Below are 144,179 nucleotides of genomic sequence, written 5' to 3' on the forward strand. Positions count from 1 at the left end.
GGTGCATTAGAGATTGGCACATTGCATCGAACAAGGTCAATGGCGAACTCCACCTCTCTCTCTGGTGGAAGGCCTGTGATGTCGTCACGGAAAACATCAGGATATTCTATGATATCAGTGTGTGTGTTCGGTGTTGAAATAATATTGGCCAAGAATGCATGAAACCCTTTACGTATAAGTCTCTGTGCCTGCATGCAAGAGATCATGCGAGGGAAACTTCTCCACCTGTCTGGCTCATAGAGAAATTGTTCCATGCCCAATGGTCTTACCAACATTGATCTTCTCTGAAAGTCAATCAGAACTCTGTTCTTCATCAGCCAGTCCATCCCTAAAATAACATCAGCCTCTGGCATTGGTAACAAAATTAGATTGGCATAAACCAGAGGACCATGTAGTTCAAGATCGATATCTCTGACCACGCTAGTAGCTGATAACTCGTCCCCTGATGGGACTATCACGGAGTAGCTCACATCGAGTCCAATAGACTTGACGCCCAAATAATTAGTGAACGTCTCCGATATAAAAGAGTGAGTAGCCACAGAATCTGAAAAGGCCTTTGTGGCTATTCTCTTTATGAATATATTTCCTGAGGGACATTAACACAACACATAAACTTATACCCCAAAATACTCATCTTAACCTCATGCATAGTTGGAAATTTCTATCCAAAGTCTCCAAAATAAGAAAACAACATGCTATCAATCCAAAGTAAAATTCGAAGCAAGAATGACAAAAATAATAATAAAATGGGGTTGAATTAAATAGGTTACAAGTCAATAGAGTCGTTTCTGGGTTCACCTCCTCGGCCGGCATGGCGAACACTCCCCCCTAGATCGGCTTCCTCCACTGTGGGCAGTCCTTGATTTGGATACGAATTCGATATTATGAAAAAATATTTAAAAATATTTTTCTTATAACTTGTAACTTATCAAATAGCAAAATCTCAAGGACCTAACTATAAAATTACACACCCTTAACTCTAAAAAAAATAAACAGTTGATGTCAAATTTGTTAAACTCTTATGTTTGTTTTACCCATGCACTGGTGGTGTCCTCATTGCCCCAATGTGTAAGGTGTGTCATCATTTCATTGCAGCTACAAAATATCTATTCTAATCATTTTACAAAATAAAGTTGTAAATGTCATTTAATTGGAGGTAAAAAAATTTCCATGAATATGACATACTTAAAAAACAAAAAAACAATTTATCAACCTCAAGAATTCAAAATTTGAGACGAGATCTTAAATTCAAGGTTTCGAGCTTTTAAAAAAAACATGTTCTATGCAAATCAAAATGAATAAAATGCGATGATTGACGCACACAGATTGCGGATGAAATTAGGTTAACCAAATTGTTAACACCATTAACAACGATAGTTGTTTTCTTGTGAGATGATTTTACAGATCTTTCTCAGTTAGACGAGTCAACCATTCCTATGTTTGCAATAATAATCAATACTTTTTGCATAAAAAGTAATATTTTTCATTTGTGACCTAAATAGATCTCTATCTTGCAAAATTAACTTGTGAAATCATGTCACAAAATTTTTTAATAACATCAAACCCTTTAATGATATATATAAACAACTATTTAGAATATTCAAATTAAATAATTTCTTTAAATATCTTTCTACAATGAGTACAATCCATTAATTAACGAATTTCTAGAACAAAAGTTAATATACGAGACAAGCTCAAACTTAGTTTAGTTAGCGGAATTGTGCTATTGATTTTTATTATTAAAGATTCGCTTTAATATTGTTCAATGTGAAGCAAAATAAACCACAGTATATATATCTGTGTGTGTGAGACAAAAAAAACACCTAGTAAGAATACGATTGTTATTTCCACTTATACAAAATAAAATTTATTTATCTTTATTGAATTGAGTACTAAAAATCATGTCCAAATTCAATCATTAACAACATTTGAGTTTAAGACAATTTTATTTTTGTAAGCAAACAAATTGGGATTAATAAATCATATTTCAAGTTAATCACTTCAAGTAAACATAGTTTTAGAAGAGACCAGGTACCTAACTCTTATTCGTGATCCCACATTAATATGACCAAAGTCAACCACAAATGGGAGATTTTTTCCTCCAGGTCATATTGAAAGATGCATGTAGTTAACTTACTTTTTAATTTAATAAAAGAAAGTTTTGTGAAAATGAAAAGGATACGTTGAAAAATTTAAATATACGCTTTCAAAGTAATCCCAACTAGATTTTATCTTTCTTAAAAAAAATTTGTAACAAGATTTGTCTAAAATAATATTTGCTTAAACGTGTCAATATAACATCATAAAAACAAGCTTTTTGATTGGGCATTGTCACTATAAAAACCCGCCAATAATCACTACAAATTACACAAATAAATAAAATTGATCTGATCAAGGGAAGAAAATGGCACCCAAATTTCTCTCATTGCTAGTCGTTACCTTTTCAATTCTTCTTGCTTCCTCTTCGATCAAAGCCTCCTTCGCCGGTTGGCAGGCGATCAGTAACTTGACTGACCCAAAGGTGGTTGAGATAGGGAAGTTTGCGGTGAAAGAGCACAACAAGCGGGTCAATGCCTTGTTAAGCTTTGTGTCGATAGTAAAAGGAGAAACTCAAATAGTTAATGGTATTAATTACAGGCTCATCATCTCCGTCACGGATGCCGTCGCCGCAAATGCCGAAAGCAATTACCGGGTGGTTGTTTGGGACAAGCCTTGGAAGAAAGAGAGGCGCCTCATTTCATTTGAGAAGATTGCTTAATTAATGTATATATATATTGTGAAAGAGTATGTTTTATTTTATTAAAATCTCATGAATAAAGTTTTAGTTACTCAAGTTCTGAGGTGTTGTGCAATTTTGTATTGTTGCATGTTCAAGATTAAAGTAAGAAAACATTAAGAAAAATATTTGTTACAATACATGGCCTAATAGATAGATAATTTTATATTTTTAGTTCAAATATATAACAATAAAACATCATTAAATCATTTTAGAAAAACTCAATATTTTATTTATTTTTGTTAAGGAACGAACTGAAATCATTGATCGACTCACAAAATGATTTGGATGTGAATTCAATATTAAGAAAACATAGTTAAAAATATTTTTCTGATAACTTGTAACTTATCAAGTACCAAAATCTCAAGGACCTAACTGTAAAATTACACACCCTTAGTTCAAAAAAAAATAAAATAAACTTTGATAAACTCTTATGTTTATTTGACCCAAGCACTGGTGACGTTCTCATTGCCCCAATGTGTAAGGTGTGTCATCATTTCATTGCATACACAAAAAATATCTATTCCAATGGTTTTAGAAAATAAAGTTATAAATGTCATTTAATTGGAGATACAATTTTTTCCATGAATATGAAATACTTAAAAAACAAACAAAAATTTATCAACCTCAAGAATCCAAAATTTGAGAAGAGAACTTAATTCAAGGTTCCGAGCTTTAAAAAAACATGTTTTATGCAAATCAGAATGATTAAAATGTGATGATTGACGCACACAGATTGCGGATGAAATTAGGTTAACCAAATTTTGAATACCTTTAACAACAATAGTTGGCTCTTGTGAGATGAGTTTACAGATCTTTATCAGTTAGATGAGTCAACTATTTCTTTGTTACAACAATAAGCAATAATTTTGGCATGAAAAGTAATATTTTTAAAAAACTTGTTTTATGCAAATCACAATGATTAAAATATGATGATTGACACACACAGATTAAGGATGAAATGAGGTTAGCCAAATGGTGAACACCCTTAACAACAATAGTAGGTCTCTTGTGAGATTATCTTACAGATCTTTCTCAGTTGGACAAGTCAACTATTCCTATATTTACAATATTAAGCAATATATTTTGCATTAAAATTAATATTTTTCATTAACCTTAATATGATATCTGTTTTGAAAAATTAACTCTTGCAACCGTGCACAAAAGTTTTTAAATAACAACAAACCCTTTAAGGATATATTTAAACAACTATTTAGCATATCCAAATTAAAAAATTTCTCTAAATATCTTTCTACCATGAGTATAATCCTTTAAGTAACGAACTGAAATTTGTAAATGTCATTTAATTGGGGATACAATTTTTACCATTAATATGACATGCTTAAAAACAAACAAACAATTTATCAACCTTAAGCATTCAAAATTTGAGACAAGATCTTAAATTCAAGGTTCTGAGCTTTAAAAAAACATGTTTTATGTAAATCAGAATGATTAAAATGTGATGATTGACGCACTCAGATTGCAGATGAAATTAGGTTAACCAAATTGTGAACACCATGAACAACAATAGTAGATTTGTTGTGAGATGGTCTTATAGATTTTTATCAGTTAGACGAGTCAGCCTTTACTATGTTTGCAATAATAAGCAATACTTTTTTGCATAAAAAGTAATATTTTTCATTTGTGACCTAAATAGGATCTCTATCTTGCAAAATTAACTTGTGAAATCATGTCATAAATTTTTTTAATAACACCAAAACCTTTAATGATATATGTGGGGACCCGGACGCTAATCAAGTTTTTAATCACCATTGGGACTAATTAATCAATTATAAAACAGGGTCTAAAAATTTTTCTTTTTAAATTGCGGAACGTAGTGAAATAAAACATATATACATCTCAGTATATAAAATACAAATCCTGTATTACAAAACATTTATTCAAACTAGAGTTTAACAACTAATGTCAAGTGCTCAAACCCTATCTCAGATCAAAGTCCGAAGTCTCCACTCTAACTCGATCTCTCCTCATCTCCTTGACCCTGAACCTGTCCCACCTATTGTCAAGTACACATACAGACAAGACAACAACCGGATAAACCGGTGAGAATAACTCCCAGTATAAATCAATGAAACATGCAATCATATAACAAATATAAAGCATGTAATCAGGTATCAACAATATGTAACAATCTGAAACATAATCAATAACCCACTGCCAACAATACTCGTAGCTACAAAATTCAGACTAGACTCAATCCTAGTCTAGGGATCCCGGTTCCAGACGTCGGTCTGCATATATCGACTAACAGTAATAGAAAAGACTCCAGTTCTATCCACGCCGATATAGTATCGATTAACAGTAATAGAAAAGACTCCAGTTCTATCCACACCGATACAGTATCGATTAACAGTAATAGACGAAACCCTTATTCTATTCACATTGATATATTATCGATTACCAGTAACAGAGCAAGCCCTGATTCTATTCACATTGATATGATATCGATTACCAGTAATAGAGCAAAGTCCGATTCTATCCACATCGATATAAAATCGATTAACAGTAATAGAAGGAACGATGAATCTATCCACATCGATATAATATCAATCAACAGTAATAGAATAAGCTATACATCTATCCACATCGATATAATATCAACTAACAGTAATAGAAGAAGTTATCAGTCTACCCACATCGATAATCCATCATCTAATGACAGACTTTGGCACTACCGCCAATACACCATCTTATGACATCGTGCAATGTGCCCGTGGCGATCCCACCACTAACGGCACTTCTGTCATAAGATTACTCTTCTAATACCTGTAATCTATAACTCAAGAAAACAAGTATATCAATCAAATCAATGCAATATCAATGCAATAAAGTAAAGTATGTGATTTAGGGAAACTCAAGTCTAACCGACTCAAGTCGATCTCCCAATACCACATTGACTTATACCTTTGTCTTCATGGTCTGACGAAGACGAAGACTCCATTTCACGTCTGTCCATGTCAATCTGAATTCACAATATCGAATAGACTGCGTCAATATACAGCTCAGTTCAAAGCCTGTTCTGATTAATATCGATTCAAGACACAATCCAATTCATATCGACAATATCACGATATAATCACAATCAATACTGAGTCTGATCAATATCAATTCATTGATGTTTCGACGGTATGACAATACAATTTCAGTAACCCCGTCAATCCCAACATCACAGATATAATACCAGAGCTCATAATCAATATCGATACTAGTCGTAATCTCAATAACAATACATATCTGATATGAATTCTCAGTCACATCGACTCCGAAAATCATAACAATTACATAAACGGTCCGTTTCTCAATCTGACTTCACTTCTATGATGTCTAGCATGACAAGAACATCATATATGAATCCTATTCAATTCTGACAATAGTCTAATTTCAAAACATGTCAAAACGTAGCAAAACTTACGTCCAGTTGTAGTCTACGTTGATAGGAATACAGTACTGAAGTCGGATTCAAAATCTGACGGACGGATTGAAATAAAAAGGCGTAAGGATTTTTCACTCTTTTCCCTGACCCTTTTCTTGGTTTCCTTCTTTATGAATTCTGAGGGATTTAGCAAATATATACGTATATATATCAATTTGCTCGGTTAAAGAAACGTGGCTTGTTTTCATGCATTTTGGTCGGCGCTCGGGCGGTAAGAAAATACCGCTCGAGCGCGGCACTCTCTGTCCAAGAATTCTCCGAATGCACTTTGGCGCTCGGGCGGTCACAAACTACCGCCCGGGCGCCACATCTTCTGTCCAAGACGTGTTGCTATTGAACTTTGGCGCTCGAGCGGTCATTTCTTACCACTCGGGCGCCAATGTTTCTGTCCAAAAATTGCACCCTTCAAATATAATTTTATTTCGTGTCCCGATTAATCCGCTCGGTCATTTCGTATTTGCATGTCACCACTACTCCGAAAAAAAGAAGGTGAGGTTGGCGGTGGTTGAATTTTTAGACTATGCTCTCATTTGGTGGGATCAATTAGTGACCACTAAAAGAAAGTATAATGAGAGACCCATTGAATCTTGGGATGAGATGAAGAGTGTAATGAGGAAGAGGTTTGTGCCTAACCACTATTATAGGGAGATGTTTAAGAGGTTACAAACTTTGAGGCAAGGGTTGAAGAGTGTTGAGGACTACTATAAGGAGATGGAAGTACTCATGATTAGGGCAAATACTGAGGAGGATAATGAAGCAACTATGGCTCGTTTTCTTTGTGGTTTGAACAGGGAGATTCAAGATCAAGTGGAGCTTCGGCACTACTTAGATCTAGACGAGATGGTGCAAATGGCCATTAAAGTGGAGCAACAACTCAAGAGGCGAGGAGTTGGCCGCACCAATCAAGCCGGGGGGTCATCATCTTCTTGGCAATCCAATGTTGTGAAGCGTGAGGAGAATAAAGTGGAGTCCAAGCCAAGATTTGACACTAAGCAAGAGGCGCCTAAGCAAGGAGTCCAAGGTAAATCTGAAACTCCTTCTAATCATTCTAGGGATACTAAATGCTTTAGATGTCAAGGGTTGGGTCATATTGCTAGTGAATGTCCTAATAAGAGAGTGATGGTTTTGAATGCTTGTGGTGAGTATGAGTCCCAAAGCGAGGGTAGTGATGATGATATGCCTGGATAGGAGGATCCCGATGAGGGATATGAGGCGGTTGTAGGAGAATTGTTGGTGACTAGGCGTATCATGATTGGCCAAGTCGAGGAGGAGGAGACCAATCAAAGGGGGAACTTGTTCCATACTAGGTGCTTTGTGAACAAAAAGGTTTGCAACGTTATTATAGATGGGGGAAGTTGCACCAACGTAGCTAGTTTTGAGATGGTGGAGAAGTTGAGTTTGCCTACTTTAAAGCACCCTCAACCATATAGACTTCAATGGTTGAATGATTGTGCGGAAGTGAAAGTAAATAGTCAAGTACTAGTGTCCTTTTCTATCGGGAAGTATGCGGATGAGGTTTTGTGTGACGTGGTGCCTATGCATGCTTGTCATATCTTATTGGGTAGGCCTTGGCAATTTGATAGGAAGGTAACACATGATGGTTTCAAGAATATGTACTCATTTGTCCTAAACAAAGAACCAATTGTATTACTACCTTTGTCACCAAAACAAATACTTGAAGATCAATTGAAAAAGAAAAAAAGAGATGAGGCCGAAAAAAAGAGTGTCCAAAAGAGTGAGATGGCCTTCGAAAAAGAAAAAGACAATTATATGGTCGAAAGAAAGAGTGAACAAAAGAGTGAGATGACCATAGAAAAGAAAAAAGAGAGAGAAAAAGAGGCCAAAGAGAAAGAAAAGAAAAATAATGTGATGGCCCAAAGGAGTGAAAAGAGTGAGATTGAGAGTTGTTTATTAGTGCATAAACCATTACATGTACCTTTGTACAAAGTGGTTTACTCATATTGTGATGAAATTGCCGGTTCAATCCCGAGCATTGTTACTTCTTCTTTGCAGGATTACGGTAATGCCATGATGGGGAGGCTAGCAAGTGTTGTTGGTGTGAGGATACAATGGGATGAACCATATGGATCCAAGAGCCATAGCGATGAGGTAAGGTTAGTTGTCAACACAACACCTATGAGGTATGATTTTCTTCCTTACCTTAATTCATTGTTGTTTTGTTTTCAAGAACTATGGGGACAAGTTGGAAATGTGATGTTTAGAAGATGTGAATGTGATTTAATCTTGTTGCCTAAGTGTCATAGAAGTGAGAATGAATATGCATCGCATGAATTAGATTCAAATGTTATTGATTTTGAGTGTTCAAAGATGGTCCAATTGACACTTTATCATGGCAATGACCTATGTGCATTAGAATTAAATTCATGTGGTGAGTTAAATGAATATAAGAATTTCTTTGTCCAAGATGAATATAATTTTAAGGAGATTAAGTTGTTCATGTTATGCTTATTTTATGAGTTACCCGCTAGTGATGCATATTGTTATGATTTCATTATTGATAAGATGCATGACTTTCTATATTGGTTACATATGAAGAGGTATGTCGAATGGTGTTGTGACGAGGGTCGTGCATGTATGAAGATAGCAACTAGGTTAGGGTTTTATGACATGCATGACTTAATTCTTAGTCCTAGTAAGCAATATATTTACATTTGTACCATACTTGCTTTGGTGCTGACTAGGTCTAAGAAGGGGAGGAACTTGATATTTGTGATACTTAATCATATTTTATCATTTGGTGTCCTTTGTTGTTTGGTGTATATTGAGGTTGGTGATTTGATAGTGAAAGAAACCTTGGATTTTGGAGTTCAAAGCGTGGATGGGGCACGTGGGCGATAGCACCTACAAACTTGAGTTTGAAGGTAAGCATATCGGACATACAATTATTGTTGTTACTAACTTGCTCCGTTTCTGTGTAGGTAGTAAAGATTTGAGGACAAATCCTTTTCAAGAAGGGGAGGATGATGCGATCGTGGTAGCCGTGCACGGGCGTGTGAGCAAAGAAGATGGATTCACGTGCGAAGAGCAAAGTGGTGGAGGGCTCGTGATGCATGGGAATGTGCTTGGAAGCCAAAAGAATATCATTCAAGCATGTGAGGAAAAGGCCGAGTCTGGACGGACCCGCACACGGACCTGCATATGGGGTCCGTGTCCTTTACAACCTGAGATGAGCTTTTCCAGTGCCTGCACGGACCTGAAGACGGACCCAGGCACGGGGTCCGTGCCCTTTGTTATTGGCGAAGACAGTGCCTACACGGACCCGCACACGGAGGCGAGCACGGGGTCCGTGTCCCTTGTTTCCGACTGAAGAGTTTTACAGTATGTACACGGACCCGGACACGGAGGTCTACACGGGGTCCGTGTCCTATGTTTTCTGCGCGGATTTGTTTCCTTTTCTAGAGTTTTATTATTTTGGGAGACTAGATTTCTTGATATCTTTTGATACATAGACTATGTTGGACGAATTTTTAACAAACAATACACATATTATTTTGAGTTTATCAAACTTGTGAGAATTTTCTCTCAACTTTTCAAAGCTTTTAGCTTTGTCAAATCAAATCAAACTTATCAAAGTTTTTAACTTTGTGGCGTTTGTCGATCGTTGCTTGTGCGGATTGTCGTAGGCAAAGTTCTTCGAAGGTTCGTATAGTTTTCGATTGTTTATCCTCGTGTTTATTTGTTGCTAAACTCTTGCTAGTTTAGAGGTGAATATCACACAATACTTGAATCAAAAGATCGGGAAAACACACGGATCTTAATATCGTAATTGAATAGAGGGTGCGATTTATTTTTAATCGTGTTTGCTATTTATTCGTATCAAGATTCACGTCAATAACTCCCAGTATAAATCAATGAAACATGCAATCATATAACAAATATAAAGCATGTAATCAGGTATCAACAATATGTAACAATCTGAAACATAATCAATAACCCACTGCCAACAATACTCGTAGCTACAAAATTCAGACTAGACTCAATCCTAGTCTAGGGATCCCGGTTCCAGACGTCGGTCTGCATATATCGACTAACAGTAATAGAAAAGACTCCAGTTCTATCCACGCCGATATAGTATCGATTAACAGTAATAGAAAAGACTCCAGTTCTATCCACACCGATACAGTATCGATTAACAGTAATAGACGAAACCCTTATTCTATTCACATTGATATATTATCGATTACCAGTAACAGAGCAAGCCCTGATTCTATTCACATTGATATGATATCGATTACCAGTAATAGAGCAAAGTCCGATTCTATCCACATCGATATAAAATCGATTAACAGTAATAGAAGGAACGATGAATCTATCCACATCGATATAATATCAATCAACAGTAATAGAATAAGCTATACATCTATCCACATCGATATAATATCAACTAACAGTAATAGAAGAAGTTATCAGTCTACCCACATCGATAATCCATCATCTAATGACAGACTTTGGCACTACCGCCAATACACCATCTTATGACATCGTGCAATGTGCCCGTGGCGATCCCACCACTAACGGCACTTCTGTCATAAGATTACTCTTCTAATACCTGTAATCTATAACTCAAGAAAACAAGTATATCAATCAAATCAATGCAATATCAATGCAATAAAGTAAAGTATGTGATTTAGGGAAACTCAAGTCTAACCGACTCAAGTCGATCTCCCAATACCACATTGACTTATACCTTTGTCTTCATGGTCTGACGAAGACGAAGACTCCATTTCACGTCTGTCCATGTCAATCTGAATTCACAATATCGAATAGACTGCGTCAATATACAGCTCAGTTCAAAGCCTGTTCTGATTAATATCGATTCAAGACACAATCCAATTCATATCGACAATATCACGATATAATCACAATCAATACTGAGTCTGATCAATATCAATTCATTGATGTTTCGACGGTATGACAATACAATTTCAGTAACCCCGTCAATCCCAACATCACAGATATAATACCAGAGCTCATAATCAATATCGATACTAGTCGTAATCTCAATAACAATACATATCTGATATGAATTCTCAGTCACATCGACTCCGAAAATCATAACAATTACATAAACGGTCCGTTTCTCAATCTGACTTCACTTCTATGATGTCTAGCATGACAAGAACATCATATATGAATCCTATTCAATTCTGACAATAGTCTAATTTCAAAACATGTCAAAACGTAGCAAAACTTACGTCCAGTTGTAGTCTACGTTGATAGGAATACAGTACTGAAGTCGGATTCAAAATCTGACGGACGGATTGAAATAAAAAGGCGTAAGGATTTTTCACTCTTTTCCCTGACCCTTTTCTCGGTTTCCTTCTTTATGAATTCTGAGGGATTTAGCAAATATATACGTATATATATCAATTTGCTCGGTTAAAGAAACGTGGCTTGTTTTCATGCATTTTGGTCGGCGCTCGGGCGGTAAGAAAATACCGCTCGAGCGCGGCACTCTCTGTCCAAGAATTCTCCGAATGCACTTTGGCGCTCGGGCGGTCACAAACTACTGTCCGGGCGCCACATCTTCTGTCCAAGACGTGTTGCTATTGAACTTTGGCGCTCGAGCGGTCATTTCTTACCGCTCGGGCGCCAATGTTTCTGTCCAAAAATTGCACCCTTCAAATATAATTTTATTTCGTGTCCCGATTAATCCTCTCATAATCATATCAAATTATAAATCAATAATTACAGATTACTGGGATTACATTTCCGGGCATTACAATATATTTAAAAAACTATTTAAAATATCTAAATTAAATATTTTTCTACCATGAGTAAAATACATTAAGTAACGATTTCTAGAACAAAAATTAATATATTAGACAAACACAAACTTAGTTTTGTTAGCTGAATTGTGCTATGGATTCTTATTATTAAAGCGTCGCTTTATTATTGTTCAATTTGAAGCAAAATAAACCAAAGTATATATCTGTGTGTGTGTGTGTGTGTGTGAGTGACAAACAAAAATCTCCTAGTAAGAATGCTATTGTTTATTTCCACTTATACAAAATATAATTTATTTATCTTTATTGAAATTAAGGACTAAAAATCGTGTCCAAATTCAATCATAACAACATTTGAGTTTAAGACATTTTTATTTTTGGAAGCAAACACATTGGGATTAATAAATCATATTTCAAGTTAATCACTTTAAGTAAACACAATTTTAGAAGAGATCACGTACCTAACTCTTATTTGTAATCCCAAATTTATATGATCAAAGTCAACAACAAATGAGAGATTTTTTCCTCCGGATGATTTTGAAATATGCATGTAGTTAACATACATTTTTATTTATTAAAAGAAAGTTTTGTGAAAATGAGAAGGATATGTTGAAAAATTTAAATATACGCTTTCAAAGTAATCCCGACTAGATTTTATCTTTCTTAAAAAAATTTGTAACAAGATTTGGCTAAAATAATGTTTGCTTAAACGTGTCAATACAACATCATAAAAACAGGCTTTTTCCTTAGACATTGTCACTATAAAAACCCGCCAATAATCACTATAAATTTCACAAGCAAATAAAATTGATCTGATCAAGGGAAGAAAATGGCACCCAAATTTCTCTCGTTGCTAGTCGTTACCTTTTCAATTCTTCTTGCTTCCTCTTTGATCAAAGCCTCCTTCGCCGGTTGGCAGGAGATCAGTAACTTGACCGACCCAAAGGTGGTTGAGGTAGGGAAGTTTGCGGTGAAAGAGCACAACAAGCGGGTCAATGCCTTGTTAAGCTTTGTGTCGATAGTAAAAGGAGAAACTCAAATAGTTAATGGTATTAATTACAGGCTCATCATCTCCGCCACGGATGCCGCCGCCGCAAATGCCGAAAGCAATTACCGGGTGGTAGTTTGGGACAAGCCTTGGAAGAAAAAGAGGCGCCTCATTTCATTTGAGAAGATTGCTTAATTAATGTATATATATTGTGAAAGAGTATGTGTCATTTTTTTAAAATCTCATGAATAAAGTTTTAGTTTCTCAAGTTCTGAGGAGTTGTGCAATTTTGTATTGTTGCATGTTAAAGCTTAAAGTAAGAAAACATTGAGAAAAATATTTGTTACGATACATGGTCTAGTAGATAGAGGATTTTATATTTTTAGTTCAAATATATAATAATAAAACATCATTAAATCATTTTAGAAAAAAACTCATTAATTTATTAATTTATGTTAAGGAACAAACTGAAATTACTGATCGGCTCACAAAATGTTTTGGATGCGAATTCAATATTAAGAAAACATATTAAAAATATCTTGTTGATAACTTGTAACTTATCAAATACAAAACCTCAAGGACCTAACTATAAAATTACACACCCTTAACAAAAAAAAAAAAAAAATTCTGCTATTGTCAAATCAGATTAACTCTTATGTTTGTTTGACCCATTCACCGGTGGTGTCTTCATTGCCCCAATGTGTAAGGTGTGTCATCATTTCATTGCATACGTTACAAAATATTCTAATCGTTTTAGAAAATAAAGTTGTAAATGTCATTTAATTGGAGATACAATTTTTACCATGAATATGATATACTTAAAAAACAAACAAACAATTTATCAACCTCAAGAATTCAAAATTTGAGACTGGATCTTAAATTTAATGTTCCAAGCTTTAAAAAAACTTGTTTTATGTAAATCAGAATGATTAAAATGTGATGATTGACGCACACAGATTGCAGATGAAATTAGGTTAACCAAATTGTGCTCAACATTAACAACAATAGTAGATCAGTTGTGAGATGGTCTTACATATCTTTATCAGTTAGACGAGTCAGTCATTACTTTGTTTGCAATAATAAGCAATATTTTTTTGCATAAAAAGTAATAGTTTTCATTTGTGACCTAAATAGGATCTCTATCTTGCAAAATTAACTTGAGAAATCATGTCACAAATTTTTTTAATAACACCAAAACCTTTAATGATATATTTTAAAAACTATTTAAAATATCTAAATTAAATAATTTCTTTAAATATTTTTCTAGCATGAGTAAAATCCATTAAGTAACGATTTCTAGAACAAAATTTAATATATTAGACAAACACAAACTTAGTTTTGTTACCTGAATTGTGCTATGGATTCTTATTATTAAAGCGTCGCTTTAATATTGTTCTATTTCAAGCAAAATAAACCAAAGTATATATCTCTCTGTGTGTGTGTGTGTGAGTGACTAACAAACAAAAATCTCCTAGTAAGAATACTATTGTTTATTTCCACTTATACAAAATATAATTTATTTATCTGATGCCCTCAATATTTGACCGTGCTCGAGCCCTATACCCGGCCGATCATCTCTCGTCTCCTTGAGAACCTTGGAGCTCGGGGTAGGGCTCGGCTATCTCGGCCGAGCCCTGAGCAGCTCGGCCGAGCTAATGCTCGGCTGTCTCGGCCGAGCCCTGTGCTCGGCCGAGCTGGTGCTCGGCCGAGCTATCTCGGCCGAGCCATGTGCTCGGCCGAGCTAGTGCTCGGCTGTCTCGGCCGAGCCCTGTGCTCGGCCGAGCACCGAGCTCGGGGTAGTGCTCGGCCGAGCTAGTGCTCGGTCGAGCTAGTGCTCGGCCTAGCCCGGGATGGTGCTCGGCCGTCCAATTAATCCGGAGCGAGCTCTTGTCAAACATAGATGCTTATATTACGAGTCTCAAGCCCGTGTAATCTGCCTATATCTTAATAACTTTGTCAAAAATAAAAGGCGTAAATGAGCCTTGAATATGCCAGAATCTCGCCGTGTGATTAGAGGCGACAAGGGATCAGGCCGGAATTTCGCCATGTGATTAGAGGTGGCGAGAGATCCGGCCCTAACTTGCAGTGCTTGGAGAAGAGTTTAATTTTATAAGGAAATTTACCTAAAATAGACTTCGGCTCAATATGGTAAGAAGTCCCCTCAACCACTATTAATATCGTGTACATTTTCATGGGGAAGGGGATGGAGGAGATAAGACTTTCTTGAGAATTATTTCAGAGGGCATTCTCCCATTCCTTTTTCGAGAGACACAAAAAACCCAATCGTAAAATCGGAGTGATCATGCCGGAAAAGTTCTCGGCACCTTCCCGTACCTACTAGTTTCATATAAGCCGGTAATGTTCCATCCGCCCCGGTCCAAACATTGTTGATCTAAAAGTTCAAGCTCACCAGACCGAACCCAGGAAAGATTTGGTATCATCAATTGGCGCCGTCTGTGGGAAATTGAAAAAAGAGATAAGATGGCAAGTACCAGGAGTCGATCGGGAGAAGACAATCAACCAACGTCCAACATGGCGGAGCTCGTCCGGTTGATCACTACGACCGTAGAACAAGTCTTGGCACAGAGACCAGACAACAATCCTCCCCCAGGACAGGATCATGAAGCCCAAAGGCAAGAGATACAGAGTTTAAGGGAGGAGATGGAACGCCTTAAAGAAGAGAGGAATGAACCCCCTCTTCCACCACTTCTGGCTCGGGGGATCCCTTTCTCGGCCGAGATATTAGCCGCTGAATTGCCTCAAAATTTCAGATTCCCTAACGTCGGAGAATACGACGGCTCGGGAGATCCGGAAGAGCATCTGTCCCGATTTGAGAACGCGGCTTTATTGCACCAATACTCAGACCCGATCAAGTGTAGGGTCTTCTTAACCACTTTGGTCAGGTCCTCACAGCAGTGGTTCAATTTGCTTCGGCCGGGGACCATCAACACTTTTCAAGACTTCGGAAGAGCTTTTCTCCACCAATTTGCTAGCAGCAAAAAGCATCCATTGACGGCTCTGAGTCTATTCAATGTTAAACAAGAACAGGAAAGCCTTCGAGATTTCGTTAAGAGGTTTAACAAGATGGTCATCGATGTTCCCTCAGCTACTCCGGACATACTAATAAGCGCCTTTACACAAGGGCTAAGAGGTGGTGACTTTTTCAAGTCATTGGTAAAGAAACCTCCGACTACTTTTGAAGAACTGTTGGCCAAAGCCGAGAAATACATGAACGTGGAAGGAGTACAGATGGCTAGGAGAAGTGAACCAAAGACCTTAGCCAAGGTTACACGAGATGTTCGACACACCCACATTGTACCAAGGGTCGGGCATTTCGAACCACCTGCGTTGCTTGGGCAGTTCGCTGCTTACACACCTTTGAAAGTCAACAAATCTCGAGCATTGGAGCTGTGTGACGAGCGACAACTCATTCGAAGACCTCGGAGTAGTGACAGAGGACCTCGTAATCCCAGGTCAGAAAGGTATTGTGAATTTCACAAGGATTATGGTCATACTACCGATGAATGTCATCACTTGAATCAAGAAATAGAACGGATCATCCAGAGAGATCCAGAAATGAAAGCAATTCTAGCAAGTACGGGTGGTGGATACCGACCCCCTAAGAGAACACGGGAGGAAAATGATCCTGAAAGGAGGAGGGCTCCAAATCAAAGGGAAAACTTTCAAAATGCTAACCCGAATATGCGGAGGGCAGAACCTCGTGAGCAATTACCCCCTCGCGGGGTAATTAACATGATATCGGGTGGGCCTACAGACGGAGACTCCAACCGGGCCAGGAAAGCTAGCAGCCGGAGATTGGAAAACATGGAGATTAGTAGCACTCAAACACGCTCCGGACCGATAATTTCTTTTGGACCCGAGGACATGAAGGGAGTGGCCGACCCGCATAATGATGCTTTGGTTATCCGAGCTATGATCGCCAATTATGAGGTTGCTCGTATCTTTGTGGACTCCGGAAGTTCTGTCAATGTTCTGTTTAAAGAAGCGATGGATCAGATGGACTTGGGCGAATACACGGTAGAGCCTATCTCCACGGCTTTGTTTGGATTCACGGGCCATGCAATACACCCCCTTGGGGTCGTCAATCTCCCTCTCTCTCTGGGAAGTGGGGATATAAGAAAGACCCGGGTTATCAACTTTGTGATAGTTGATGCCCCCTCATCGTATAATGCTATTATGGGGAGACCAGCCATGGCCGCTTTCATGGCAATTGCCTCGGCTCTACACCAGAAGATCAAGTTCCCTGTCGGAGAAGCTGTAGGAGAGGTTAGGGGAGATCAGAAGATTTCTCGAAAATGTTACGTGGAAGAAGTAAGGGTTGAGCAAAAGTCGGCCAAAATTGAACATCCAAGTCGACCTGAATCCAGGGGATTCGATCAACTACATCTAATCGAAGAAGCAGGAGAGGTTACTTCGGAGGACGTATGTGAGGAGCTTATCCTAGAACCCCCATCCGGAGTCGTGAGGATAGCCCGAGCCTTGGAAGAGTCCTTGAAAGAACGATTGGTCCAGTGTTTGGAGAAGAATAAAGATATATTCGCTTGGTCTCCGTCCGAACTCCAAGGGGTTAGGAAGGAGGTGATGGAGCATAAGTTGAATGTCTTGGAAGAATGCCGACCTGTGATTCAGAAGAAGAGGCACTTCGGCCCTGAAAAAGACGCTATCATCAAGGAGCAAGTACAAGATTTATTAAAAGCAGGACACATTCAAGAAATCCACTTCCCGACATGGTTATCTAATGTGGTCTTAGTTCCTAAATCGGCTGGAAAATGGCGGATGTGTGTGGATTTCCGCGACTTAAACCGGGCCTGCCCTAAAGACTGTTATCCTCTCCCAAGGATAGATCAATTGGTCGATTCTACGGCAGGACACGAGCTCCTTTGTTTTCTCGATGCATATCAAGGATATCACCAAGTTCCCTTGGCAGAAAAAGACAGAAGCAAGGTCAGTTTTATCACATCCGAAGGAACATTCTGTTACGTAGTAATGCCCTTCGGGTTAAAGAATGCCGGTGCTACATATCAAAGGCTTATGGATAAGGTCTTCAAAAGGCAGATTGGGAGGAACGTTGAGGTCTATGTGGACGATATATTGATCAAGTCCAAGGCAGTCGATCAGTTTGTGACAGATCTGGACGAAACATTCCAGACTTTGAGGGAGTACAGGCTGAAGCTGAACCCTAGCAAGTGTGTGTTCGGGGTTCAGACGGGGAAGTTTTTGGGGTACATGGTGACTCGCAGAGGCATTGAGGCTAATCCAGAAAAAGTGCAAGCAATATCCTCTATGGGTTCTCCTCGAAACATACAAGAAGTGCAGCGATTGACAGGAAGAGTTGCCGCTCTAGCCCGATTCATATCTCGATCCGCTGATCGAAGTTTCCCATTCTTTAAGGTACTTCGGAAAACTAAAAATTTCGAGTGGAACGATCAGAGTGAAAAAGCATTGCAGGAGCTGAAAGCTTATCTTAGGGAGCTCCCTGTCTTGAACAAACCCGTCCCTAGAGAAGAGCTCTTTGTGTACTTAGCAGTCACTCCCCAGGCTGCGAGTTCGGTTCTAGTCAGAAGAGATGATGCAGTTCATCAGCCGGTCTATTTTGTGAGTCACGCTTTAAAGGGAGCAGAGCTCAATTATACGACTCAGGAAAAGTTGGCATTAGCCCTCGTCATCATGGCCAGAAAATTGAGGCCGTATTTCCTATCGCATCCTATCACTGTCCTCACCAACAGCGTCCTGGGGAAGATTGTCTCACATCCAGATACCTCAGGAAGATTGATTAAGTGGGTAACCGAGCTCAGTGAATATGATATCAAGTTTGAGCCCAGAACTGCAATTAAAGCCCAGGCTTTAGCAGACTTTCTGGCGGAGACTGTGCAAGTATCGGAGGAGAAACAATGGAAGATTTTCGTAGACGGTTCTTCTTGTCGAACAGGGAGTGGGGTCGGAATCGTGATGATATCTCCCTGGGGAGAAGAAACTGAGGTAGCAGTGAGGCTGGACTTCCGGGCCTCCAATAATGAGGCCGAATACGAAGCGGTTTTGGTAGGGCTAAGGGCAGCCCGAAGCATGGGTGTTACTCGGGCCATCCTCTATTCTGATTCTCAATTGGTAATACAGCAAAGCAAAGGCAAGTTTGAGGTGAAAAATGAAAAAATGATGAGATACGCCCAAGCTATTGAAAAAGCTAAGGAGGACTTCTCCGAGTTAATCCTGAAACAAATTTCTCGAACTGAGAACGAGAAAGCGGATAGATTGGCCAAGATGGCCAGTTCTCTTGATCATCCCACGGGGTCAGAACTAGTCGGACAAGAGCTTATCTCTCAAATTTACCATCTTCAGGCAGGAGAAGTAAAGATGATAGAAAAAGATTGGAGGTATGAGGTTCAACAATACTTATGTGATGGGAAAGTCCCAGCTGAACCAAAAAGGGCTCGAGAAGTCAAAAGGAGAGCACTCCGTTTCACGCTCTTAGACGGGACATTGTATAAGAGGTCTTTTTCTAGACCTCTCTTGAAATGCTTGGGCCCGGAAGAAGCTGATTATGTCCTTCGAGAAGTCCATGAGGGATGCTGTGGTAACCATCTGGGAAGCGTAGCTTTGGCTCGGAAGGCTTTGATGGCAGGTTTCTTCTGGCCAACTATGAAAAAGGATGCGCTAAGGGTGGTGAGGTCCTGTCATAATTGTCAAAAACATGCTAATTTACAATGGCAACCAGCCGAACTTATGAGGTCAGTCATTTCCCCTTGTCCTTTTGATCAATGGGGCATAGACATTGTCGGACCATTTCCCATAAGCACAGGACAAAGAAAATTCTTATTGGTAGCAGTCGACTATTTCTCTAAGTGGGTGGAAGCAGAACCATTGGCCAAAATTACTGAAGGAGAGGTCTTAAAATTTTTATGGAAGAACCTGGTATGTCGGTTTGGGATACCAAGGAGACTTATATCTGACAATGGGAGACAGTTCTGCGGCTCCAAAATTCGAGAATGGTGCAGAGAGATGAAGGTAGAGCAGATATTCACATCCGTGGCTTATCCTCAGAGTAATGGACAGGTCGAGGTCACTAACAGATCCATTGTGCACGCTCTTAAAGCACGTCTGGACTCTGCCAAAGGAAAGTGGGTTGATGAACTACCTAGCGTATTGTGGGCTTACCGAACCACAGCTCGGACAGGAACTGGAGAAACACCCTATAACCTTGTATATGGTACTGAGGCCGTCTTGCCAGCGGAAATCGGACAAGAAAGTGCTCGGGTGATAGGGTATGGGTTGAATAATGATGAGTTAAGGGCCATGGATTTGGACCTCATAGAGGAAAAGAGAAACCGAGCAGCTGTTCGGATGGCTGCCTATCAGAAGAGGATGGCTCGAGCATATAACAAAAGGGTGTGGCCCCGATCGTTCGAAACAGGGGATCTGGTCATGAAGAAAATCCAGTTTCAAGGAGAGAGAGGGAAATTGGATCCGAAATACGAGGGGCCTTATAAAGTTATCAGGAAAGCAGGGATTGCAGCTTACTATTTAGAAGACGCTGATGGAAAGAAAACCAAGCGCCCGTGGAACGTCCAACACTTGAAGAAATACTATGCTTAGTCATAGTCTCAGTTTACCATGTTAGTTTTATCTTCACTTTATTAGAATTATGTATTTATTTTCAAAATCATGAATAATATTAGGCGTTGATATATCATTTTTATACCTAGCAAAGTCCGGCCTAGCACTCAAAGTCCGACCTCGCGTTCGGCAACAAAAACAAAGCCCGACCTCGCGATCGGCAACGAAAAGAAAGTCCGACCTCGCATCGGCACGATTAAAAATCCGACCTCGCGTTCGGCACGATTAAAAGCCCGACCTCGCGCTCGGCAATAAAAGCAAAGTCCGACCTCGCGATCGGCACGATTAAAAGCCCGACCTCGCGCTCGGCAATAAAAGCAAAGTCCGACCTCGCGATCGGCACGATTAAAAGCCCGACCTCGCGCTCGGCTATAAAAGCAAAGTCCGACCTCGCGCGCGGCACGATTAAAAGCCTGACCTCGCGCTCGGCTATAAAAGCAAAGTCCGACCTCGCGCTCGGCACGATTAAAAGCCTGACCTCGCGCTCGGCAATAAAAACAAAGTCCGACCTTGCGATAAGTTTATAAGATATGCTAATTCGATTTCTCAACATATCTTTCGAACAAAGTATTTGTTTAGTAGCATTTCAATAATAGTAGATCAAAGTTAGAGGCAAGGGTTCAAAACATTGACTGATGATAGGGAAACATGACTAGAAAACATTCAGAAACATAAACATTTGAAGCAAATAAGTAAAAGGCGAAGATCCCGCCCGAAGGGCTCCTTCTTCAAGGTGTCTGAGCTTTCACTCTCTCTTTATCACCCTTCTCCGCCTCTTCCGGCAGGTCTTCAAGGGCCCTAAACATATCTAGGAAGGAAAAAGGGTGTTCGGCTTCGGAATACCCGTTGGCTCGTAGCTGAGCGATGCTCCCATTAAATCCATGCTCGAAGTATGAGGTGGCTTTGTCTGAGCACAAGGATTCAAATTCCGAAGAGCGGATGAACTCCTCTTTCTTCTGACGCCATATGACCTCGGCTTCATTTTCCTTCCGGCGCAGTTCTTCCTCAAGCTGAAGGGTTCTTTGTTCCGCCCAAACGGCTTTGTCCTCAAAGATTTGTGCTTGATTTCGGGCGGCTTCGACCTCGGCAAGGAAAGCAGCTCTCTCTGCCTCACTCCGGGTATGGATATCTTCCATTCTCTTCATAAGTTCCCTGTGTCGACTGAGCATATCACCCATCCGATCAGTGACTTCCCCCCCCCAGACAAGAGCCTGCCAAGCACATGTATAAGTTTCGTTAAAGAAGAACTGTGAATACAAAAGAGACAAAAATATTCACCTGCATGAAATTAAGAGACATAGACTCCATGGCTTGAAGGTCAGTAGCGGCCTTCACAAGGGCGAGATCCTCGGAGGAAACCAAATGCCGAACAAAGTTTAGAGCCTTCGGTCCGGAAGGGCGGGCTATGAAAGAAGTCCCATGGTCAAGGGGTGCCTCCCGATTGACCTCTTCAAACTCGCGGGTGTCAGGAACAGTGGAAAAACTGAGGGGCCCCTTCCCAGAGTCTTTGGAGATCGGGGACGAAGTAGTGATCCTAAGAACTTTCTTCACGGGCTGCTCTTCAGAATCAAGGGACAATTTCTTCTGCTTCCCCTTGGCCTCAGCAGTAGAGGATTTCGAAGAATTTCCGGCCTCGCCTCTCCTCCTTCTCATGTTCTCAAGCATGGCGGCCTTCATAATTCTATCGTCTAAAAAAAAAAAAAAAAAAAAAAAAAAAAAAGAGGTGGAGAAGAAGCGAAGAAGAAGAAAAGATGGGGAAGAAGCATAGAGTCAGCATAATGTTATTTTTCAGTATAAAAGGGAAAGGTTGAGGAAAATATACCTATGTCCCCCTCCACTTCTATTCCTTTTCTGCAGAACTTATACTCGCAAAGGAGATCGTCCTGGATCAAACTCTTTACGTCGAAACACTTCTCCGAGATACTAGCTAAAAAGTTGGTCAAATCGATGGCACGTCCAGGTGCAGGCGGATCTCTAAGGGTTAACTGTTCGGCCCAAGTCATATCACAATACCAAGGAAACGGCTCGGACTCCACATAAAAATAACGGTTCATCCAACCTTTATGAGAGGAGGGGTTCCCGACCAGAAAGTCACACCCGAGCCGAGGTGATAAATAAAACCGACCTATTTCCTTTCTTTTGATCTGCACAAAGCGATCTAAGAGGGCTACGGAGAGGGGTATCCCAAAATACTTAAGTAAGACTCCTAAGGCTAACAGCGTGCTAAAGGAATTAGGAGCTAATTGACTGGGACATATAAGATAGTGCTCGCAAAGATACTGAACGGCTTTGGGGATGGGAAACCGAAGACCCATCTCTAGTTGATCCAAATAAAAGGTGTAGTATCCATTTGGGGGGAGATGAGCCCTATCCGTAATCTCGGGGATCAAAATATCAATTTTCGGAGACAAGCCCGATAACTCTCTAATCCTAGAGACATCGTCATATCCTAGGGCCGAAGCCTTGACTTCGTACCAGGGAAGCTTCGCCGAAGTCTTCGAAGGGGAGGGGGAAGAAGTGCCTACAGCTTCATCCATTCCTTAATCAAACTATTGCAATTAACACGGGAAGAAGAACTTACCGAAGGGGTCAAGAAGAGCAGAGTGAGCGAGAGGTTACCGAACCCAAGACAGTTGGCCGAACCGAGAGCGTCGAAAGGATGGGAGATGCTTTGTGCTTTGAGAGAGAAATGGAAGAATGGTAAGATTTATGAATGAAGAAAAGCCATATTTATAGGAAGGTCAGACGAAGGAGAGCCGTCCGATTAACTCAAGAATGGACGACTAGGATCATGCCTATTCAGGGCCTTGGGATTCATACCCCCATCCGATCTTATCCGACCAAAATTTTACAAAAAACTCGAACGGTCTAGATCTTCCCGCGACCAATATTGAGCTCAAGGGCTTAGGGCTCAATCCTAGCGATTAACTGGTCTAAAATTCAATACTTCTTTTAGACCACATAGGGGGGGTTACTACTGATGCCCTCAATATTTGACCGTGCTCGAGCCCTATACCCGGCCGATCATCTCTCGTCTCCTTGAGAACCTTGGAGCTCGGGGTAGGGCTCGGCTATCTCGGCCGAGCCCTGAGCAGCTCGGCCGAGCTAATGCTCGGCTGTCTCGGCCGAGCCCTGTGCTCGGCCGAGCTGGTGCTCGGCCGAGCTATCTCGGCCGATCCATGTGCTCGGCCGAGCTAGTGCTCGGCTGTCTCGGCCGAGCCCTGTGCTCGGCCGAGCACCGAGCTCGGGGTAGTGCTCGGCCGAGCTAGTGCTCGGTCGAGCTAGTGCTCGGCCTAGCCCGGGATGGTGCTCGGCCGTCCAATTAATCCGGAGCGAGCTCTTGTCAAACATAGATGCTTATATTACGAGTCTCAAGCCCGTGTAATCTGCCTATATCTTAATAACTTTGTCAAAAATAAAAGGCGTAAATGAGCCTTGAATATGCCAGAATCTCGCCGTGTGATTAGAGGCGACAAGGGATCAGGCCGGAATTTCGCCATGTGATTAGAGGTGGCGAGAGATCCGGCCCTAACTTGCAGTGCTTGGAGAAGAGTTTAATTTTATAAGGAAATTTACCTAAAATAGACTTCGGCTCAATATGGTAAGAAGTCCCCTCAACCACTATTAATATCGTGTACATTTTCATGGGGAAGGGGATGGAGGAGATAAGACTTTCTTGAGAATTATTTCAGAGGGCATTCTCCCATTCCTTTTTCGAGAGACACAAAAAACCCAATCGTAAAATCGGAGTGATCATGCCGGAAAAGTTCTCGGCACCTTCCCGTACCTACTAGTTTCATATAAGCCGGTAATGTTCCATCCGCCCCGGTCCAAACATTGTTGATCTAAAAGTTCAAGCTCACCAGACCGAACCCAGGAAAGATTTGGTATCATCATTATCTTTATTGAAATTAAGGACTAAAAATCGTGTCCAAATTCAATCATAACAACATTTGAGTTTAAGACATTTTTTTTTTTTGTAAGCAAACACATCGGGATTAATAAATCATATTTCAAGTTAATCACTTCAAGTAAACGCAGTTTTAGAAGAGACCACGTACCTAACTCTTATTTGTAATCCCAAATTTATATGATCAAAGTCAACAACAAATGAAAGATTTTTTCCTCTGGATGATTTTGAAATATGCATGTAGTTAACATACATTTTTATTTATTAAAAGAAAGTTTTGTGAAAATGAAAAGGATATGTTGAAAAATTTAAATATACGCTTTCAAAGTAATCCCGACTAGATTTTATCTTTCTTAAAAAAAATTTGTAAGAAGATTTGGCTGAAATAATTTTTCTTAAACGTGTCAATACAACATCATAAAAACAGGCTTTTTCATTAGACATTATCACTATAAAAACCCGCCAATAATCACTATAAATTTCACAAGCAAATAAAATTGATCTGATCGAGGGAAGAAAATGGCAACCAAATTTCTCTCATTGCTAGTCGTTACCTTTTCAATTCTTCTTGCTTCCTCTTTGATCAAAGCCTCCTTAGCTGGTTGGCAGGAGATCAGTAACTTGACAACCCAAAGGTGGTTGAGGTAGGGAAGTTTGAGGTGAAAGAGCACAAAAAGCGGGTCAATGCCTTGTTAAGCTTTGTGTCGATAGTAAAAGGAGAAACTCAAATAGTTAATGGTATTAATTACAGGCTCATCATCTCTGCCACGGATGCTGTCGCTGCAAATGCCGAAAGCAATTACCGGGTGGTAGTTTGGGACAAGCCTTGGATGAAAGAGAGGCGCCTCATTTCATTTGAGAAGATTGCTTAATTAATGAATATATATTGTGAAAGAGTATGTGTTATTTTATTAAAATCTCATGAATAAAGTTTTAGTTTCTCAAGTTCTGAGGAGTTGTGCAATTTTGTATTGTTGCATGTTAAAGCTTAAAGTAAGAAAATATTGAGAAAAATATTTGTTCCAATACATGGTCTAGTAGATAGAGAATTTTATATTTTTAGTTCAAATATATAATAATAAAACATCATTAAATTATTTTAGAAAAAAACTCATTAATTTATTATTTTATGTAGGAACGAACTGAAATCACTGATCGGCTCACAAAATGTTTTGGATGCGAATTCAATATTAAGAAAACATATTTAAAAATATCTTGCGTATAACTTGTAACTTATCAAATACTAAAATCTCAAAGACCTAATTGTAAAATTACACACCCTTAACAAAAAAAAAAAAAATCTGTTGATGTCAAATTAGATAAACTCTTATGTTTGTTTGACCCATGCACGGGAGGTGTCCTCATTGCCCCCAATGTGGAAGGTGTGTCATCATTTCATTGTATACGTTACAAAATATTCTAATAGTTTTAGAAAATAAAGTTGTAAATGTCATTTAATTGAAGATACAATTTTTACCATTAATATGACATGCTTAAAAAACAAACAAACAATTTATCAACCTCAAGAATTCAAAATTTGAGACTTGATCTTAAATTTAAGGTTACGAGCTTTAAAAAAACTTGTTTTATGTAAATCAGAATGATTATATAACGGCCCGAAAATTCGTGTTTGAAAATTTGCGAAAAAATTTAAAATTTTCGTTTCAAATACTTAAAATGTCTCATTCATAAGTTAATCTTATAAATAAAGTTTAATATTCACAATAGCAGCGGAAGTAATTATTTGTTTGCAAAATAACAAGTTAAAGTAATCCAACAACAAATAAAATGTTTGAGCATAAAAATGGTAAATGCTAAAATGAGGTCCTCGGGTTCCACTACTGCCGACCCAAGCTAGCTCACTGGTCCTCGCCCTCGGCCCCGACATCATCAGTACCTACAACAATCAAGTCTACTGAGTCTAAAGACTCAGCATGCATATATCGTAAATAACGAGTAAATAATATAGTAAAATTTGCATGGGATAAAAATATCATGTCATGAGGCATAATGTGAAAATAACTTGTCATGAACAATTATAATACGTGCATAGCTGAACTAAAAATCATAGTGAAAATATTTGCTCCTTGGAGCCCTGTAATAAAATAGCACGTCATAAATTTTCTGTTGAGATTATGGTCTACGCAAGTGGCCCCTGAACTGAACTGAACTGGCGACCGGACCGGTAACTGGCGACCGAATTTAATAATGTACGTCTGATCAGACTACTGCCACAATATACTGGGTGAAAAAACTGAACTGACCGGTAACTGGCGACCGGACCGATAACTGGCGATCGGATTTAATAATGCTCCCATAACCAATAACTGGCGGCCGGATTTAATCATGATAGTAAAGTGACCACAAGCAATATCCCAGGGACGGATCCAGGAATAAAAGTTGGGGGGGGCTTGAACTCAATATGATAAGTTATATATTATTAAAAAAAATTTACATTATATCGTTCAACGAAGTTGTGCCCTTCGAGATTTTAAAACATAAAATTCATCAATAATAGATTTTACATCAATATATTTAGCTAAATCTCGTTCAATATTGTAATGCCCGAGATTTTACATCGTGTTAAATTATGATTATAGATTTTTAATCAAGACGATTATGAAAGGCTAACCGAAACACGAGAGGAGATCACGTGTGAAAATTGATGTGCGAGGACAGTAGCATCGGCGCACATGCGCGAGTATACGTGCGCACATGCGCGAGAGGTCCAGAGGGGTTGGCGCACATGAGCGACTGAATGCGCGCACATGCGCCAAACAGGCAGAATACCTCGCGCATATGCGCGGAATATGTCGCGCATTTGCGCGAGCCTATGCAAGTGATGTCCAGAAGACATCGCGCATATGCGCGGAACTAAGTCGCGCATATGCGCGAGTGGCCAAGATCGAGACCAGTAGGTCTCGTGCATATGCGCCAGAAATGTCGCGCATATGCGCGAGACATGCAGAAGAGAAAATAGACACTTGGCTTTTGCATGTACGTTGGTATATATATATATATATATATATATATATATATATATATATATATATATATATATATATATATATATATATATATATATATATATAAACATGCAAATCTTCTTCAGAAAAGAAGAAAACAAAGCCGAGGAAGGAAAATAGCTTTTGATTTCAAAATTTGATTTTACGATCAATCCGTCCGTTAGATTTTAAATCCGACTTCAGTACTGTGTTCCTATCAACGCAGGCCACTACGGGACGTAAGTTTTATTACGTTTTGACATGTTTTGAAATTATGATGTTGCCAGAATTGAATACACGTCATATATGTTGGTCTTGACATGTTAGACAGTGTAGAATCGAAGTCAGATTAAGAAACGGACTGAATATGGAATTATTATGAATTTCAGAAGGAAATGGACTAGAATTGATATCAGTTTTGTACGATGGTTGATTGTAAATGTTTGGAATTGATATAGACTGATATAGTATTATCAGTATCGCAAGATTGTACTGTTGTACTATCAGAATTTGATAAAACAGAGACGTTGTGATTTGATTAGAATATTGATACAGAATATTGATATTGTCATTGCCAGATTGAATAGTGACAGACTTTGAATCAAGACTTCGACTGTATCACATCGACAGCAAGAAATGTATAAATAAATGTTGATTCGGTATTGCACCACTCGAGTTAGGTTTGACTTGAGTTTCCCTAAATCACATACTTTACTTTATTGCATTTATATTTGCAGATTATCAGATTGATATGTTAATGTATTGACTTAGAACAGAGTCAGAGTCAGAGTCCGAGTCTAGGGCAGATCAGCCTAGCTAGGGCAGAACCGCCGAGTCTTTCTCAGAACCGATAAGACTCTAGACTTACGGTGTATCGAAGAGCCTTAGATGTAGATCGACGTCTATCTCAGACACTCGATACAGAATACCAAAGTCTAAATTAGATTGGGATCCCTAGATTTGAGTTAAGATAAGATTAGATCACGAGTCATTGATTTATGTAGTCAGATTGGATACATGTTTGGATGTTTGTTTATGCTTTTATATATGTTTTATATGATTGCATTTAATACATTGTTTATACTGGATATTTATATATCACCGGAGTTATCCAGCTGTTGTCTTGTTTGTATGTGTGCATGACAACAGGTGGGACAGGTACAAGGTCACAGAGGTGAAGACAGATCGAGATTAGAGTGGTGATACCGGACTTGGATTAGAGCTAGGGTTTGAACACTTGATAGTAGTTATTGAACCTGAGTATGTATGATTGTATATTTTATCAGATTTATACTTTTATACTGATATGTATAGGAGTTTGATTCCATTACCTTCCGCATTTTAAAAAAAAAAAATTTAGACCCTGATTACTATAATTGATTAATTAGTCCCAATGATGATTAAGAACTTGATTAGCGTCCGGGTCCCCACAACAGGTGGTATCAGAGCGATAGATCCTTTAAATTGAGATAGAAGAGGCTAGTGAGCGGGGTAGATTGAGGTTTTCTTTCCTGCTTTTGAATGCTAGCATGTCTTACTGCTTTATTACATGTTACTTGTTTATCTGATTTGATATAGTAATATGTTTTGTTGAGAATGGATCAGTACTGATTCTAGATCAGCAGTAAGATGATCAGAGGAGGATTGCAACAGAATTGTTGTACTTGTTACTAATCTAATTGATTATTAGATATGCCTCCGAGACGAGTACCAGAACAGGGAAGTACATCCAATCCTCCAATGGATGTAACACCGACTCCAATGGAAACCTTACTGAAGAGGTTTCAGTCTTTTCATCCGCCGACTTTGAAAGGCACAGAGAACGCTGTAGAGTGTGAGAGTTGGCTTGATGATATTGAGATGTTGTTCGAATCCTTGGAGTATACAGATGAGAAGAGGGTGAAATTAATTGGACACCAGTTACACGACGTTGCCAAGGACTGGTGGATTACGAGGAAGAGAGCCATGGAGCATAGAGGTACGAATATTACATGGAATATATTTAGAACTGAATTTTATCAACGATTCTTTCCAGTGTCGTACCGGAAGGACAAGGGGGCGGAGTTTGCCAACCTCAAGCAGGGACAGATGAACATAGAGGAGTACGTGTCAAAGTTCTCCTCCTTGCTGAAATTTGCTCCACATGTGGCTGACAGCGAAGAAGCTACTGCTGACCAGTTCATCAATGGCCTGAACCCCGATATTTTAACATTGGTGAACACAGGGCGACCAGATAATTTTACTGATGCCCTGAACAGAGCCAAGGGAGCAGAAGCCGGTCTGATGAGACAGAAAGGGGCTTCATTTGTGCCTCCAGCACCGAGACCACAACAACCACCTCCCAGATTCGAGGGTGGCAGCAGTAGTGGAGGAAAGAAAGAATTTTTAAAAGCCAGGGGAAAAAAATTCAAGAAATCGAGGAGTAGTTCTTCCAGCTCCGGTGGTACCAGACAGAGCCAGAGTTACACTGGAGTTTATTGCAAGACTTGCGGAGGAAGACATGCAACCGAGCAATGCTAGGGAGTGACTGGTAGTTGCAATTTCTGTAAGCAGCCGGGACACTTTGCTAAAGTGTGTCCACAGAAAGGTTTGCAGAGAGCTCAGGGAGCCGAGTCATCGGGATCAGCAGCACAGACTGAGAGACGATCAGCTGCTGTTCATACATTCCAGCCAGCGCCAGCTCAGTCACAGCAGAGGCCAGGAGGAAGCCAGACAGTTGGTCAACCTCCTAGACAGCAGGCCAGAGTCTTCGCTTTGACAGAGGAGCAGGCCCAGGAAGCACCAGATGACGTTGTGGCAGGTAACTATTCTTTATGTGGTTACTCTGCTTACGTACTGATTGATACCGGTGCTTCACACACATTTATTTCTGAACGATTTGCATTGAGTCATGCATTGCTTGTAGAGTCTTTAGCTACTGTAGTGTCGGTATCTTCGCCTTTGGGGATACGTTTGATATCAGTAAATTTTGTTAAGCGTTGCGTACTACAGTATGACGGGCATGAGATTGAGTTAGATTGCATCGTACTTGGATTGTCAGACTTTGACTGTATTGTCGGTATTGACATGCTAACCAAGTACAGAGCGACTGTTGATTGTTTCAATAAAATAGTGAGATTCAGACCCGATATGGCTGAAGAGTGGAAATTCTACGGGAAGGGTTCTAGATCGAGAATTCCTTTAATATCCGTACTATCTATGACTCGATTGTTACAGAAAGGAGCAGAAGGGTTCCTTGTATATTCAGTAGATTTACTGAAGTCGAGTCCAGCATTGGCAGATCTGCCAGTGGTACGTGAGTTTGCTGACGTCTTCCCAGATGAGATCCCGGGATTACCTCCAATTAGAGAGATAGACTTCAGCATTGAACTGATGCCAGGTACAGTACCGATTTCTAGAGCTCCGTACAGAATGACACCAGTTGAATTGAAAGAGTTAAAAGAACAATTGGAGGATTTACTGGCCAAGGGATATATCAGACCGAGTGTATCTCCTTGGGGTGCTCCAGTACTGTTCGTGAGAAAGAAAGATGGTTCGATGAGACTCTGCATCGACTATCGGCAACTGAACAAGGCAACGATAAAGAATAAATATCCTTTGCCTCGTATAGATGATTTATTCGACCAGTTGCAGGGTTCTTCAGTATATTCCAAGATTGATTTAAGATCGGGATATCATCAGCTGAGAGTCAGAGATTCTGATATCTCAAAGACGACATTCAGAACCAGGTATGGACACTATGAATTTATTGTCATGCCGTTTGGGTTGACGAATGCTCCAGCTGTGTTTATGGGATTGATGAACCGTATCTTCCAGAAATATCTCGATGATTTTGTGATTATTTTCATCGATGATATTTTGATTTATTCAAAGAATATGAGTGAACATGCTGAGCATTTAAGAACTGTGTTGCGGATTTTAAGAGATGAGAAATTATATGCTAAACTGTCGTAATGCGAGTTTTGGCTAAGACAGGTAGTATTTCTGGGTCATATTATATCTGGAGATGGTATATCTGTTGATCCCAGTAAAGTGGAAGCCGTGATTTCTTGGTCAAGACCGACATCAGTACCTGAAATTTGCAGTTTCATGGGTTTAGCAGGATACTACCGTCGTTTCATTAAAGATTTCTCGAGTATTGCTAAACCAATTACTCAGCTGACGCAGAAGAATGCTACATTTGTTTGGTCTGAAGGATGTGAGACCAGTTTTCTGGAGTTGAAAAAGAGGTTGACCAGTGCACCGGTGTTGACTATTCCATCCGGTACTGGTGATTTTGTGGTTTATTGCGACGCTTCTCACAGAGGATTGGGATGTGTGTTGATGCAACGAGGGCATGTTATCGCTTATGCCTCAAGACAGCTTAAACCACATGAGACCCGTTATCCAATTCATGATCTAGAATTGGCAGCCATTGTCTTCGCATTAATGATATGGCGACACTATCTGTACGGTGAAAAGTTTGAGATATATTCTGATCATAAGAGTTTGAAATATTTGTTTTTACAATCTGAATTGAATATGAGGCAACGAAGATGGCTTGATTTGCTTAAATATTTTGATTGTGAAATCAAATATTATCCAGGAAAGTCTAATGCAGCAGCTGATGCACTAAGTCGAAAGGTATGTTCTTTGTCCTTGTCGACGATTGGTGTTTCAAATTTGATAGAAGACTGCTGTTTTTCTGGATTAGAATTTGAAACAGATTATAGACCGTTGAAACTTTATACGGTGCAAGTAGAACCAGAGCTGATTACGAAAATTAAGACAGCTCAGCGAAGTGATCAGAATGTACAGAAATCAGTATCGATGATCAGAACAGGACATCGATCAGAGTATCAGGTACGTGATAATGTCCTGTATGTGAATAATCGTCTAGTTGTGCCGAATGTTTCAGATTTGAGACGACAGATATTGTCAGAAGCGCACAACAGTCGATTTAGTATTCATCCTGGTGGCAGAAAGATGTATAACGATTTAAAAAGACAGTTCTGGTGGAAACAAATGAAGACTGACATTGCCGAATTTGTTTCCAAATGTCTGAATTGCCAGCAGGTGAAAGCAGAAAAAAAGAAACCAGGAGGATTATTACAGAGTTTGTCCATTCCTGAATGGAAATGGGATCACATTTCCATGGATTTTGTGACGCAGCTACCGCGTTCCTCCAAAGGTTGTGATGCGATTTGGGTCGTAATTGACAGATTGACCAAATCCGCATGTTTTATACCGTACAAGATGACGTACAGATTTGACCAGATGGCAGAGATCTATGTCAGAGAAGTGGTTAGATTGCATGGAGTGCCGAAGTCGATTGTATCAGATCGTGATCCTCGATTTACTTCGCACTTCTGGCAGAGTTTGCAGCAGGCTCTCGGTACAAAGTTACATCTGAGTACCGCATATCATCCACAGACCGACGGACAGTCAGAGCGGACTATCCACACACTGGAGGATATGCTGAGAGCAGTAGTGCTCGATTTCAGCACCAATTGGCAAGATGCATTGCCTCTTTGTGAGTTTTCGTACAACAACAGCTATCAGACGAGTATTGAGATGGCACCATTTGAAGCGTTGTACGAAAAGAAGTGCAGATCCCCTCTTTATTGAGATGATATCTCTGAAGTACCTGAGATTGGACCAGATATGATCAGAGATATGACAGAAAAAGTGAAGCTAATTCGAAAGAAAATGAAGGCAGTGCAAGACAGACAGGCCAAATATGCCAATGTTCGACGTAGACCGTTGGTATTTGAAGTAGGAGACCGAGTATTTTTGAAGATTTCACCTTTCAGAGGAGTTGTCAGATTTGGCAAGAAAGGGAAATTGTCTCCACGATACATTGGGCCTTATGAGATTCTCGAGAAGATAGGAGATCGTGCCTATCGACTCGCTTTACCGCCTTCATTATCTGGGATACATGATGTCTTTCATGTATCGTTATTAAGGAAGTACCTTCCTGATGCTTCACATGCTATTCAATCAGACGAGGCCGAACTGGATGAGACATTGAGCTATGTTGAAAAACCGATTCAGATTATTGATCGTAAAGAAAAACAGCTCAGAACAAAGACAATTCCACTTGTAAAAGTTCAATGGACTCGTCATGGCACTGAAGAAGCAACCTGGGAAACTGAATCAGATATGAGACAAGAGTTCCCAGAGTTATTTAGATAATGTAAATTTCTTATACAGTTTTATATATATACTCCTTGTTGATACGAATGAAATGTTTGTGATTTAGAGGACGAAATCGTATCTTAGGAGGGGAGAAATGTAATGCCCGAGATTTTACATCGTGTTAAATTATGATTATAGATTTTTAATCAAGACGATTATGAAAGGGCTAACCGAAACACGAGAGGAGATCACGTGTGAAAATTGATGTTCGAGGACAGTAGCATCGGCGCACATGCGCGAGTATACGCGCGCACATGCGCGAGAGGTCCAGAGGGGTTGGCGCACATGCGCGACTGAATGCGCGCACATGCGCCAAACAGGCAGAAGACCTCGCGCATATGCGCGGAATATGTCGCGCATATGCGCGAGCCTATGCATGTGATGTCCAGAAGACATCGCGCATATGCGCGGAACTAAGTCGCGCATATGCGCGAGTGGCCAAGATTGAGACCAGTAGGTCTCGCGCATATGCGCCAGAAATGTCGCGCATATGCACGAGACATGCAGAAGAGAAAATCGACACTTGGCTTTTGCATGTACGTTGGTATATATATATATATATATATATATATATATATATATATATATATATATATATATAAACATGCAAATCTTCTTCAGAAAAGAAGAAAACGAAGCCGAGGAAGGAAAATAGCTTTTGATTTCAAAATTCGATTTTACGATCAATCCGTCCGTTAGATTTTAAATCTGACTTCAATACTGTGTTCCTATCAACGCAGGCCACTACGGGACGTAAGTTTTATTACGTTTTGACATGTTTTGAAATTATGATGTTGCCAGAATTGAATACACGTCATATATGTTGGTCTTGACATGTTAGACAGCGTAGAATCGAAGTCAGATTAAGAAACGGACTGAATATGGAATTATTATGAATTTCAGAAGGAAATTGACTAGAATTGATATCAGATTTGTACGATGGTTGATTGTAAATGTTTGGAATTGATATAGTATTATCAGTATCGCAAGATTATACTGTTGTACTATTAGAATTTGATAAAACAGAAACGTTGTGATTTGATTAGAATATTGATATTTTCATTGCCAGATTGAACAGTGACAGACTTTGAATCAAGACTTCGACTGTATCAGATCGACAGCAAGAAAGGTATAAATAAATGTTGATTCGGGATTGCACAACTCGAGTTAGGTTTGACTTGAGTTTCCCTAAATCACATACTTTACTTTATTGCATTGATATTTGCAGAATGATATGTTAATGTATTGACTTAGAACAGAGTCAGAGTCAGAGTCCGAGTCTAGGGCAGATCAGCCTAGCTAGGGCAGAACCGCCGAGTCTTTCTCAGAACCGATAAGACTCTAGACTTACGGTGTATCGAAGAGCCTTAGATGTAGATCGACGTCTATCTCAGACACTCGATACAGAATACCAAAGTCTAAATTAGATTGGGATCCCTAGATTTGAGATAAGATAAGATTAGATCACGAGTCATTGATTTATGTAGTCAGATTGGATACATGTTTGGATGTTTGTTTATGCTTTTATATATGTTTTATATGATTGCATTTAATACATTGTTTATACTGGGATATTTATATATCACCGGAGTTATCCGGCTGTTGTCTTGTTTGTATGTGTGCATGACAACAGGTGGGACAGGTACAGGGTCACAGAGGTGAAGACAGATCGAGATTAGAGTGGTGATACCGGACTTGGATTAGAGCTAGGGTTTGAACACTTGATAGTAGTTGTTGAACCTGAGTATGTATGATTGTATATTTTATCAGATTTATACTTTTATACTGATATGTATAGGAGTTTGATTCCATTACCTTCCGCATTTTAAAAAAAAAAATTTAGACCCTGATTACTATAATTGATTAATTAGTCCCAATGATGATTAAGAACTTGATTAGCGTCCGGGTCCCCACAAATATAGAGTGTCAAACAATCGGCAAGAAAGTCATCCTCCATTTTATTGTGAAGTGCCGTCTTCACATGTTTCATTGCTGAAAAAGCCCGCTCAGTAGTGGCAGTAGACACAGGTAATGTCAAAACAAAATGAATCAATCTAGTCAACATAACATAAACACTTGACCGTCCACTCTCGGTCAATTGCTGACACAACTCAGCGAGTGTAGAAACCTTTAAATTCTGCATCACATCACGTTTATAATGTATCAATTCATACTCCAAAGCAACAATTTCTTGAGCTGTGAAATCTCCAGGATAAAAATTCTTCGCAAGCTTACAAATATCATCACTGTTAAATGAATCAAATGAATTTTTAGGATCTAAAGCTGTACTAAGAGAAAGAAGTTCCACCGATGACTCATTGAACCGAGTATTTAACTCCATCAAAATGAAATCTATTGCTGCATTAAAAACATCAAAGTGGTAATGATGTTCTATTGATGTTCCATTTTGAAATAGTTCAAGTTATAATCCTAAAAAAGAATAAAATAATTATTAAACAAATAAACAAGTAATAGTCATCAACAACAAACAATCAAGAAACCACAAATCACGCATAGAGAAGCTATAAAAAACAAAATAAAAAATGTATAGCCGATTCTTAACTGGATTGTTTCCTTGCCGATGAGCAACTCTATTTCTTCGGAAGTCCGCAATTCTATTCTGTCGCTAAAGGGCTTGGGACTTGGGAGAGAAATTTTGTAGAATTGAGATGGGGCGGATCAGAGGATATGGGATGAATTTGGTCTCATCCTTGTAAATGGACGGGACTTGATTGGACTAAGACATTGATGTACGACGGTTTTTGAAACAACCGTCGCTATTAGCAACGGTTTTTCATAAAACAGTCGCTAATAGCGACTGTTTGAATTAAAACCGTCGCCGATGTGGATCAGCGACGGTTGCTGAAAAACCGTCGCTAAAAAAAAAAAGTGGGCTGGGCTACAGCCCAGTACAGCCCTAGAATAATTCCGTCTCTGAATATCACATAAATCTCAAAATGAATATTTTTGCACGTAATATAATTAGATAACATCATTAAATATGAACAATTTCAATCTTCTTGCATTAAAATAATGTACTTGCGATATTTAAAAATATCTATATGGCTTGATTGAAGAGTGAAAGAAAATATAAACCTGCCTTGGTTTGTTTTGACAGAAAACAAACGAAATAACGATACGGCGCGGCGGAGACGAAGTGCTCTTCACTTTCTCATTTTTTTCTCTCTTAATTTCTTTAAACCAAGCATGCACCATAATTATTATAATAGCGTAAAAATCGTAAACATGATGCATGAACATTTAAAATATCATGAATTTATCTCAGGGCGCTGCCAAGACCAAAATCTCACCCCGGGTGCAAAATGACTATTTTGCCCCTAGAACCCAAAAATTATCATTTCAACTCTGGACCTCGAAAATTGACCCGAATCTTATCAAACTCCTTAAAATGTCCCAAAACATTTTTAAAAGCATTCTTAGACGTAAATCTGAGCCCAATTCTCCGCTTATCTAATTCGTTTTAAAAAACTCGATTCGGGTTTCCGGTTTTAATCCGAATAAATCCAAAATTTACCCAAATCTTCTACAACTTTCACCATATCTTAAAAACATTAAATAGTCCCTAAAGGCTAAAACAATGTCATTAAGCTCCCAAACCCACGGTTGAAATTCCCAGAACTTGGTAAAACTCTCGGTCCTCTCATGTTTCAACACCTCATGCACACTAATCTCCCAAAAACTCACTCCTCAAGCTACGCTCTTCGTACCAGCCACGAACAACCTACTAGGGACCAAGACCAGTCCCCAATGGATCTACCAAACCCACGCCACAGCACCCTTGCAAGCCTCTACCCTCTTAAAACCGAGAACCCACCAAGTTGCTCTCACCGCGGCTAACCCATCACCCCTAGCTCTATCGTTTGTTCCCTCCTTTGCAGCATGGCTCGGGCCATTCTAGACCCTGATTCAGACCCACCAGGGTCTGGTCCAAGGCTGGAGAAGGCCCTCGCGCTACGGGTGTAGAGAAACGATGGACCGACCCTTACGCCAAAGGCTCTCGATCTGCACAACCCCTCTCGATCACAGCCAAACCCGATCATCTACGCACTCCAGAGCCTACACCTCACACTCCTGTTCTGCACAGGCCCTTGACCACTTAATACAGCAGCCCCCTTTGCAATACATGACAGGAAACGTGAGTTGAAAGCTAAAATGAGCAAAGATTCGTGCCAAAATAATTCGAATGTGCATGCTTCAAACAGATCGAAACTTATGCAAACAAACATACATATTACAGCCTATTATTGGAGTGCATGATGAGAGAAGGAATATACAAACGTGCCTTAAATGATGCACACACACAAGGGACCCGAGATGAAGGCCGGAGGAAATTTCTTTGCAAGAAAGAGTGGAAACCGATGGGGCCTCTAGCTATCATTGATGAAAAAGAGAGGGAGATGGTGGGTGTCGGCTGGTACAAAAGTTTAGGTTTAGGGTTAATTGGATGCTTAGGGCTTAATTATATAGATAAAATATTAGTTAATGAGCCTAAATTTTTTAATTAAAGATTAAAAAGATAATTAAGCCCTATAAACTCAAAAGTAGGCCTATTAAACCCAAACTCACTCCCGGAAAGTATTTCGTGTTGAAACGATTTTGAAATAATAGCCGAACCATTAAAAAGTCTCCCGATTCAATAAAATTTGTGTACCGTAAAAAATAAAGTCCTGCGAGTAAAAATACCCAAATAAAATCCCATTTTTGAGAAATACCCTAAAAATATACCTTAACTTAATTTATAAAAATAAATCGTATAATAAAATAATTTTCCTGAAAATTCTCCGGTCTCCAATCCTCGTTTGAACGTGAAATGCATCTAGAAATTCTAATGCATGAATTTCATGAATTAAATCCTATCATGCATGAATTATGCCTAAAATGCATAAAAATAATTAAACATAAATTAATGAAATAAACATGCATGTAATGCTTTAAAAACAATTAAATAAAATACCAAAGAAGTTTAATAACTTGCATGCATGCCAACTTTTTAAAATATATTTACTAACATGCAAAATTACCACTTCTTAAATAAGTCTTTATAACTTATCTCAATACTCCATCTCCGGCCCGGCTTCACTTATTTAACTTAAAAGATAACAATTAAACTACTGCGTAAAATAAATAAATTTAAAGAAAAGAATTTAAATAGTCATACGATAAAAATCATTTTAATTTAAAATACTAGAATTATGCATGGCTTATACGCAGTCCAATTTACGGGTTCTACAGATTAAAATGTGATGATTGACGCACACAGATTGCAGATGAAATTAGGTTAACCAAATTGTGATCACCATTAACAACAATAGTAGATCAGTTGTTAGATGGTCTTACAGATCTTTCTCAGTTAGACGAGTCAACCATTCCTATGTTTGCAATAATAATCAATACTTTTTGCATAAAAAGTAATATTTTTCATTTGTGACCTAAATAGGATCTCTATCTTGCAAAATTAACTTGTGAAATCATGTCACAAATTTTTTTAATAACACCAAAGCCTTTAATGATATATTTAAAAAACTATTTAAAATATCTAAATTAAATAATTTCTTTAAATATTTTTCTACCATGAGTAAAATCCATTAAGTAACGATTTCTAGAACAAAATTTAATATATTAGACAAACACAAACTTAGTTTTGTTAGCTGAATTGTGCTATGGATTCTTATTATTAAAGCGTCGCTTTATTATTGTTCAATTTGAAGCAAAATAAACCAAAATATATATATATATATATATATATATATATATATATATATATATATATGTGTGTGTGTGTGTGCGTGTGTGTGCGAGTGACAAACAAAAAACTCCTAGTAAGAATACTATTGTTTATTTCCACTTATACAAAATATAATTTATTTATCTTTATTGAAATTAAGGACTAAAAATCGTGTCCAAATTCAATCATAACAACTGTTTGGGCCAAAATAATTTAATTAGAAGCCCAATTTAATTATTTTATTATAAGCCCATCAAGTGCAACCGATTAATTTTCAAAAAAAAAAAAAAAAAAACTGATCATGAAGCGCGGAAAAGGGAAAAGATCATGGGAAGGGAGGTTGAGATCGTGGCGTAAAAAGCGGGGAACATGGATGATGGGGGAGTGGAGGAGAACCGACCAGTTACTAGGAAGAAAAGGAGGCAATCGGCTACAGACTACAGAGAACACACACAACTCTACATAGACAAAATTCTGCAAAAAAGCTCTCTGCAAAAAATTCAATCTTCAAGCGATAGTTTTTAAGATTTCTAGCATATTCCTAGCATTCTTCGTCTAGATTTCATCAGCTTTCTTTAATATTTTGTTGTGTTTTGTAATTTCCTACTGATTTGTTGATACAAATTATGTTAGGGGTTTATTTTCATCAAATTCCAATAGTTTTTATTCGTTATGGCGTTATAGTTGTTTTAGGAGACTAGAACTGACGGTCGAATTTAGAATTCACGTCGTTTGAATTTTTAGAAGTTAGATTTTTATCATTTTCACACATCGGTGCATTTTCGCACCTGGCACGCCCGCAACACCAAATATTGTGCAAACATATTTTTGGCACGCCCGGTGGGACCCGCACTATGGCGCCAAGGAGAAAAGAAAACGTCAACCAGGAGAGTGGGGAGTCTCTGGCTAATCAAGAGGGAACTCAGGTTCCACAGCCAGAGCAACCTACTGTTGAACCACATACTGAAGAAGTAGATCTGCAGATTCCTACTACATACGATCAAGTTTCAAACAAGGTGATGGAAGAGTTAACTGCTATAAAGATTGAGGAAATCTCACTGGCCCTGTCCAAGGCAATGGCCGACTGTTTGAAGACTTTACTGAGTAGACCGAATCAATCTACCAGAGGGGAGCAAAATACCACTGTCAAAGAGACTGGCCAAGGAAGCAACCAAGTCCAGGAATTCGACCAGGGAGTTGGAAACTCAAGGGCTGGCGATCCCCGCCGCCCGGAGTTCACTCTCCCAAATCATCCAGAAAGAAGGTACACACCACCTCACAAGAGAGAAGAAACTTTAGTTGGAAGATCACAGCCATATCCACGTGCTCACGGAGTGGGGAGCTCGAAACAACCAGTTACTCAAGTGTACAGTGTGACCAATCCTCTGTACCAACCGGGAGCTTATGATGACATGTCCCACATGGATCATCAAGGAGTGGATGGGGGCGTACCAGGAGGTAATTTTGGTTTAAATGCAGGGTTCCAAGCTCGGGGGGCAAATTACTACCATCACCAACTCCCCGCTCGGAACATGCACGGGATTGATCCAGAAATGGTGAGAGAAGCTGTTCAAGAGTTATATGGGCCGGCCTTGAAACAGATTGGCCGCCCAGAGTTCCACAAACCCTATCCAGACTACATTGACGTGAATAACCCGTACCCAAGGGGTTATAGAGTTCATGATTTCAGTTTATTCTCCGGGGAGGATGGCCAGTCCAGCATGGAACACATAGCCAGATTCACTATCCAGTGCGGGGAATTAGCCAACTTGGAGAACTTCAACAATCTAAAGTTGCGGCTATTCCCGAATTCCCTCACTGCGACTGCATTCGCCTGGTATGCTTCACTCCCCAGAAATTCAGTAATGAGTTGGCAAGAGATGGAAAGGCAATTTCACATCCAATTCTATAGAACAGAGCCTGAAGTGTGCATTGCGGACTTATCCAGAGTCACTCAAAAGAAAGGAGAGTCTGTGGAATATTTCATAGACAGGTTCAAGAAGATGAAGAATAGGTGCAAGGTGTTCCTACCGGAGACCGAGTTCATGAAAATGGCACAAAAGGGGCTAGATTTTGAATTGAGGAAGAAATTCCAGGGAATGGAGTTCAGGGATTTCTTCGAGCTAGCTGCCAAAGTGGCTGAATACGAAGAACTATTGCGTGAAGAGTCGTACAAGAAGAAAACTACTATGGGGTCTTATTATCAGGAGGTGGAAGAGGTGGCATTGGCAGAGATGCAATCGGCCGGGTCTTGCACAGTTCCCCTGCTAAAAAAGAAGCCAACAGAGAAGAACAGCTCCCAACTCCCCAAAGACATGCAGTACACATTCGATGTATCAAAGACCGAAGAAGTTTTCGACTTCTTGGTGAAAGAAAAGTTCATCACGTTCCCGCCTGATCACAAGATGCCACCTACAGAAGAGCTGAAGGGACGAGAGTATTGTAAATACCACAACTCCTATAATCATGCCACCAAATCTTGTTGGGCGTTCAAGAACATTTTGCAAGATAGGATTAACAAGGGAGTTGTGAAATTCCCCAACAAACAAGAGTCTATGGCGGTGGATGATGATCCTTTCCCCTCGGTAGCTTTGGTTAATGTGAATGTGACAGATTTGAGGGATCTTCTCAATGAGAAAAGAAGCCGATCCTTTGCAGTGAAAGACCGAGTAATCAAGAAATACTGGATTCCAAAGGGTCAAATGTTTGAAGCATCTGGAAGGCATAGTGCCGATCGAATGCGCACAATTCAACCACGTTTCCCCAGAAATGTTGGTGAATCCGCGGCCTTTAGGCCGAGGAATCAACATTTCCTTGAAAGACCAGTGGTGGAGAAACAATGGTTTAGAGGGGAGTCATCTTGCAATCATCATCAAAGGTATTCGGACAGGGGAAATGCATATGCATTTGAGTCACGAATGGTGGAAACTAGAAAATTATCAGCTGATCAAGGCAGAGAACGGCGTTCATACGAAATAACAAAAGGAAAAATGATTGAGAACAGTGGAGTAAAGCCGAGATACGTCCTTCCAGCCAGAGGGGAGTTTAGTGAGTCTTGGAGAGTGGCCCAACACAAAAAGTTCCCTAGGCCACCGACTAGGACACAAAAGAGACGACTGTTGAGAGAAAGAGCTATTGCAAGAAGAGAGGAGTCCTCTAAGCTGAGGAATGAATCCAAAATTGATGTTCCAGTCTCCAATGAGCCAGTGGGGAGTAAATCAAAGTTTGGAAGATCGGCTACTGAGGACAAGTTTGTTGAAGACGATGATGATTTATTAAGCGAAGAGGATGATCAAGCGAGGAAATCAATTAATTTTCGCGTTGGGGAATTTCACATCACTGTGGATTGTGCCACTGGAGTGGTGATACTACCCGAGAGATTTAAAATGGTAGAAGAAAGGAACGGGGAGTTGATACCCCATGAATCGTCGCAAAAAGAAGATCAGGCAAGTAAACTCCCTGAAGGGAGTTCAAAAGTGATTATCAAGGAGGGTCACCGAAACAAGCCTCAGCAGGTGATACTTGAAAAGCCTACACCGGCCATGACCAAGCACATAAGGCCGTTGTACATCAAAGCCCACTTGAATGGAAAGCCAGTGTCTAGAGTGTTGATTGACAATGGCTCAGCTGTAAACGTTCTCCCAGTAAGAATGTTGAAAAGTCTGGGCAAAAATGAGGAAGACTTGATTCCTTCAGAAGTTTCGGTTGCTGCATTTACAGGGGAAACTACCAAGACCATTGGGGTACTCCCCGCTGATGTTACTGTGGGGAGTATGTCATCTTTATGTGCATTCTTCGTGGTAAACTCCTCCGCCAACTTCCAAGCGTTGTTAGGCAGAGATTGGATCCATGCAAACCAGTGCATACCATCCTCAATGCACCAACTGTTGTTATTTTGGAAGGAGGATGACGTGGAGGTCGTAGAAGCGGATGGACAACCGTTCCAAACTAGTGCAAGTGCAGTGGAGGCCAGATATTACAATGGGGATTTTGGGCCTATCAAAATCCGTAGCAATAGCAAGAAAGAAAATCCACTGTACATGCAAACACCAACTCCAAGCTCGGTGTTGGAAAGAATCCTCAAACCTACTGTTTTCGTGCCGTCGAGGCCGATAATTCAGCCACTGATTGAGGAGATTGATGATTGATTCGAACCAAGAAGAAAAGGAGGTAGCTGCAACCTCTATATGGAAGGCACATGTGCAACAAGTACTGGAAAAACTAAAGGAAGAGGAAGCATGGGACACTTATGGAACTGAAGTTGTCCAAGAAGAAGAATACAAAGATGATGAGCTCCAAGTCGATGAGTTGTTGATGGCGCCATCTCAACTGGAAGATGGCCAACATGAAGTTCAAGACCCATTGGAAGAGATTAACTGGGGGAGCTTGAGAATCCAAAAGTGGTATATGTGAGTAAGCTACTGGAAGAGCAGTTGAAGCAAGACTTGATCAGCATGTTGAAGGAATACAAAGATTGTTTTGCATGGAGTTATGATGACATGCCAGGGTTGGACCGAAAATTGGTCGAACACCGACTTCCACTCAAAGAAGGTTTCAAACCATTTCAACAGTCATCTCGTCGCATGTCAAAAGAAGTTGAATTGAAAGTGAAAGAGGAAGTTGAGAAATTGTTGAAGGCCAAGTTTATAAAGCCAATCCGATATACCGAGTGGCTTTCAAACATTGTGCCAGTAATGAAGAGAAATGGCAAGGTCAGAATATGCATCGACTTCCGAGACTTGAACTGTGCAACTCCCAAAGATGTATATGTGATGCCGATACCTGATATGTTAATTGATTCAGTGGCTAAACATGAGTTGTTGTCTTTCATGGACGGGTTCTCGGGCTACAACCAAATCAAAATAGCTGATACTGACACTCACAAAACAGCATTCAGATGCCCGGGAGCTGTTGGTACGTTTGAATGGCTTGTTATGCCATTCGGGCTAAAGAACGCGGGAGCCACGTATCAAAGAGCCATGAACTCCATCTTTCATGACATGATAGGACATCATATTGAAGTATATATAGATGATATAGTTGTAAAGTCTAAACAAGCTACTGATCACATTGAGCACTTGAGGAAGAGTTTCCAAAGAATGAGGCAACATGAATTGAAGTTAAATCCATTGAAATGTGCATTTGGCGTGAAGGCAGGAAACTTTCTGGGATTTCTTGTGCACCAGAGGGGAGTTGAAGTGGATAAAAACAAAGCCAAAGCCATTATGGAAGCAAATCAGCCTAGAAACAAGAAAGAGTTGCAACGCTTCCTTGGGCAAGTGAATTACCTGAGGCGTTTTATCTCTAACCTTGCAGGGAAGACAAAGGAGTTTTCACAGCTGTTGAAGCTCAAAGACAGCGGGGAGTTCAAATGGGAGGAATCGCATCAGAAAGCTTTTGATGTGATCAAGGGTTATCTATCTAACCCACCTGTTCTGATGCCTCCCAGGTATGGAATGCCCCTTAAATTATACATCTCTGCTGCTCATGAGTCAATTGGATGCCTACTAGTTCAAAATAATCATGAAGGAAATGAACAAGCCATCTATTATTTGAGTAGATTCCTTACTCCAGTAGAGGTAAAATACTCTGTGATTGAAAAGCTATGCTTAACACTGTATTATGCATGTACTAAGTTAAGACATTATTTAATTCAATCAAGAGTGTTTGTGGTGGCTAAAACCGATTTGATTAAATACATGCTTAATAGACCCATCCTCTCTGGAAGAATTGGCAAATGGTCTTTAGCATTGGCCGAGTTTACAATGACATATTATCCCCAAAAATCAGTAAAAGGCCAAGCTATCGCCGATTTTTTAGCTGATCACCCTTCACTTGATGAGTTTATTGGAGAACATGTTGGATTTCCAGTTTGTGGAGTGGGAGTTCAACCCTGGGAGTTGAAGTTCGATGGATCAAGTACAGAAACAGCAGCTGGAGCTGGTATTGTGATCACCTCCCCAAGAGGTGTGAAAACCGCTCTATCCTTTAATTTGAATTTCCCATGCACCAACAATCAAGCGGAATACGAAGCACTGGTCATTGGATTGGAAATTCTGAAAGACTTAGGTGCAAGAGAGTTATTGATATCAGAGGATTCTCAGCTGGTACTCAAACAACTGTCAGGGGAGTTCAAATGCACAAGTTTGTCCTTAGCTCCTTACTATACCGCTGCATCCCAACTGCTAGATGATTTCGAGGAAGTGTCATTAGTACACGTCCCAAGACAAGAAAATTGGGAGGCAGACAAGTTGGCACAGGTTGCTTCGGGATTGAAGATGTCTCCGGAACTTATACACAGGCTGGTGTTGATTCAAAAGAGAAACCACCCTTCAATTCAGCAAAGAGGGATTCAGGTAGATACGCTCAACTTGGATATAAACTTAGCTGGTGACTGGAGGGATGACATAAAACATGTGCTAGAATCAACCGGGAGAGATATTCCACATGGTTTAAAAATGAGAGCTCTTAATTACGTTTTAGTGGAGGGTGATTTGTACAGGAAAGGGCTAGATGGTCTGCTTCTCAGATGCATAGGCTTCCCAGAGGCTTTGGAGATCATGAAGCAAGTTCATGAGGGAGTGTGTGGAGCGCATCAATCTGGAATAAAGATGAGATGGTTGATAAGGAGGTATGGCTACTATTGGCCATCCATCCTGAAAGATTGCATCAAATATGCTAAGGGATGCCAGCCATGTCAGAGACACGGGAACATCCAAAGAATTCCAGTGGATGAACTTCACAGCGTTGTCAAACCATGGCCATTCAAAGGCCGGGCCATGGATTTAATAGGGAAAATCTACCCTTCATCATCTAAAGGCCACTCGTTCATCCTTGTGGCTACAGATTTTTTCACCAAATGGGTAGAAGCAGTGCCCTTGAAGAAAGCGGAGCAAGGGGATGTTATTAACTTTGTGAAAGAGAACATTATTCATAGATTTGGAATTCCAGAGTCATTGACCACAGATCAGGGAACTATGTTCACAGGCTTAGATATGAGGGAGTTTGCAGAAGACTATGGAATTAAATTGATAAACTCATCCCCTCATTACCCACAGTCCAACGGGCAAGCCGAAGCGTCAAATAAAGTGTTGATAAAGATTCTACAAAAGATGATGGAAGAGAATCCTAGGGATTGGCCAAGGCTATTATCAGAAACTTTGTGGGCGTACAGGACATCCAAGAGGACTGCCACTGGAGTAAGCCCTTTTTCCCTTACCTTTGGCCATGATGCAGTGCTCCCATTGGAGATTATGGTGCCATCAATGCGAGTGGCAAAGCAAAATGAACTTTCCCTTGAGCATTATAATGAAGCAATGATCATGGAACTAGAAGAACTAGATGAGTTGAGAATCCAAGCGTACAATGCTTTGCTGTTACAGAAACAGAAAGTGGCAAGAATCTACAACAAAAGAGTTAACAAGAAAAGTTTCCATGAAGGAGAAATAGTGTGGAAGACCATACTACCACTAGGAACAAAGGACAGGGAGCTGGGCAAATGGTCTCCCAACTGGGAGGGACCATTCAAGGTACATAAGGTATTAGACGGAAATGCATATTGGCTATCAAGCATAGATGGCCATCCACACAAAAGATGCATAAACGGCAAGTATCTCAAGCCGTATTTTCCAAGTATGAGGGAAGAAGTAGGAAGAGCTTGCGAGTAAAGCAATCACGAAGGCTAATCTTCAGTGGGGAGTTGGCATTCTTCAGTGGAGAGTTAGCATTCTTCTGTGGGGAGTTGGCCTTCGGGGCCACTTGTGTATATATTAAGTTCCTGATTTCAAGGTGTCATGTGATTTAGGCCTTAGGGCCACTGAAATAAATATATTTTGTTTATGATTCAACAATAAAATCGATTGGGGAGAGTGGGACAGTAAGCCACTTTCATTCTTTATGTTGAAGGTCCATTATTTCACTAGGGAGTCGGCCTTATGGCCACTTATTTCCAATGTTTTTATGGTACCAAAAATCATGGTGGAATAGACCGTTCTGCCATTATAAATTGATTGTTTGCATGTGCAGTGACAGATTCATGAAGTAGGCCTTGAGGCCACTTAGAATGTGGGAGGAAAGGCACACAGCCAGCGGGGAGTTGAGCTCACTGGGCGGACGACGAGTAATAAAAGAAGAACTGAAGAGAACAAAGGCGATATGCAAACCCCAAGTAGACCCAGAAGTTGATTTTGGAAGAAAAATAGGCTAATCAGCCATTTTTGCATGTTTTTAGCTTCATGTTGTGGGATTTTGTTTGAAGTAGGCCTTAGGGCCACTAGTGTAAATATTTGTTATGGTTCAAAATAAAGATGATCATTAAGTTGGCCAGGAGGCCACTTCTATCATATTGGATTCATTGTGTTTTGATAGAGAATCAAAGAAGAGGATACCCTCGAGTGGGGAGTCTTAAGCCAACTTATGGTTTTGATTGAAACTGTTGGAATGAATTGGGTTGAGGGAATTAAGAACGAATATAAACTCCTTCCCAACATCCTATACACAACATCACATTAAACCCATCCTCATTCCACATTCAACACCCAACAACCGCAACATGAAACCAACAATCAACCGATAAGAAGCGGAGCCACCGCATGCAAGAACAGTAAGTAAACGTGTATGCGGGAAAGGGGTCCAACTGAAGTGCAAATACGTGTATGCGGGAAAGGGGTCCAACTGAAGTGCAAATACGTGTATGCGGGAAAAGGGTCCGACTGAAGTGCAAATGAATATACGTGTATGCGGGAAAGGGATCCGACTGAAGTGCAATGCATAATGTAAAGGTCAAGGGAGTTGTCTTGAGTGGATGCAACACGTAAGAGCACGTAAGATCACATAAGAGTTTGAGATGTACCTGTGTTTCAAAAAGCTCCAAATGACACCAAAGCTTAAGTGTCGAACACACTGGAGAAATGAGGCCAATCTATGTCCAACTCTCAGTCAGTGATGATACATACAAGGATATGCAATCGGGGAACATTCAACCTACAAATCAAGACAACAGAAAAATAGATAGGGAGTCTTTTCCGACCTTCGGCAATAACCATTGACCTTGGAGAAGTTCTAGACCTAATTGGTCGTTGACTGGAAATCTACACACCTACAGCAAAGATAATGACATATCAGACTCCCCTATCAGACACGATGCGGGAAAGCCAAAAATGGCTTATGAAGCTCGCATACATTGTTTTCATGAGGTAAATACGTCAGTGGGTGCAAGAGATGAAGACAAGGGACTGGCTGAAACCGAGCCGGGAATAAACTTAGAAATAATATGTTTATGAGATTCATAAACAACAGCGTACTTCCAAAACGTAGACATTCATTCATTTCATCTCCCTCCCTCCTACCTGTTCAACCATGAAACTCCCCAATAGTTTTGAGTTTGTCCGTGGTAGCAAGAACCTTGATTTAATCAAGAGCAAATTCCCTTCTGGAAAAAATCCTTTCTGCTAGAGTGGTTGATGGCAGGAACATCTGGGCTAATGATCCGGATTCATCTCTCATAACCCTGCAATCTCTTGAAGGTATTATGGGAAAGGATAAGCTTGTTGTGCCCACCTTCTCCTCCCTTCTCCACACTGCTGTGGATCTTGTGAATGTGCTTAAGCTGGACCAAGAAATCAAATCCTGGCTCACATTTGCTGGGCAAAAAATTGTTGAAGTTGATGCTTTGGAAAAGGAACTTGCTGGAAAGAAGGACGAGGCATTCTTCTCTGCTAATTCTGCTGCTCAGGCTTCCAAAAAATCCTCCCCAAGGGTGAATAATGAAGTTGTCCAAAAGGCTACTGACAAGCATAATTGGAAGTGCAAAAATTTCAGTACCCATGACCATTGTTGTATCTGGAATAGGAAAAATTCTTGTTGGGGAGTTTATTGGTACAGCGAGATGGTAATGTCAGAGAAAAAGGAGCACAGTTGTGAGTTGGGTGATGAGGTAATTTGGAAACTTTGAGATTTGGCTTTCACATTAAATGGAATTTGAAGATTACAGAATATGGATTCAGAAACATGAAATTTCCCACAAGATTTTGGAGTCTCTTCTGTGAAGAAGAAGAATAAAGCGGGCTTTTGAAATTTTGAATTTGGCTTCACCGAAGACTTGATTTTTTTTCTTGGGCTTTTTTGCTTATGGGCCATATCGGTAAGAAATGAAGTAAAAGAATAACATACAAGCATTTTGGCCCACGGGCCAATGCTTGCGGGGGGCAATTGTTTGGGCCAAAATAATTTAATTAGAAGCCCAATTTAATTATTTTATTAGAAGCCCATCAAGTGCAACCGATTAATTTTCAAAAAAAAAAAAAAAAAAAAAACTGATCATGAAGCGCGGAAAAGGGAAAAGATCATGGGAAGGGAGGTTGAGATCGTGGCGTAAAAAGCGGGGAACATGGATGATGGGGGAGTGGAGGAGAACCGACCAGTTACTAGGAAGAAAAGGAGGCAATCGGCTACAGACTACAGAGAACACACACAACTCTACACAGACAAAATTCTGCAAAAAAGCTCTCTGCAAAAAATTCAATCTTCAAGCGATAGTTTTTAAGATTTCTATCATATTCCAAGTATTCTTCGTCTAGATTTCATCAGCTTTCTTTAATATTTTGTTGTGTTTTGTAATTTCCTACTGATTTGTTGATACAAATTATGTTAGGGGTTTATTTTCATCAAATTCCAATAGTTTTTATTCGTTATGGCGTTATAGTTGTTTTAGGAGACTAGAACTGACGGTCGAATTTAGAATTCACGTCGTTTGAATTTTTAGAAGTTAGATTTTTATCATTTTCACACATCGGTGAATTTTCGCACCTGGCACGCCCGCAACACCAAATATTGTGCAAACAACAACATTTGAGTTTAAGACATTTTTATTTTTGTAAGCAAACACATTGGGATTAATAAATCATATTTCAAGTTAATCACTTTAAGTAAACGCAGTTTTAGAAGAGACCACGTACCTAACTCTTTTGTAATCCCAAATTTATATGATCAAAGTCAACAACAAATGAGAGATTTTTTCCTCCGGATGATTTTGAAATATGCATGTAGTTAACATACATTTTTATTTATTAAAAGAAAGTTTTGTGAAAATGAAAAGGATATGTTGAAAAATTTAAATATACGCTTTCAAAGTAATCCCGACTAGATTTTATCTTTCTTAAAAAAAATTTGTAACAAGATTTGGGTAAAATAATGTTTGCTTAAACGTGTCAATACAACATCATAAAAACAGGCTTTTTCATAAGACATTGTCACTATAAAAACCCGCCAATAATCACTATAAATTTCACAAGCATATAATATTTATTTGATCAAGGGAAGAAAATGGCACCCAAATTTCTCTCGTTGCTAGTCTTTACCTTTTCAATTCTTCTTGCTTCCTCTTCGATCAAAGCCTCCTTCGCCGGTTGGCAGGAGATCAGTAACTTGACCGACCCAAAGGTGGTTGAGATAGGGAAGTTTGCGGTGAAAGAGCACAACAAGCGGGTCAATGCCTTGTTAAGCTTTGTGTCGATAGTAAAAGGAGAAACTCAAATAGTTAATGGTATTAATTACAGGCTCATCATCTCTGCCACGGATGCTGTCGCTGCAAATGCCGAAAGCAATTACCGGGTGGTTGTTTGGGACAAGTCTTGGAAGAAAGAGAGGCGCCTCATTTCATTTGAGAAGATTGCTTAATTAATGTATATATATTGTGAAAGAGTATGTGTTATTTTTTTAAAATCTCATGAATAAAGTTTTAGTTTCTCAAGTTCTGAGGAGTTGTGCAATTTTGTATTGTTGCATGTTAAAGCTTAAAGTAAGAAAACATTGAGAAAATATTTGTTACAATACATGGTCTAGTAGATAGAGGATTTTATATTTTTAGTTCAAATATATAATAATAAAACATCATTAAATAATTTTAGAAAAAACTCAATAATTTATTAATTTATGTTAAGGAACCAACTGAAATCACTGATCGGCTCACAAAATGTTTTGGATGCGAATTCAATATGAAGAAAACATATTTAAAAATATCTTGTTGATAACTGGTAACTTATCAAATACCAAAACCCCAAGGACCTAACTATAAAAGTACACACCCTTAACAAAAAAAAAAATCTTTTGATGTCAAATTTGATTAACTTTTATGTTTGTTTGACCCATGCACCGGTGGTGTCCTCATTGCCCCAATGTGTAAGGTGTGTCATCATTTCATTGCATACGTTACAAAATATTCTAATCGTTTTAGAAATAAAGTTGTAAATATCATTTAATTGGAGATACAATTTTTACCATGAATATGATATACTTAAAAAACAAACAAACAATTTATCAACCTCGAGAATTCAAAATTTGAGACAAGATCTTAAATTCAAGGTTCTCAGCTTTAAAAAATCATGTTTGATGTAAATCAAAATGATTAAAATGTGATGATTGACGCACACAGATTGCGGATGAAATTAGGTAAACCAAATTGTGAACACCATTAACAACAATAGTAGATCTGTTGTGAGATGGTCATACAGATCTTTATCAGTTAGACGAGTCAACCACTCATATGTTTGCAATAATAAGTAATACTTTTTTTTACATAAAAAGTAATATTTTTCATTTGTGAACTAAATAGTATCTCTATCTTGCAAAATTAACTTGTGAAATCATGTCACAAATTTTTTAGTAACATCAAAACCTTTAATGATATTTAAACAACTATTTAGAATATCCAAATTAAATAATTTCTTTAACTATTTTTCTACCATGAGTACAATCCATTAAGTAATGAATTTCTAGAACCAAATTTAATATATTGGACAAATGCAAACTTAGTTTAGTTATCTGAATTGTGTTATTGATTCTTATTATTAAAGCGTCGCTTTAATATTGTTCAATTTTAAGCAATATAAACCAAAGTATATATCTCTGTGTGTGTGTGTAAGAGGCAACTAGTAAGAATACTATTGTTTATTTCCACTTATACAAAATATAATTTATTTATCTTTATCGAAATTAAGGATTAAAAATCGTGTCCAAATTCAATCATTAACAACATTTGAGTTTAAGACATTTTTATTTTTGTAAGCAAACACATTGAGATTAATAAATCATATTTCAATTTAATCACTTCAAGTAAAAGCAGTTTTAGAAGAGACCACGTACCTAACTCTTATTTGTAATCAAAATTATATGACCAAAGTCAACCACAAATGAGAGATTTTTTCCTCCGGGTGATATTGAAAGATGCATGTAGTTAACATACTTTTTTATTTATTAAAAGAAAGTTTTGTGAAAATGAAAAGGATACGTTGAAAAATTTAAATATACGCTTTCAAATTAAATCCCGACTAGATTTTATCTTTCTTAAAAAAAATTTGTAACAAGATTTGGCTAAAATAATGTTTGCTTAAACGTGTCAATATAACATCATAGAAAAAGACCTTTTGATTGGGCATTGTCACTATAAAAACCCGCCAATAATCACTACAAATTTCACAAGCAAATAAAATTTATCTGATTAAGGGAAGAAAATGGCACCCAAATTTCTCTCGTTGCTAGTCGTTACCTTTTCAATTCTTCTTGCTTCCTCTTCGATCAAAGCCTCCTTCGCCGGTTGGCAGGAGATTAGTAACATGACCGACCCAAAGGTGGTTGAGATAGGGAAGTTTGCGGTGAAAGAGCACAACAAGCGGGTCAATGCCTTGTTAAGCTTTGTGTCGATAGTAAAAGGAGAAACTCAAATAGTTAATGGTATTAATTACAGGCTCATCATCTCCGCCACGGATGCTGTCGCTGCAAATGCCGAAAGCAATTATCGGGTGGTTGTTTGGGACAAGTCTTGGAAGAAAGAGAGGCGCCTCATTTCATTTGAGAAGATTGCTTAGTTAATGTATATATTGTGAAATTAAAGAGTATGTGTTATTTTATTAAAATCTCATGAATAAAGTTTTAGTTACTCAAGTTATGAGGAGTTGTGCCATTTTGTATTGTTGCATGTTCAAGATTAAAGTAAGAAAACATTGAGAAAAATATTTGTTACAATTCATGGCCTAGTAGATAGAGAATTTTATATTTTTAGTTCAAATATATAATAATAAAACATCATTAAATCATTTTAGAAAAAACTCATTAATTTATGTTAAGGAACGAACTGAAATAACTGATCGGCTCACAAAATGTTTTGGATGCGAATTCAATATTATGAAAACATATTTAAAAATATTTGCTGATAAATTGTAACTTATCAAATACCAAAATCTCAAAGACCTAACTGTAAAATTACACACCCTTAACAAAAAAAAATCTGTTGATGTCAAATTTTATAAACTCTTATGTTTGTTTGACCCATGCACTGGTGGTGTGCTCATTGTCCCAATGTGTAAGGTGTGTCATCATTTCATTGCATACGCTACAAAATAGCTATTCTAATCGTTTTATAAAATAAAGTTATAAATGTCATTTAATTGGAGGTACAATTTTTTCCAAGAATATGACATACTTAAAAAACAAACAAACAATGTATCAACCTCAAGAATTCAAAATTTGAGACGAGATATTAAATTCAAGGTTTTGAGCTTTAAAAAAACATGTTTTATGCAAATCAGAATGAATAAAATGTGATTATTGACGCACACAGATTGCAGATGAAATTAGGTTAACCAAATTGTTAACATCATTAACAACAATAGTTGTTCTCTTGTGAGATGATTTTACAGATATTTATCAGTTAGACAAGTCAACAATTCCTATGTTTACAATAATAAGAAATATTTTTGGCATAAAAAGTAATAGTTTTAAAAAACATGTTTTATGCAAATCACATTGATTAAAATTTGATGATTGTCACACACAGATTATGGACGAAATGAGGTTAGCCAAAGGTGAACACCCTTAACAACAATAGTAGGTCGCTTGTGAGATTATCTTACGGATCTTTATCAGTTGGACGAGTCAACCATTCCTATATTTACAATATAAAGCAATATATTTTGCTAAAAAAATTGTATTTTTCATTAACCTTAATATGATATATGTTTTTGAAAAATTAACTCTTGAAACCATGCATAAAAGTTTTTAAATAACATCAAACCCTTTAAGTATATATTTAAACAACCATTTAGCATATCCAAATTAAATAATTTCTCTAAATATCTTTCTACCATGAGTATAATCCATTAAGTAACGAATTTATATGACAAAATTTAATATATTAGACAAGAACAACTTAGTTTAATTAGCTTAATTGTGCGCCTATGCGTTCCTACTCGACAAGGACCCCTATGCTCGAGCCTCCCTCAAGCCCGAACCCTCTGGACCATCCTGAGCCATAGCCTAGATTACCTAGCCCAACCCTCTCCCAAACCTCCCGCTGCAACCTCTCGGCCACCCTTGATCATGCATTGGAAGAGTCCTTTCACGCAAGCACTCTTCTCCAACCACTTAGCGCGAGTCCTAGCCCTGCTAGGACCCTTCCTAGGACCTAACCACATACCGAACAAACCCTCCTCACGATCTAATCGAGCCCCAACACCCCATGAAGCTTAGCTGAGCACCTTGAATCAACGCAAAACCCATAAACCCTTGGCTTCTCTCCTGGTTTTTCTCTTCGATTTTCCAGCTTGTTTCTCTACAATTTAATCATATTTAATTAATATTTCATCTTACGTTGGCGGCGTACTCGTTGGAATCATAACTTTTTTCATATTAGCGTAAAAACATCATATTTTTGAAAATAAATGTTCTACCGTAAAAGTTATCAATCGTTGGTAAGGGTGCGAATATGAACGACCGGACAACGAAGAATCCTAGCTTTTTCTTCCACATTTTTTCGAAAATTATGGTGTGTGTATTTTGTGATTTTTGGCTGAAACATGTGCTGATGAATGGTGTTTTGAAAGCTTATGTAACATATTTTGTAGATTTTAAATTGCATACTAATGGGCTTTAGTTTAGGGCTTCCAAGTATAGGAGCAATTGAGACTACTTAATTTAATTAAATTGGAACCAATAACTCTTATTTAATTAAAACATAAAAATTTATAAAATTATTTTCTCAAAAATAATATTTTTGATCTTTTGGAAACTCATTGTTTGCTCAAAACCGGCTTCTCGAGAAAAATCGATCTCGACTCGTAAAATAATTCGAACCCTACCTTTTTTTAGAAAAATTAAATCATTTTTTAATCATATTAAGAAGCCTCGAAAATATTTAATAAATATTCTTGTCTTGGTCGTCCCCGGTCTCCTTTCGCCTGCCTATTATCGAATATTTGGGTAAAATCTTTCATTTTCATGAAATCATGTCATATAATCATTTAATCATGTAATCATACCTTTAAATATCATGCAAGCATTAAGAATCCATAAATAAAACAATTAAGTGTAGTTTACTAAATATGGTTTTTCGGACGTTACAAATACCTTCTCCTTAAAAGAATTTCGTCCTCGAAATTTTCTTTGTCTTGATAGATGAATAGCTTATGATCCCTCATCCACCTCAAACTTAACTCTATATCTCGATAATTGTAATTATATCCCAAAATTTCCCAATGTTGACTCCTAAATCCAGCTCAAGTTGTGCATGCACTCTATTCTTCTCTAAGTTCTTCATTAACCAAATCAATCCTCTTAACCCATTTTAACATTTCATGCAGTAAAAGCGTCGTAAAAATGTTAAACAACTAGGTTACCTCGAAAATCAGTGTGGTGATGGCTCAGCCTCAGCCTCCTCAGCTTGCATCTCATAGACCCTTCCAGCAGTGGCTTGCTCGAGCTTTGGGCAATCCCTAGACTTGTGTCCCAACTTTCCACACTTGAAGCATTTGTAAGTGCCCCACATACACTTGCCATAATGTTGAAGATTGCACTCCTTGCACAGTGGTTTCTCATCAGTCTTCGGAACATTTCCTCTAGATGGTTGTCCTTGTGGTTTTGGTTGTTTAGGTGGTCCCGTATAAGGCTTCTTATTATTTTGAATAGTTTGCTGAGCACGATTCCTCTTTTGCTGCACCTCCCAATCTATATCTTTAGGTGACTGCTCGGCTGTAAAAGCTTTGACGATGGCAGTAGTATAATCAGTAGGATCTCCAAGCATCACATCATGACGCATAGTCGGCCTCAACCATCTAGGAAGTGTCGTAACTTTTCAGCAGCATCATTCACAATCAAGGGCAGAAAGTGACAGCCCCTATCAAACTTCTATACAAACTCGGCAACAGACCAATCCCCTTGACGGAGACTCATGAACTCACTCTTAAGCCTAGAACGAACATCAGCAGTGAAATATTTATCATAGAAAACCCTCTTAAATTCTTCCCAAGTCACAGTCGCCAAATTCACTCCTCGCTCCGCTCCCTCCCACCATAAGGAAGCGTTGCCCTTCAGTAGATAGATGGTACAACGAACTCAGTCAGTGCCCGCCATATACATATAATGAAAAATCACTTCCAAAGATCGAATCCATCCCTTAGCAACGAATGGATCACTAGTGCCATGAAAATCATCGGGGTCCATCCTCCTAAAACACTCATAAGCAGCCTCTGGTCTAACCCTCACACCATTTCCTACGTGTTGCTCTAGTAAACGTGCCATACCGGCTAGTACACGGGCTCTAACATCCTGATTAGGTGGAGGCTGTGGAATCTCCTCCTCATGTCTAACCTCATCAGTCCTACGCAAAATCCTTCTAGGAGGCATCTCTATATACGTCGTCCAAACCATGTAACCAACATGAGCTAAAAATTTTCATGCAACATGCAACATCCAACTAACATTTATATCATGTATCATAAAAGCATTTAAAAATAATTTAGTATATAAGGCATAAAGCAGTAAAAACTCACATATTTGAGGCGTGACTTCTTGAGCTTTTCAAAGTGACAGTACACAATCCTTCGGGGAAAACCTTGGCTTTGATGCTAACAAAAACGACCTCGAATTTTTTTTATAAATCATAAACTTTAAAATACTAAATAATATAACTCAAAATTTTCATAAATCATAATAATTTAACATTTAAAACCTCAAGTGTATAAAAACATCCCCAAACTATCAACTAATAAAATTAAAGCATAAAAATCCCTAATAAAGTCATTAACATAAAATTTTCAAATTTTTTATCTATCAAGCTAGTGCGAAAAATAAAGGTCAATCAGAAGTGTACTGTAGCACTTGATCCACTCAATCGTCAGCGTCTCCCATAATATCATCAAATCCCGCATCATACAAACCTAGTGAGTCTAATAGCTTATCACGTTCTAAATATTAATAGAAAACAATACACATACAATCACATGCATTTAAAAATCATATTTTTATTTAAAATAGCGTTTAAATATAATTAAACCATTTAAAATAATTTTAAGCATAAATGAATCATAAATCGTAAAATAATTTTAATCGTAAAGCTTTCAATCCTGTATCATTTTTGGTGAAGTTTGATCCTTGAAAGTGACTAGCTTTTATCCTTTGGTCGACTGATCAGTTTTCAGCTCCACATGGCCTATGGGGTGGGCACTAGGCTCCACCGTAAAAATACGATCGTCGGCATCTCTCTAGGGCCTTGTCCCGTAAATGGGGTCCTCTGGGGCCTTGGCCCTCACGATATCCCCATAAAATCAAATCATATATCATATCTTTTGTCACAGTCAATTCACATATCTCAAAATATTTTCATTTTCTTTAACAAAAGATAAAATATCATTTCCTTTCCACATTTGAAAATTAGCATTTTTCACAGTACAGAAATCGTAACATATCACAACTTTCCTAAAATAGCATTCTTAACAGTAAAAATTGCACAGCTTTACCATAAATCATAAAATATCATATTTTCATCAAAAATCACCATTTTAAATCATTTAGCATGCATTATTATCCTTCGGGACACTGCCAAGCTTTTATGTAATTCTCAAGTATAAAATAAATGTTTTTCCTCTAGACGTAAAAATTATCGATTTTGAATTTTTCTTACTTTTAATGACATGAGCTTATCCCAAATAATTATTTAAGTTTAAATCAAATTTTTCATAATTTTATTCAGCATAGTTCGAGGCTTTCTAATTAATTATTTAATTAACGATTCGTGAGGCTTTTAATTCCCGAATAAATTCAAAACTTAGTATTTGCTTCCCAAATTTTAAAAAAAACCTTTTTATTACCTAAAATACTCTTGTGAGCCATGAACCACACCAACGGACCCATGGTTCCAATTTTTGTTCATTATATCACAAAATTAGACCCTTAGCTAAACACAACGAGTCATCTCCCTATTTACTCGAGCCACGCCGGAGCCACCTCGAGCCAAACCTGAGCCAACCCATCTAGGCACCCTACTGACCAACCCTGACCCAAGGAACTAGCCCCTAACTCACGCAAAAACTCCTGGACAGAAGACCCTTGGCTGCACACCAGATGCTACTCACGCTAATAGACTCCTAGCCAACCTAGGACTCTTCTACTCGAGCCACCAGCTAGCCCACCTGACCCTTACCGACCTTGGACCACACCCAGACCCAACCACGCACATCCTAGACCCCTGAACCCATGCATGAAGTGCTACAAGCTTGCTGCACCAGCAGTCGCTCGAGGTGCTCCTCCCCTTAGGACTCTTAATCGAGCCAAGACTCCTCTAACCCCTTAACCAGTGATCACCTCGGACCCTCACTAACCCTGGACCAGGCACAGACCCCACCAAACCTAGCCCAAGCCCTGAACCACGCAGGAACTCTTCCCAGAACAAGAGCCGCGCATAACCACTTAAAAAGCGACTATGCCTTCCAACTCGACAAGGACCCCTATGCTCGAGCCTCCCTCAAACCCGAACCCTCATGACCCTCTCTAGACCACCCTGAGCCATAGCCTAGACAACCTAGCCCAGCTCTCTCCCAAACCTCCCGTTGCAACCTCTCGGCCACCCTTGATCATGCATGGGAAGAGTCGTTTCACGCAAGGACTCTTATCCAGCCACTTAGCGTGAGTCCTATCCCTTCGAGGACCCTTACTAGGACCTAACCACATCCGAACGAACCCTCCTCAAAACCTGGGCGAGCCCCAACACCCCATGCACCATAGTCGAGCCCCTTGAATCAATGAGAAACCCATAATCCCTTGGCTTCTCTCCTGGTTTTTCCCTTTGGTTTTACATCTTGTTTTCTCTTCAATTTAATCATATTTTATCTTACTTTGTCAGCGTACTCGTTGGATTCATAACATTTTTCATATTAGCGTAAAAACATCGTATTTTTGAAAATATACGTTCTACCTTAAAAGTTATCAAACACATATATTTTTCATGCATAAAAAATTAAATCATGCATATTATGATTTGAATGATGCTTAAAAAGAGTTTAGAAAATGTTCATTTTCATTTAAAACGCTCGAATACTCAATCGTTGGCGAGGATGCGAAGATGAACGACCGGACGACGAAGAATCCTAGCTTTTTATCCCTCTTAGTTTCGAAAATTATGGTGTGTGTATTGTGTGATTTTCGGTGGAAACATGTGCTGATGAATGGTGTTTTGAAAGTCTAGGTAACATATTTATAGATTTTAAATTGCATGCTAATGGGCTTTGGTTTTGGGCCTCCAAATATAGGAGCAATTGGGCCTACTTAATTTAATTAAATTGGGCACAATAAATTTTATTTAATTAAAACAGAAAAGTTTATAAAATTAGTTTCTCAAAAATAATATTTTTGATCTTTTAGAAACTCTTTATTTGCCCAAAACCGGCTTCCAGGGAAAAATCGAGCTCGACACATAAAATAATTCGAACACTACCCTTTTTATAAAAATTAAATCATTTTTTAATCATATTAGGAAGCCTTGAAATTATTTAATAAATATTCTTGTCTTGGTCGTCCCTAATTTCCTTTTCCCTGCTTATTATAAAATATTTGGTAAAATCCTTCAATTTCATGAAATCATGTCATACAATCATGCAATCATATCTTTAATCATTTAATAAATATCATGCAAGCATTTAGAATCCATAAAATTAAAAAATTAAGTAATTAAAATAATTTTTCATGCATGTGGTTTACGTAGGTTTGATTTTTCGGACGTTACATTTGTAACTTTCAATAGTGTGTTTCTGAACATATTAGGTTGTAGTATTGAGAATAGGAGTTTCAGCTTCATAGGGTTGGTGATTCGAGCTAAAGTGAGTTTGTACAAAATTTGTACCTATCAAATATTTTAGTGAAATCTTTCCGGAAACATATGAATGTGGGACATAGAAGTTGTAACATCACGTAATAAAATAACTAATACTACTTTAAAATTTGCGGAAAATAAAATTTTTGCTTATTTAAATAGTAAACCATCGCCTTCTGAATTTAAATAAAATGATCGACTAAATTATTGAAAATAATCCAATTACAAAATATTTTAATGGCATAAAAAAAATCGTTCATCACAACTGTAAAAGCGTTGTCAAAAACGAGCATTTGAAAATACTTGTTTGCCAACAAAATTTTGAATAAATAAAAATCAGAGCATAAAATCCTACGTGCATAAAATCCTTTCATAACAATAGTGATCCTCGGCTTTGCACTGCACACAGTCCGAGCAAGCTCACTGGTTAGCACCTCCAGTCTCCTCAAAAGTATCAACATCTGTATCGATCAAGTTTAGTGAGCCTGCAGACTCAACACGCATAAACCATGAATAGCAAATAGTACTTAATAAAATCACATGCATTTGAAAATAACGTGTACGAAATAACAGTTGAGCATACATAACATAGACATGTCATAATTGCATATACATTTTCATAAAAGTGCTTCCATCATAACATACATAATTTTGCTTAGAGATATATTCAAAGCAAGTGGCCCATAACATAAATCGCTCGATCAGACTAAGCCACAGTACTGGGCTAGCAGGGATCACCACAGCCTTTCAACCGGATGTCCACTCCCACATACATAAATCCTCGGTCATGCATTACCGGGTGGAGAGGTCCACAGTCATGCTTTACCGGGTGGCCACAAGACAAATCACATACCTCCAAAATAAAATATTTTTGCACGTCAAGCATACTTAAAAACGTCGAGGGTTTTGTTGGAATGCTCTAGACATGCTGCCACAACCACAACAGCAAAGATCCCGGAGATCCCAACGAAGCCTGCAACCAAAACTTGAGAAAACGTGAAGAACACAAATTTTCACAGCTTGAGCGGTTTTACGATAAAAATCATATCTCTCTCATTTCTTTTCAAATAAATTACAAATTTGATATTGAATCGAAGATAACACAGATTAATACAAATCATATATGAAAACATTTTCAAAAAACCAAGCTTTAAGTTGCAGAATTCGAAATAACAGAGGGTGACGGGTTTTGCGAGACAGAAATTTCACAGCTTGTGTGGTTTTACGATAAAAATCATATCTCCCTCGTTTTTTTATCAAAAAATTACAAATTTCTATCGAATCAAAGAAACCACATAGTGATACAAATCATATGTTGATAACATTTCCAGAAACCCAACTTATAAGTCACAGAATTCGAAAATCATAGGGTGACGAGTTTTGTGACACAGAAATTTCACAGCTTGTGCGGTTTTACGATAAAAATCATATCTCCCTCGTTTCGTATTTGAAAATTACGAATTTGCTATCAAATCGAAGGTATTACATATTACTGCAGATCATATGTTGAAGACGTTCCTAGAAAACGGACCTATAAACCGCATGAATCGAAATGACAGCAAATAGCGGGTTTTGTGACTCATAATTTTCAGAAATCGTTTAACTCATAACCCATCGTACTTTTCACATAATGAACAAATTTTCACGCACAATATATATCAATATACATAATATGACGAGATCGATGCGTAAAAGAAAAGTTTATACATACGTTTGCGTCTAAACACTCGAATAAACGAATACCGGCACGAGGATACGTGGAGGATGATCAATGTGGGGACCCGGATGCTAATCAAGTTCTTAATCATCATTGGGACTAATTAATCGATTATATTAATCAGGGTCTAAATATTTTTTTTTAAAATGCGGAAGGTAATGGAATCAAACTCCTATACATATCAGTATAAAAGTATAAATCTAATAAAATATACAATCATACATACTCCGGTTCAACAACTACTATCAAGTGTTTAAACCCTCGCTCTAATCCAAGTCCGGTATCACCACACTAATCTCGGTCTGTCTTCACCTCTGTGACCCTGTACCTGTCCCACCTGTTGCCATGCACACATACAAACAAGACAACAGCCGGATAACTCCGGTGAGATATAAATATCCCAGTATAAACAATGTATTAAATGCAATCATATAAAACATATATAAAAGCATAAACAAACATCAAAACATGTATCTAGTCTGACTACATGAATCAATGAATCGTAATCCAATCTTATCTTATCTCAAATCTAGGGATCCCAATCTAATTTAGACTCTGGCATTCTGTATCGAGTGTCTGAGATAGACGTCGATCTACATCTAAGGCTCTTCGATACACCGTAAGTCTAGAGTCTTATCGGTTCTGAGAAAGACTCGGCGGTTCTGCCCTAGCTAGACTATCTGCCCTAGACTCGGACTCTGACTCTGTTCTAAGTCAATACATTAACATATCAATCTGATAATTTGCAAATATCAATGCAATAAAAATAAAGTATGTGATTTAGGGAACTCAAGTCACACCTAACTCGAGTTGTACAATCCCGAATCAACATTTATTTATACCTTTCTTGTTGTCGATCTGATACAATCAAAATCTTGATTCAACGTCTGTCACTGTTCAATTTGGCAATGACAATACCAATATTCTGTATCAATATTCTAATCAAATCACAACATCTCTGTTTTATCATATTCTGACGGTACAACAGTACAATCTTACGATACTGGTAATACTATATCCGTCTATACCAATTCCAATAATTTACAATCAACCACTATACAAATCTGATATCAATTCTAGTCAATTTCTTTCTGAAATTAATAACAATTCCATATTCAGTCCGTTTCTCAATCTGACTTCGATTCTACGCTGTCTAACATGTCAAGAACAACATATATGACGTGTATTCAATTCTGACAACATCATAATTTCAAAACATGTCAAAACGTAATAAAACTTACATCCCGTAGTAGCCTGCGTTGATAGGAACACAGTGTCGAAGTCGGATTTAAAATCTAACGGACGGATTGATCGCAAAATCGAATTAAACGTGATTTCTCCCCGGAAGCTCTCGTTCTTTTCCTCTGAGATTCTGAGGAAATTTTGCATGTATATATATATATATATATATATATATATATATATATATATATATATATATAAATATCGCAACATGCATCAGGACGAGTGGCTTGATCTTGGCTCAACACGTCTCGCGCATATGCGCGACTTACTCGGCGCATTAGCGCGAGACCTTCGGGTCTCCGCGTTGAAGCTCTCGACAACTCGCGCATATGCGCACCCCATCGCCGCACATATGCGCGAGACCTACTGTCTCGTGCCCACCTACACTCGCGCATATGCGCGCCTTACTCGGCGCATGTGTGCGAGGCCATATCTCCAATTTACCAAGTCTCGGGTACCCTCGCGCATGTGCGCGAATCCATTGGCGCATATGCGCCCATCTTTCTGGAACCCTCGCGCATATGCGCGCATATAGTCGCGCATGTGCGCCGATGCTACTGTTCTCACACATCAATTTTCACACGTGATCTCATTTCGTGTCTCGGTTAGCCCTTTCATAATCGTCTCGATTAAAATCAATAATCGTAATTTAACACGACATAAAATCTCAGGCATTACATTTCTCCCCCCCTAAGATACGATTTCGTCCTCGAAATCACCGGCATTTTATTCGTATCAATAAGGAGTATATATACAAAACTGTATAAGAAATTTACATTATCGAAACAACTATGGGAATTCTTGTCTTATATCTGATTCAGTGTCCCAAGTTGCTTCTTCTACACCATGACGAGTCCATTGCACTTTCACAAGAGGAATCGTCTTTGTTCTGAGCTGTTTTTCTTTTCGATCGATAATCCGAATCGGTTTCTCGACATAACACAATGTCTCAACCAGCTCGGTCTCGTCTGGCTGGGTAACGTGAGAATCATCAGGGAGATATTTCCGCAGCATCGATACATGAAAGACATCATGTATTCCAGATAGTGAAGGCGGTAAAGCGAGTCGATAGGCACGATCTCCTATCTTCTCGAGAATCTCATAAGGCCCAATGTATCGTGGAGACAATTTCTCTTTCTTGCCAAATCTGACAACTCCTCTGAATGGTGAAATTTTCAAAAATACCCGGTCTCCTGCCTCAAATACCAACGTTCTACGTCAAACATTGGCATATTTGGCCTGTCTGTCTTGTGCTACCTTCATTTTCTTTCGAATCAGCTTCATTTTTTCTGTCATATCTCTGATCATATCTGGTCCCATTTCAGGCACTTCAGAGATATCATCCCAATAGAGAGGTGTAATGCCCGGAAATTTAATTACCGTAATCTGAAAGGATTTGGATATGATTACTGTAAATTGAGATTAATCTGAAATGATTTATAGAATTAATTGAGATAATTATAGACGGAGCGGATCGGATTAGAACACATGTGAAAGGTGTGAAATGTGTGTGCAAGAAGTGAGAGGGCGCACATGCGCGTGGAGGTGCGCGAGTCTTGCGCGAGATTGGCAGAACCTTTCGCGCACATGCGCGGATGAAGTCGCGCACATGCACGGAGGTGGCCGAGGCATCCGCGCACATGCGCGGACGGACTGCGCGCATATGCGCATAGCGTCCCGAGCCATGGGCGCATATGCGCGGAAAGCGTTGCGCATATGCGCGCGGCATGCAACACAAAATTATGCCACTTGGTCTTTTGAAGGCTACGTGTATATATATATATATATATATATATATACAACATACAAATCGAATTCAGAAGGAAAGAAAGGAGAGGAAATCGGTTTTGAGGGAAAAAGCTTTGTTCTTTTTCTTAGAAATTGATTTGCGAGAAAACCATCTATCTGAATTGAAATTCGACTTCGGTAGCGTGTTTGTATCAACACAGGCTACAACTGGACGTAAGTTTTATTACGTTTAGACAAGATTTGATTTTATGATGTTGTTAGAATTGAATATGATTCAGATATGGTGTTTCTGCTGTTGTAGATATTATAGAACTGAAGTCAGATTTAGAAACAGACTGTTTATGGAATTGTTATGATTTTAGAAATGAATTGACTGAGATTTAATATCAGAATTGTGTTATTACTGATTCAGAGTGTACAGATATTGAGATTATAGATTGTACTGAGATTGATTATGAATTCTGGTATTATATTTGTGATGTTCGGATTGACGGGGTTATTCAGATTGTATTGCTATGCCGTCGAAACATCAGTTGATTTAGATTAATCAGATTTCGATATGATTCAGATTGTATTGTGATAGCGATGATATGAATCAGATTATATCTTGTTCAGATATTGATCAGATTGTATACTGAGTTGGGTATTGATCAGAACAGATTTTATATTGAGTTATTCACTAATACAGCGTATTCGATATTGTCATTTCAGATTCGAGATGGACAGATTTGAATACAGGACTTCTTCGTCATCAGACGGGGACGACAAAGGTATAATTCATGTGATATTCGGGAAGCATAACTCAAATTAGATTAATTTGAGTTTCCCAATAAAATCACATACTAGATTATTGTTTATATTGTTACCTGATTATGCTTTGATTATAGAATTGTATTCAAGCAGGTAAGATAATTGTGATATTCAGTTACGAATATGATTATGCTTGTTTACAGATTGTTATTCATTGCATTTAAGATAGGAGAGTCTTTGACAGGCATTGTCAAATAGCTAGACGTTTCGGTGTATCTCAGCATAGGAGTAGGTATTACTCTTATTGCCGCCGTTGATACAGCTCAGACCGAAGTCTAGGAATGAGACGTACATTACCCCGATTGGAGGGTAGGTAGTGACGTCTTATTCACACCGGGATCCCTAGAGTTATAGATTGAGTCAAGTCTAGACATGATTTGATTAGAACTGCATGCTTACATGGATGTGGCTCCTAGATCATGGGACCCATCGTTATTGCTTTCAGTTGTACTAGCATGTTTTATGATTTAGATTGTTTATATGCATGTTTATCTGATTTGAGTTGCATGCTTAATTTCATAGATTATGAAATATATTGTGTTTATACATGATCGCATGGTTTATGAATTAGTTTGTTTATATACATGCTTACCATGTTTTATACTGGGATTTATTCTCACCGGAGTTATCCGGCTGTTGTCTTGTTTTGTATGTGTGCATGACAACAGGTGGGGCTGGATCAGGGTCGAGATGACGATGAGAGAAGACGAGTTAGCGTGGTGATTCCGGACTGGTAGCAGACGTAGTTTATTACTTGAATTTAGTAATTGAACCTTAGATTTAGGTTGTACAGTATTGTACTTTTCTACTGAACTGTAGTTTTTATACAGAGATGTATATTGTTTAGATTCCATTACCTTCCGCAGTTACATTTTAAAAAGAAAAAATTTTTAGACCCTGTTTATCTTAATTGATAATTAAATCCCAAAGATGATTAAGAAGAAGATCAGTGTCCGGGTCCCCACAACAGGTGGTATCAGAGCTGATAGTTCCTTTAGTAATAGATTCTTTTAGATATAGATCTTTTCGACTGAGATAGTCAGAACTGATAGATCTTTTAGACTGAGTTAGATTGAGATAGAAGAGAATGAGCGGGGTAGATTGAATTTTCTTTCCTTGCATGTGATTGCTAGCATGAGATTTATTTCAATGTTGACTACATTGTGTGTGCTAGCATGATTTATTGCTTTCCCTATTACATGTTGTTTGTTATCTGAGTTGATCGCAGCATGTAATTATTGAGCCTGGATCAGAACCGAGTCTAGATCAGAGGTATATGATCAGAGGAGGGCTGAGACAGATTGTATAGATTGTGTACTAATCTGTTTGATATTCAGATATACCGCCTCGAAGAATTTCAGAAAAGGGCAGTACTTCGTCTGAGCAGAGAGATGTATCAGAAACTCAGTTAGAAGAAAAGATGAAAGAATTTGAGTTATTACAGCCGCCGATTCTGAGTGGTACCGAGACATCTGAAGACTGTAAGAACTGGTTTGATGATATAGAAATCTTGTTTGATTTACTTGATTGTACAGATGAACAGAGGGTTAAAATGGTGCCTTACCAGTTACGAGAAGCCGCCAGGAGTTGGTGGATTACTAGTACAAGAATGTGGGCACAGAGAGGTACAGTGATTTCGTGGGAAATATTCAGAACTGAATTCTATCGAAGATTTTTCTCAGCTTCGTACCGAGAGGACAAGAAATTGGAGTTTGAGAATTTGAGCCAAGGACAGCTAAATATTGATGAATATATTGCTAAATTCTCGACTCTAATGCGTTTTGCTCCTCATCTAGCTGGAAATGATGAAGCTTTAGTAAATCAGTTCATCAGAGGGTTGAACTCAGAGGTAGTTGCATTTATGAATTTGCAACGACCTTATCATTTCGCTGATATCTTGAGTAGAGCGAAGAGAGCGGAGGCGAGTCTGATTAGACAATTGACAAGGTTGTGTGTGAAGACACCCCAGACCCAGCAATCCCCTCTTCGATATGAGCGTGGCAGTACGAGCGGGAAACAAGAGTTGCTGAAAACTCGTAAGAAGCCATTCAAGAAGTTGGGAAGTGGCTCCTCTAGCTCAAGTGGTTCGAGTCCAAGCCATACTGATGTCTATTGTAGGACTTGCGGAGGGAGACATTCCTCAGAGCAATGCCAAGGAGTGCTTGGTAGATGCAATATCTGTAAACAGCTGGGGCATTTTGCTAAAGTTTGTCCCCAGAGATGGTCCCGAAGATCGTAGGGAACAGCGTTTAATTGAGAAACAGAACCAGAATCCACAACAGGTACTATTCCTTATGATTTTATTGCATATGTATTGATATATACGAATGCATTTGTTAAAGAATATCTTTGACTGAGTTGTATGGAGATATGCTGTATCTGTTGGGTCTAGTGGTACTGTAGTATTGATTTCCTAGCTTGTGGAGGAAAGGTTGATATCAGAGATTTCTGTGACATATTATATACTACAGTGAAATGAACCCGAGATTGGGTTAGATTATGATGTACTTGTGTTATATGATTTCGATTTCATTATTGACATGTAATGCTAAACAAGTACAGAGATATTGTAGAAATTGTTCCAGAATTGGTAAGATTCAGACCAGAGATGACTGATCAGTGAAGATACCACGATAAGGATTCTAGATTTAGAATTCCTGTGATATCTGTATTATATGTGACTCGATTAATACAGAAAGGAGCAGCTTGCATCCTTATGTATTCAGTAGATCTACTGAAATCGAGCCTAGCATTGACAGATTTGTCCGTGATGGATGAGTTGACTGATGTTTGTCAGATAAGATTTTAGATTTGCTTTATATCAGAAAGATAGATTTCGGAATTGAATCTAGAGTTGATACTGAATGTTATTTTAGAATTCAGTACAGAATGATATTGAAGATTAATAGAAGGGTACAGATTGCTAACTCTTAGATTCAGGGATATTCTGATGAGTTTATGCTTGTCATATCTATGATATTTGATATGTTAACAGCATCCGATTGATTAAATGGAATATTGAAGATTTTATTGAATATTCAGAGAACAGTGATTATTGTATACAGAATTAGTCAGGTATGAATCATAATTGAAACAGATTGTATTCAGAATATGGGATATCTGCAGTGTGTTTACCGATTTATTTGCACGGTTGAGAAAGAAATCAGCGACTGTAAACGACACAGGTAACAGATACATCAGAATTAGCAGAAATGTCAGAAAGTCAGAATTGCTGAGTTTTACAGATTTTCTTATTTTCTTATTCCCTTATTATGTTATATCTGCTTGCGTATTATGATTGATCTAAATCAGTATTTGAGACATCTTATATTGGTTGGGAGCATAGTTTAATTGCAGATGAGATATGGCAGATGATTTGGGCACTGTGAAGATTGATCAGTAGTCAGAATTATCAGTATTGCCAGCAATTGTTGTTTATGAGTTTTCTTAAACTCACTAGATCTGTATAGGTTGTTTGTATTTCGAATCTAATTGATATTACTGTGGTTTACATGTATGTTTGATACAGATTAGTGTAAACAGTCAGACATGTGATCAGAATGTTCAGAATTTGTTTGTAATAATCAGAACAGAGCATCAGTCAGAATAACAGATATTTGATTTTGTGTTATATGGGACTGATTATGCTATGATATCAGATGTTTCAGAATTGTTTATAGATTTTGATATTGATAGTCAGAGCCGAATACCAGGTAAGTATTTCTTCTTTAATTTAGGATTATTTACTGATTTGTTTATACAGGATAGTTCGAATCTGAACTCACAGATAGTGTCAGAACCGCATAGTAGTTGATTCAGTTGCCATTCAGATGATTGTGAATGTACGTTATTCGAACAGACAGTAGTGCTATAAACAGATCAGATCAGTTATAACAGAATTTGTACAGAAATGTTGGCAGAAATTGTACTGATAAGTCTGAATTGCTAACAGAAGAAGCTAGAAAAATAGAAATCAGAAGATTATTACAGAATTTGTATATTTCTGAATAGAAATGGGAGTACATTTCTATGGCTTTCGTAATGAAATTACCGCCATTTTCTTTAGATTATGATATGATATGATTATGATTGACAGATTACTCAATCTATATCTATCAGTTTGTACCAGATCACGTACAAACATGACCCATGACACAGATTGATGTCAGAAAAGTGGTCAGAAAAATTAGAATGCCACGGTAGATGATATCAGATTGTGATTTTGATGGAGTTGTACTTGTGATAGACTATATCATAAGCTCTCTTGTGCAAATTTGTTACAGATTAGCAGATAATCAGAAAGATTGACAGATAGTCAGGGTGTAGTTACCAGATATTGACAGATATTTGTAGAGCTTTACTGCTGGACGTTAGTACTAGTTTATATAGATTATTGTCATTGTGTGACTTACTGTATGACAATAGTTATCAAGAGAGTTCAGAATAGATAGATTTAGGAAACCCATGTCAGATGATGACAATTGGTATTGGAAATCAAAGATAGAATACGTCTTTGATTGGAAGAAACAGATAGGATAACAACTACAGGTGGTATTGATTTGTTATGGATTGCAGAGTAGCATATACAGATGTTGTATAGCCAGTGTTATCCGACCGAGTTACTTGGTGAATTCTGATTTCAAAGTAGAATCAGAGACTGATTAAAGAAAGATACCTCAGAAGGATGTTAGTGCGACGAGTTTGGAGGTTAAACTCTGTTACGCATTTCTTTTGTTAGACTTGAATTGATTGTTGGTGAGTTCGAGGACGAACTCAGATCTAAGAGGGGGAGAAATGTAATGCCCGGAAATTTAATTACCGTAATCTGAAAGGATTTGGATATGATTACTGTAAATTGAGATTAATCTGAAATGATTTATAGAATTAATTGAGATAATTATAGACGGAGCGGATCGGATTAGAACACATGTGAAAGGTGTGAAATGTGTGTGCAAGAAGTGAGAGGGCGCACATGCGCGTGGAGGTGCGTGAGTCTTGCGCGAGATTGGCAGAACCTTTCGCGCACATGCGCGGATGAAGTCGCGCACATGCGCGGAGGTGGCCGAGGCATCCGCGCACATGCGCGGACGGACTGCGCGCATATGCGCGTAGCGTCCCGAGCCATGGGCGCATTTGCGCGGAAAGCGTTGCGCATATGCGCGCGGCATGCAACACAAAATTATGCCTCTTGGTCTTTTGAAGGCTACGTGTATATATATATATATATATATACAACATACAAATCGAATTCAGAAGGAAAGAAAGGAGAGGAAATCGGTTTTGAGGGAAAAAGCTTTGTTCTTTTTCTTAGAAATTGATTTGCGAGAAAACCATCTATCTGAATTGAAATTCGACTTCGGTAGCGTGTTTGTATCAACACAGGCTACAACTGGACGTAAGTTTTATTACGTTTAGACAAGATTTGATTTTATGATGTTGTTAGAATTGAATATGATTCAGATATGGTGTTTCTGCTGCTGTAGATATTATAGAACTGAAGTCAGATTTAGAAACAGACTGTTTATGGAATTGTTATGATTTTAGAAATGAATTGACTGAGATTTAATATCAGAATTGTGTTATTACTGATTCAGAGTGTACAGATATTGAGATTATAGATTGTACTGAGATTGATTATGAATTCTGGTATTATATTTGTGATGTTCGGATTGACGGGGTTATTCAGATTGTATTGCTATGCCGTCGAAACATCAGTTGATTTAGATTAATCAGATTTCGATATGATTCAGATTGTATTGTGATAGCGATGATATGAATCAGATTATATCTTGTTCAGATATTGATCAGATTGTATACTGAGTTGGGTATTGATCAGAACAGATTTTATATTGAGTTATTCACTAATACAGCGTATTCGATATTGTCATTTCAGATTCGAGATGGACAGATTTGAATACAGGACTTCGTCGTCATCAGACGGGGACGACAAAGGTATAATTCATGTGATATTCGGGAAGCATAACTCAAATTAGATTAATTTGAGTTTCCCAATAAAATCACATACTAGATTATTGTTTATACTGTTACCTGATTATGCTTTGATTATAGAATTGTATTCAAGAAGGTAAGATAATTGTGATATTCAGTTACGAATATGATTATGCTTGTTTACAGATTGTTATTCATTGCATTTAAGATAGGAGAGTCTTTGACAGGCATTGTCAAATAGCTAGACGTTTCGGTGTATCTCAGCATAGGAGTAGGTATTACTCTTATTGCCGCCGTTGATACAGCTCAGACCGAAGTCTAGGAATGAGACGTACATTACCCCGATTGGAGGGTAGGTAGTGACGTCTTATTCACACCGGGATCCCTAGAGTTATAGATTGAGTCAAGTCTAGACATGATTTGATTAGAACTGCATGCTTACATGGATGTGGCTCCTAGATCATGGGACCCATCGTTATTGCTTTCAGTTGTGCTAGCATGTTTTATGATTTAGATTGTTTATATGCATGTTTATCTGATTTGAGTTGCATGCTTAATTTCATAGATTATGAAATATATTGTGTTTATACATGATCGCATGGTTTATGAATTAGTTTGTTTATATACATGCTTACCATGTTTTATACTGGGATTTATTCTCACCGGAGTTATCCGGCTGTTGTCTTGTTTTGTATGTGTGCATGACAACAGGTGGGGCTGGATCAGGGTCGAGATGACGATGAGAGAAGACGAGTTAGCGTGGTGATTCCGGACTGGTAGCAGACGTAGTTTATTACTTGAATTTAGTAATTGAACCTTAGATTTAGGTTGTACAGTATTGTACTTTTCTACTGAACTGTAGTTTTTATACAGAGATGTATATTGTTTAGATTCCATTACCTTCCGCAGTTACATTTTAAAAAGAAAAAATTTTTAGACCCTGTTTATCTTAATTGATAATTAAATCCCAAAGATGATTAAGAAGAAGATCAGTGTCTGGGTCCCCACAACAGGTGGTATCAGAGCTGATAGTTCCTTTAGTAATAGATTCTTTTAGATATAGATCTTTTCGACTGAGATAGTCAGAACTGATAGATCTTTTAGACTGAGTTAGATTGAGATAGAAGAGAATGAGCGGGGTAGATTGAATTTTCTTTCCTTGCATGTGATTGCTAGCATGAGATTTATTTCAATGTTGACTACATTGTGTGGGCTAGCATGATTTATTGCTTTCCCTATTACATGTTGTTTGTTATCTGAGTTGATCGCAGCATGTAATTATTGAGCCTGGATCAGAACCGAGTCTAGATCAGAGGTATATGATCAGAGGAGGGCTGAGACAGATTGTATAGATTGTGTACTAATCTGTTTGATATTCAGATATACCGCCTCGAAGAATTTCAGAAAAGGGCAGTACTTCGTCTGAGCAGAGAGATGTATCAGAAACTCAGTTAGAAGAAAAGATGAAAGAATTTGAGTTATTACAGCCGCCGATTCTGAGTGGTACCGAGACATCTGAAGACTGTCAGAACTGGTTTGATGATATAGAAATCTTGTTTGATTTACTTGATTGTACAGATGAACAGAGGGTTAAAATGGTGCCTTACCAGTTACGAGAAGCCTCCAGGAGTTGGTGGATTACTAGTACAAGAATGTGGGCACAGAGAGGTACAGTGATTTCGTGGGAAATATTCAGAACTGAATTCTATCGAAGATTTTTCTCAGCTTCGTACCGAGAGGACAAGAAATTGGAGTTTGAGAATTTGAGCCAAGGACAGCTAAATATTGATGAATATATTGCTAAATTCTCGACTCTAATGCGTTTTGCTCCTCATCTAGCTGGAAATGATGAAGCTTTAGTAAATCAGTTCATCAGAGGGTTGAACTCAGAGGTAGTTGCATTTATGAATTTGCAACGACCTTATCATTTCGCTGATATCTTGAGTAGAGCGAAGAGAGCGGAGGCGAGTCTGATTAGACAATTGACAAGGTTGTGTGTGAAGCCACCCCAGACCCAGCAATCCCCTCTTCGATATGAGCGTGGCAGTACGAGCGGGAAACAAGAGTTGCTGAAAACTCGTAAGAAGCCATTCAAGAAGTTGGGAAGTGGCTCCTCTAGCTCAAGTGGTTCGAGTCCAAGCCATACTGATGTCTATTGTAGGACTTGCGGAGGGAGACATTCCTCAGAGCAATGCCAAGGAGTGCTTGGTAGATGCAATATCTGTAAACAGCTGGGGCATTTTGCTAAAGTTTGTCCCCAGAGATGGTCCCGAAGATCGTAGGGAACAGCGTTTAATTGAGAAACAGAACCAGAATCCACAACAGGTACTATTCCTTATGATTTTATTGCATATGTATTGATATATACGAATGCATTTGTTAAAGAATATCTTTGACTGAGTTGTATGGAGATATGCTGTATCTGTTGGGTCTAGTGGTACTGTAGTATTGATTTCCTAGCTTGTGGAGGAAAGGTTGATATCAGAGATTTCTGTGACATATTATATACTACAGTGAAATGAACCCGAGATTGGGTTAGATTATGATGTACTTGTGTTATATGATTTCGATTTCATTATTGACATGTAATGCTAAACAAGTACAGAGATATTGTAGAAATTGTTCCAGAATTGGTAAGATTCAGACCAGAGATGACTGATCAGTGAAGATACCACGATAAGGATTCTAGATTTAGAATTCCTGTGATATCTGTATTATATGTGACTCGATTAATACAGAAAGGAGCAGCTTGCATCCTTATGTATTCAGTAGATCTACTGAAATCGAGCCTAGCATTGACAGATTTGTCCGTGATGGATGAGTTGACTGATGTTTGTCAGATAAGATTTTAGATTTGCTTTATATCAGAAAGATAGATTTCGGAATTGAATCTAGAGTTGATACTGAATGTTATTTTAGAATTCAGTACAGAATGATATTGAAGATTAATAGAAGGGTACAGATTGCTAACTCTTAGATTCAGGGATATTCTGATGAGTTTATGCTTGTCATATCTATGATATTTGATATGTTAACAGCATCCGATTGATTAAATGGAATATTGAAGATTTTATTGAATATTCAGAGAACAGTGATTATTGTATACAGAATTAGTCAGGTATGAATCATAATTGAAACAGATTGTATTCAGAATATGGGATATCTGCAGTGTGTTTACCGATTTATTTGCACGGTTGAGAAAGAAATCAGCGACTGTAAACGACACAGGTAACAGATACATCAGAATTAGCAGAAATGTCAGAAAGTCAGAATTGCTGAGTTTTACAGATTTTCTTATTTTCTTATTCCCTTATTATGTTATATCTGCTTGCGTATTATGATTGATCTAAATCAGTATTTGAGACATCTTATATTGGTTGGGAGCATAGTTTAATTGCAGATGAGATATGGCAGATGATTTGGGCACTGTGAAGATTGATCAGTAGTCAGAATTATCAGTATTGCCAGCAATTGTTGTTTATGAGTTTTCTTAAACTCACTAGATCTGTATAGGTTGTTTGTATTTCGAATCTAATTGATATTACTGTGGTTTACATGTATGTTTGATACAGATTAGTGTAAACAGTCAGACATGTGATCAGAATGTTCAGAATTTGTTTGTAATAATCAGAACAGAGCATCAGTCAGAATAACAGATATTTGATTTTGTGTTATATGGGACTGATTATGCTATGATATCAGATGTTTCAGAATTGTTTATAGATTTTGATATTGATAGTCAGAGCCGAATACCAGGTAAGTATTTCTTCTTTAATTTAGGATTATTTACTGATTTGTTTATACAGGATAGTTCGAATCTGAACTCACAGATAGTGTCAGAACCGCATAGTAGTTGATTCAGTTGCCATTCAGATGATTGTGAATGTACGTTATTCGAACAGACAGTAGTGCTATAAACAGATCAGATCAGTTATAACAGAATTTGTACAGAAATGTTGGCAGAAATTGTACTGATAAGTCTGAATTGCTAACAGAAGAAGCTAGAAAAATAGAAATCAGAAGATTATTACAGAATTTGTATATTTCTGAATAGAAATGGGAGTACATTTCTATGGCTTTCGTAATGAAATTACCGCCATTTTCTTTAGATTATGATATGATATGATTATGATTGACAGATTACTCAATCTATATCTATCAGTTTGTACCAGATCACGTACAAACATGACCCATGACACAGATTGATGTCAGAAAAGTGGTCAGAAAAATTAGAATGCCACGGTAGATGATATCAGATTGTGATTTTGATGGAGTTGTACTTGTGATAGACTATATCATAAGCTCTCTTGTGCAAATTTGTTACAGATTAGCAGATAATCAGAAAGATTGACAGATAGTCAGGGTTTAGTTACCAGATATTGACAGATATTTGTAGAGCTTTACTACTGGACGTTAGTACTAGTTTATATAGATTATTGTCATTGTGTGACTTACTGTATGACAATAGTTATCAAGAGAGTTCAGAATAGATAGATTTAGGAAACCCATGTCAGATGATGACAATTGGTATTGGAAATCAAAGATAGAATACGTCTTTGATTGGAAGAAACAGATAGGATAACAACTACAGGTGGTATTGATTTGTTATGGATTGCAGAGTAGCATATACAGATGTTGTATAGCCAGTGTTATCCGACCGAGTTACTTGGTGAATTCTGATTTCAAAGTAGAATCAGAGACTGATTAAAGAAAGATACCTCAGAAGGATGTTAGTGCGACGAGTTTGGAGGTTAAACTCTGTTACGCATTTCTTTTGTTAGACTTGAATTGATTGTTGGTGAGTTCGAGGACGAACTCAGATCTAAGAGGGGGAGAAATGTAATGCCCGGAAATTTAATTACCGTAATCTGAAAGGATTTGGATATGATTACTGTAAATTGAGATTAATCTGAAATGATTTATAGAATTAATTGAGATAATTATAGACGGAGCGGATCGGATTAGAACACATATGAAAGGTGTGAAATGTGTGTGCAAGAAGTGAGAGGGCGCACATGCGCGTGGAGGTGCGCGAGTCTTGCGCGAGATTGGCAGAACCTTTCGCGCACATGCGCGGATGAAGTCGCGCACATGCGCCGAGGTGGCCGAGGAATCCGCGCACATGCGCGGACGGATTGCGCGCATATGCGCGTAGCGTCCCGAGCCATGGGCGCATATGCGCGGAAAGCGTTGCGCATATGCGCGCGGCATGCAACACAAAATTATGCCACTTGGTCTTTTGAAGGCTACGTGTATATATATATATATATATATATATACAACATACAAATCGAATTCAGAAGGAAAGAAAGGAGAGGAAATCGGTTTTGAGGGAAAAAGCTTTGTTCTTTTTCTTAGAAATTGATTTGCGAGAAAACCATCTATCTGAATTGAAATTCGACTTCGGTAGCGTGTTTGTATCAACACAGGCTACAACTGGACGTAAGTTTTATTACGTTTAGACAAGATTTGATTTTATGATGTTGTTAGAATTGAATATGATTCAGATATGGTGTTTCTGCTGCTGTAGATATTATAGAACTGAAGTCAGATTTAGAAACAGACTGTTTATGGAATTGTTATGATTTTAGAAATGAATTGACTGAGATTTAATATCAGAATTGTGTTATTACTGATTCAGAGTGTACAGATATTGAGATTATAGATTGTACTGAGATTGATTATGAATTCTGGTATTATATTTGTGATGTTCGGATTGACGGGGTTATTCAGATTGTATTGCTATGCCGTCGAAACATCAGTTGATTTAGATTAATCAGATTTCGATATGATTCAGATTGTATTGTGATAGCGATGATATGAATCAGATTATATCTTGTTCAGATATTGATCAGATTGTATACTGAGTTGGGTATTGATCAGAACAGATTTTATATTGAGTTATTCACTAATACAGCGTATTCGATATTGTCATTTCAGATTCGAGATGGACAGATTTGAATACAGGACTTCGTCGTCATCAGACGGGGACGACAAAGGTATAATTCATGTGATATTCGGGAAGCATAACTCAAATTAGATTAATTTGAGTTTCCCAATAAAATCACATACTAGATTATTGTTTATATTGTTACCTGATTATGCTTTGATTATAGAATTGTATTCAAGCAGGTAAGATAATTGTGATATTCAGTTACGAATATGATTATGCTTGTTTACAGATTGTTATTCATTGCATTTAAGATAGGAGAGTCTTTGACAGGCATTGTCAAATAGCTAGACGTTTCGGTGTATCTCAGCATAGGAGTAGGTATTACTCTTATTGCCGCCGTTGATACAGCTCAGACCGAAGTCTAGGAATGAGACGTACATTACCCCGATTGGAGGGTAGGTAGTGACGTCTTATTCACACCGGGATCCCTAGAGTTATAGATTGAGTCAAGTCTAGACATGATTTGATTAGAACTGCATGCTTACATGGATGTGGCTCCTAGATCATGGGACCCATCGTTATTGCTTTCAGTTGTGCTAGCATGTTTTATGATTTAGATTGTTTATATGCATGTTTATCTGATTTGAGTTGTATGCTTAATTTCATAGATTATGAAATATATTGTGTTTATACATGATCGCATGGTTTATGAATTAGTTTGTTTATATACATGCTTACCATGTTTTATACTGGGATTTATTCTCACCGGAGTTATCCGGCTGTTGTCTTGTTTTGTATGTGTGCATGACAACAGGTGGGGCTGGATCAGGGTCGAGATGACGATGAGAGAAGACGAGTTAGCGTGGTGATTCCGGACTGGTAGCAGACGTAGTTTATTACTTGAATTTAGTAATTGAACCTTAGATTTAGGTTGTACAGTATTGTACTTTTCTACTGAACTGTAGTTTTTATACAGAGATGTATATTGTTTAGATTCCATTACCTTCCACAGTTACATTTTAAAAAGAAAAAATTTTTAGACCCTGTTTATCTTAATTGATAATTAAATCCCAAAGATGATTAAGAAGAAGATCAGTGTCCGGGTCCCCACAACAGGGGATCTACACTTCTTTCCGTACAATGCTTCGAATGGTGCCATCTCAATACTCGTCTGATAGCTGTTGTTGTACGAAAACTCACAAAGAGGCAATGCATTTTGCCAATTAGTACTAAAATCAAGCACTACTGCTCTCAGCATATCCTCCAGTGTCTGGATAGTCCGCTCTGACTGTTCGTCGGTCTGTGGATGATATGCGGTACTCAGATGTAACTTTGTACCGAGAGCCTGCTGCAAACTCTGCCAGAAGTGCGAAGTAAATCGAGGATCACGATCTGATACAATCGACTTCGGCACTCCATGCAATCTGACCACTTCTCTGACATAGATCTCTGCCATCTGGTCAAATCTGTACGTCATCTTGTACGGTATAAAACATGCGGACTTGGTCAATCTGTCAATCACGACCCAAATCGCATCACAACCTCTGGAGGAACGCGGCAACTGCGTCACGAAATCCATGGAAATATGATCCCATTTCCATTCAGGAATGGACAAACTCTGTAATAATCCTCCTGGTTTCTTTCTTTCTGCTTTCATCTGTTGGCAATTCAGACATTAGGAAACAAATTCCGCAATATCATTCTTCATTTGTTTCCACCAGAACTGTCTTTACAAATCATTATACATCTTTCTGCCACCAGGATGAATACTGAATCGACTGTTGTGCGCTTCAGACAATATCTGTCGTCTAAAATCTGAAACATTCGGCACAACCAGACGATTATTCACGTATAAAACGTTGTCACGTACCTGATATTCTGATCGATGTCCTGTTCTAACCATCGATACTGATTTCTGTACATTCTGATCAACTTTCTGAGCTGTCTTAATTCTTATAATCAGCTCTGGTTCTACTTGCACCGTATAAAGTCTCAACGGTCTATAATCTGTTTCAAATTCTAATCCAGACAAACAGCAGTCTTCTATCAAATTTGAAACACCAATCGTCGATAAGGATAAAGAACATACCTTTCGACTCAGTGCATCAGCTGCTGCATTAGACTTTCCTGGATAGTATTTGATTTCACAATCAAAATCTTTAAGCAAATCAAGCCATCTTCGTTGCCTCATATTCAATTCAGATTGTGAAAACAGATATTTCAAACTCTTATGACCAGAATATATCTCAAACTTTTCACCATAAAGATTGTGTCGCCATATCTTTAATGCAAAGACAATCGCTGCCAATTCTAGATCATGAATTGGATAACGAGTCTCATGTGGTTTAAGCTGTCTTGAGGCATAAGCGATAACATGCCCTCGTTGCATCAGCACACATCCCAACCCTCTGTGAGAAGCGTCGCAATAAACCACAAAATCACCAGTACCGGATGGAATAGTCAACACCGGTGCACTGGTCAACCTCTTCTTCAACTCCAGAAAACTGGTCTCACATTCTTCAGACCAAACAAATGGAGCATTCTTCTGTGTCAGCTGAGTAATTGGTTTAGCTATACTCGAAAAATCTTTAATAAAACGGCGGTAGTATCCCGCTAAACCCATAAAACTGCGAATTTCGGGCACTGACGTTGGTCTTGGCCAAGAAATCACGGCTTCCATTTTACTGGGATCCACAGATATACCATCTCCAGATATAATATGACCCAGAAATACTACCTGTCTTAGCCAAAACTCACATTTCGACAGTTTAGCATATAACTTCTCAGCCCTTAGAATTCGCAACACAGTTCTTAGATGCTCAGCATGCTCACTCATATTCTTTGAATAGATCAAAATATCATCGATGAAAATAATCACAAAATCATCGAGATATTTCTGGAAGATACGGTTCATCAATCCCATAAACACAGCTGGAGCATTCGTCAGACCAAACGGCATGACAATAAATTCATAGTGTCCATACCTGGTTCTGAATGCCGTCTTTGAGATATCAGAATCTCTGACTCTCAGCTGATGATATCTCGATCTCAAATCGATCTTGGAATATACTGAAGAACCCTGCAACTGATCGAATAAATCATTTATACGAGGCAAAGGATATTTATTCTTTACCGTTGCCTTGTTCAGTTGCCGATAGTCGATGCAGAGTCTCATCGAACCATCTTTCTTTCTTACGAATAGTACTGGAGCACCCCAAGAGAAACACTCGGTCTGATGTACCCCTTGGCCAGTAAATCTTCCAACTGATCCTTCAATTCTTTCAATTCAACTGGTGCCATTCTGTACGGAGCTCTAGAAATCGGTACTGTACCTGGCATCAGTTCAATGCTGAAGTCTATCTTTCTAACTGGAGGTAATCCCGGGATCTCATCTGGGAAGACGTCAGCGAACTCACGTACCACTGGCAGATCTGCAAATGCTGGACTCGACTTCAGTAAATCTACTGAATATACAAGGAATCCTTCTGCTCCTCTCTGTAACAATCGAGTCATAGATAATACGGATATTAAAGGAATTCTCGATCTAGAACCCTTCCCGTAAAATTTCCACTCTTCAGCCATATCTGGTCTGAATCTCACTATCTTGTGGAAACAATCAACTGTCGCTCTGTACTTGGTCAGCATATCAATACCGATAATACAGTCAAAGTCAGACAATCCAAGTACGATGCAATCTAACTCAATCTCATGCCCGTCATAATGTAGTACACAACGCTTAACAGAATTTACAGATATCAAACTTATCCCCAAAGGCGAAGATACCGGCACTACAGTAGCTAAAGACTCTACAGGCAATGCATGACTCAATGCAAATCGTTCAGAAATAAATGTGTGTGAAGCACCGGTATCAATCAGTACATAAGCAGAGTAACCACATAAGGAACAGTTACCTGCCACAACGTCATCTTGTGCTTCCTGAGCCTGCTCCTCTGTCAAAGCGAAGACTCTGGCCTGTTGTCTAGGAGGCTGACCAACTGTCTGGCTTCCTCCTGGCCTCTGCTGTGACTGAGCTGGCGCTGGCTGGAATGTATGAACAGCAGCTGATCGTCTCTCAGTCTGTGCTGCTGATCCCGATGACCCGGCCCCCTGAGCTCTCTGCGAACCTCTCTGTGGACACACTTTAGCAAAGTGTCCCGGCTGTTTACAGAAGTTGCAACTACCAGTCACTCCCTGGCATTGCTCAGTAGCATGTATTCCTCCGCAAGTCTTGCAATAAACTCCAGTGTAACTCTGGCTCGGTCTGGAACCACCGGAGCTGGAAGAACTACTCCATGATTTCTTGAATTGTTTTCCCCTGGCTTTTAAAAATTCTTTCTTTCCTCCACTGCTGCTACCACCCTCAAATCTGGGAGGTGGTTGCTGTGGTCTCGGTGCTGGAGGCACAAATGAAGCCCCTTTCTGTCTCATCAGACCCGCTTCGGCTCCCTTAGCTCTGTTCAGGGCATCAGTAAAATTATCCGGTCGCCCTGTGTTCACCAATGTAAAAATGTCGGGGTTCAGGCCATTGATGAACTAATCAGCAGTAGCTTCTTCGCTGTCAGCCACATGTGGAGCAAATTTCAGCAAGGAGGAGAACTTTGACACGTACTCCTCTATGTTCATCTGTCCTTGCTTTAGATTGGCAAACTCCTCCCCCTTGTCCTTCCGGTACGACACTGGAAAGAATCGTTGATAAAATTCAGTTCTAAATATATTCCAGGTAATAATCGTACCTCTATGCTCCATGGCTCTCTTCCTCGTAATCCACCAGTCCTTGGCAACATCGTGTAACTGGTGTCCAATTAATTTCACCCTCTTCTCATCTGTATACTCCAAGGATTCGAACAGCATCTCAATATCATCAAGCCAACTCTCACATTCTACAGCGTTCTCTGTGCCTTTCAAGGTCGGCGGATGAATTGACTGGAATCGCTTCAGTAAGGTTTCCATTGGAGTCGGAGTGACATCCATTGGAGGATTTGATGTACTTCCCTATTCTGGTACTCGTCTCGGAGGCATATCTAATAATCAAATAGATTAGTAACAAGTACAACAATTCTGTTGCAATCCTCATCTGATCATCTTACTGCTGATCTAGAATCAGTACTGTTCCAATCTCAATAAAACATATTACTATATCAAATCAGATAAACAAGTAACATGTAATAAAGCGGTAAGACATGCTAGCATTCAAAAGCAGGAAAGAAAACCTCAATCTACCCCGCTCACTAGCCTCTTCTATCTCAATCTAAAGGATCTATCGCTCTGATACCACCTGTTGTGGGGACCCGGACGCTAATCAAGTTCTTAATCATCATTGGGACTAATTAATCGATTATATTAATCAGGGTCTAAATTTTTTTTTAAAATGCGGAAGGTAATGGAATCAAACTCCTATACATATCAGTATAAAAGTATAAATCTAATAAAATATACAATCATACATACTCCGGTTCAACAACTACTATCAAGTGTTTAAACCCTCGCTCTAATCCAAGTCCGGTATCACCACTCTAATCTCGGTCTGTCTTCACTTCTGTGACCCTGTACCTGTCCCACCTGTTGCCATGCACACATACAAACAAGACAACAGCCGGATAACTCCGGTGAGATATAAATGTGACACCCTGACCCGTTACAATTAAAATACAGCGGAATTTAAAATTTTCTTTCAAACGGAAGGAGTTTCAAAATGCATTTTATAAAAGTGTTTACAAAATAACAACATGATCATTCCAATGACATAACAAAATACAAAATATCATTAGTGTGATCATGTTACAAAATGGTACAAAATAATCATCCTTCCAATCTTCGTATGCATATGACCCCCATCCACAGTCAACGTCCCGGTCCGTCGCTCTTATCTGCATCACATGAAAATAACTGAAATGAGAATAAATCTCAGCAAGTGGAACTCTTACATAGCAATGATACATAGTATACTCTGTAAAACATGGCTTTTAAATCATAAATACCATCGACTCTGAAACATGAATACTGTAGCAATAACTGTAGCAATAGCAATAGCAATAGATAGCAAAACGATGGTATTTCTCTTTTCTATGGTTGGATTGATATCAATAGTATCTGTGACTGTGGTTGCCAATATCCTATCGATATAAATCGATAACTGTGAGGGGATAAAAGCCTATGGTCGATGATCATCTAATTGCATGCAATGCTATGGCTATGATTAATCAATCCAATAAAACATTTGAATTCTCAATAACATTTAAAGCCGTCGTTTCGCAATCTCATAATATCTCTTGTATTCCCTTTTTAACAATAGTGAGACATCAATGCCTCCAATAGATAATCAATGAAATCAATACATAACAATGGATCAATGGAAGGGAATAACACTTTGAAACCTTTAAAACACAATACATATAATATCATGTGAGCACAAGGGATGAAATTCCACTTACAAACCAATAGAACACCTCCAACTATACTCTTGGTACACCACCTACAACAATAATCCATAAATAACACCAATATCAAGACTAAATCCAAGAGTCCATGCTAAATAATCCATAGAACCATCAAAACATCAAATCCAAAATAACCCTTAACTCGAAACCTCATTAGAATCGCACCAAAAACTTACCTAAGCTTCCTTATACCACGGAGAACGATGATCTCAAGTCGGAAATCCAAATAACTCCAAGAATCAAAGGTAGGAAGCTAAAGAAATGGAGAAAACCCTTGCCAAAAGGAGAGAAAAATCGGAAATGGAAGATAGGATAAGGTAGGTATGGCCAACAACTCCCAAAAAGTCACTTAAAATCTCGCCCATACTTACACCGCGGGAGCGGTCACTCAAGCACCGCGGGTGCGCTAAGCTCACGGCATTCCAAAATAAATCCCATGCACAATCACCGCGGGTGCGGTGCTACAAATACCGCGGGTGCGGTCTCACCGCGGGTGCGGTCCTTGCACTGCCGCGGGTGCGGTGTCCACACGGCCTTCCAAATCCAAAATGATGAATAGTACACCGCGGGGGCACTCATCTAAGAGCGCGGGTGCACTCTACTCACGGCAATGAACAGTAACAAAACAACTAAAATCGATTCGAAACGCTGAAACGAACAATCAACACCAACTAACACCTCAAATACATAATAACCAATAATACTATAGCCCAAAACACAACTATATTCATCTAATCACATAACCCAATTAACACAATAAAGCTTAAACCGTACCGTACACCGGGCTCGGCTATTACAATCTCCCCTACTTAGAGGAATTTCGTCCTCGAAATTGACGTCACGGCACGAACAACTCAGGATACCTCTCTCTCATCTCAGTCTCTGGTTCCCACGTAGCCTCCTCAATCAAATGGTTCCTCCAAAGGACTTTAACGATGCCGATCTCTTTGTTCCTCAGAACTCTAACTGTGCGATCCAGAATCTGAATCGGAATCTCATGGTAAGTCAGACTCGGCGTCAAGTCCAATGGCTCATGGCGAAGAACATGGGAAGGATCTGCAATATACTTCCTGAGCATCGATACGTGAAACACATTATGGACTCTGTCAAGATCGGGCGGTAGGGCTAATCTGTAGGCTCGGTCACCCACTCTGTCCAATATCTCGAATGGACCAATGAATCTAGGGCTCAACTTGCCCTTCTTGCCAAATCGCATCACACCCTTGAGAGGTGCTATCTTCAGAAAAACATGATCGCCAACCTCGAACTGCAAAGGTCTACGACGAATGTCTGCATAGCTCTTCTGTCTGGACTGAGCAGTCTTCATCCTCTCTCTGATAACTGCAACAACATCGGCAGTCTGTTGGACCAACTCGGGACCCAACATCTTCCTCTCTCCAACCTCATCCCAAAACAAAGGAGATCTGCACTTCCTGCCATAAAGTGCCTCATACGGTGCCATGCCAATTGTCGCCTGGTAGCTATTGTTGTACGTGAACTCCACAAGAGGCAACTTGGAATCCCAGCTACCAGAATAGTCAATAGTACAAGCTCTGAGCATATCCTCCAGAATCTGAATGACTCTCTCTGACTGACCGTCGCTCTGAGGATGATAAGCTGTACTGAAAGCTAATCGAGAACCCATAGCTCTGTGCAAACTCTTCCAGAACTCTGAGGTAAATCTAGGGTCACGATCAGACACGATCGACACAGGAACCCCATGAAGTCTAACAATCTCTGCAATGTAATCCTCGGCATACTGAGACATCGAATACGTCGTCTTGACTGGGAGAAAGTGCGCTGACTTGGTCAATCTATCAACAATAACCCAAATGGAATTGAAACCCTTCTGCGTACTGGGTAAACCAGTCACGAAATCCATAGTGATATGCTCCCACTTCCACTGAGGAATCGGCAAAGAAAGCAATGTCCCAGCAGGTCTCTGGTGCTCAATCTTTACCTGCTGACAAGTAAGGCACTGAGAAATGAACAAAGCAATATCTCTCTTCATACCTGGCCACCAGTAGAGTCGACGAAGATCCTGATACATCTTCGTACTGCCTGGATGAATCGAATAAGGTGCGGTATGAGCCTCTGTCAAGACATCTCTACGAATATCGTCGCCAGAAGGAACACAAATGCGGCCTCTGAAAGTTACCAAATCATCACCATTCAGACTAAACTCTGAATTCCCTCTAGCCTCGGCTCTAGCTCTCAACTCTGCCAACTGAACATCAGTCGACTGCTCTCTACGGATCCTGTCCGTCAAAGTAGATCGAATGACCAACGCTGAAAAGCGAGCAATGGTACCTGGAATCACCAGATCAATCTCCTCTCTAAGCAAATCCATCAACAATGGCCTCTGAATCAAAGAACTCAATGAAGCACTCGACTTGCGGCTCAAAGCATCAGCCACCACGTTCGCCTTCCCTGGGTGATAACTGATCGTCACATCGTAATCTTTGACAAGCTCTAACCACCTCCTCTGTCGCATATTGAGCTATTTCTGCGAGAACAGATACTTCAAACTCTTGTGGTCTGTGAAGATCTCACACTTTTCGCCATACAGATAATGTCTCCAAATCTTAAGGGCGAAAACCACAGCTGCAAGCTCCAAATCGTGCGTCGGATAATTCTTCTCATAATCCTTCAACTGGCGAGACGCATAGGCAATGACCTTACCTCGCTGCATCAACACTGCACCAAGGCCTCTCTTCGACGCATCGGTATAGACCACAAAATCCTCTGAACCACTGGGCAAAGAAAGAACAGGAGCTGTCGTCAATCTGTCCTTCAACTCCTGAAATGCACTCTGGCAATCGATAGACCACTCGAACTTCACAGTCTTCCTCGTCAGATTGGACAATGGCAGGGCAATCTTGGAGAAACCTGAAATGAAACGACGATAGTAACCCGCCAAACCAAGGAAACTGCGTACCTCAGAAACAGTGGTAGGAATAGGCCAATTCTGAATCGCCTCAATCTTCAACGGATCAACAGCAATGCCATCTCTCGAAACCACATGGCCTAGGAAAGAAATCTGATCCAACCAAAACTCACACTTCTTCAGCTTGGCAAACAACCTCTTCTCTCGCAACAACTGAAGCACCACTCTGAGATGCTCTGCATGAAGCTCTCTGGATTTGGAATAGATCAAGATATCGTCGATGAAAACAATGACAAAGCTATCCAGATAAGGCTTGAACACACGGTTCATCAGATCCATGAAGACTGAAGGGGCATTGGTCAAACCAAAAGACATGACAAGAAACTCATAGTGACCGTACCTGGTCCGGAAAGCTGTCTTAGGGATATCAGACTCCCTAACCTTCAACTGATAGTAGCCAGACCGAAGATCAATCTTCGAGAACATAGTAGCACCATGGAGCTGATCAAACAAATCATCTATCCGAGGCAACGGATACTTGTTCTTGACAGTTACTTTGTTAAGCTCCCTGTAGTCGATACACAGTCGCAAAGAACCATCCTTCTTCTTGACAAATAGAACCGGAGCTCCCCAGGGCGAAGAACTCGGACGAATAAAGCCCTTGTCTAAAAGATCCTGCAACTGAGTCTTCAACTCCTTCATCTCGGTAGGGGCCATCCGCACGGAGCCTTAGAAATAGGAACCGTACCTGGAGCTAAATCAATCACAAACTCAACATCTCTATCCGGCGGCAAACCCGGAACATCATCCTCAAACACATCAGCAAACTCCCTCACCACATCAATATCATCTACATTCAACTTAATCAATCTATCAACATCCACAGTAGAAGCAAGAAACCCATCGCAACCTCTACACAACAATCTCTCAGCCTCAAAGCAAGAAATAAAAGGAAGGACCAGCGAAGTACCTGTGCTGGCGAGCGCTCCTCCCTGGCCATCATCTGCAAAAGTCACCTTCTTAGCAACACAATCGATAACTGCACGGTAAGTCAAAAGCCAATCCATGCCAAGAATAACATCGAAGGCAACCATAGGGATAACAATCAAATCAGCGAATACAACTCGCTCCTCAATGCGAACAGGGCACGCAAAGACAATTGATGTCGGGCACAAGACAGCCCCCGAAGGTAAAACAACATTAAGCTGGAGGGGAAGAACAGAAGGAACTATACCCAAAGATCTCAAAAATAATTCAGACATAAAAGAATGAGTAGCACCAATATCAATCAAAGTAGTAGCTACTCTGCCTGAAATCAAAATAGTATTAAGGATCAATGAAGAGTCACGATTAATACCTTCCTTGGTCATCGCAAAGATACGACCCTGCACCTTCCCTTGGCTATCTCCCCTCGGGCAATTCCTGGCAACGTGGCCCGCCGCGCCACAACGAAAACAAGTATGAGTGCCCAATCTGCACTCTCCTCGATGATGCTTACCACACTTTGAACACAGTGGCTTCTCGGGATCAAATGGAACTGGCGGTGGTCTAGAACTCGGCTCCATCTTGCCCTTGCCCTTGAAACGATCCCTGCCCCTCTGATTCGAACCCTGGCCTCTCTGAGCAATGGCCTGGTGTCTCTCCTGCCTCTCCCTGGCGATGTCCTTCTCGTCTTGCTCGGCCAACAATGCTTTGGACACAATCTCCTTGAAAGTAACAGCCTTGGACATGTTGATATCACGACGAATCTCAGCTCTAAGGCCTCGAATGAAATGAGCGCCTTTATCTTTGTCATTGGATGCAACATACGGAGCAAAAAGGCAACCCTCCTCGAACTTCAGAATATACTGGCCAACATCCATGCTCCCCTGTCGAAGTTCCAAGAACTCCGTAACCTTCCTCGCTCGAAGTGCGTCGGGGAAATACTTGTCGTAGAACAAGTTAGTGAACTCTGACCACTTCAGTGTCGCAACATCAACTCCAACTTTCGTAGCATTCCACCAGATACGTGCAGCTTTAACCAGCAAGAACACTGCACAGCTAATCCTGTCTTTGTCCTCATACTGGAGATGATCGAAGATAGCTTCAAGCGCCTTGACCCACTCGACAGCAACTAGAGGATCGGTGCTACCTGCGAATTCCGGTGGATCCATTCTCTTAAAAGCAGAAAAGACGGCATCAGTGCCAACAGCCTGAGCAACTTGACCTCTCACTTGGCCTCGACCCTGTCCTGCTCCTTGCAATCGGAGCAACTGTTGAATCTGATCGCTATGCACCTTAGCCTGCTCCTTAAGCAACTTGCCGAACTCGTCGACAACTCTCGAGGAAGAACTATCCTCACCCTTTGCCGCCTTACGCTTAGGAGGCATACTCTACAATTGCTCACAAGACACCAATCAATATATATAACAATGGATAGATGCAAGAAAACATACCCGGACAGTTGAAAGTAGACGAAGTCATATGCATTGGTCCGAAGAACACCGCTCTGATACCACTAAATGTGACACCCTGACCCGTTACAATTAAAATACAGCGGAATTTAAAATTTTCTTTCAAACGGAAGGAGTTTCAAAATGCATTTTATAAAAGTGTTTACAAAATAACAACATGATCATTCCAATGACATAACAAAATACAAAATATCATTAGTGTGATCATGTTACAAAATGGTACAAAATAATCATCCTTCCAATCTTCGTATGCATATGACCCCCATCCACAGTCAACGTCCCGGTCCGTCGCTCTTATCTGCATCACATGAAAATAACTGAAATGAGAATAAATCTCAGCAAGTGGAACTCTTACATAGCAATGATACATAGTATACTCTGTAAAACATGGCTTTTAAATCATAAATACCATCGACTCTGAAACATGAATACTGTAGCAATAACTGTAGCAATAGCAATAGCAATAGATAGCAAAACGATGGTATTTCTCTTTTCTATGGTTGGATTGATATCAATAGTATCTGTGACTGTGGTTGCCAATATCCCATCGATATAAATCGATAACTGTGAGGGGATAAAAGCCTATGGTCGATGATCATCTAATTGCATGCAATGCTATGGCTATGATTAATCAATCCAATAAAACATTTGAATTCTCAATAACATTTAAAGCCGTCGTTTCGCAATCTCATAATATCTCTTGTATTCCCTTTTTAACAATAGTGAGACATCAATGCCTCCAATAGATAATCAATGAAATCAATACATAACAATGGATCAATGGAAGGGAATAACACTTTGAAACCTTTAAAACACAATACATATAATATCATGTGAGCACAAGGGATGAAATTCCACTTACAAACCAATAGAACACCTCCAACTATACTCTTGGTACACCACCTACAACAATAATCCATAAATAACACCAATATCAAGACTAAATCCAAGAGTCCATGCTAAATAATCCATAGAACCATCAAAACATCAAATCCAAAATAACCCTTAACTCGAAACCTCATTAGAATCGCACCAAAAACTTACCTAAGCTTCCTTATACCACGGAGAACGATGATCTCAAGTCGGAAATCCAAATAACTCCAAGAATCAAAGGTAGGAAGCTAAAGAAATGGAGAAAACCCTTGCCAAAAGGAGAGAAAAATCGGAAATGGAAGATAGGATAAGGTAGGTATGGCCAACAACTCCCAAAAAGTCACTTAAAATCTCGCCCATACTTACACCGCGGGAGCGGTCACTCAAGCACCGCGGGTGCGCTAAGCTCACGGCATTCCAAAATAAATCCCATGCACAATCACCACGGGTGCGGTGCTACAAATACCGCGGGTGCGGTCCTTGCACTGCCGCGGGTGCGGTGTCCACACGGCCTTCCAAATCCAAAATGATGAATAGTACACCGCGGGGGCACTCATCTAAGAGCGCGGGTGCACTCTACTCACGGCAATGAACAGTAACAAAACAACTAAAATCGATTCGAAACGCTGAAACGAACAATCAACACCAACTAACACCTCAAATACATAATAACCAATAATACTATAGCCCAAAACACAACTATAATCATCTAATCACATAACCCAATTAACACAATAAAGCTTAAACCGTACCGTACACCGGGCTCGGCTATTACAATAAATATCCCAGTATAAATAATGTATTAAATGCAGTCATATAAAACATATATATAAAAGCATAAACAACATCAAAACATGTATCTAATCTGATTACATGAATTAATGACTCGTGATCTATTCTTATCTTATCTCAAATCAAGGGATCCCAATCTAATTTAGACTTTGGTATGCTGTATCGAGTGTCGGAGATAGACGTCGATCTACATCTAAGGCTCTTCGATACACCGTAAGTCTAGAGTCTTATCGGTTCTGAGAAAGACTCGGCGGTTCTACCCTAGCTAGGCTGTCTGCCCTAGACTCGGACTCTGACTCTGTTCTAAGTCAATACATTAACATATCAATCTGATAATTTGCAAATATCAATGCAATAAGATAAAGTATGTGATTTAGGGAAACTCAAGTCACACCTAACTCGAGTTGTACAATCCCGAATCAACATTTATTTATACCTTTCTTGCTGTCGATCTGATACAATCAAAGTCTTGATTCAACGTCTGTCATTGTTCAATCTGGCAATGACAATACCAATATTCTGTATCAATATTCTAATCAAATCACAACATCTCTGTTTTATCATATTCTGACGGTACAACAATACAATCTTACGATACTGGTAATACTATATCCGTCTATACCAATTCCAATAATTTACAATCAACCACTATAAAAATCTGATATCAATTCTAGTCAATTTCCTTCCGAAATTCATAACAATCCATATTCAGTCTGTTTCTTAATCTGACTTCGATTCTACGCTTTCTAACATGTCAAGAACAACATATATGACGTGTATTAAATTCTGACAACATCATAATTTCAAAACATGTCAAAACGTAATAAAACTTACGTCCCGTAGTAGCCTGCGTTGATAGGAACACAGTGTCGAAGTCAGATTTAAAATCTAACGGACGGATTGATCGCAAAATCGAATTAAACGTGATTTCTCCCCGGAAGCTCTCGTTCTTTTCCTCTGAGATTCTGAGGAAATTTTGCATGTATATATATATATATATATATATATATATATATATATATATATATATATATATATATATCCGCAACATGCATCAGGACGAGTGGCTCGATCTTGGCTCAACACGTCTCGTGCATATGCGCGACTTACTCGGCGCATATGCGCGAGACCTTCGGGTCTCCGCGTTGAAGCTCTCGACAACTCGCGCATATGCGCGCCCCATCCCCGCGCATATGCGCGAGACCTACTGTCTCGTGCCCACCTACACTCGCGCATATGCGCGCCTTCCTCGGCGCATGTGCGCGAGGCCATATCTGCAATTTACCAAGTCTCGGGTACCCTCGCGCATGTGCGCGAATCCATTGGCGCATATGCGCCAATCTTTCTGGAACCCTCGCGCAGATGCGCGCATATAGTCGCGCATGTGCGCCGATGCTACTGTTCTCACACATCAATTTTCACACGTGATCTCATTTCGTGTCTCGGTTAGCCCTTTCATAATCGTCTCGATTAAAATTAATAATCGTAATTTAACACGACATAAAATCTCGGGCATTACAATCAAAGGACGATTCCTTCACATTTTTCTTGACATAAACTCACCAAAATCTCCAAAATATTCCTTGGACGAATGCTCAAGAAGCTGCTGCTCATGGGAGGCACAACCCTAGTTTTACAAGTTATTTAGTGTGTGTAAAATTGTGAGCGTGTGTGTTTGTAGGTGTGCGTGAGTTTGAGAATTAGATTAATGTAAAAAAATGCTTAGTCAAATAATTAGTGGTAAAATATTACTAATCTAATTATTTAATCTCACTTCAAGATTTAATAAAATAATTAAGTACCAAATTTTCAAGATTAAAAATTCCAAATTTCGAAAATAGTTAAAAAGAGTACTTAAAAATTCTATTTTAACTTAAATACTAAATAAATACATTAATTAAGGCATAAAATTCATATTTTACACCCAATTTCAGGATTAAATCCTCAAATTTTCAAAATTTACATTTTAAAAGCTTAAAATTTTATATATCGTCTAATAATTTAAATTGACCTTTAAAATGCTAAAATTCATAAATCATTTAAAAAAACAAATTTTATTGGCTTAAAATAAAAATATAACATTTAATTTTATCTTCTTAATCGTCTCTGGTCTCCTATCCCCGGCCAAGCATCGAATATTCATTTGAAAAACTCAAACTCAAGAAATGCATTTAAATCTCATAAAAATAAACATATAAATATTTAAAATAAAATAAACATGTTGAATTTATCATTTAATTCTTTTAAATAAATTAAATTAATTAAATACTAAATTATGCATGCAGTTTATGTGTACTGATTTTTAGGCACTACAATTCCTCCTCCCTGATAAACATAAAAACTGTACATTAATTAAATATTTTATAATATAAATATATAGTTTTTGTTTTATTAAATGTTTAAATATTATATGTTTTATAATAAATTGTATAAAATATAAGTTGTTGTGTAATTATAAGTTTTTACTATTTGTTTACTGATCATTCTGCTATTAGATATTTGTTGACGAAACAGGATGCAAAGCCACGACTGATACGATGGATTTTGTTGCTCCAAGAATTTGACATTGTGATCAAAGATAAAAAAGGAACCGAGAATGTCGTAGCCGATCATTTATCGAGACTAGTAACAGGATCATCTTTTGAAATGATACCAATTAACGATAATTTTCCTGATGAACATCTATTTTCAGTTACTACTACACCTTGGTTTGCTAACATAGTAATTTTTCTTGTGACAGGAAAAATGCCACCGCAATGGAGTTCCCAAGATAAGAGAAAATTTTTGAATGAGGTAAAAAACTTTAATTGGGATGATCCTTATCTGTTCAAGTACTGTCCAGATCAAATTTTTCGACGTTGCATACCCGACAATGAGGTAAGTAGTGTCATTAAATTTTGTCATTCAGAAGCATGCGGAGGACATTTTTCTTCAAAGAAAACGGCTGCAAAAATTTTGCAGTGTGGATTTTATTGGCCCACTTTGTTTAAAGACACCCACGAAATCTGCAAGATCTGTGAAAATTGTAAAAAATTGGGTGCAATTTCAAAAAGAAACATGATTCCTTTGAATCCTATCATTGAAATTGAAATCTTTGACTGTTGGGGAATTGATTTTATGGGACCTTTTCCACCGTCGTTTGGATACTTGTAAATTTTAGTTGCAGTTGATTATGTTTCCAAATAGATAGAGGCAATTCCATGTCGAACAAATGATCATAAAATCGTCATCAAATTTTTGAAAGAAAATATTTTTAGTAGATTCGGAATTCCTCGAGCTATGATAAGTGATGGGGGAACTCACTTTGTTAATAAACCATTTGCTTCATTAATGAAAAAATATGGTATTACTCACAAAGTAACAACTCCTTATCATCCTCAAACAAATGGACAAGTTGAATTAGCTAATAGGGAGATAAAGCAAATTTTGGAAAAAACTGTTAACTCAAATAGAAAAGATTGGTCTCTGCGACTTAATGATGCACTATGGGCATATCGAACAGCTTTTAAAACATCATTGAATATGTCTCCCTATAGGTTGGTTTATGGAAAACATTGTCATTTGCCTGTGGAATTGGAACATAAAGCTTATTGGGCGATCAAAACTTTAAATTCAAGCATGGATGATGCCAACAAATTGCGTAAATTGCAACTTAATGTACTTGATGAACTCAGAAATGACCCGTATGAGAATTCGAGGATTTATAAAGCAAAAATCAAATCATTTCATGATAAAACAATTCTTAGAAAATCTTTTGAGATTGGTAAAAAAGTTTTGCTTTATAATTCTCGACTTCACATATTCCCAGGAAAATTACGATCAAGATGGACAGGCCCATATATTGTAAAGCATGTGTATCCTTATGGAGCTGTGGATATTGAAAATCCTAAAAATGGTGATGTTTTCAAAGTGAATGGACAAAGGCTTAAACCATTTTTGGAAAATGAAATCTTTCAAGAAGAGTTTATTTCCCTTTCTGATCCTTAAATTTTTATGTTGCATTTAATTTTGTTTGTTTTTATTTCAGGTTTCCTTAATCTTTTTATTTTCCCGGTTAAATGGCGGATAACGGTACTCCGTGACTCTCATAGTCGGTTAAATCAGTTTCCCACAATTGCTGATACAAAAATAAAAAAAAAATCATTTCTTTTCTTTTCAAAATGGATGAAATTCTCTCAAAAATTTGTAAATATTTTCCCTCTGTTTCTGAAAGTGTTCTAAGAAAAATTTATGCAGGAAGGTGTGAAAGATTGAGATTGCTAATGCAAAAAGGAATTCCAGAAGATATTCGTCTTGTAATTGAAGCTAAGGTCCGATTAGGAGGAGAAGTTCCACAATCATTGCTCATTCGGTATTTGCCTGGATTAGGAAAAAGCACTTATGCGAAAAAACGAAGGGCCAAAAGTTTAGGGGTTTGTCATAAGTGTGCAAGATGGACTTGTGACAAACGATGCAGATCTTTGGGATGTGTTTCCAATAACAGAGAAGATAAAATTGATTTCATTAAGAATGGGCTGAGTAAGAAGTCTTTAGATAACATCTTATTGACTCTTGAGACGCATTCTAGTGGACATGTGCATATTGAACTTCTCCGTTTATGGAAACAATTTCAAGATGAGCGTCATAGTCTTGGGAATCCGACTAAAAAAGACCCTGTTTGGCAATTTATAAGAAAATTGGATGGAAACCATATCCTCGACTCATAGAAGGCGTTGAAGCCGTTTCTGGACGTAAAACCAGAGGAAAATTGTGAGCCACAATCACACTACTGTTCATATGCATGTGTGTCATTATTGTTTTTACTATTTATTCTGTTTACAGCTGTGACCCATTGTTTTGTCATGATAACATATTACCCTATAAAATCTCTCATCTTTCTCTCTATTTTCGCAGAAAAAAAAAGGGAAAAACATGGCTGGATCCTCTACACAAACATTGAAAAATATTTGTGTATTTTGTGGGTCGAGTCCTGGAAAAAATGAAGTGTTTGTAGAAGCAGCGAATAATCTTGGAAAGATATTGGCTGAGAGAAAAATTCACTTGGTATATGGGGGAGGTAATATTGGGTTAATGGGATCTGTTTCAACATCTGCTCATCTTGGAGGTAGTCAGGTTTTGGGTATTATTCCTATAGCTTTAGCTGAAGGAAATATTACAGGTGTTACGATTGGGGAGGAATTAAAAGTTTCTTCTATGTATGAAAGAATCACTCAAATGATTGAAAATTCTGATGCTTTTATCGCACTACCAGGTGGTTTTGGTACATTAGAAGAAATTTTTCGCACTGTTTCTTGGGCACAACTTAATATCCATAATAAACCTGTGGGCTTGTTGAATATCTATAATTATTATGACAGTTTGTTGACATTTCTTGATAAAGCTGTGGAACAGAATTTCATTTCAGAAAATTCACGACGGATGCTCATCTGTGCTTCGACTGCCGATCAATTAATTGATGATTTGGAAGCTTTTGTTCAGAAGCCTGATCCGATGATAACAAAGATCAATTGGTCGCAATCAAGCAGTAAGAAAAGGAAGTTGGATCATTGATTCAAAAGTCGTGGATTGGTTTGCGTTTGTTTCAGTTTGTTATCTTCAATAAAATTCCAGGTGATATCTCTTTCATTATGTACTCTTTATTAATAGCTATTTTGACATTAGGGACAATGTCATATTCTGATTGGGGGGAGAACACATTTAAAAAAAAAATTAAATATTATTTTAAAATAAAACCATGTTTATTGTTTGTACCTTAGTAATTTTTGCAAAAATGTCATACATTACATATTTGAAAGATTTAAATTAGAACATGCATTACTCTATTTAAGAATGTTTAAATTTTTATTTGAAAAAAGGTCATTTTTAATATTCTGATCAATATAAAAATATGATTTATGAAATCTTTTTGAGTGATTAACCATTGTGATAAAATTAGGTATTAAAGTATATGGCCCAAGATATACCTTATAAGAGTGCCTAAAATTTTTGAACTCACACATATTTTGTGAGTGAGTGGAGAGGATTGAGAAAACAGCTTGCGAGACTTTATTGATCATCGGAGAGGCTATCAATTGTTTAGATCTCGAGTTCTTATTTTGAAAAAAAAAAATTGATATTTCCTGAAAAAAAAAAGCGAAGAAAAAAAAAGAAAAAAGATGTTGAAGATTTATGTAATTTAAGTTATATGCTGCGACCCATTTTTCTCTCATAAAAATACAAATAAAAAAAAGGAAAGAGAGAGAGAAATACATTGTACAAATTAATAAATATGTGGTCAAGAAGCATAAACTTAGTTTGATTCCATGATGTAAAAAAAAAAATCAGGAAAAAATATATATAATAAGAACAACTGGATTTTAAATCAATGGATTTCCTATCTTTTGATTAGTTTGGCTCATTTGTCTGTCTGCATTCTGTAAACCATTTTTCTGAGCATTTATCTGTATTCCAACTCCATGAGAGAAATCGTTGCCATAAATTGAAACATTTATTAACCTGTGAGGATATGGAGTTGAGACTCTTACTAGGAATTTCTGAAGGCCGTGTACATTTAACTACCTGAAATAAGCTTTGAATTAATCATCTCAAATTATTTCATAAATTATAATTATGATGATCTTGATATAACTTTGACAGTTTTTAAATTTAATTTAAACACTTAGATAGTTCTGATTACATTTCTATTTAAATTAATCAATATGTTTTGTATTGCTATTAACGCTTAAATTGCTAGGGACTAGCAATAAGCTGTTTGGGAGGTGTGATAAACATAAAAATTGTACATTAATTAAATATTTTATAATATAAATATATAGTTTTTGTTTTATTAAATGTTTAAATAAATATTATATGTTTTATAATAAATTGTATAAAATATAAGTTGTTGTGTAATTATAAGTTTTTACTATTTTTTACAGGTTCGATAAAACAAGAATAACCTTGGCGTTGCAAATGGGATTAAGATGATTCTTGGACCTGTAGAAAGTTGATTATAAGATCTACAATATTGTTGCCAAGCATGAGATAAAAATCCTCTCACAAGTGGGATCAAATTAAGCAACAATTAAAGTTACCAAAGGAGTGGCAGTTTTACCATGCTCTAATATTTTGACCATATCTCTCAAATTACTTGGTCAAATATTCTGAAAAAAATACCACAACTAGACAACTCAATTATCCACATGTTTCATTTTATGTGAATAAGCAAATTCGGAGAAGAAGATTTTCAAAAGTGATGTGTAATATAATATTAATTTCTTGGAACACCAATGAAGACTTATGTGTAAAAAATAATATTTTATTTGTGGTTGTCTCCCCAAATTTGGCTATAAATAGGGGTGCATTGTAATGTATTGAGATATCCCTCATTCTATGAACAAACCTTTGAGTTCATAATATTTCTCTCTATATTTTTCTTTTATCTCTTCATTTAAATATAATTAGCATGTTAATTTCATATTCAAAGTTTTACACTTTGAATAATGAATAGTTAACTTCCTAAAGTTGAGATGATAAGGTGAAACTCTTGGCATGATAATAAGGTTATTAAAAGGTGAGCATCTATGTTTTATATTATTTAATCATTATTTATTGTTTATGTTATATTTATTTCTTTAAGCATTTTTATACCCTACTTATAAGTGGGAGTTTTGATTTATTGTTGCTATATGTTACACTAAATTCTTGGAACCATTTAAATGTTAGTTTGGTATTACCAACCATTTAAAGTGGATGCCTTGATTTATTATATATAAATATATTATAATGTTAAATTCTTGGAACCATTTAAATGTTAGTTTGGTTTTACCAACCATTTAACTTGGATTCCTTGATTTACTATATATAAATATATCATAATAATATTTTCTTGGTACCATTTAAATGTTAGTTTGGTTTTACCAACCATTTAAAGTGAGAATCTTGATTTAGTGTTTACAAATATATATATATAGCACAATAAATACTTGACCACATTTATAAGTTTTGGAATATATTATATATTTATGAGATAATAATTTATAACATAATATAAATATGATTATTTAATATATTGGAACCATTTTATTAAGTGGATTTCAATATTGTTCGTTAATGTTAACTTTATTAAAATACCAAGAGTGGATCCTTTAATCTCAACTACTTAAATTAAAATTTGAACAATTAAAATTTACCCATTAAATATTCAAAAAATTAAAATTAAAAAGAAACAAAAACAAAAACAAAACAAAAAGACATTGTAGTGGACTTGTAATTACCTTAGCTTCCATGTGGATACGATATTCGGACTCACCGAATTATATTACTTGTGGAAAACCTGCTCTTGGGAGTGCAACAATCAAAGTCGCAACAAGTTTTTGGCGCCGTTGCCGGGAAGTATAATTTAATTTCAAGTCTATTTAATATTGTTTATAGTTTATTTTTCTTTATTTGAATTTTTATTGCTTTTGTGTGTTTTTTTTTTCTTTTGCATTTGCATGAGCATTTGGTCACGTACACTTAGTGGTCGACTCATTCGAAACAACCCTTTATTTTTACAAAACATGGCGGAAGAACCTATCCAAGAAAATGAAGATGAAATTCAATCTCAACATGATCATGATAGATGAAGAACACTTAGAGATCACATGAATCCTACACGTACTAGTGCACCTTCATGTCTAGTTTTTGCCCCTGATGCATCTCATTTCAATTTTAAGCCTGGTATTATCCAACTTTTACCCAACTTTCATGGCTTAGATTTACGAGAGTTTGAAGAAGTGTGCAACACATATAATGATCTAAATTGTAGCATGAACACCATTCGCCTTAAGCTTTTTCCTTTTTCTTTAAAAGATAAAGCTAAAACTTGGCTACAAAATCTTAGATCGGGATCCATTCGAACTTGGGATGAATTGCAACAACAATTTTTGAAAAAGTTTTTTCCATCTCATAGAACAAATTCTTTCAAAAGGCAAATCATCACTTTCACTCAAAAACAAGGAGAAACTTTTTATCAGTGTTGGGATAGATACAAAGAATTGCTTAATCTTTGTCCACATCATGGTTTTGAAATTTGGAGAGTTGTTTCTCAATTTTATGAAGGCTTAACACCTAAAGATAGGCAAATGATTGAATTTATGTGTAATGGAACATTTGAAGATAAAGATCCAAACGAGGCAATTGAGTATCTCGATTCATTAGCTGAAAATGCTCAAAATTGGGACACTTTATGTCGTTTAGTTTGTAGTTAATTACCTCATTAGATTTCACGTGATGAATGAAGCATCAATATTGAGAATGAACATGACTCTTATATTGTTCATGGTGTAATGAGAATGAATATATGTCAAAATAGTGATAGTAAGATGTGTACATAGAAATAGTGTAATGGAAGTTGTGGGAAATGAGATGTAAATATGGTAGTTCGTACGGGTTTTAGCATAATGATTTGAATATTGATCCAAATTGAGTGAGGCCATAACCGTTAGAAAGCTAAGATATAATGCTACAACTTTCACGTTTTGGGTTTTGTCCAAATCATTGTGGAAGACAAGCCAAAAGCGCCCCGAAGTCAGTTGTGTGTATCGTTACTCCTACAATGACACATGTTGGGAGAATGGGCATAACTTTTTACTCAGACCTCCAAATGACATGAAACCAGTGGGAGATTCAAGCCAAGACATAGAGCTACAACTTCCTAGTTTACCATTTTTTCAGATTATGAACGGAAGATACGTTTCCGGAGCAATCTTTGACGAAGTAGTGTGCAGAAGCAGAATAGGTGGCGCCCGAGCGGTAATTTCCGGAGCAATCTTTGACGAAGTAGTGTGCAGAAGCAGAATAAGTGGCGCCCGAGCGGTAATAAATTACCGCCCGAGCGCCAATGGTTCTATTTTGGAGCAGAAAGTGCCGCGCTCGAGCGGTAATTTATGACCGCCCGAGCACCGCCCAATATATAAGAAGATAAGTTTCGACTTCCTTGACCTTATTTACCATTCCACAACTCCTTTTCCACAGCAAAACTCGAAAGACACAAATAAATCTTCCTCCAAAAGCTCATCTCTTCTTCTTCATCATCAATTTGAAGTTAGATTTTAGTTTTCCATCACAAGAACTTCATAAAGGTGTAAGTTTTCATCTCTTTTGGTTATTATAAATGTAGAGGAGCAAACTTCACCTTGTATAGAAATAGTAACTGAACTATTGGTTTATTGACAGTATAAGAGCGAAATACATCGTCTCAAACAAGTATTCGTACGATTGGACGGTAAGTTGGCATGTTCTTGAAGTAATACATGAGTAATATTATGAATTTCAAATGCATCTCATTGTCTATTGATATATGTACATTGTTAGTATGTTTATTGATGAAAACATAGCACCATATTCCATTGTTATGTATTAAATATGTAAGGAACTCATGAATATTGATGATGGGTGCTATGTCATGAACAAGAACATGAACATGAAAAGAAAAGGATTGATTTACATGATATAGAGCTTGTTGACATCATGGGTGGTTTTAAGTCCACCAAAGCTATTGGCCAATATATGTTCATGGGGCGTGGGGATGCCAAAGGTTGCTCCCTGACGTCCAACACAGTAGTAGCTATATAATAAAGCAAGCACGGTAGTACAGGTCAACTAATGAGGCTCAAGTACAAAAATGAACATTGAATATATGCTACGGTATGACATGTTTTTAAGATTCATTCTTGATCACAACTTGATATGTATGTTCCTTCTATGCATATTGATACGTACAAGTGCCAACTTATTGAGTTTATAAACTCACGTAGCTCATGTATTACAGGATCAGGTAGTGAAGATGCGTAGGATGCCGGTTCGCCAATGGATGCTAGTGACGTGCCTCGCCTCGACAAGAACCGGGCTTCTTATTGTATAGCTTCCGCATATGTATTATAATGAATTGAATGTCAGGGTTTGAAACAAGTTTTACAATGTTTATGTCTAGGGGTATGATGGTACAGAATATGTTTGTGTGTAAGAATACGATTATATATATATGGGTTGATGTTGTTGCTTGAGTTGAGTTTGTGTCTATGTATATATAAATGTTGTTGCTTGGTTTGGGCTTATACAAAATATAGGGACATCATGCCAAAATTTTTACAAACCGTCAAAGTGATGCCCCTTGTTGATTTGATTCATAATATAGTTATATCATTCAAATCCTATTTTGATTATGGTAATTATGCTAAGTATAGAGTAAGGGTGTGACAATTAATATGGTATCAATCGAACCATCAAACAAGATTCAATCTCCTACATCTGGTGGAGGTATGTACACTCTCAAAGATGAACATGATCTTCAAGCTAGATTTACCTCTTTGGCAAGAAAAGTTGAGGCACTTGAATTGAAAAAGAATGGTCAATTAAAATCTGTTCAAGAAATTACGTGTCACATCTGTGATACAAGTGATCATTTTACAAAAGATTGACCCACTTTGCCCTCTTTTAAAGAATGTCTCCATGAACAAGCCAATGTTTTGAACAATTTCAAAAGGCCAAATTTTGAACCATTTTCTCAAAATTACAATCCAGGTTGGCGAAACCATCCAAATTTTAGTTGGAGGAATGATAATGCTACACAATTTCCACAACCACATTTTCAAAATCAACAAAATTTTCAAAATTATGCACCTTATGTTCCTCCGCCGAAAAGAAATTTGGAAGATACATTGAATTCTTTCATTGCAAAGCAAGAGTCTATCAATACTCAAACTGCTCAAACCATGACAGATTTGAAAGTTACTCTTGCTAAATTTGCATCTGCACTTAATGTTCATGAAAAAGGTAAATTTCCTTCACAACCTCTGCCTAATCCCAAGGATCATCATACACAAACTGGAACTTCTGGAACTCAACCGATGGATCAGGTAAAATCTGTTATTACCCTTCGAAGTGGTAAGGTTGTGGAAAAATCCATTCTTGAACCTTGTGAAGATGATGATAAATCAACTCCAAAGGGTAAGGAAGTGGAACCCATAACTTGCGAAGAAGAGGTTCAACAGACAGTGTCACCACCATTCCCTCATGCATTAAAAAATACAAAAAAATCAAATTTGAATTCTGATATATATGATATTTTTAAACAAGTAAAAGTTAATATTCCTTTATTAGATGCAATAAAACAGGCACCATCATATGCTAAATTTTTGAAACACTTGTGCACTGTGAAAAGAAAATTGAATGTGAAAAAGAAAGCATTTTTAGCCGAACAAGTAAGTGCAATCATTCAAAATAATAATACTTTGAAATACAATGTAGAACCCGTAAAATCAGTAGACGTAAAAGCCATGCATAATTCTAGATTTTTTTAAAATTTAATTGACTTCATTGCATGATTATTTTAAATGCGTTTATTTGAAGTTAATTATTTATTTATTTTACGCAGTAGTTTAATCGTCATCGTTTCAGTATATAAGGGAGGCCGGACTGGAGATGGAGTATTGAGATAAATTAATAAAGTCATGTTTAATTATTTTATGCATTTTATGCATAATTCATGCATGATAGGATTTGCTTCACGAAATTTTAAAAGTTCGTGCATTAGAATTTTAAGTTGCATTTCACGTTCGAGCGAGGATCGGAGACCGGGGAATTTCCAGGAAAATTATTTATTACATGATTTGTTTTTTTATAAATTAAGTTAAATCATTTTTAAGCGTATTTTTCAAAAAGGTGTATTTTTGGGGTATTTTTACCCGCAGGAATTTATTTTTAACGGCACGCAAATTTTATCGAATTGGGGAACTTTTAATGGTTCGGCTAATATTTTGAAAATCTTTTCGACTCGATATATTTTTCGGGAGTGGGTTCGAGCTTAATGGGCCTACTTTTGAGTTGATAGGGCTTAATCATCTTTTTAATATTTAAATTAAACAAACTAGGCCCATTAACTTATAGTTTTCTATATAATTAGCACCTAAGTGTCATTAACCCTAAACCTAAATTTTTGCACCCACACATCAGCCGACACCCCAATCCCAGCTGCCGTCTCTCTCAAATTCAGTGCTACTCTCCTAGGAAAAACCTTCGGTGGTCGTTTGTCCTTGCTAGGGAAGCTCTCCTCTTCTCGTTTTTCTTTATCATCAACACCACAAGGCACGTTTTTACTTTTTTTTCTGCATCATTCACGTTATACTACTGATGACATGTATTTATGCATTAAAACTTTCGATCCAGCAACTATACATGAGGATGTATCGGTTATGCTTTGTTTCATGCATTTCCACAATTACTACTCAAGTTTTCTAAATTGTGGCGCAAGGGCTGCGAGTGCTGGTTGTCTAGGGGATGAGCAAGGTGATGAGATGTTGTTTTGGGGTTAGAGATTACAGCAGCTTGTGGTAGGATGCAAAACCGAGGAGTTGAGCGTGTTTAGGGGTCTTGGGAGGTTTAGCGAGAAGCTGGAATCTCCAGCTTGCAGAGGACTAGTTGCGTGGGTTCAGTGGGAACAAGGACACCCTAGGATGGTTCGAGGAGGGTCTCAGCTTAGCCGGTTAGGTGCTAGTCTTCCTGGTCGTGTGCTAGGATCGACATTTGCAAGCCAAGGGAAGAGGGTCTTCGGTTGCCATGGTGTAAGCGATGTTTCTGTGGTTAATTTGAACGGCAGCTTTATGCTTCGGTTGAGTTTTATTTAGGAGGTTCATGAAGGGCTTAATGAGTCATAAAGGCTGATATGTAGTGGTAGGAGAGTGGAGCCATGTGTTGTAAGGGGTGGAGTTAGGTAAGTGACCGAGAAATTTTTTAAGGCTGTAGGTTTGAGCCGTGTGTTATGGCGCTGATGACATGGTTTCAGAATCATTTTAGTGTTTGTTAGGAATGATAAATAATTGGGAAAATTTCGGGTGAGTTTCGAGTCGATTCGGGTTAAAACCGAGACCCGGTCTAAGTTTTTAAAACGAATAGATTAAGTTGATGTTTGGGCTCGAATTTACATCTAAGAATATTTTAAAAATGTTTTGGAATATTTTAAGGAGTTTGATAAGCTTCGGGTCAATTTTAGAGGTCTATGGTTGAAACGATAATTTTTGGGTTTCCAGGGGCAAAATGGTCATTTTGCACCTGGGTGAGATTTTTGTCCTAGCAGCGCCCTGAGCACGAATCATAATATTTTTAAATGTTCATGCATCACGTTTACGATTTTTTTTATGCAATTATAATAATTATGGTGCATGCTTAATTTAAAGGAATTAAGTGAGGAAGTGAAGAGCACTCCGTCTCCGCCGCGCCGCGTCGTTATTTTGTTTGTTTTCAGTCAAAACAAACCAATGCATGTTTATATCTTCTTTCACTCTTCAATCAAGTCATATAGGTATTTTTAAATATAGCAAGTACATGATTTTAATGCAAGAAGATCGAAATTGTTCGTATTTAATTATGCCATTTAATTATATTACGTGCATGAAAACAGAAAATGATTATTTTTGAGATTTATGCGATATGGCTTGTGGTGCATTCACTATGTGGGAGCATTATTTATACGGTCGCCAGTGACTGCTCAGTTTAGGTTGGTACCACCCGGTCGCCAGTGACCGATCAGTTCAGGATGGTACAATCGGTCTTCAGTGACCGCCAGCTCAGTTCCAGGCTCCCTGGTAGTCAGTTACCGATCAGTTCAGCTTAGTGCAGTGGCCACAGGCGTAAAACATAATCTCAACAGAAAATTTTATCAGTTATTTCAGTACAGGGCTCCAAGGAGCAAATATTTTTACTGTGATTATCAGTTCAGTTATGCACGTATTATAATTGCTCAGTACAGATTATTTTCAATATGCCTCATGACATGATATTTTACCCCATGCATATTTTTACTCAGATTTTACTTGTTACCTGCGATATATGCATGCTGAGTCTTTAGGCTCACTAGACTTGATTGTTGTAGGTACTGATGAGGTCAGGGCCGAGGGCGGGGACCAGTGAGCCAGCTTGGGTCGGCAGTAGTGGCACCCGAGGACCTCAGTGCAGCAGTGTTATTTTATTCCGCAAACATTTTATCAGTCATTGAACATTTTTTAAATTGTTATTGTTGGCAAATAATTATTTCCTTCCGCTGCTTTACTTTTAAACATCGAACTTGATTCATCAGTGATTTTATGAATGAGGCCAGTGAAGTTCTTTTAAAAAGAAAATTTTAATTTTTCGCAAATTTTCAAACAAGCAGTTTTAGGGCCTTCGCATTGGTATCAGAGCGGTGGTTCTGTATAGGGTTTCACTACTACTGACTGCGAGAACCTTACGAAGCCACGTCTTCGGTCTGTAAGTTTTACAGTTCAGCATTTTGTTCAGCATTTTATTTAAAGCATGAATTATTTTGTCAGCATGCTTCCAGATTTTCAGTATTTTAGTGTTCAGTTAAAATAAATTTTAGAATTATGCATGTTAGTTACGTACGGGTTATGTATGGAACAGTATGCCCCCTAGACGCCAAGTTGGACGCCCGAGAGGTGGTGGCGAGCATCGTCGCGAGGACAATGATGATCAGAGACAAGAGAGGCAGACACCTCCACCTCCTCCTCCTCCACCGCCCCCACCAGACATGAATGCCCAGATGCTAGCTGGGATGACACAGTTCTTCGCACAGTTTGCGGGGAACAATGCTGTGGTGACTAGGCCGACAGGGCCCGAGGCTGTTTACGAGCGATTTATGAAGATGCGTCCAAAGGAGTTTTCTGGGACTTCTGACCCCATGGTTGCCGAGGGATGGATCAAATCTCTCGAGGTCATTTTCGAGTTTATGGAGCTAGGAGACGCAGACCGAGTCCGGTGTGCCACCTATCTGTTCACTGGAGACGCCCGCTTATGGTGGGAAGGAGCTTCGGTAGCCTTGACTTTGGCTACACTTTCTTGGACCCGCTTTACGGAGGTTTTCTACTCCAAGTATTTTGCTGAGGAGGTTCGCACCAGGCTGACCACCGAGTTTATGAGTTTGAGACAAGGAGATATGACGGTTACGGAGTTCATCCGTAAGTTCGAGAGGGGCTGTCACTTTGTGCCCCTGATAGCAAATGATGCCAGAGCCAAGCTGATGCACTTCCTTGTGGGTTTACGGCCGATCATGCGCCGGGATGTTAGGGTATCTGACCCTGCCACTTATGAGATTGACGTCTCCAAGGCCCTAGCCGCAGAGCAAGATCTGCGGGATATCGAGAGGGATCGCCAGGGCAAGCGCCCAGTACAGGCACCGCACCGCCCTCCTCCTCATCAGCATCAGCAACAGAATAAGAGGCCTTTTCATGGACCGCCCAGGAACCGAGGCCAGCAGCAGCAGCAGCAGCAGCGGGGACGCCCAGCCCCGAGGACTCAGGAGCACCCATTCTGTCCGAGGTGCTCTCGTCGCCATCCTGGATCATGTATGGCTGGCTCAGGAAAGTGTTTTAAGTGTGGCAGTACAGACCACATGTTGCTGCAGTGCCCCCAGAGGAATCTGCCTACTCAGGGCAGAGTTTTTGCTCTACATGCCACGGAAACGAATCCGAAGACGATGTTGATGACAGGTACCTTTAAGCCTTAAATTATTATTCGAATTTCATTATTTTGAGAACCTGGATTAAGATTTTTGAACTTAGAACTGTTATAGGATTGCATGCTCTACTCAGAATGATTTTGGGAATCGAGATTTAGATTTGAACTTAGAATTTCAATAGGGTTGCATGCTCTACTTAGTATTATTTTCGGGACTTAGTTAGAAGAACTGTGACATTTGCATGTCTATAAGCTTAGCTCTTGTGATCGTTGGGTTCTGCTTAGTATTCCGAACTTTCAGGGAGAATTTTCATAGCCGGCAAAGCTACCAAAGCCTTGATAGATTCAGGGGCCACTCACTCGTTTATATCGGAGGTCTTTGCAAACTTTCTGAAGATCAAGACCATTGGGCTAGACATAGCCTTTTCAGTAGTGTTGCCGTCAGGCGAGGAGATGGCAGCCACCAATGTTATCCGAGATATAGATCTTGAGCTGCACGGTAAGCTTGTATATGCGGATTTGATTGTGCTACCGATGCCGGAATTTGACATCATCCTAGGGATGGACTGGCTACTGAAGAACAGAGTATTGATCGACTTCCAGCGGAGATCTGTTCTTGTCCGACCGCCTGGAATGGAGCAGTTCTTATTTGAGCCGGACAGGTACTTTCCCTTACCACGCATTATTCCTTATGTCCAGGCTAGGAAACTCATGCATAGAGGGTGTCGGGCATTTTTAGCGACTTTTATATCTGTCCCCGAGGCACCCAGTCAGTCAGCTTCAGATGTCCCAGTTGTCAGAGATTTTCTAGACGTTTTTCCGGAAGACGTCTCGGGTATGCCACCTGAGAGAGAGGTGGAGTTTTCTATTGAGCTTATGCCAGGTACGGCTCCGATCTCCAAAGCACCGTACCGACTAGCACCGCCAGAGATGGCAGAGCTTAAGAAACAGATTCAGGAACTTCTTGACAAGGAGTTCATTCGCCCTAGCTTTACACCATGGGGCGCGCCAGTCTTATTTGTGAAGAAGAAGGATGGCACGATGAGACTGTGCATTGACTACCGGGAGTTGAACAGGGTTACAGTTAAGAACAAATACCCACTTCCGAGGATTGAGGATCTGTTTGATCAGTTGCAGGGAGCTTTGATTTTCTCTAAGATAGATCTGCGTTCTGGTTATCATCAGTTGAGAGTGAGAGATGCTGATGTCTCGAAGACAGCTTTCAGGACTCGTTATGGTCACTATGAGTTCCTTGTGATGCCGTTCGGTCTGACGAATGCGCCAGCGATCTTCATGGATCTCATGAATCGCGTATTTCAGCCGTACCTCGACCAGTTTGTGATAGTTTTCATAGACGACATCCTCGTCTACTCCAAGAGTCGGGAGGAGCACAGCAGGCATCTGACCACAGTGTTGCAGACTTTGCAGAAGCATAAGTTGTTCGCGAAGTTCAGCAAGTGCGAATTCTGGTTAGAGAAGGTGGCGTTCCTAGGCCACATTGTTTCCAGTAGTGGTATTGAGGTAGACCCCGCAAAAGTTGCAGCAGTCAGAGATTGGGTTGTGCCTCAGAATGCATCCGAGATCCGCAGTTTTCTTGGGCTAGCAGGATATTACAGGAAGTTCATTCAGGGATTCTCATCCATTGCCGTTCCACTCACAGCACTGACAAAGAAGAATGTGAAATTTGTTTGGAGCGAGGAGTGTCAGAAGAGCTTCGATACTTTGAAGCAAGCTCTTATCTCAGCACCCGTTTTGGCTGTACCGTCAGGATCTGGTGAGTTTGTCCTTTATACCGATGCTTCGAAGCTTGGTTTAGGTGCAGTTCTGATGCAGCATGGGAGAGTGATAGCGCATGCTTCTCGACAGCTAAAGATCCCTGAGAAGAACTACCCTACCCATGATCTGGAGTTAGCAGCAGTAGTTTTTGCTTTGAAGATTTGGAGGCATTATCTGTATGGAGAGAAATGCCAGATCTTTACCGACCACAAGAGCCTCAAGTATTTCTTTACGCAGAAGGAGCTGAACATGCGTCAGAGGCATTGGTTGGAGCTTGTGAAAAACTACGATTGTGACATTAGCTACCACCCGGGTAAAGCTAATGTAGTTGCGGATGCTTTGAGCAGGAAAGTCGCAGTGATGGCTCATTTGACGATGCAGAAACCTCTTCAGATTGAGATGCAGAGGTTCGATCTTGAGACTTATCCTCGAGGTAGAGTTCCTCGTCTATCTGCCTTGACCATTCAGTCTTCTCTTTTGGACCGTATTCGCAGTGGTCAGGCCGCAGATGTTCAGTTGGCACAGTGGAAGAAGTGAGATGAAGCCAAGGGCAGTGTTTTGTATTCAGTCAGCGACGGTATTGTGAGATACCGAGGCAGGATATGGGTTCCTAGCAGTGATTTTATCCGATCAGACATCTTATCAGAGGCCCATACGTCCCCGTACTCCATTCACCCTGGGAGTACGAAGATGTACAAGGATTTACAGCTATTGTATTGGTGGCCTGGTATGAAGAAGGACATCAGACGATTTGTGTCCGAGTGTCTGACCTATCAGTTAGTGAAGGCCGAGCATCAGAGACCAGCAGGTTTGCTCAGGCCTCTTCCTATTCCTGAGTGGAAATGGGAGAACGTCACCATGGATTTTGTGATCGGTTTGCCAAGATCAGCCAGAGGATCGAATGCCATTTGGGTGATTGTAGATCGTCTTACCAAATCAGCGCACTTCTTACCTATTAAGACGACATTCACCATGATTCAGTATGCAGAGCTGTATATCCGAGAGATAGTCCGACTCCATGGCATTCCAGTTTCTATCGTATCCGACAGAGATCCTAGATTCACTTCCTCATTTTGGAAGAGTTTGCATTCGACTTTGGGTACGAAGTTGCTGTTTAGCACAGCCTTTCATCCGCAGACAGATGGACAGTCGGAGCGAGTTATTCAGATTTTGGAAGATCTTCTCCGCGCTTGCGTCATTGATTTCTCAGGGAGTTGGGAGTCTAACCTGCCACTGGTTGAGTTCACCTACAACAACAGCTTCCAGTCTTCTATTGGTATGGCTCCGTATGAAGCACTGTATGGCCGCAAGTGCAGATCTCCTCTTCATTGGGATGAAGTAGGAGAGAGAGCAGAGTTGGGTCCAGAGATTATTCAGCAGGCAGCAGATGTAGTAGTCAAGATCCGGGATAGGATGAAGACTGCTCAGAGCCGACAGAAGAGTTTTGCCGATCAGCGGAGGAGAGATTTAGAGTTTGTAGTGGGCGATCATGTCTTCGTGAAAGTGGCACCTATGAAGGGTGTCATGAGATTTGGGAAGAAAGGGAAGCTCAGTCCGAGATTCATTGAACCGTTTGAGATCCTTGACAGAGTAGGGACGCTAGCGTATCGTGTGGCTCTTCCGCCGAATCTGGCCGGAGTACACAATGTCTTTCACGTCTCCATGCTGAGAAAGTACATGGCGAACCCTTCGCATGTGCTGAATTTTGAGCCGTTGCAGCTTACTCCGAACTTATCTTATGAGGAGAGACCCGTGCAGATCCTAGACAGACAGGAGAAGAAGCTTCGGAACAAGCTGGTTAAGCGAGTCAAAGTCAAATGGCTCAACCATTCAGAGGAGGAAGCTACGTGGGAGTCTGAGCCGGAGATGAGAGAGCGTTAGCCCGAGTTATTCGGTGAGTTCTAATTTCGAGGACGAAATTTCTTTTAAGGGGGGAAGGATTGTAGAACCCGTAAAATCAGTAGACGTAAAAGCCATGCATAATTCTAGATTTTTTAAAATTTAATTGACTTCATTGCATGATTATTTTAAATGCGTTTATTTGAAGTTAATTATTTATTTATTTTACGCAGTAGTTTAATCGTCATCGTTTCAGTATATAAGGGAGGCCGGACTGGAGATGGAGTATTGAGATAAATTAATAAAGTCATGTTTAATTATTTTATGCATTTTATGCATAATTCATGCATGAAAGGATTTGCTTCACGAAATTTTAAAAGTTCGTGCATTAGAATTTTAAGTTGCATTTCACGTTCGAGCGAGGATCGGAGACCGGGGAATTTCCAGGAAAATTATTTATTACATGATTTGTTTTTTATAAATTAAGTTAAATCATTTTTAAGCGTATTTTTCAAAAAGGTGTATTTTTAGGGTATTTTTACCTGCAGGACTTTATTTTTAACGGTACCCAAATTTTATCGAATCGCGGAACTTTTAATGGTTCGGCTAATATTTTGAAAATCTTTTCGACTCGATATATTTTTCGGGAGTGGGTTCGAGCTTAATGGGCCTACTTTTGAGTTGATAGGGCTTAATCATCTTTTTAATATTTAAATTAAACAAACTAGGCCCATTAACTTATAGTTTTCTATATAATTAGCACCTAAGTGTCATTAACCCTAAACCTAAATTTTTACACCCACACATCAGCCGACTCCCCAATCCAAGCTGCTGTCTCTCTCAAATTCAGTGCTACTCTCCTAGGAAAAACGTTCGGTGGTCGTTTGTCCTTGCTAGGGAAGCTCTCCTCCTCTCGTTTTTCTTTATCATCAACACCACAAGGCACGTTTTTACTTTTTTTTCTGCATCATTCACGTTATACTACTGATGTACATGTATTTATGCATTAAAACTTTCGATCCAGCAACTATACATGAGGATGTATCGGTTATGCTTTGTTTCATGCATTTCCACAATTACTACTCACGTTTTCTAAATTGTGGCGCAAGGGCTGCGAGTGCTGGTTGTCTAGGGGATGAGCAAGGTGATGAGATGTTGTTTTGGGGTTAGAGATTACAGCAGCCTGTGGTAGGATGCAAAACCGAGGAGTTGAGCGTGTTTAGGGGTCTTGGGAGGTTTAGCGAGAAGCTGGAATCTCCAGCTTGCAGAGGACTAGTTGCGTGGGTTCAGTGGGAACAAGGACACCCTAGGATGGTTTGAGGAGGGTCTCAGCTTAGCCGGTTAGGTGCTAGTCTTCCTGGTCGTGTGCTAGGATCGACATTTGCAAGCCAAGGGAAGAGAGTCTTCGGTTGCCATGGTGTAAGCGATGTTTCTGTGGTTAATTTGAACGGCAGCTTTATGCTTCGGTTGAGTTTTATTTAGGAGGTTCATGAAGGGCTTAATGAGTCATAAAGGCTGATATGTGGTGGTAGGAGAGTGGAGCCATGTGTTGTAAGGGGTGGAGCCATGTGTTGTAAGGTGAGTTAGGTAAGTGACCGAGAAATTTTTTAAGGCTGTAGGTTTGAGCCGTGTGTTATGGCGCTGATGACATGGTTTCAGAATCATTTTAGTGTTTGTTAGGAATGATAAATAATTGGGAAAATTTCGGGTGAGTTTCGAGTCGATTCGGGTTAAAACCGAGACCCGGTCTAAGTTTTTAAAACGAATAGATTAAGTTGATGTTTGGGCTCGAATTTACGTCTAAGAATATTTTAAAAATGTTTTGGAATATTTTAAGGAGTTTGATAAGCTTCGGGTCAATTTTAGAGGTCTATGGTTGAAACGATAATTTTTGGGTTTCCAGGGGCAAAATGGTCATTTTGCACCTGGGGTGAGATTTTTGTCCTAGCAGCTCCCTGAGCACGAATCATAATATTTTTAAATGTTCATGCATCACGTTTACGATTTTTTTTATGCAATTATAATAATTATGGTGCATGCTTAATTTAAAGGAATTAAGTGAGGAAGTGAAGAGCACTCCGTCTCCGCCGCGCCGCGTCGTTATTTTGTTTGTTTTCAGTCAAAACAAACCAAGGCATGTTTATATCTTCTTTCACTCTTCAATCAAGTCATATAGGTATTTTTAAATATAGCAAGTACATGATTTTAATGCAAGAAGATCGAAATTGTTCGTATTTAATTATGCCATTTAATTATATTACGTGCATAAAAACAGAAAATGATTATTTTTGAGATTTATGCGATATGGCTTGTGGTGCATTCACTATGTGGGAGCATTATTTATACGGTCGCCAGTGACCGCTCAGTTCAGGTTGGTACCACCCGGTCGCCAGTGACCGATCAGTTCAGGATGGTACCATCGGGTCTTCAGTGACCGCCAGCTCAGTTCCAGGCTCCCCGGTAGTCAGTTACCGATCAGTTCAGCTTAGTGCAGTGGCCACAGGCGTAAAACATAATCTCAACAGAAAATTTTATCAGTTATTTCAGTACAGGGCTCCAAGGAGAAAATATTTTTACTGTGATTATCAGTTCAGTTATGCACGTATTATAATTGCTCAGTACAGATTATTTTCAGTATGCCTCATGACATGATATTTTACCCCATGCATATTTTAACTCAGATTTTACTCGTTACCTGCGATATATGCATGCTGAGTCTTTAGGCTCACTAGACTTGATTGTTTTAGGTACTGATGAGGTCAGGGCCGAGGGCGGGGACCAGTGAGCCAGCTTGGGTCGGCAGTAGTGGCACCCGAGGACCTCAGTGCAGCAGTGTTATTTTATTCCGCAAACATTTTATCAGTCATTGAACATTTTTAAATTGTTATTGTTGGCAAATAATTATTTCCTTCCGCTGCTTTACTTTTAAACATCGAACTTGATTCATCAGTGATTTTATGAATGAGGCCAGTGAAGTTCTTTTAAAAAGAAAATTTTTAATTTTTCGCAAATTTTCAAACAAGCATTTTTAGGGCCTTCACATACAAAGACCCTGGTTGTCCGACTATTTCATGTATTATTGGAGAACGAAAGATTAAAAAAGCCTTGATTGATCTTGGAGCTAGTGTTAATTTACTTCCATATTCAGTTTATCAAGAACTCAATCTAGGCGAGTTAAAACCTACTTCGGTAACACTTTTACTTGCCGATAGATCTGTTAAAGTGCCAAGAGGTAAGGTAGAAGACGTGTTGGTCCAAGTTGATAACTTTGTGTATCCTGTCGATTTCATAGTTTTAGATACAAAACCTATCGAAGCTTGTAATGAAATTCCTGTAATTTTGGGTCGTCCATTTTTAACAACTTCTAATGCTCTTATAAATTGCAGGAATGGAATAATGAAGTTGTCATTTGGTAACATGACCTTGGAGCTCAATGTTTTTAATCTTTGTAAGCAACCAAATGACAAAGGAGATGAAAGTGAAGATGAAAATCTTATTAAAACTCTTGTGGAAGAAAACATTCAAGAAGGGAGTACACGTGATCAATTAGATATTTGTTCAATTGAAACTGTTAAAGAAAATATTGAAATTGATCTTAATGATTTTATCAGGTATCACTCGTTACCAGGATCAGAGAAAGAATTTGAGGCGAAATATGAGAACAAAGAAGAACCACCCATATTGGAGTTAAAACCCTTGCCAGAAGAATTGAAGTGTGCATTTCTTGGAGAAGATGAAACATATCCGGTTGTAATTTCTTCCAAACTAGAAAGTGATCAAGAAGTTAAATTAGTTGAAATGCTTAAAAGACATAAAAATGCAATTGGTTGGACACTAAAAGATCTGAAGGGCATTAATCCACTAATTTGCACACACAAAATTCATTTAGAAGAAAATGCTAAAACATCTCAACAACCACAAAGGAGATTAAATCCACACATGAAAGATGTTGTGAAAACTGAAGTTCTCAAATTACTTGATGTTGGGATTATCTACCCTATTTCTGATAGTAAGTGGGTAAGCCCAACACAAGTAGTTCCAAAAAAATCTGGCATCACAGTGATAAAAAATGAAAAAGGTGAATTGTTAACAAGTCGAGTCCCATCTAGTTGGCGGATGTGTATTGACTATAGAAAATTAAATGATGCCACTAGAAAAGATCATTTTCCATTACCATTTTTGGATCAAATTTTAGAAAGAGTAGCTGGTCATCCCTACTACTGTTTTCTTGACGGATATTCAGGCTATTATCAAATTCCCATTGCACTCGAAGATCAAGATAAAACTACATTCACATGTCCTTTTGGAACATTTGCATTTAGAAGGATGCCATTTGGATTATGCAATGCCCCAGCAACATTTCAAAGATGTATGCTAAGCATTTTTTGCGACATGGTTGAAAATTGTTTGGAAATTTTCATGGATGATTTAACTGTCTTTGGGAATACATTTGATAATTGTCTTGAAAATTTGGAAAAAGTTTTAAAAAGATGCGAGGAAAAAGGTCTTATTTTAAATTGGGAAAAATGTCATTACATGATTACTTCTGGAATTGTTTTGGGACATGTCGTGTCATCTCATGGAATTGAAGTTGATAAAGCAAAAGTTGATGTCATTGCCAATTTACCCCCTCCAAAAACCATTAAAGAAATTCGCTCATTTTTGGGACATGCTGGATTTTATAGGAGGTTTATAAAGGACTTTAGTTTAATCTCTAAACTCATTTGTAACCTCTTAACAAAAGACACTGCATTTGAGTGGACTCAAGAATGTCAAAATGCTTTTGATAAAATCATTCGACATTTAACATCAGCTCCTATCATGCAACCTCCTGATTGGTCTTTACCATTTGAAATCATGTGCGACGCGAGTGATTATGCAGTCGGTGCAGTACTGGGTCAAAGAAGAAACGGTAAGCCTTATGTGATATATTATGCAAGTAGAACTTTAAACAATGCTCAAATGAATTACTCCACAACTGAAAAAGAACTACTTGCTGTAATATTTGCATTAGATAAATTTCGTTCTTATTTGATTGGATCAACGACTATTGTGTTTACTGATCATTCTGCTATTAGATATTGTTGACGAAACAGGATGCAAAGCCACGACTGATACGATGGATTTTGTTGCTCCAAGAATTTGACATTGTGATCAAAGATAAAAAAGGAACCGAGAATGTCGTAGCCGATCATTTATCGAGACTAGTAACAGGATCATCTTTTGAAATGACACCAATTAACGATAATTTTCCTGATGAACATCTATTTTCAGTTACTACTACACCTTGGTTTGCTAACATAGTAAATTTTCTTGTGACAGGAAAAATGCCACCGCAATGGAGTTCCCAAGATAAGAGAAAATTTTTGAATGAGGTAAAAAACTTTATTGGGATGATCCGTATCTGTTCAAGTACTGTCCAGATCAAATTTTTCGACGTTGCATACCCGACAATGAGGTAAGTAGTGTCATTAAATTTTGTCATTCAGAAGCATGCGGAGGACATTTTTCTTCAAAGAAAACGGCTGCAAAAATTTTGCAGTGTGGATTTTATTGGCCCACTTTGTTTAAAGACACCCACGAAATCTGCAAGATCTGTGAAAATTGTCAAAAATTGGGTGCAATTTCAAAAAGAAACATGATGCCTTTGAATCCTATCATTGAAATTGAAATCTTTGACTGTTGGGGAATTGATTTTATGGGACCTTTTCCACCGTCGTTTGGATACTTGTATATTTTAGTTGCAGTTGATTATGTTTCCAAATGGATAGAGGCAATTCCATGTCGAACAAATGATCATAAAATCGTCATCAAATTTTTGAAAGAAAATATTTTTAGTAGATTCGGAATTCCTCGAGCTATGATAAGTGATGGGGGAACTCACTTTGTTAATAAACCATTTGCTTCATTAATGAAAAAATATGGTATTACTCACAAAGTAACAACTCCTTATCATCCTCAAACAAATGGACAAGTTGAATTAGCTAATAGGGAGATAAAGCAAATTTTGGAAAAAACTGTTAACTCAAATAGAAAAGATTGGTCTCTGCGACTTAATGATGCACTTTGGGCATATCGAACAGCTTTTAAAACATCATTGAATATGTCTCCCTATAGGTTGGTTTATGGAAAACATTGTCATTTGCCTGTGGAATTGGAACATAAAGCTTATTGGGCGATCAAAACTTTAAATTCAAGCATGGATGATGCCAACAAATTGCGTAAATTGCAACTTAATGAACTTGATGAACTCAGAAATGATGCGTATGAGAATTCAAGGATTTATAAAGCAAAAATCAAATCATTTCATGATAAAACAATTCTTAGAAAATCTTTTGAGATTGGTAAAAAAGTTTTGCTTTATAATTCTCGACTTCACATATTCCCAGGAAAATTACGATCAAGATGGACAGGCCCATATGTTGTAAAGCATGTGTATCCTTATGGAGCTGTGGATATTGAAAATCCTAAAAATGGTGATGTTTTTAAAGTGAATGGACAAAGGCTTAAACCATTTTTGGAAAATGAAATCTTTCAAGAAGAGTTTATTTCCCTTTCTGATCCTTAAATTTTTATGTTGCATTTAATTTTGTTTGTTTTTATTTCAGGTTTCCTTAATCTTTTTATTTTCCCGGTTAAATGGCGGATAACGGTACTCCGTGACTCTCATAGTCGGTTAAATCAGTTTCCCACAATTGCTGATACAAAAATAAAAAAAAAATCATTTCTTTTCTTTTCAAAATGGATGAAATTCTCTCAAAAATTTGTAAATATTTTCCCTCTGTTTCTGAAAATGTTCTAAGAAAAATTTATGCAGGAAGGTGTGAAAGATTGAGATTGCTAATGCAAAAAGGAATTCCAGAAGATATTCGTCTTGTAATTGAAGCTAAGGTCCGATTAGGAGGAGAAGTTCCACAATCATTGCTCATTCGGTATTTGCCTGGATTAGGAAAAAGCACTTATGCGAAAAAACGAAGGGCCAAAAGTTTAGGGGTTTGTCATAAGTGTGCAAGATGGACTTGTGACAAACGATGCAGATCTTTGGGATGTGTTTCCAATAACAGAGAAGATAAAATTGATTTCATTAAGAATGGGCTGAGTAAGGAGTCTTTAGATAACATCTTATTGACTCTTGAGACGCATTCTAGTGGACATGTGCATATTGAACTTCTCCGTTTATGGAAACAATTTCAAGATGAGCGTCATAGTCTTGGGAATCCGACTAAAAAAGACCCTGTTTGCCAATTTATAAGAAAATTGGATGGGAAGCATATCCTCGACTCATAGAAGGCGTTGAAGCCGTTTCTGGACGTAAAACCAGAGGAAAATTGTGAGCCACAATCACACTACTGTTTATATGCATGTGTGTCATTATTGTTTTTACTATTTATTCTGTTTACAGCTGTGACCCATAGTTTTGTCATGATAACATATTACCCCTATAAAATCTCTCATCTTTCTCTCTATTTTCGCAGAAAAAAAAAAGAAAGTAAAAACATGGCTGGATCCTCTGCACAAACATTGAAAAATATTTGTGTATTTTGTGGGTCGAGTCCTGGAAAAAATGAAGTGTTTGTAGAAGCAGCGAATAATCTTGGAAAGATATTGGCTGAGAGAAAAATTCACTTGGTATATGGGGGAGGTAATATTGGGTTAATGGGATCTGTTTCAACATCTGCTCATCTTGGAGGTAGTCAGGTTTTGGGTATTATTCCTATAGCTTTAGCTGAAGGAAATATTACAGGTGTTACGATTGGGGAGGAATTAAAAGTTTCTTCTATGTATGAAAGAATCACTCAAATGATTGAAAATTCTGATGCTTTTATCGCACTACCAGGTGGTTTTGGTACATTAGAAGAAATTTTTCACACTGTTTCTTGGGCACAACTTAATATCCATAATAAACCTGTGGGCTTGTTGAATATCAATAATTATTATGACAGTTTGTTGACATTTCTTGATAAAGCTGTGGAACAGAATTTCATTTCAGAAAATTCACGACGGATGCTCATCTGTGCTTCGACTGCCGATCAATTAATTGATGATTTGGAAGCTTTTGTTCATAAGCCTGATCCGATGATAACAAAGATCAATTGGTCGCAATCAAGCAGTAAGAAAAGGAAGTTGGATCATTGATTCAAAAGTCGTGGATTGGTTTGCGTTTGTTTCAGTTTGTTATCTTCAATAAAATTCCAGGTGATATCTCTTTCATTATGTACTCTTTATTAATAGCTATTTTGACATTAGGGACAATGTCATATTCTGATTGGGGGGAGAACACATTTAAAAAAAAAAATTAAATATTATTTTAAAATAAACCATGTTTATTGTTTGTACCTTAGTAATTTTTGCAAAAATGTCATACATTACATATTTGAAAGATTTAAATTAGAACATGCATTACTCTATTTAAGAATGTTTAAATTTTTATTTGAAAAAAGGTCATTTTTAATATTCTGATCAATATAAAAATATGATTTATGAAATCTTTTTGAGTGATTAACCATTGTGATAAAATTAGGTATTAAAGTATATGGCCCAAGATATACCTTATAAGAGTGCCTAAAATTTTTGAACTCACACATATTTTGTGAGTGAGTGGAGAGGATTGAGAAAACAGCTTGCGAGCCTTTATTGATCATCGGAGAGGCTATCAATTGTTTAGATCTTGAGTTCTTATTTTGAAAAAAAAAAATTGATATTTCCTGAAAAAAAAAAAAGCGAAGAAAAAAAAAGAAAGAAAGATGTTGAAGATTTATGTAATTTAAGTTATATGCTGCGACCCATTTTTCTCTCATAAAAATAAAAATAAAAAAAAAGGAAAGAGAGAGAGAAATACATTGTACAAATTAATAAATATGTGGTCAAGAAGCATAAACTTAGTTTGATTCCATGATGTAAAAAAAAAAAAAAAATCAGGAAAAAAATATATATAATAAGAACAACTGGATTTTAAATCAATGGATTTCCTATCTTTTGATTAGTTTGGCTCGTTTGTCTGTCTGCATTCTGTAAACCATTTTTCTGAGCATTTATCTGTATTCCAACTCCATGAGAGAAATCGTTGCCATAAATTGAAACATTTATTAACCTGTGAGGATATGGAGTTGAGACTCTTACTAGGAATTTCTGAAGGCCGTGTACATTTAACTACCTGAAATAAGCTTTGAATTAATCATCTCAAATTATTTCATAAATTATAATTATGATGATCTTGATATAACTTTGACAGTTTTCAAATTTAATTTAAACACTTAGATAGTTCTGATTACATTTCTATTTAAATTAATCAATATGTTTTGTATTGCTATTAACGCTTAAATTGCTAGGGACTAGCAATAAGCTGGTTGGGAGGTGTGATAAACATAAAAATTGTACATTAATTAAATGTTTTATAATATAAATATATAGTTTTTGTTTTATTAAATGTTTAAATATTATATGTTTTATAATAAATTGTATAAAATATAAGTTGTTGTGTAATTATAAGTTTTTACTATTTTTTACAGGTTCGATAAAACAAGAATAACCTTGGCGTTGCAAATGGGATTAAGATGATTCTTGGACCTGTAGAAAGTTGATTATAAGATCTACAATATTGTTGCCAAGCATGAGATAAAAATCCTCTCACAAGTGGGATCAAATTAAGCAACAATTAAAGTTACCAAAGGAGTGGCAGTTTTACCATGCTCTAGTATTTTGACCATATCTCTCAAATTACTTGGTCAAATATTCTGAAAAAAATACCACAACTAGACAACTCAATTATCCACATGTTTCATTTTATGTGAAGAAGCAAATTCGGAGAAGAAGATTTTCAAAAGTGATGTGTAATATAATATTAATTTCTTGGAACACCAATGAAGACTTATGTGTAAAAAATAATATTTTATTTGTGGTTGTCTCCCCAAATTTGGCTATAAATAGGGGTGCATTGTAATGTATTGAGATATCCCTCATTCTATGAACAAATCTTTGAGTTCATAATATTTCTCTCTATATTTTTCTTTTATTTCTTCATTTAAATATAATTAGCATGTTAATTTCATATTCAAAGTTTTACACTTTGAATAATGAATAGCTAACTTCCTAAAGTTGAGATGATAAGGTGAAACTCTTGGCATGATAATAAGGTTATTAAAAGGTAAGAATCTATGTTTTATATTATTTAATCATTATTTATTGTTTATGTTATATTTATTTCTTTAAGCATTTTTATACCCTACTTATAAGTGGGAGTTTTGATTTATTGTTGCTATATGTTACACTAAATTCTTGGAACCATTTAAATGTTAGTTTGGTATTACCAACCATTTAAAGTGGATGCCTTGATTTATTATATATAAATATATTATAATATTAAATTCTTGGAACCATTTAAATGTTAGTTTGGTTTTACCAACCATTTAACTTGGATTCCTTGATTTACTATATATAAATATATCATAATAATATTTTCTTGGTACCATTTAAATGTTAGTTTGGTTTTACCAACCATTTAAAGTGGGAACCTTGATTTAGTGTTTACAAATATATATATAGCACAATAAATACTTGACCACATTTATAAGTTTTGGTATATATTATATATTTATGAGATAATAATTTATAACATAATATAAATATGATTATTTAATATATTGGAACCATTTTATTAAGTGGATTTCAATATTGTTCGTTAATGTTAACTTTATTAAAATACCAAGAGTGGATCCTTTAATCTCAACTACTTAAATTAAAATTTGAACAATTAAAATTTACCCATTAAATATTCAAAAATTAAAATTAAAAAGAAACAAAAACAAAAACAAAACAAAAAGACATTGTAGTGGACTTGTAATTACCTTAGCTTCCCTGTGGATACGATATTCGGACTCACCGAATTATATTACTTGTGGACAACCTGCTCTTGGGAGTGCAACAATCAAAGTCGCAACAAGTTTTTGGCGCCGTTGCCGGGGAAGTATAATTTAATTTCAAGTCTATTTAATATTGTTTATAGTTTATTTTTCTTTATTTGAATTTTATTACTTTTGTGTGTTTTTTTCTTTTGCTTTGCATTTGCATGAGCATTTGGTCACGTACACTTAGTGGTCGACTCATTCGAAACAACCCTTTATTTTTACAAAACATGGCGGAAGAACCCATCCAAGAAAATGAAGATGAAATTCAATCTCAACATGATCATGATAGACGAAGAACACTTAGAGATCACATGAATCCTACACGTACTAGTGCACCTTCATGTCTAGTTTTTCCCCCTGATGCATCTCATTTCAATTTTAAGCCTGGTATTATCCAACTTTTACCCAACTTTCATGGCTTAGATTCTGAAAATCCATACATGCATTTACGAGAGTTTGAAGAAGTGTGCAACACATATAATGATCTAAATTGTAGCATGAACACCATTCGACTTAAGCTTTTTCCTTTTTCTTTAAAAGATAAAGCTAAAACTTGGCTACAAAATCTTAGATCGGGATCCATTCGAACTTGGGATGAATTGCAACAACAATTTTTGAAAAAGTTTTTTCCATCTCATAGAACAAATTCTTTCAAAAGGCAAATCATCACTTTCACTCAAAAACAAGGAGAAACTTTTTATCAGTGTTGGGATAGATACAAAGAATTGCTTAATCTTTGTCCACATCATGGTTTTGAAATTTGGAGAGTTGTTTCTCAATTTTATGAAGGCTTAACACCTAAAGATAGGCAAATGGTTGAATTTATGTGTAATGGAACATTTGAAGATAAAGATCCAAACGAGGCAATTGAGTATCTCGATTCATTAGCTGAAAATGCTCAAAATTGGGACACTATAGGTACAATCGAACCATCAAACAAGATTCAATCTCCTACATCTGGTGGAGGTATGTACACTCTCAAAGATGAACATGATCTTCAAGCTAGATTTACCTCTTTGGCAAGAAAAGTTGAGGCACTTGAATTGAAAAAGAATGGTCAATTAAAATCTGTTCAAGAAATTGCGTGTCACATCTGTGATACAAGTGATCATTTTACAAAAGATTGTCCCACTTTGCCCTCTTTTAAAGAATGTCTCCATGAACAAGCCAATGTTTTGAACAATTTCAAAAGGCCAAATTTTGAACCATTTTCTCAAAATTACAATCCAGGTTGGCGAAACCATCCAAATTTTAGTTGGAGGAATGATAATGCTGCACAATTTCCGCAACCACATTTTCAAAATCAACAAAATTTTCAAAATTATGCACCTTATGTTCCTCCGCCGAAAAGAAATTTGGAAGATACATTGAATTCTTTCATTGCAAAGCAAGAGTCTATCAATACTCAAACTGCTCAAACCATGACAGATTTGAAAGATACTCTTGCTAAATTTGCATCTGCACTTAATGTTCATGAAAAAGGTAAATTTCCTTCACAACCTCTGCCTAATCCCAAGGATCATCATACACAAACTGGAACTTCTGGAACTCAACCGATGGATCAGGTAAAATCTGTTATTACCCTTCGAAGTGGTAAGGTTGTGGAAAAATCCATTCTTGAACCTTGTGAAGATGATGATAAATCAACTCCAAAGGGTAAGGAAGTGGAACCCATAACTTGCGAAGAGGAGGTTCAACAGACAGTGTCACCACCATTCCCTCATGCATTGAAAAATACAAAAAAATCAAATTTGAATTCTGATATATATGATATTTTTAAACAAGTAAAAGTTAATATTCCTTTATTAGATGCAATAAAACAGGTACCATCATATGCTAAATTTTTGAAAGACTTGTGCACTGTGAAAAGAAAATTGAATGTGAAAAAGAAAGCATTTTTAGCCGAACAAGTAAGTGCAATCATTCAAAATAATAATACTTTGAAATACAAAGACCCTGGTTGTCCTACTATTTCATGTATTATTGGAGAACGAAAGATTAAAAAAGCCTTGCTTGATCTTGGAGCTAGTGTTAATTTACTTCCATATTCAGTTTATCAAGAACTCAATCTAGGCGAGTTAAAACCTACTTCGGTAACACTTTTACTTGCCGATAGATCTGTTAAGTGCCAAGAGGTATGGTAGAAGACGTGTTGGTCCAAGTTGATAACTTTGTATATCCTGTCGATTTCATAGTTTTAGATACACAACCTATCGAAGCTTGTAATGCAATTCCTGTAATTTTGGGTCGTCCATTTTTAGCAACTTCTAATGCTCTTATAAATTGCAGGAATGGAATAATGAAGTTGTCATTTGGTAACATGACCTTGGAGCTCAATGTTTTTAATCTTTGTAAGCAACCACATGACAAAGGAGATGAAAGTGAAGATGAAAATCTTATTGAAACTCTTGTGGAAGAAAACATTCAAGAAGGGAGTACTCGTGATCAATTAGATATTTGTTCAATTGAAACTGTTAAAGAAAATATTGAAATTGATCTTGATGATTTTATCAGGTATCACTCGTTACAAGGATCAGAGAAAGAATTTGAGGCAAAATATGAGAACAAAGACGAACCACCCATATTGGAGTTAAAACCCTTGCCAGAAGAATTGAAGTATGCATTTCTTGGAGAAGATGAAACATATCCGGTGGTAATTTCTTCCAAACTAGAAAGTGATCAAGAAGGTAAATTAGTTGATATGCTTAAAAGACATAAAAATGCAATTGGTTGGACACTAAAAGATCTGAAGGGCATTAATCCACTAATTTGCACACACAAAATTCATTTAGAAGAAAATGCTAAAACATCTCAACAACCACAAAGGAGATTAAATCCACACATGAAAGATGTTGTGAAAACTGAAGTTCTCAAACTACTTGATGTTGGGATTATCTACCCTATTTCTGATAGTAAGTGGGTAAGCCCAACACAAGTAGTTCCAAAAAAATCTGGCATCACAGTGATAAAAAATGAAAAAGGTGAATTGTTAACAAGTCGAGTCCCATCTAGTTGGCGGATGTGTATTGACTATAGAAAATTAAATGATGCCACTAGAAAAGATCATTTTCCATTACCATTTTTGGATCAAATTTTAGAAAGAGTAGCTGGTCATCCCTACTACTGTTTTCTTGACGGATATTCAGGCTATTATCAAATTCCCATTGCACTCGAAGATCAAGATAAAACTACATTCACATGTCCTTTTGGAACATTTGCATTTAGAAGGATGCCATTTGGATTATGCAATGCCCAGCAACATTTCAAAGATGTATGCTAAGCATTTTTTGCGACATGGTTGAAAATTGTTTGGAAATTTTCATGGATGATTTAACTGTCTTTGGGAATACATTTGATAATTGTCTTGAAAATTTGGAAAAAGTTTTAAAAAGATGCGAGGAAAAAGGTCTTATTTTAAATTGGGAAAAATGTCATTACATGATTACTTCTGGAATTGTTTTGGGACATGTCGTGTCATCTCATGGAATTGAAGTTGATAAAGCAAAAGTTGATGTCATTGCCAATTTACCCCCTCCAAAAACCATTAAAGAAATTCGCTCATTTTTGGGACATGCTGGATTTTATAGGAGGTTTATAAAGGACTTTAGTTTAATCTCTAAACTCATTTGTAACCTCTTAACAAAAGACACTGCATTTGAGTGGACTCAAGAATGTCAAAATGCTTTTGATAAAATCATTCGACATTTAACATCAGCTCCTATCATGCAACCTCCTGATTGGTCTTTACCATTTGAAATCATGTGCGACGCGAGTGATTATGCAGTCGGTGCAGTACTGGGTCAAAGAAGAAACGGTAAGCCTTATGTGATATATTATGCAAGTAGAACTTTAAACAATGCTCAAATGAATTACTCCACAACTGAAAAAGAACTACTTGCTGTAATATTTGCATTAGATAAATTTCGTTCTTATTTGATTGGATCAACGACTATTGTGTTTACTGATCATTCTGCTATTAGATATTTGTTGACGAAACAGGATGCAAAGCCACGACTGATACGATGGATTTTGTTGCTCCAAGAATTTGACATTGTGATCAAAGATAAAAAAGGAACCGAGAATGTCGTAGCCGATCATTTATCGAGACTAGTAACATGATCATCTTTTGAAATGACACCAATTAACGATAATTTTCTTGATGAACATCTATTTTCAGTTACTACTACACCTTGGTTTGCTAACATAGTAATTTTTCTTGTGACAGGAAAAATGCCACCGCAATGGAGTTCCCAAGATAAGAGAAAATTTTTGAATGAGGTAAAAAACTTTAATTGGGATGATCCGTATCTGTTCAAGTACTGTCCAGATCAAATTTTTCGACGTTGCATACCCGACAATGAGGTAAGTAGTGTCATTAAATTTTGTCATTCAGAAGCATGCGGAGGACATTTTTCTTCAAAGAAAACGGCTGGAAAAATTTTGCAGTGTGGATTTTATTGGCCCACTTTGTTTAAAGACACCCACGAAATCTGCAAGATCTGTGAAAATTGTAAAAAATTGGGTGCAATTTCAAAAAGAAACATGATTCCTTTGAATCCTATCATTGAAATTGAAATCTTTGACTGTTGGGAAATTGATTTTATGGGACCTTTTCCACCGTCGTTTGGATACTTGTATATTTTAGTTGCAGTTGATTATGTTTCCATATAGATAGAGGCACTTCCATGTCGAACAAATGATCATAAAATCGTCATCAAATTTTTGAAAGAAAATATTTTTAGTAGATTCGGAATTCCTCGAGCTATGATAAGTGATGGGGGAACTCACTTTGTTAATAAACCATTTGCTTCATTAATGAAAAAATATGGTATTACTCACAAAGTAACAACTCCTTATCATCCTCAAACAAATGGACAAGTTGAATTAGCTAATAGGGAGATAAAGCAAATTTTGGAAAAAACTGTTAACTCAAATAGAAAAGATTGGTCTCTGCGACTTAATGATGCACTATGGGCATATCGAACAGCTTTTAAAACATCATTGAATATGTCTCCCTATAGGTTGGTTTATGGAAAACATTGTCATTTGCTTGTGGAATTGGAACATAAAGCTTATTGGGCGATCAAAACTTTAAATTCAAGCATGGATGATGCAAACAAATTGCGTAAATTGCAACTTAATGAACTTGATGAACTCAGAAATGACGCGTATGAGAATTCGAGGATTTATAAAGCAAAAATCAAATCATTTCATGATAAAACAATTCTTAGAAAATCTTTTGAGATTGGTAAAAAAGTTTTGCTTTATAATTCTCGACTTCACATATTCCCAGGAAAATTACGATCAAGATGGACAGGCCCATATATTGTAAAGCATGTGTATCCTTATGGAGCTGTGGATATTGAAAATCCTAAAAATGGTGATGTTTTCAAAGTGAATGGACAAAGGCTTAAACCATTTTTGGAAAATGAAATCTTTCAAGAAGAGTTTATTTCCCTTTCTGATCCTTAAATTTTTATGTTGCATTTAATTTTGTTTGTTTTTATTTCAGGTTTCCTTAATCTTTTTATTTTCTCGGTTAAATGGCGGATAACGGTACTCCGTGACTCTCATAGTCGGTTAAATCAGTTTCCCACAATTGCTGATACAAAAATAAAAAAAAAAATCATTTCTTTTCTTTTCAAAATGGATGAAATTCTCTCAAAAATTTGTAAATATTTTCTCTCTGTTTCTGAAAGTGTTCTAAGAAAAATTTATGCAGGAAGGTGTGAAAGATTGAGATTGCTAATGCAAAAAGGAATTCTAGAAGATATTCGTCTTGTAATTGAAGCTAAGGTCCGATTAGGAGGAGAAGTTCCACAATCATTGCTCATTCGGTATTTGCCTGGATTAGGAAAAAGCACTTATGCGAAAAAACGAAGGGCCAAAAGTTTAGGGGTTTGTCATAAGTGTGCAAGATGGACTTGTGACAAACGATGCAGATCTTTGGGATGTGTTTCCAATAACAGAGAAGATAAAATTGATTTCATTAAGAATGAGCTGAGTAAGAAGTCTTTAGATAACATCTTATTGACTCTTGAGACGCATTCTAGTGGACATGTGCATATTGAACTTCTCCGTTTATGGAAACAATTTCAAGATGAGCGTCATAGTCTTGGGAATCCGACTAAAAAAGACCCTGTTTGGCAATTTATAAGAAAATTGGATGGAAACCATAACCTCGACTCATAGAAGGCGTTGAAGCCGTTTCTGGACGTAAAACCAGAGGAAAATTGTGAGCCACAATCACACTACTGTTCATATGCATGTGTGTCATTATTGTTTTTACTATTTATTCTGTTTACAGCTGTGACCCATTGTTTTGTCATGATAACATATTACCCCTATAAAATCTCTCATCTTTCTCTTTATTTTCGCAGGAAAAAAAGGTAAAAATATGGCTGGATCCTCTACACAAACATTGAAAAATATTTGTGTATTTTGTGGGTCGAGTCCTGGAAAAAATGAAGTGTTTGTAGAAGCAGCGAATAATCTTGGAAAGATATTGGCTGAGAGAAAAATTCACTTGGTATATGGGGGAGGTAATATTGGGTTAATGGGATCTGTTTCAACATCTGCTCATCTTGGAGGTAGTCAGGTTTTGGGTATTATTCCTATAGCTTTATCTGAAGGAAATATTACAGGTGTTACGATTGGGGAGGAATTAAAAGTTTCTTCTATGTATGAAAGAATCACTCAAATGATTGAAAATTCTGATGCTTTTATCGCACTACCAGGTGGTTTTGGTACATTAGAAGAAATTTTTCACACTGTTTCTTGGGCACAACTTAATATCCATAATAAACCTGTGGGTTTGTTGAATATCAATAATTATTATGACAGTTTGTTGAAATTTCTTGATAAAGCTGTGGAACAGAATTTCATTTCAGAAAATTCACGACGGATGCTCATCTGTGCTTCGACTGCCGATCAATTAATTGATGATTTGGAAGCTTTTGTTCATAAGCCTGATCCGATGATAACAAAGATCAATTGGTCGCAATCAAGCAGTAAGAAAAGGAAGTTGGATCATTGATTCAAAAGTCGTGGATTGGTTTGCGTTTGTTTCAGTTTGTTATCTTCAATAAAATTCCAGGTGATATCTCTTTCATTATGTACTCTTTATTAATAGCTATTTTGACATTAGGGACAATGTCATATTCTGATTGGGGGGAGAACACATTTAAAAAAAAAATTAAATATTATTTTAAAATAAAACCATGTTTATTGTTTGTACCTTAGTAATTTTTGCAAAAATGTCATACATTACATATTTGAAAGATTTAAATTAGAACATGCATTACTCTATTTAAGAATGTTTAAATTTTTATTTGAAAAAAGGTCATTTTTAATATTTTGATCAATATAAAAATATGATTTATGAAATCTTTTTGAGTGATTAGCCATTGTGATAAAATTAGGTATTAAAGTATATGGCCCAAGATATACCTTATAAGAGTGCCTAAAATTTTTGAACTCACACATATTTTGTGAGTGAGTGGAGAGGATTGAGAAAACAGCTTGCGAGCCTTTATTGATCATCGGAGAGGCTATCAATTGTTTAGATCTTGAGTTCTTATTTTGAAAAAAAAAAATTTGATATTTCCTGAAAAAAAAAAGCGAAGGAAAAAAAAGAAAGAAAGATGTTGAAGATTTATGTAATTTAAGTTATATGCTGCGACCCATTTTTCTCTCATAAAAATACAAATAAAAAAAAGGAAAGAGAGAGAGAAATACATTGTACAAATTAATAAATATGTGGTCAAGAAGCATAAACTTAGTTTGATTCCATGATGTAAAAAAAAAAATCAGGAAAAAATATATATAATAAGAACAACTGGATTTTAAATCAATGGATTTCCTATCTTTTGATTAGTTTGGCTCGTTTGTCTGTCTGCATTCTGTAAACCATTTTTCTGAGCATTTATATGTATTCCAACTCCATGAGAGAAATCGTTGCCATAAATTGAAACATTTATTAACCTGTGAGGATATGGAGTTGAGACTCTTACTCGGAATTTCTGAAGGCCGTGTACATTTAACTACCTGAAATAAGCTTTGAATTAATCATCTCAAATTATTTCATAAATTATAATTATGATGATCTTGATATAACTTTGACAGTTTTCAAATTTAATTTAAACACTTAGATAGTTCTGATTACATTTCTATTTAAATTAATCAATATGTTTTGTATTGCTATTAACGCTTAACTTGCTAGGGACTAGCAATAAGCTGGTTGGGAGGTGTGATAAACATTAAAATTGTACATTAATTAAATATTTTATAATATAAATATATAGTTTTTGTTTTATTAAATTTTTAAATATTATATGTTTTATAATAAATTGTATAAAATATAAGTTGTTCTGTAATTATAAGTTTTTAATATTTTTTACAAGTTCGATAAAACAAGAATAACCTTGGCGTTGCAAATGAGATTAAGATGATTCTTGGACCTGTAGAAAGTTGATTATAAGATCTACAATATTGTTGCCAAGCATGAGATAAAAATCCTCTCACAAGTGGGATCAAATTAAGCAACAATTAAAGTTACCAAAGGAGTGACAGTTTTACCATGCTCTAGTATTTTGACCATATCTCTCAAATTACTTGGTCAAATATTCTGAAAAAAATACCACAACTAGACAACTCAATTATCCACATGTTTCATTTTATGTGAATAAGCAAATTCGGAGAAGAAGATTTTCAAAAGTGATGTGTAATATAATATTAATTTCTTGGAACACCAATGAAGACTTATGTGTAAAAAATAATATTTTATTTGTGGTTGTCTCCCCAAGTTTGACTATAAATAGGGGTGCATTGTAATGTATTGAGATATCCCTCATTCTATGAACAAACCTTTGAGTTCATAATATTTCTCTCTATATTTTTTTATTTCTTCATTTAAATATAATTAGCATGTTAATTTCATATTCAAAGTTTTACACTTTGAATAATGAATAGCTAACTTCCTAAAGTTGAGATGATAAGGTGAAACTCTTGGCATGATAATAAGGTTATTAAAAGGTAAGCATCTATGTTTTATATTATTTAATCATTATTTATTGTTTATGTTATATTTATTCTTTAAGCATTTTTATACCCTACTTATAAGTGGGAGTTTTGATTTATTGTTGCTATATGTTACACTAAATTCTTGGAATCATTTAAATGTTAGTTAGGTATTACCAACCATTTAAATTGGATGCCTTGATTTATTATATATAAATATATTATAATGTTAAATTCTTGGAACCATTTAAATGTTAGTTTGGTTTTACCAACCATTTAACTTGGATTCCTTGATTTACTATATATAAATATATCATAATAATATTTTCTTGGTACCATTTAAATGTTAGTTTGGTTTTTCCAACCATATAAAGTGGGAACCTTGATTTAGTGTTTACAAATATATATATATAGCACAATAAATACTTGACCACATTTATAAGTTTTGGTATATATTATATATTTATGAGATAATAATCTATAACATAATATAAATATGATTATTTAATATATTGGAACCAATTTATTAAGTGGATTTCAATATTGTTCGTTAATGTTAACTTTATTAAAATACCAAGAGTGGATCCTTTAATCTCAACTACTTAAATTAAAATTTGAACAATTAAAATTTACCCATTAAATATTCAAAAAATTAAAATTAAAAAGAAACAAAAACAAAAACAAAACAAAAAGACATTGTAGTGGACTTGTAATTACCTTAGCTTCCCTGTGGATATGATATTCGGACTCACCGAATTATATTACTTGTGGACAACCTGCTCTTGGGAGTGCAACAATCAAAGTCGCAACACTCCCCTTAAAAAAATTTTGTTCTCGAAATTCCTCTATTCTTGATTAATGAAAAGCTTAGTCTCACTTATTCATTTCATACTCAATTCAATTGACTATAAAATTTTGGTCGATCTATCACGCTTTTATTGTATACACTGATAAGGCATATTCCAATTTTATACATTTATACAAACTTTCTAGATCTCAATAATAAAATTTTTAACTAACTCAAGATCCTATATCAATTATAAATCCTAAAATACCCTAAGTTATTCTAACCTCCAAAAATTTAAATTGTTAGTCAACTTTACCTTATGTCGCCATAATCGTATGTTTTAATTCATCCAAAATATATTTCTATTGTTAAACCCAATATCGATCCATAGTCATCATATCGTATGCATGATTGTAGGAAATAAAACATTTTAATAACGGGTGCTTAACTAACACTTCATTTCTATATATGCTAAACATATAGTTTTTACACTATCATAAACTTTCTTAATTCTAAAGCACTAAAAATACTTAAATGATTCAATTCTATCGAGTCACAATTTCATATCATGATTTCATTTTAACTCCTACTATAAAATCGAACACTTATATGTAACCTCGAAATTCAATGTCAAATAATATTACATTTACTAAAATCTTAACACACTAGGGATAAAAAAATTAATCCACCATCCAATATAATTAGTAATTCAATGATCATTTTGGCTAAATCTTATACTAAATTTCTCCATGGATGAATCACGCTATGAAAGTAGGTTATTGTGATTAATTCTTTTTTTTAACCCAAACTTTGAGATTTTTCTCATCACTCTTAGTAGCGTATGAAGAACCAAAACTAATTATGCTACTCTTCCTCGATACCTATCAATATTTTGTGACTTACCTTACATAAGGTGAAGGATCGTTTGCAGAGCACATTGAGGTGCTTCAAACAAAATATTCTCGAAGAGCTGCAATAGCTCGTGTTCTAAGATGTATACACTGGTGAATTAGATCGAGTTTGGAGTTAAAACCAAGCGGAAAAAACTCAAAATAATTCTTCGTTAAGAAACACTGATATATTTTTTATATCCTTTGTTTCTCAACGAATGATTATTTTGAGTGTTTCCACTTAGTTTTAATTCCAAACTCGATCTAATTCATCGGTGTATACATTCTTAGAACACGAGCTATTGAAGCTCTTAGAGAATATTTTGTTTGAAGCAACTCAAGGTGCTCTGCAAACGATCTTTCAATTGGTATCAAAGCTAATTTTTCTAAGAAGTTGTTTGAAAACTGATATTTTAAAATATGTTTCAAAATTTTATTTAAAATGGATTTCAAAATCTTCTTAAATATTTTATGCGTTTGTTATGAGGAGAGAGAAGGTTCCTGGCTCAGCAACTAACATTGTAGCCACTTCTCTCGATTCATTAACTTTGTTGTTTTAAGTAGCTTGCAGGGTTTAGAGTTTAGCTGACAACATTTCAACTAAACTGCTCAACGGACAAAATTTCAGTTGCAAGTCTACCACTCCAACTGATCAAAAAATGAAACCCAACTACCAGCTGAAACTGATGAGTTAAGTGGAGCTTAATCATCAGAAGTGTTGTCGCTTAATTGCCATATCAGATCAAATATAGATTATCAACGTGGTTCAGCAACAGTTGAGTCCAGTTTGAGTCAGCTCAAGTAGTTAGCCAGCACAGAGATCAAGTCCAAGACAAATTAGCTTATCTTCTGGAAAAGGAACCTCAAAATCTTTGAAGCATTCAAAGCATTCAAGGAGACCAGTTGTTATTATATTTAGTTCTATTATGTGTAAAATAACTGATGTTTGATGTTTTTTAAAGTCTGCCAGTGAAGTAGCAATTTCCCTTACATTTGTTGATATGCGCAGAAGTATAATACAAGTGACACTTATTTGATTAAATAAACATCTTGTTCATCCAGTTAGCCTTTACATAACTGAACTGTTATATTAAGATTTGTTGCCTAAAGTACTTGATTGATACTAAAACTTCCTTAATCGCGTAAAATAATTATATTTTTGAAGGGGAGTTTTTAATTCAGTTTTTGAGGGGGAGTTTTATTTAGAATTATCTCTCGAACTGGAAAACTATTTTCAAATCATTTAGTTGTTGAGGGAGAGTTTTTATTTCTGCTATCCCACAAACTAAAGAATTTTCTCTTAACATTTTCTTTTAAAAATTGTTTTAACTGTCCAAGTTTTGTGATCATCAAAAAGACTTGAGCTGCATTTTCAAATCTTGATTTTGATGTTAACAAAACTTGCCATTTTGTTTCTAATGATTTACAACCCCCATTCTAAACACTTTCACCATGTCTCCTTTCACTAAAATCCCCATGTTCTCACGAGAAGAATTCGATGATTGGAAGATCAGAATGCAAGCTCATTTAGCTGCACAAGATGATGGTATGTGGTACGTCATAACTGACCGACCAATGAAAATATTGAAAGAAAATACAGCTATTGACATAATTGAAGTAGCACCCCATCGCATTGAAAAACACAAGAAGAATGGACAGCTGAAAACTAGAGGAAAGACAACTTGGACAATGTAGCAAAGGACATTCTGTACAAAACATTGGACAAGATCACCTTCAGTAAGATCAAGATGTGCAGAATAGCCCAAGAAATTTGGGAAAAACTGATTCAGTTATGCGAAGTTAATGAGCAAACAAAAGAGATGTAATGCCCGAGATTTAATTACTGTAATCATACATTGATTAATTTCATGATTGAGGTTATACGAACTTGAATGAAGAAGTCGGGCATCGTTATAATATAAGCCAAGATGTTCCACCGAACATCTCGAGATGTTCGGCCGAACATCTCAAAAGAAATTACCGGCGCACATGCGCGAAGAAACACGCGCATATGCGCGAGGGGTCCAGAAGCCCTCGTGCATATGCGCGAGAAAATGCGCGCATATGCGCGACAGCTCCAGAATCTTTGGCGCATATGCGCGAGATGAAGCGCGCATATGCGCGAGTGGTGTTTTGGCAAGTTTTGGAGAAGCCACGTACGATTTACATGCAATATATATATATATATATATATATATATATATATATATATATATACAAACGTAATTCTTCAGAATGGAAATAGGGAGAAAACGAGAATTCAGAGCAAATAATTAACTTTTGATTTTAGAATTCAACGTACGAGAAATCCGTCCGTCTGATTTTGAATCTGACTTCAGTACCGAGTTCCTATCGACGTAGGCTACAACTGGACATAAGTTTTGCTACGTTTTGATATGCTTTGAAATTATGGTATTGTCAGAATCTGATATGATTCATATATGATGTTCTTGGCATGTTAGACATCGTATAATCGAAACCGGACTGAGGAACAGATACCATATGAAATTGTTATGATGTTTAGAGTTGAGTTGATTGAGAATTGATATCAGGATTGGAGTATTATCGAGTATGAGATATTAGAATTAATATCTAATCGATATGGTATTGTTGGGTATATTGATATTATACCGTTATGCCATCGATATCGCATTAGGTTAAATATTGAGCAGAACAGATTTGATTCGAGTGGTGTATTGATATTATACTCCTCGATATTGTTCTTGTCAGATTGAGTATTGACAGGCTTCGAGTTCGAGACTTCGACAGAGTCAGAGTAACAGAAAGAAGGTATAAATTAATGTTGAGTTGGGATTGCACAACTCGAGTGAGGTTTGACTCGAGTCTTCCTAAATCACATACTTTCAATTATTGCATTGATATTTGCAATTGATGAGATTTATGATTGTAGTCTATTGATTTATAGCCACTGCATATAATGACTGCTGATTCGCTAGTCATTGATTGAGTTGCTTAGATACTGACTGTATGTATTGATTACTGAGTCGTTGAGTCATAGGCTGATTCGCCTAGTCACGGGCTGATTCGTCGGGTTATTGACTGATTCGTATTATTATAGGCTGATTCGCCTAGTCACCGGCTGATTCGTCTGGTGATTGACTGATTCGTCTAACCTTAAGCTGATTCGCTTAATTACAGGCTGAGTTGTCTGATTATTGGCTGATTCGCCTAATTACTGGCTGATTCGTCAGGTTATTGACTGATTCGTCAATTCTGCGGCTGATTCGCCCAGATACTGAATATATGAATTATATCGATGCCGTATAGGGATTGATTCATTCCTAGCGACTGAGATTCGATATAATTACCTATATCCAGACACCGGGATCCCTAGGATAGAGTTGAGTCGAGTCTGAGACGACGCGTTGTTGAGTCAAGTCTGAGTCTGAGTATGATTCTTTGCTTGATATTAATTATGTTTCAGATTTGAGACATGTTATGAATATTTGTTATATGCTTTTATATATGTTTTTATATGACTGCATGTTTACATTGTTTATACTGGGATATTTATATCTCACCGGAGTTATCCGGCTGTTGTCTTGTTTTGTATGTGTGCATGACAACAGGTGGGGCTGGATCAGGGTCAAGAAGAGGATGAGAGAAGATTAGATAGCGTGGAGATCCGGGCTTCGAAGCAACATAGGATTCAGCACTGATATGTAGTTGAACCTAGTTGAATTCTTGTAGATAACACAAGATTTGTATGTTCATGTTTAATATGTAATTTGAGTAAATTACATTACGTTTCCGCTTTGTATTTTAAAAAAAAAATTTAGACCATGTTTTATAATTGATTAATTAGTCCCAAACATGATTAAGAACTTGATTAGCGTCCGGGTCCCCACAACAGGTGGTATCAGAGCTGTAGGTACTAGAACTGTAGATTCTTGAGATTGAGATAGAAGAGGCTAGTGAGCGGGGTAGATTGAGGTTTTATTTCCTGCTTTTGAATGCTAGCATGTCGTACTGCTTTATATAATACATGTTACTTGATTTATCTGATTTGATTTTGTAATATGTATTATTGGAAATGAATATGAATTGATTCTCGATCAGCAGTAAGATGATCGGAGGAGAGATTGAATTGAAACAGATGTGTTGGATTGGGTCACTAATCCTTTTGAGTTTCAGATATGCCTCCTAGACGAATCCCAGAACAGGGTAGTACATCGAATCCTCCAATGGATGTAACACCGACTCCAATGGAAACCGTGCTGAAGAGGTTTCAGTCATTCAAACCACCCACTCTGACGGGTACTGAGACATCAGTCGAGTGTGAGAGTTGGTTAGGTAGCATTGAGTTGCTGTTTGATTCACTGGAGTACAGTGATGAGCGCCGGATTAAATTGATTGGGCACCAATTGCTTGATGTTACACAAAGCTGGTGGGTTACAATGAAGAGAGCCTTGGAGCAGCGATGTACGATTGTTACTTGTGATGTATTTAAAACTGAGTTTTATCAGAGATTTTTCCCAATATCGTACAGAAAAGTCAAGGGGGCGGAGTTTGCCAATTTGAGACAGGGTCAGCTGAACATTGAAGAATATGTGACCAAGTTCTCTACCTTGTTGAAGTTTGCTCCACATGTGGCTGGAAATGACGAAGCCGTTGCTGATCAGTTCATCAATGGCTTGAATCCCGATATTTTTACATTGGTGAACACAGGACGACCGAATAACTTTGCTGATGCCATGAATAGAGCAAAGGGCGCTGAAGCGGGCCTGATAAGGCAGAGAGGAGCTGAATTTGTTCCTCCAGTGTTGAGACCACCGCAACCACCTCCCCGATTCGAGAGTGGCGGTAGTAGTGGTGGAAGAAAAGATTTTCTGAAGGCTAGAGGAAAGCAGTTTAAGAAGTCTGGCGGCAGTTCTTCTAGCTCTAGTGGTTCTCAGCAGAGTTATACTGGTGTTTACTGCGGAAATTGTGGCGGAAGACATTCCACTGAACAATGCCAAGGAGTACTTGGTAGCTGCCACTTCTGCAAACAACAGGGACATTTTACCAGAGTATGTCCACAGAGGGGTTCCCAAAGATGCTAGGGAGCCGAACCATCTGGACCAGCGGCACAGTGGAGTAGAAGATCAGCTGCCGTCCCTTCATTTCAGCCAGCACCATCTCAATCACAGCAGAGGCCAGGAGGAAGCCAGACAGTTGGCCAACCTCCTAGACAGCAGGCCAGAGTATTTGCTTTGACCGAGGAGCAGGCTCTGGAAGCACCAGATGATGATATTGCAGGTAACTGATTTGTTTGATTATCCTGCATATGTATTGAGGGATACTGGTGTTTCACATACTTTTATTTCTGAGAGATTTGCATTGATGTATGCACTATCTGTCGAGTCCCTATTTACTGTAGTATTTGTTTCTTTTCATTTGAGAAAAGATCTTGTATCAGTGATTTCTGTTAGATCTGGAATACTACCGTAGGATAAGAATGAGATTGAGCTAGATCATGTAGTAGCTTATATTGTACTGGTGTTCTATGATTTTGGAACTGCATTACTGATATTGATATGCTGATCAAGTACGAAGCTACCATAGATTAATTCCAGAATATGGTAAGAATCAGACCTGAGATGATCAAGAGATGAATATTGTACGATAAGAATTCTAGACTGAGAATTCCTTTGATATTCGTACTAGCTATGACTCAATTATTACAGAAAGGAGCAGAGTAACTCCTTATGTATTCAGTTGATTTACTGAAGTTGAGTCTATCATTGGCTGATTTACCAATGATAAGAAAGTTCTCGATGTTTTCTCTGATAAGACTTCAGATCTGATTCCAATCAGAGAGATTGATTTTAGTCTTGAACTGCTCTTAGAAATTGTTGAAATTTCGAATCTTGACTGAGACAGATTGCATGCAGGATGTGTTATATCTGAATATGATATGTTTGGTGATTTTACCAGAGTTAAACCGTGATTAGTCAGCTGAGGTTGACATCAGTGTCAGACAGTTGCGGTTTATGAATTTAGCATGTTTGAATCTGATTGAATATTGATGTTATTCTGGATACGTGGTTGAGACGGATAGTAGACAATAAAGATTATGTTGTATCGTTCGAATCAGAGCTGATTTTGAAACGATAGCAGTTCAAAAAGCTGATTAGAATGTTTAGAACTCAATATCGATAATCAGAACAGAGTGTCGATCAGAGTAACAGATATGTGATTGTGTATGTTGTATGAGATTGATTATTCTGTGATATCAGATGTGTCAGAATTGTACAGCAAAGCTTGATAGTGATAGTCAGAGCCGAATACCAGGTAGGTATTTCCTCTTTAATTTATGTTATTAACTGATTGTATATGTCAAATAGTTCGAATCAGAAAGGACAGATAGTGTCAGAAACTTACAGTAATGAATTCAGTGTGTAGTCTGATGATTGAGAATGTATTGTATTCGAACAGATAGTTGTGATATAGACAGATGAGATCAGTTATAACAGAATTGTACTGAAATGTTGGCAGAAATTATACTGATATGTCTAAATTGCTAACAGAAAAAAACAGAAAGATAGAAATCAGAAGATTTATTACAGAATTGTATAATTCTGAATAGAAATGGGAATACATTTCTATGGCTTTCGTAATGAAATTACTGCCATTTCCCTACAGATTATGATATGATATGATTATGATTGATAGATTGTTCAATCTATAATCTATTAGTTTGTACAAGATAACGTACAAACATGACCAGATGACACAGATTGATGTCAGAGAGGTGGTCAGAAAGATCAGAATGCCACAGTAGACTATGTCAGATTGTGATTTTGCTTGAGATTGTATTCGTGACAGAATGTATCACGAGCTTTCTTTTAGATTGTTTTACAGATTGGCAGACTGTCAGAATGTATTAGCCAGATATTAGAAGATTTTTGTACAGCTTTAGTGCTGGATGTTAGCACTAATTGATATAACTTATTATCATGACGTGACAATAGCTATCAGCTTATCAGATGGGTAATAAGATAGTTATAGATGAGACGGTATACAGTGAATACTGTAGATTTCTTTTGAAGAAAATTCGAAGGAAGATGAAGATAGTTCAGAAAGAACAGATGTCATAAACCAACATCGGATGATGATGATTGGTATTTGAGGTCGAGGATTGAATATGTCCTAGATCGAGAGCAACAGATTTAATGATGGTTGGCTGTATTGAATAATTATAGACTATGGAGTGATTTATACGGATGTTGTATAACCAACATGGCAAGATTGATTTTGTCAGAATTAAATGGAGAAGTATTATGACATTATACTTAGTGAATTCTTATTCCAGACCGGAATCAGATATTTGAGTTTTGGTTTAAACTCTATATATACATTTCTTCTGAATCGATTACTTGTGAGTTCGAGGACGAACTCAGATCTAAGAGGGGGAGAAATGTAATGCCCGAGACTTAATTACTGTAATCATACATTGATTAATTTCATGATTGAGGTTATACGAACTTGAATGAAGAAGTCGGGCATCGTTATAATATAAGCCAGGATGTTCAACCGAACATCTCGAGATGTTCGGCCGAACATCTCAAAAGAAATTACCGGCGCACATGCGCGAAGAAACACGCTCATATGTGCGAGGGGTCCAGAAGCCCTCGCGCATATGCGCGAGAAAATGCGCGCATATGCGCGACAGCTCCAGAATCTTTGGCGCATATGCGCGAGATGAAGCGCGCATATGCGCGAGTGGTGTTTTGGCAAATTTTGGAGAAGCCACGTACGGTTTACATGCAATATATATATATATATACAAACGTAATTCTTCAGAATGGAAATAGGGAGAAAACGAGAATTCAGAGCAAATCTTTAACTTTTGATTTTAGAATTCAACGTACGAGAAATCCGTCCGTCTGATTTTGAATCTGACTTCAGTACCGAGTTCATATCGACGTAGGCTACAACTGGACGTAAGTTTTGCTACGTTTTGATATGCTTTGAAATTATGGTATTGTCAGAATCTGATATGATTCATATAAGATGTTCTTGGCATGTTAGACATCGTATAATCGAAACCGGACTGAGGAACAGATACCATATGAAATTGTTATGATGTTTAGAGTTGAGTTGATTGAGAATTGATATCAGGATTGGAGTATTATCGAGTATGAGATATTAGAATTAATATCTGATCGATATGGTATTGTTGGGTATATTGATATTATACCGTTATGCCATCGATATCGCATTAGGTTAAATATTGAGCAGAACAGATTTGATTCGAGTGGTGTATTGATATTATACTCCTCGATATTGTTCTTGTCAGATTGAGTATTGACAGGCTTCGAGTTCGAGACTTCGACAGAGTCAGAGTAACAGAAAGAAAGGTATAAATTAATGTTGAGTTGGGATTGCACAACTCGAGTGAGGTTTGACTCGAGTCTCCCTAAATCACATACTTTCAATTATTGCATTGATATTTGCAATTGATGAGATTTATGATTGTAGTCTATTGATTTATAGCCACTGCATGTAATGACTGCTGATTCGCTAGTCATTGATTGAGTTGCTTAGATACTGACTGTATGTATTGATTACTGAGTCGTTGAGTCATAGGCTGATTCGCCTAGTCAGGGGCTGATTCGTCGGGTTATTGACTGATTCGTATTATTATAGGCTGATTCGCCTAGTCACCGGCTGATTCGTCTGGTGATTGACTGATTCGTCTAAACTTAAGCTGATTCGCTTAATTACAGGCTGAGTTGTCTGATTATTGGCTGATTCGCCTAATTACTGGCTGATTCGTCAGGTTATTGACTGATTCGTCAATTCTGCGGCTGATTCGCCCAGATACTGAATATATGAATTATATCGATGCCGTATAGGGATTGATTCATTCCTAGCGACTGGGATTCGATATAATTACCTATATCCAGACACCGGGATCCCTATGATAGAGTTGAGTCGAGTCTGAGACGACGCGTTGTTGAGTCAAGTCTGAGTCTGAGTATGATTCTTTGCTTGATATTAATTATGTTTCAGATTTGAGACATGTTATGAATATTTGTTATATGCTTTTATATATGTTTTTATATGAATGCATGTTTACATTGTTTATACTGGGATATTTATATCTCACCGGAGTTATCCGGCTGTTGTCTTGTTTTGTATGTGTGCGTGACAACAGGTGGGGCTGGATCAGGGTCAAGAAGAGGATGAGAGAAGATTAGATAGCGTGGAGATCCGGGCTTCGAAGCAACATAGGATTCAGCACTGATATGTAGTTGAACCTAGTTGAATTCTTGTAGATAACACAAGATTTGTATGTTCATGTTTAATATGTAATTTGAGTAAATTACATTACGTTTCCGCTTTATATTTTAAAAAAAAAATTTAGACCCTGTTTTATAATTGATTAATTAGTCTCAAACATGATTAAGAACTTGATTAGCGTCCGGGTCCTCACAAGAGAACAAACTCTCAGTAGCCATACAAAAAGTTGATAACATCAAGATGAAGATTAGATAGTCAATGAATGAATATGACGAACGAGTCAGTATTATTATCAATGAACTGAATGTACTTGGGAAATTGTATTCAAATAAAGAAACTTCTTTGAAAGTTGCTCGAGATCTTCCCAAATAATTGGATGTTAAGACGATGGCTATGAGAGAATCGAAAGACCTGAACAAGGTAGAACTACACGATTTGTTTGTAGATCTTAAAGCCTAGGAATTCGAACTGCAGACGAGAGAAAGATAACCTTCAATGCCACCAGTTACAGCTACTCTCAGTGCCATGAAATTGGAACCAACTAGTTCAGCTGAAAAGACTTAAGAACAGCTAGGTAATGACGCAATGTCATTATTCGTTAAAAAAATTTGAAGATTCATGAGAAGAAAATCAAGGTTCCTTCCAAAGACAATATCAAAAGAACACATCTAAGGAAGAACTAAACTCTTGCTACAAATGTGGAAAAACAAGACATTTCATCGCTGATTGTCCTAAGCCAAAGAAGGACAATCGATATTCAACTGAAAAGGAAAAGAAATCAGTTCAGTACAGAAGAATATATAAGAATGATAAAAAAAAAATAATTCAAAAAGAAACATGAAGTTCTATTGGATGAAGAAAGCAAATCCAAGTGGGCAGAAACTGATACTGATGAATCAAATTCTGAGAGCTCCAGCGATGAAGATGAAGTAAAGTGCTTAATGGCCAATGATTTAGAACTGGAATCAATCAGTGAACATGTATTTAATTTCAGTTCAACGGATTTTTCATGAGAAGAGCTCATTTCCACATTGCATGACATGGTTAATGAGTATCACAAGCTTGTTCTTTCATTTGAAAAATCCAAATCTAATCAAACTGATCCCAAAGACAACAAAACTGAAACTGATGAATCAGTTGATTTGTTAAGTCTAAGAAGTGAGATTTCTAAGCAGAAAGATGAAATGATTGAGAATCAATCTTTGATTCAGCAGTTAAAACTTGAAAATTCAAGATAAAATGATATGATTAAAGCTTGGAACGAGTCATCAGTCACGCTGACTGTGATGCAAGATTTACAAAAATCAGCTACTGATAAAACTGGGTTGGGCTTTAATAGCCATGATGAATCCTATGCAAATTATACTACGCCAAAGTTGAATGAGTGCAAAGGGAAATATATTAACTTTGTAAAGTCAACTATTGTACATGAATTCTCCGAACCAAGTAAACTTGATGTACAACCAATTGAAAACAAGAAGAAGTCTACAAGGTATGGAATTGGATATAGCTCTACGATTACAACTGATTCACGAAGCTGGTCAAATAAACAGTTCAACTATAAAAATCAGAACTCTAAGAATGGCTACTTCAATTACTATAATTGTAAGCCAGTTCAGAAGAGATATCGTATGAACAATCAGTTGAAAAAGATTAAAAATCATATTGTTTCATCTGCACGCTACACATCTAACACAAACAAGCCGGGAAAAATCATTTGGAACACATCGACTGGAAAGTCAGTCAGACTGATCAAAGTCTGGGTTTACGAATCAGTTTAGGACCCAAATAGCTATGGGTACCAAAAATTATTCATTGTGTGTGATTGCAGTTAATAGGCACACCAACAAAAGAATCAATCTTGTATTTGGAC

General features: G+C 37.6%; 7 protein-coding genes across 7 annotated transcripts in view; 6 read left to right on the forward strand and 1 right to left on the reverse strand.

Moving 5' to 3' along the window:
* The window catches only part of LOC140839038 (uncharacterized), a 474-nt gene extending 121 nt beyond the window's left edge, over positions 1-353 (reverse strand). The window contains exon 1 of the mRNA XM_073205668.1: positions 1-353. This exon is cut by the window's left edge and continues 121 nt beyond it. Within this exon, the coding sequence (XP_073061769.1) occupies positions 1-353 (353 nt within the window).
* Positions 354-2,404: 2,051 nt separating this feature from the next.
* Positions 2,405-2,758, forward strand: LOC140839039 (cysteine proteinase inhibitor 5-like). The gene has a single exon (XM_073205669.1). The coding sequence runs from the start codon at positions 2,405-2,407 to the stop codon at positions 2,756-2,758; it is 354 nt and encodes a 117-aa protein (XP_073061770.1).
* Positions 2,759-12,806: 10,048 nt separating this feature from the next.
* LOC140839040 (cysteine proteinase inhibitor 5-like) lies at positions 12,807-13,160 on the forward strand. The gene has a single exon (XM_073205670.1). The coding sequence runs from the start codon at positions 12,807-12,809 to the stop codon at positions 13,158-13,160; it is 354 nt and encodes a 117-aa protein (XP_073061771.1).
* A 37,597-nt stretch (positions 13,161-50,757) lies between these two features.
* Positions 50,758-51,111, forward strand: LOC140839041 (cysteine proteinase inhibitor 5-like). The gene has a single exon (XM_073205672.1). The coding sequence runs from the start codon at positions 50,758-50,760 to the stop codon at positions 51,109-51,111; it is 354 nt and encodes a 117-aa protein (XP_073061773.1).
* A 1,832-nt stretch (positions 51,112-52,943) lies between these two features.
* LOC140839042 (cysteine proteinase inhibitor 5-like) lies at positions 52,944-53,297 on the forward strand. The gene has a single exon (XM_073205673.1). It carries the CDS (start codon positions 52,944-52,946, stop codon positions 53,295-53,297), a length of 354 nt encoding a protein of 117 aa, XP_073061774.1.
* A 12,700-nt stretch (positions 53,298-65,997) lies between these two features.
* Positions 65,998-118,838, forward strand: LOC140839043 (uncharacterized). The gene is given in 6 exon segments (XM_073205674.1): positions 65,998-66,049; positions 102,837-103,632; positions 114,500-115,240; positions 116,779-116,840; positions 116,843-116,915; positions 117,528-118,838. Coding segments are annotated over 6 exon segments (2,223 nt in total). The 3' UTR covers positions 118,027-118,838.
* Positions 118,839-123,183: 4,345 nt separating this feature from the next.
* LOC140839044 (uncharacterized) lies at positions 123,184-128,755 on the forward strand. The gene is given in 5 exon segments (XM_073205675.1): positions 123,184-124,486; positions 124,489-125,049; positions 126,588-126,723; positions 127,336-127,530; positions 128,743-128,755. Coding segments are annotated over 5 exon segments (2,205 nt in total). The 5' UTR covers positions 123,184-123,186.
* Positions 128,756-144,179: the final 15,424 nt, after the last annotated feature.

The sequence above is a fragment of the Primulina eburnea genome, chromosome 8, assembly GCF_022965805.1.
Source record: "Primulina eburnea isolate SZY01 chromosome 8, ASM2296580v1, whole genome shotgun sequence".
NCBI classification, from domain to species: Eukaryota; Viridiplantae; Streptophyta; class Magnoliopsida; order Lamiales; family Gesneriaceae; genus Primulina; species Primulina eburnea.

What these genes read in the sequence shown, in the direction of transcription:
- LOC140839039 (XM_073205669.1), top strand. Translation starts at nt 2,405, where the DNA reads ATGGCACCCAAATTTCTCTCATTGCTAGTCGTTACCTTTTCAATTCTT.
- LOC140839040 (XM_073205670.1), top strand. Translation starts at nt 12,807, where the DNA reads ATGGCACCCAAATTTCTCTCGTTGCTAGTCGTTACCTTTTCAATTCTT.
- LOC140839041 (XM_073205672.1), top strand. Translation starts at nt 50,758, where the DNA reads ATGGCACCCAAATTTCTCTCGTTGCTAGTCTTTACCTTTTCAATTCTT.
- LOC140839042 (XM_073205673.1), top strand. Translation starts at nt 52,944, where the DNA reads ATGGCACCCAAATTTCTCTCGTTGCTAGTCGTTACCTTTTCAATTCTT.